The sequence below is a fragment of the Anser cygnoides genome, chromosome 5 (genome assembly GCF_040182565.1).
Source record: "Anser cygnoides isolate HZ-2024a breed goose chromosome 5, Taihu_goose_T2T_genome, whole genome shotgun sequence".
Taxonomy (NCBI): domain Eukaryota; kingdom Metazoa; phylum Chordata; class Aves; order Anseriformes; family Anatidae; genus Anser; species Anser cygnoides.
The window spans coordinates 57,634,824-57,778,367 of NC_089877.1; the positions used below are offsets into that span (position 1 = coordinate 57,634,824).

General features: G+C 44.7%; 3 protein-coding genes and 2 long non-coding RNA genes across 9 annotated transcripts; 3 read left to right on the forward strand and 2 right to left on the reverse strand.

Annotated features, from left to right (window-relative positions):
* The first annotated feature begins 9,512 nt into the window (after positions 1–9,512).
* Positions 9,513–20,812, forward strand: SIVA1 (SIVA1 apoptosis inducing factor). 3 transcript variants are annotated; one of them, XM_066998426.1, is made up of 5 exons: positions 9,513–9,685; positions 9,819–10,019; positions 10,794–10,950; positions 14,153–14,233; positions 16,678–20,748. In XM_066998426.1, exons 1-5 carry the CDS (start codon positions 9,568–9,570, stop codon positions 16,724–16,726), a joined length of 606 nt encoding a protein of 201 aa, XP_066854527.1. In that variant the 5' UTR covers positions 9,513–9,567; the 3' UTR covers positions 16,727–20,748. The 3 variants fall into 3 exon arrangements, with proteins under 3 accessions (XP_066854527.1, XP_066854528.1, XP_066854529.1); XM_066998427.1 differs by lacking the exon at positions 16,678–20,748 and adding an exon at positions 20,797–20,812 and having other exon boundaries at positions 9,514–9,685; XM_066998428.1 differs by lacking the exons at positions 14,153–14,233; positions 16,678–20,748 and adding an exon at positions 11,408–11,648 and having other exon boundaries at positions 9,519–9,685.
* Positions 20,813–28,567: 7,755 nt separating this feature from the next.
* On the reverse strand, positions 28,568–101,146 carry AKT1 (AKT serine/threonine kinase 1). 2 transcript variants are annotated; one of them, XM_066998424.1, is made up of 14 exons: positions 100,856–101,146; positions 94,318–94,492; positions 63,520–63,648; positions 56,837–56,948; positions 53,839–53,986; positions 51,986–52,117; positions 51,776–51,841; positions 50,022–50,090; positions 49,167–49,292; positions 47,783–47,911; positions 43,355–43,569; positions 35,397–35,484; positions 30,585–30,687; positions 28,568–29,881 (listed from the first exon to the last, which is right to left on the reverse strand). In XM_066998424.1, exons 2-14 carry the CDS (start codon positions 94,361–94,363, stop codon positions 29,802–29,804), a joined length of 1,443 nt encoding a protein of 480 aa, XP_066854525.1. In that variant the 5' UTR covers positions 94,364–94,492; positions 100,856–101,146; the 3' UTR covers positions 28,568–29,801. The 2 variants fall into 2 exon arrangements, with proteins under 2 accessions (XP_066854525.1, XP_013038479.1); XM_013183025.3 differs by lacking the exon at positions 100,856–101,146 and adding an exon at positions 97,129–97,264.
* A 442-nt stretch (positions 101,147–101,588) lies between these two features.
* Positions 101,589–107,730, forward strand: LOC125183457 (uncharacterized). Its single transcript, XR_007165495.2, has 3 exons — positions 101,589–101,719; positions 102,329–102,535; positions 105,377–107,730. It is a non-coding gene; the product is annotated as an uncharacterized lncRNA (long non-coding RNA).
* Positions 107,731–133,984: 26,254 nt separating this feature from the next.
* Positions 133,985–135,954, reverse strand: LOC125183452 (uncharacterized). The gene is made up of 2 exons (XR_007165492.2): positions 135,818–135,954; positions 133,985–134,387 (listed from the first exon to the last, which is right to left on the reverse strand). It is a non-coding gene; the product is annotated as an uncharacterized lncRNA (long non-coding RNA).
* ZBTB42 (zinc finger and BTB domain containing 42) lies at positions 135,835–143,235 on the forward strand. 2 transcript variants are annotated; one of them, XM_048069725.2, is made up of 2 exons: positions 135,835–135,961; positions 137,309–143,235. In XM_048069725.2, the coding sequence occupies exon 2, from the start codon at positions 137,323–137,325 to the stop codon at positions 138,748–138,750; it is 1,428 nt and encodes a 475-aa protein (XP_047925682.1). In that variant the 5' UTR covers positions 135,835–135,961; positions 137,309–137,322; the 3' UTR covers positions 138,751–143,235. The 2 variants fall into 2 exon arrangements, with proteins under 2 accessions (XP_047925682.1, XP_047925683.1); XM_048069726.2 differs by lacking the exon at positions 135,835–135,961 and adding an exon at positions 136,331–136,585.
* Positions 143,236–143,544: the final 309 nt, after the last annotated feature.

Genomic DNA, 143,544 nt, shown 5'->3' on the forward strand with positions numbered 1-143,544 from the left:
CACTGAGTAAGTATCTGCTGAAATTACCCACTGGGCAAGCACTCTGTTTTGTTGCTGGTCCATCTGTTGTCTATCAGCTGGAGAGCAGAGTCTTAAGGCTGGGAGGGAGGAAAGAAGGTACACAGCATGGTGAAAATGGGAACAGTGAGACCGTCTGGCCGTTGTAGCACTGCAATTAATATCACCTCTCTGCTTGTACACACTTCCCATAACAATTTATATGGGGTCAAGCCTTAGCCAGCTCCTTATACCGCATGGAAGTAGCCTGGCTTCTTAATTTTTAATATGTTTCATTTCCATCAGAGGGCCAATTTCAAGTCCTGGATGTTTGCAAAATGGATGAACTGACATCACCCTTTTAACTAGGCATCAGGCAAAAAAGAAACATACTGCTCCAACCGTATTATCTTTAGAAGAGGTCCCTATTTGTGGCGCAGGCGCTGTATCAAGGGAGCAGCTTGTGGATTTGTTGGCTACTAAATATAGGGGAGTTTATTAGTGTTGGTTTCGTGTCTTCATTAGATTCATGTTGCCGATTAAAAAGAGGGTGCTTGAGACGTGGAGCTGCTTGGCCGTCACTGTACTACACAGGGTTGGTGGTGTGTGAGGAATGCATCGTGCAGCCTGCTTCATGGAGGTGAGAAGCTTTGTTCTTTCCTTCCCAAATAACAGTCTGTCAAAAAGAAGCTCTGGGAGGGAATACCAGGCAGAAACCTTACTGTCGCTTTTACTCTTTGTGAGGCTGAACCTTTACATATTGCTCAAGTTTAAAGTAAAACATCATCCGTGCACAAATCAGTCATAGGGACATTTAAAGAAGTAAAGTCTGAATAAGAATTTCAAGATTTTGCCTTTTAATTTCCTATATCTTCACAGGAATCTAGTTGTTCTAAAATACTTCGGTGTGCTACTACTATCTGTTCATTTCTGCTGTAGAGACTGCGTTAGATATTTGCCTGTCAGCCCAATGAGACTGTCCAGAAGCAAAAAAAAAAAAAAAAAAAAAAAAAGATTCAGGAAAGGAGATGTTCTGTAAACACAAAGTGTTTATAGCTTCCTTTCATATATCAAAGTTTGGCCAGCAGCTGCATTTTGCAGTGGTTGGAAGTAGTACACACTTGAAAACTGTCTACACAAATGTCTTTGGCAAGGACATGTCCTTTTCAGGAAAAAAATAACACTCGTGTATTTGAATGTTCTTGCAGTTGAGATAATGTACCCTTACACTGACAGGCATTGCCTTTTAGAAGTTGAGCCCATGTACTGGAGTTTGCATTACAGGCCTCTAAATAGTGCCTCAGACAACAGCGTTAGGTTTCAGGAGACACCTTCCCAGTGCTTGGTAAGTGACGGAGTGCTCCGATAGTTTTTGGTGGCTGCTGAAATCCTTAAAATGCCCTGGGCAGAAGTACTGGTGATTTGTTTCTTAAGAACCACAGAACAGCCAAGTGCCCTTGCAGCAGAGATGGCAGTATGCGTCTTCATCTTCCCCTTAATCGGACAAAGCTTTGAGGTGAACTGTGCCTAATTCTTCAAATGTGTGGAAAAGGCATTTGCTGCTGAGGTTTGGGGAAGCCCGGCTGGCCTGTGAATAGGGATGCTCCTGTGCAGGGGTGCTGCAGTGAACCTTTGGTGCACGTGGCAAAACAATGAACTGGATAAATACGGTGCATTAGCAGTCACTGTCATAGAAAGGTATTTAATGGTGTTTTTTGCTTCTGAAAAGGAAATTCTGAGTCACAAACCTATTGTATTTGGAGTCATGTTTCCGTTGAGATTCATGAAACAGTGCCATGCTCTGCCACGCATGGAAACCCGGCCTGTGATGAGTGAAAACATTTTGAACTGGGAGGAGTGGCTGGCAGCAAAAGGCAATGACCTCGGTCAGCTTGAGGGCTGGGCAACAAAAAGCTCCTGAGGCTGGGGTAGAAGAACAGGGTTCCCCGCCTCTCGGTACAGAGGGAAGCACCTGGCTGAGCGGCAGCTTCGCTAAACAGGACCTGAGCTTCACAGCAGGTGCCAGGCTGGACACGAACCAACAACGCACTCGCATCTTGAACAAACCAGCCTGCATGCTGGGCTACAATACCAGGAGGATAATGGCCAGGAGATCGAGGGAAGTTATTTCCAGTTACGCATGCTGGTGGGTAATACCACTCAGCCATGCTGAAAGTCCACTGGCATCTGTTGCAATGTTTTGTGTCTTTGGCAAATGGGTGAAGAAGAAAAGGAGAATCAGGCGAGATGGTGGGCCATTCTTATTTCCAGAATCAGCCTCACTACAGGTAAGACTAGCAATATTCCCAGTGCACGGTCACGTGTATATCAGTGCTTTATTGCTTACTTAGCACACTACAGCATCAAAAATAGGCAATGCTGGTCAAATTCAGAACTTGCATTTTGTACTCCAACTTTCTTTTGCTTCAGTTATTCCAGCCAGGAAGACCGTGTGCAGACTACAGAGTCTAGACCATCAACCCTCAAATTGTCAGCATAATTTTTTCACTGTCTTCTTTAATAGTATTACACTTGGTGTTCTCAAAAAAATATGATACCATTCCCAATTTGATAGATTTATTAAAAACATTTCTTCCTGCCTTGCAATCGTATTCACGCATTCTTTGAGAATTCTGGATTGCATTTTGTATCTGTACCAACAGAGCTGTAATCACGTCTGCGTCAGATGAAATGTAGTTAGAAGACATTTATTCGATAAGTTTGCAAAAGGTTTGCCTTGCCATTCTGAAACAGCATTATGTTTCTCTCTATAAGTTCTAAAGATTACTGGAAAAGGCAACTAAGAAATCAAAACCATGTTTTAGGTTAGGATTTGGTCCACTGATTTTGGGCATATACATTCTGCAGACTAGATCTCTACTTCTACATCAACGATCTCTACTTGCCTACACTGAGTGGTGAAATAAATTTGGGGGCAGGACAAAAAAGCATCTCCAACTTTGCCAGAAGAACTGAAGCTGGAGTAAAGCAGCAACAAATTCCTGCAGAACAGTGCAGGGTGCTGAACTCAGCCAAAAGAACTACCAGGGACCGGGACAAGAACTGGAGGGCAGTGAGTTTTGAAGAGGGATATCAGGCTACCCTTCCACTGTTCCGTCAGTTGTTCAATGCCAACCTTACTGTTTTACGTTTGCACCAGATTTAGTGATGATACATTTATACGGTAGCTTTTTGTAGATTCTAGATCGCAATAAAGAATCAGGATTAGAGAAAGAGGCAATACTGAATGTCCTTGCCATCAATCTGGAGATCTTCCAAATCTTGAAGACAAGAAAGTTACAATAAAAGATAAGAATATGCTGTCGTCTGTCACATCGATATCTTCTCTGAAATTCTGATGCAGCAAAACAAAAGACAAAAGATTAAAAAAAAAAATCAACACAAATAAGAAACCAGAGCATATAAATGGCAGGAATGTACTGAACATATGTATATAGAATATGATGCATTTCAATATACACGACAAAAGATCACGTGGAAGAAATAAAAGACACTCGTTAAGGCATTACAAACGAGATAAGACAATTTGCCTATTAGAGATAGCTTTGCATGAGATTACATGATTAAAAAACCAAAGCTGGTACTGCTGGAAGTCTGAGCCCTACGTAAAATGTACTGACGATTTCCATCCTGGGGAAACACGCCAGCAGCACAAAAAAAAAGTCTCTATTAATTGGCACCCTGGATAGCGGGCCTAGGACTGAATGTTACTTTTATAGTTCGTAGCACACCACTCGTGCAAACGGCTCAGCAGAGAGCAAAGAGAGAGAATGAGAGCCTTGAAGACTTCCCAGCGTAAACAGCTTCCAACCTAAAAGGCTGTACAAAGAAAATGTCCACGCTAGCCCTAGTGACGGTTGCTGTGGCTGTGGCATGTTATCCTGGCACTGTTTGGACACTTGCTTTGACTCCGTGCAGTTTCTGTTTTCCAGACGGAGACCCTCTCTGTCCAGGGTTGACAAGATAGTCACACAAACTTAAAATAAACATGCTTTGTGGGCCGCTGCTGCGGAAGCACCCGTAATACCTAGTGAGCGCAGGGTGCCTGCTCCTTTGCCAACACGTGCCGGTTCTGTCCTTTGGGGCTGAATGGGTGCGCCTTGAGCCGTTCCAGCTAACGGCTGCTTTAGGGAGTGAATAAAGCAGGGCACGGAGGCACAACGAACAGCGCTGTCCTGGAGCAAGGCTTCGTTCCGCACCAAAATAACAACGCCGGGTGCGGACTGGGCGCAGCTGCAGTGCGGAGGCAGAGAGGTTTTCCCGGCCCTCCCCATGCCGTGCGAGGAGGAGGAGGAGGAGGGTGTCGTGTACTGCGAGGGGCTAGTGAAAGGGCAGAGGTACCTGCACACACCGAGTGATGGAACAGCTCTTCTTGGACTCCAGTTTAACGAATTTTTGCACAGTCTCTTAGAATTAGATGAAAAACATTGCCAGCTCCAGAGGAAGAAACCACCCCTCCGGGTCAATAACAGCAGTTCTCTCTGCCTGATCTCAGGTGGCAGACGTGGGCACGGGGCTGCTCTCACGTCCGGACACTCATTCAGCCTCACACAGGAGCTGGTTACATGCCATGGTTTTATAGCCACACAAAGCACGTGGATGTGCATTGCTGGTGGGTCCTTAATTTGGTATCCACTGTGTGTGTGTGCGTGGTGCGTGCGCGCGGGCTCTGTTTGATACCCAGCTGTGTGGGTTTTGGGGTTGTCTTTCTTCTTGATAGATTAAACGGGAAAGAGGCAAACTGAAAGGAAACTGTGTACAGCAGAAAGGCAGACACACAACTTGAAAGGCCGGGAGCAACAATAAAAACTGGAAAGCAGCCCCTTTGTACGCCGCTGTCAGCAGAACAATCACACCTTTGTAACAGCAGTAACAGTTTACAGAGTGCCCTCTAGTGTAAGTGGGACCTTCAAGTATTTTGATCTACTGAGCGAAACTGGTCTGTCTCACAGGAGCACGCTACGAAACTCAGCCGTGCCGTGCTAATTTAGGTGCAGACACTGGCTGCGGTGCCAGGGTGGCAGAGGCTTGGCTTAGCAGCAGCATGCCTCCAGAGCCAGCCCTTAATCTCCTCCCTGGCTTAATGCTCCCAGCTCTCAATGCTCCTCCCTGGCTTACCAAATGGTTTTTGATGTGCGGAGCGACTCGTCAAGATCAGGACGTGAGCTGGGTCGCTCACTAGTCATAGTAAAATGACGTGCGGCTGTGTGCTGGCACTCGCTCACAGATGATGTCTGAAGGGTGCAGCCCTTTGATAGGGGTTGTAAACCTGTCTGGTAAGGCTGACAGTGTGATACAGAAATAAAAGGGCACAGAAGAAAGGAAGCAGCCCTGGGCCGTTCTAATAAAAACAGGTGTGTTCGAGACAGTTTTATTATCCTCGAATCCCTACTGCAGATCACGGGAAGAAGGGCACGGTGGGGCTGAGGGCATGGGGTGCGGTGTTGTTCTTCGGTCCTGTGCAGGGGATGCGTGTGCATCCCGATCCCAATACATCACCTGCCCCAAAACAGCCTGCGTATGGCACATGGCCACCTACAACCGCCGCTGTAATAAATGTTCTACCTAAAAGAATTTCCAGAATATTCGTTTCACCGTTTTGTCATGAAAACATTAGAAAAGAACTAGAGAATTGACCAAAATGCTTTCCTCCTTTTGTATCAGTACAAATTGAGAAGAATCATTGAGGAAACTCCTGATGTACAGCTGTGTGTAGGCAGAGCCCCACCTCTAGGTATAAAGTTTTGATTTCTTTATAAATGGCCTAATAATGAAATAATAGAATAAATGGGGAACTTTAATTACAAATGCGTGTAGGGGAGGGCTTTCAGAAGGATGAAATATATTTAAGGCTCTCCAGTGCTTATAGGATCCTACTATTCGACCCTTAGAACAACTTAAAAGCTAGTATAATCTTCTGGATTGCTATTTTTCTGCCATCTGTTTCTAAAATTGAATACTTTAACTTGTTACAGTAAATGGATAAAGGTTGTTTGCAAAGCAAGGCATAGACAGGAAGATTGGAGTGATGAATATTTAGTTTCACAAAGCCAAATCAGACATCGGGAATATTTAGTCTGACACTGACTAAAACACAAGGCAGAATTTTCCTCAGTTTGTTCTCTTCCAAATGCGTAAGTTCTTTTCCCTTTAAGAAAGCATCCAATCCTGATTTGCAATGTCTGCGATTTAAACTGTCTGTGGTTTCTATTCCAGACTACCCGTTTATTTCTAATTACCAAAAATTACATTTTGGAGCAGTTGAAAGCATTGGCAGACAGGCAAACATTTACCTCGATTGTGTTACTGAAGGATCAGAAACAAAAATAATCTCTCAGTGCTTACTGGAGTACTGAAAATCTAAATCTGCCCATTTTATAGGCAAAGTCTATTGTAATTTGGGTCCAAATGTGATGTTTACTTAAATTTGTCTTGGTGTGAAAGGAACGTGGTGCCAGTCTTTACAAAGGGATCGCTGTGATCCTGAGGACTAACCTCAGGCAGGTTCAGGCAAGATGTCTGTGTCTGTCAACATATTTATAAGTAATCTGAGAAAGGAGATGAGCAGAGAGGTATCAGTGTTTGCTGCATTATTGTGTAAAGTCAAATCTAAAAGCCGGCTGGGAAGAGGTACAGCTGCATATTTTCAAGACTTTCACTACACCTAACAGGCAATAAATTGGCGGTGTCAGTGTGCAGTAACACGCATGGGGGAAAAATAACCTCAATTATATACATAGAATGATGGGTTGTGAATTAAGCGATTAGAAAGCGATTAGCACTCAGGGGAGTGATGCTGCGAGTCATTTATGAATAGTTCCCTGAAAACACCGGTTTAGTTCTCAAGCAGTAATCGCCATGATCAATTAGATGTTAGGAATTATTAGGGAAGGGACCAAGAAAAAATCTTTAGGCTCATGCTGCCCGGATGCATAGCATGTCCACAGCTGGAGCACTGGCCACCCTCCTTCAGAAAGGACGCTAGGGACTATGAGACGTACAGAAAATGATTGGTTTGGTTTTTAATAACATTTTGCAAAGTTGTACATCTTGCCGGACAAAAGAAGAAATTAAACGTTACCAGTTTTGAGAGGGGGACTGGACAGATTCATGATGACATACTGACAACTATGAAGCAGTAAGATCCAAATGGAAACTTGGGCTCAGAACGTTTCTAGTCTCTAAACTGCTAGAAGCCTCAAAGGAGGTGAACTATGGCCAGAATCCTCCTGTGTGTGCCCTGACTTCATTGAAGCGCTGGTAGAAATGGAGTATTAGAAGACACAGACTTAGTGAGCACAGCCCAGTCCATTTTGCTCTTCAAATTTGCTTGCTGGAAATGGAAGCTATTGAAAATTTGAAATGCAATTTTTCTTTGTTCTGTAAGAGAGAAAGCTATCAACCAAGCAATTTGTCTGTAATATTCACACGGGCATGGGAGAAGCAAAGTAGCAAGAAAAATCCTGTCATTTTTATTCTCTGCTTCCTTTTACAAACATGTTTTCGAGGATAAAACAAAATTATCATATTTCACAATTACCATTAGTGGTTTGGGATTTGTTTGGGCTGCTTTTTCCTATTCAGAAGCTGTGTAACAACACACAATCTCTTCAAATAACCTGGGAAATTGTCAGCATTAATTTTCATGAATGCTCAGTGCCAGCAGTCTTTGCCAGATCAGATCTCAGTCTTTTTTCTACTTCCAAATCACCAGTGGATCTTCCTCGAGGCTTACTGCTGTGACATTAATAAAGTACTGGGAATCATCCTGTTGGGTAGCAAGTCAACAGACCGGCAGGTGAACCAATTCCCTTTAGGATGCTAAGATACATTGATACAGAAAAAAATATATATATATATTTTGCCTTAATACCTCTCACAAATAGGAAATATCTGATCAGTAACAGATGTTATTAAGGTTGAGGCTTGCAGAGAAATTAAAGAGGAGTTGTCAACACCCGCAGATGACTCAGTGGCAATCAGATTTCTGCATTTGCCCTGCAGTGGGGTGGCGGTGGCAGCCTGCAAATGTAACAGCCCTCAGAGGAACTGTCCTTAAATTTCCTCTTCCATGACACTCCAGCAGCACCACTACAGCACAAGCTGGTCACTTTCAAATCTATTTCATATCCCCAGATCGCAGCTTCAGAGCACTGCGAGCAGAAGGGCGCTTTTAACTTTGTTCTTTGTGTCTCATCCAGGCCGCAGGCAGCTGAGCTCTGCCTTTTGCCATCCTAATGAAACGTGTGTGACCTAGTGCCCTCTGTCCTGACGGGGCACGGTCTGAGCCAGTTTACATTTCCGCTCACTGATGTGCCTCAGAGAGCTTCAGGGACACCAGGGCCTATATTTAAGGATTATTTACAAAGAAAATGCCTGAGAGATAAAGAAAAGACCGAGAGTTTTCCACAAGCAGAGGAAAATTTTCTGTAGAATATGTTTAAGCGTACATTTACAAGTACATGCAGAAAAAGCCGAAGTATAAATCTTTGCAGCTGTGTGTGGCAGGAGCCAGACCTTGCAGTGTGGAAGGTATTTTTGTGAATTACAATTTTGTGCATTACAGCTGTAGCTTCTACAAAGCGTAGCTTCTACAAAGCTTCTTGAAGCGTGCGTTTGTTCATCAGTGCAGAACCCCCTCCTACACTGACTGCTACTTGGCGTTGGATGTGGCACTTAAGTTACAAAGTAATAGGTACATTGCTGCAGCCAGCTTACCAGTCAATAGGAAATTAATTACAATATTTCTTCATCACACTGTGAAAGCAGCAAGTCCCAGAAAACTCGGTGATTTTAGTGAAACTGAGCAGCAGCCTCTGGGACACGACTGAGTCTGGCCTGGTGGCCCTACATGTTTAACCTGGGGAGCTGAGAGAGTCTCTGACCAGCCCGAGGCTCTCAGACCTCATTTCAAAACTGTGAATTCTTGTGTTTGTGCACGTTTTTGGTAGTTCTACAGCATTTGGACTGATATAACTTTAGTAAGCACCTTGAGGAGGAACTACTTGAAGCTGTAAACAACTGTGACACCCACGACATTTACATAAGAATCTGAGTCCAAAACAGCCAGCGAGGAAGGAGAGTTTATCGAGAAATCCACACCCCAAAGCCTCGCTGGCGTCGCGGTGCTTTCCACAACAACAACAAAAATTTGGGAGCGTGTGGGAGGCGTCTCCAGGCGGACTGGCGGAGCCTGCGGGTGGCGCAGCACCCCGGCACCTCCCGCTCCCCCTGGCCGGGCACGGAAAGGTCCCGAAACCCGAGGGTTTGGCTGCCAGGAGGGCTCGGCAGAACCGCCCGGCTCCCACCGGGGCGTAACCCCTGCCCCCAGAGCCCGGCGGCGGCGACAGCCCCGGTCACGGCGAGCGCGTCCCGCTCGCTCCCCTCAGTCCCGCCCGCTCCCCTGAGGCCAGGTCCCGCCCCCTCCCGTCAATCTTCCTCTCCTCGCGCCGCCATTGGCCGGCAGCGGCGGCGGCGGGGCGGTTGGCGGGCGGGAGCCGCCGTTACGGGCCGGGCCGGCGGGGAAGGGGGTGGGGGGGCCCGGCCGCCATGCCGAAGCGCTCCTGCCCCTTCGGGGACGGGGCGCCGCTGCAGCTGAAGACCCGCGTGGGGCTGCGGGAGCTGAGCCGCGGGGTGCGGGCCGAGGAGCTCCGCAGGGAGATCTTCGGTGAGACGGGGGGGGCGGTAGGGGCGCGGCGGGGTGGGGGGGGACGCCCCACGCCGTCCCGTTCCCTCAGAGCCCCCCCCCCCGGGGGGCTGAGGGGGGCCGCCGGTAACGCTCCTCTCGTGTCCCGCGGCAGAGCGCACCCGGCGGCTGCTCTTCAGGGGCGCCCAGGCGTGCGCTGAGGGCGCCTGGACCCCGCTCCCCCGGCCCGCTGCCGGCCGCTCAACGCAGCCCGACGGACAGGGCCCGGCCGCCGGCCCCGGGCGGCGCTGGAGCGGGCAGCTGCGCATCGGGCACGACGGGAGGCTGCTGAGGAGCGCGGCCGGCACGGAGATGGGTGAGTGGGGGGGCTGGGGCACAGGGGTGGGTTTGGGGCCATGGAGCGCGTCCGGAGAAGGGCTACGAGGCGGGTGAGGGGCCTGGAGCACAAGTCCTGTGAGGAGCGGCTGAGGGAGCTGGGGGTGTTTAGTCTGGGGAAGAGGAGGCTCAGGGCAGACCTCATTGCTCTCTGCAACTGCCTGAAAGGAAGGTGTGGGGAGCTGGGGGTCGGCCTCTTCTCACAGGTAACTAGTGATAGGACCAGAGGGAGGGGCCTCAAGTTGCACCTGGGGAGGTTCAGGTTGGAAATTTGGAGACATTTCTCCTCAAAAAGAGCAGTCAGGTGCTGGAATGGGATGCCCAGGGAGGTGGTGGAGTCACCGTCCCTGGGGGTGTTCAAGGAGAGGTTGGATGTGGTGCTTAGGGACATGGTTTAGTGGGGGACATTGGTGGTAGGGGGGTGGTTGGAGCAGAGGATCTTGGAGGGCTTTTCCAACCTTAATGATTCAATGAGGTGTCCCTGCCCATGACGGGGCATTGGAATTAGATGATCTTTGGAAATGGTTTCAGGTGTGGTCTGCTTGATACTGTCTTAATGATCTCTCCGTTAAGAGGAGTGGAGGGAAAAGCCAATAAAGCCATGGGGCAAGCAGTTGTGTTTTTCAAAGCACTGCTACCTGTAGCTGTAATATCTAGCAGAGACACCATGCTCTTGCAGTTCTTAGAGTTTTCAGGTTCTTTCTCCATTTTGCTATAAAGTACATCTTTACTTAATTACATCTTTTCTAAGCAGTTCCGCCGGTGGGAGTTTCCAAAGCCTGCTCATCATGTGTAAGAACTGCCGATGTCAAGGAAGCGTGTTCGCAGTGTGACCGGTTCGTATGCCAGAGCTGCAGCAGGCTCTGCAGCTGCTGTAACACAGTTACCTGCTCTTTGTGCTCCGTAATTGAGTAAGTGCCTTTTCAACTTCTCAAACTTGTAACTCTGAACATCGGTTGTAGCTTATGAAGTCCCAACAGCTACCTAGCTCATACATCCAATTGACTTAACCTCTTTGGATATTGAATTAGGAGCAGTAAAACTGTCTGAAGCATGGGAAATAAAACGCCTGCGTGAAGTCGTCTAATCAGTCTTAGTGCAAGTCTAGTATTTAAATGTTCTAGGAGGCAAATGTTCCTCTTGCTTTCTCACCAGCAATGCTAGCCGGTAATGAATAAACACGCTCCTAAGGAGTAACTTAAGTTTTGGACACTGTTATTAACAGTTCTGTGATGTAAAGAAACTGTGTCGGAGTCCCATGGTTACAGTTGCTAATGGAATAGAATGGCATTCTTTATGTTCCAAAAGCAGTAGACACTGACTTTGTTTTTCTGGTTTTCTTTTTTTTTTTTTTCCTTCTCCTCCTAGTTATGGCGATGTTGGTGAGCAAGTTCTCTGCAATGGTTGTTCAATATTTCAAGTCTGAAACCTGATGAAATAGCCCTCAGGGCTAAGACGTCCATAAAATTCATGAAGTCTCTTCCTTATGGCTGATCAATTAATCCTTTTAGCATGTGAATTAATTATGGAATTTCTATGTTTTATATCTTTATATTGTACTTTTTAATATTGTAGCTAAATAAACTTTTATATTTTGAGGATTTCTAGATTATTTTGAGTCAACTTTCTGCTTTGTCCCCCTTTGTGATAGGCCTATCTGGAAGGGACTACTTTGTGGTCGTAACAGGTATTCCTTGTGTTAGAGAGAATTCCAAATATCTATTCAGTGTCTCTCTGCTTGTTGCTCATGTGATGACACCCCTTTTATGGATCAGAATAGAAATAATTTTCTCCTCTTATGCTTCCAGGTGAGTGTAAATCGCTTCTGGACGCACAACCTTTTGTTTATGAGCTAATTTGGACAATCAGTCACACCTGAAGGCTTCTCCTGATAGAGAGTATGCCGGTTTCTGGTTAAATTTTCATGAACTGTCATAAGCATCTTATTATTGGCAACTTGAATAGTTTTAATTATTTCTATGCCTCCTTTGATAGGGAAGAACACTGGTGCTAGAGCTTTTGAGTGCAAACAGAAAGCCAACACTTTTCTCTGAGAGATCAGTGTCAAAGACTAATTTTGCTGTACCTTCCTTACTAGGTCACTTTCATAGAAAGCAGCTTATTTGTATGACTTGATCATCTCTGCTGTATGCTTAATATTGTCCTGAATACCCACCAGAAATAGCTCATCTACAGGGGTCTGAGAAATGGTCAGCACTCAGGGATACACCTCCACAAACTAACATTCCTCATTTTCCTTTCCTGTCATAGCAGAGACCAGTTTGCTTGGCATTGTTTGTGCTGTAGGGGTAGGACTGTCATTAAGTACTACTGGACCCTCCTCCCCCGCCCCCCCAATAATTTTCTTTTACTGTTTTGCTACAGAAAAATAACACAACTGACCAGACCTTTCATCTTGTGAACCAACCTTAACATATGTAAGGCAACACTACAAACCCAAATGGTCTTTATCTTAGTAAAATGATGACTTCAGTGGATACAGAAAAAAATTTCCCAGATTTGGGAGAGAAAAAGATCCTAATGACACTCTGAGCTAAAGCTTCATTTTCTCTTATTACTTGCCCTGAATTTCCAAAACAAGGCCTACTACTTACGCTTCCCAGTCTTCTCAACTGTGATTAGTCTGTTTTGCAAGGAGTAACTTTCTTACCTCTTTCTATCCACTATAGCTACTTCTGTGTGAAGAAACTGAAAGGCCCTTGCAATGCTAGCTCAGTTGAGAGATGTATTTGTCTCATGAGGAGCTGTTGAAAACGAATCATAAAATCATGGAATGGCTTGGGTTGGAAGGGACCTTGAAGCCTCCCCAGTTCTAACCCCCTGCCATGGGCAGGGACACCTCCCACCAGACCAGGTTGCTCAAAGCCCCACCCAGCCTGGCCTTGAGCATCTCCAGGGATGGGGCACCCACAGCTTCTCTGGGCAGCCTGTGCCAGTGCCTCAGCACAAAGAATTTCTTCCTTACACCTGGTGTAAATCTACCCTCTTCTAGTGTAAAGCCGTTACCCCTTGTCCTGTTACTACCTGCACTTATAAAAAGCCTCTCTCCAGCTTTCTTACAAGCCTCCTTAAAGCACTGAACGGCTGCAGCAACATCCCCCTGGAGACTCCGTGCTGCAGGCCTTCAGTTCCTGAGCACGCACTGCAGCTCCCCGGGCGGACGGGTGAGCACAGCCAGGCGGGACGCTAGCTGTCGCTGAGCAGCAGCACCTCGAGGTGCACCTTGCGGGGCTTAGGGCCTGCCAGCCACCACGCGGCGCGGGCTGGCACTCTTTCCAGACACGGAGCAGCACCTTCTGTAACTGCAGTGACACTTTAACACTGCTTGCGCCCTCTAGGGTGCCCGGGGGGGATTGTTGTGCTGCCGTAGCCCGGCTGGTGCCCCCGGCGTTTCCGTGTTCCGCATGCTTCGTAGCCAGCTGGGATGGGAGAGTTTACTCGTTCGTACTGCAGCCTGGAGTTTGAACAACTGTAAAACGCGCCTTGTTTCCACCTCCAAAGCAAACAGACAGGCTGCAGCACGGGCAGTTTAAGTCGGTTGGGTGAGCTAGTAGCGCAAGGATTTGTCAGCGTGCAGGAATCCCACGGCGTTATCTATTCTTTCAAAGCTATCACAGATTAGGAATGGCGGCGGCACTCTGGTGCGGTCCCTGGTTGTCAGGATCACAGGGCAGATAACAACGTTGTTCCTATGGTAATCATGGGGCACAAAGCTGAGTTTTGTGAATGGGAGGAATCTGTAGCTACCGTGTTTACATGCTACTTTGGGGAAAAAAATTTTAAAACTCGGCTTTGCTTCATTTGAAGCTCTAAGCAGTGAACAAAAATGTTTTTCACTCCAGCATATTTTTCAAACTGAAACCTTTAAGTGTGTTTCTGTGGTGTTTTTTTTTCGTTCTCTGGAGAGTGAGAGACTGAAAGTACTGTTTTGCTTCCAGGCTCCTGGAGAGAAGAGACTTGTTGTTTACAAATGATTTGTGTTTCAGAGAAGTTGATATGTTTTTTGGCTCATTTAGTTACTACTGTATTTCATATAAAGCTGTCTTCTCTAAACCGATGGCATGGCTTAAACTTGTGTTATCCTCTACCCAGGCCCCTTGGAAGGTGCTTGCTCATCAGACTGAGGAGCTGGGAGAAGAAAAAAGCAGGAGGAGTAGAGTCAGGAAGAGACTGGTGAGAGACTGGGAGGAGAAGGGATGCTCTTGCATTGGGGTTGTGCATCGTGCCTGTAAGGAAAGTTTTTTAGTGGTTACCAATTAATGCGCTTGTCTGGATTCAGAAGGTGTGAAAAACTGCTTCTCATGGGCTTGTATTTCCCAAAGCTTCATTACTGAGGAAAGCTCCAGCTCTTGTTTTGCAGTTCTTAGGTGAACAGTTGGAGGTAGGACTGGGGACTGGTTTTAAATCTTTGAATTGCCTTGAAGGAAAAAAAAAAAAAATCTACAAGAGGGAGGGAGGTCCAAGCTTTTTTCCTTTGTCTTGTTAACATCTATTTGCAAGGCCTTGTCTGCTGCCACTGGTCATAGAGCTGTATGTTGTGTACTCAGTGGACTACATGGTAGAGCCAAAGAAATCTGCTTTATTAATTGGGCAGGAAGATGTTCTTTTATCCTGGGCTGTGCTGTTTTGTTCTTCCCCTCCTATTCAGTGCAAAGTTCTAAAAGTTTGCGTGACATTCAGAGGAAAGGGGATTCGTTGAGGAGCTGGCATATGGATGGGTGAAAATATCCTACAGAAAGGTTTTTGTGGTTGGATGCAGAATTTCTGTTAAGGCCTGTTTGTCATTACAGGTGAAATAAGTCTCAGGGAGCCCAATTTGTTGTCTAAAAGGGAGCGAACTCAACTGATCAGGATTGGCCTACGCTTTGTTTCTGTGCTATGTTTGCTATGTTTCCCATCAAGCTGAGATCCCAAGCTGTCATAGAAATGTGTGAGGTTGTCCTGGAGGGGGGAGAAACCTCAAACCATCCAGCAGAAGCAGTCTACCAGGGGGAAGAACAAAACCCATACAGGTCGTAGAGGCAAACTTTGGGTATCACTGCTTCGTAGGTGTGAAATGTGTGGGTAGATGGGAGACTCTTCAAGAGAGCATCTTTCTTTCCTCCTTTGGGCTTTTGCATGAGGACCTGTAAGGCGAAGACTGACTGTGTGTACCCTGATATTTCATTTCCTTACGCTGTTTCTTCTACTCTATAGTTTTTCTATGCTGGTTCTTCCAGGAGAAGGCAGCAAAGCTTTGAATATTGTTTTGTTCATATTGAAATAAATTGGTTAACCTATTAAAGGTAGCCAAGAGGCTTCAAAAAGTGTTAATGCTACTTTAAAAAATAAATAGAAGCAGTATAACTGAAAGATCAACTCTGCTTATAGATAGGAAATTAGAATAAAATTACTCTAAATGTTACATTCCATTTTATGTTAATAAAATTGCTAAACAGCGAGTGATCAGATAGTTGCTATATATTTATAACGTTTTAATGACTATCACAGTTATACCAACAACTTTATCTTTTATATAGTTATTTGTAAAAATGTTGAAATATACTCCCTGTAGTTGATTGAATTTTGAGCTACTACCATTGTAATACAAGTTTTAATGATATTTGTTACTGCCGTGTATTCTAGGCTTTTGTTATTTTGTAGGGTTTGTTTTGGTTTGGTTTTTCCCTTAAGGAAAAGCCTCAGCTCCTGGAATCAAACGATTCCATTTTTATTACAAGTTTAGTTCTCGTGGTTGTAATTTCCCCTAAAACCTAGTGACAAGACATTTTATTGCGTACCTCTCACAGAGGTGGTTATTGCTTAAAGATGTTAACGGTTGCAGGATTTATTTTAAACTTCAGGACTTCTTCAATTCTATGTTCTTACATTGCTTTATTCGAGTGCGATAGCTGAAACCATAACCCCCATCTCATTTGTTCTGTTATTTTCTGTAAGAAATGGGTGTTTCTGTTTCTTTCACTGACAGACCCACTTGCAGGTAGCGAGGCCAGATACCTACTTGATAAACCCACGCAGCGATGTAAAAATCGCCGTAGGTCCACCAGGCGGGGTCTCGGTCTGCTCCACGAGCACACGCGCTTAAGTCTGCAGGGAAGTTCTGAAAATCGCCTGAGGCTCCCTGGGCAGGAGCCGGCTTTGCTCTGATCAGCCTCAGGATGAGCGAACGGCCGCGTTTTCTCACCTTTTCAGAAGTTTCGCGCTATATCCACAAGGTGGCATCGCTTTGCTGGTTTTGAGTAGATTTTTGCCGAGGTTCTCTTTGTAGCCCTTACGGTTTGATCCATACTGTTATAACTCTGCGGACAGTTTTAGGTTTCTTTTGTTTTGCCTTTAAATGCCCGCCGTAGAAATCTGTAGGTCCAAAGCAGATGTTTCCAAAATAATAGTTTATCCAAAATAGTAGTAGTTAAATATAGCCTGAAATTCACAGTGAAACTCACCCTCTTGCTGTCTACAAAGACAAAAGCAAACTGTAATGTATGTGCATAAACATGAATTAACGAAACTGTTTTTTCTTTAAATTTTAAGGTGCCAGTATCATAAAACAAATTTATTATTTATGCATATGCCAGGCAATATGCAAGGTGGGATTTTTTTTTTTTTTTTTTTTTAAGGAAAAAAACCAACACCCTTGCATCACGTTCCACATCTTCATTAAATTAACATCACACACAAGTTGCTTCTCAAGGACGTGAAGGTGATTGTTGTGCCAGCAGCAGGAGTGTAAAGCTGTATTTAGAAATGTACCAGAGGGCGCTGAGTGAGGAGTACAGTGTCATTACGAAGCTGCAGGCCATCATCTTTGAAAGGCAGTGGCAACGGGGGAATGGTCCTGATGATTGCAGAAAGATGAAGGCTGTGCCGTTCTTCAAAGGGAACAATTTGAGGAATTACAAGCTGGTCAGTGTGACCGAAGTCCGTGGAAAGGTTACCGAGTGAATCTTCACAAAGCTGCATCCAGCGCTATGTCCAGACACAGGAAGGTTAAGAACACAACTGGGAACAATCAACGTGGATTTATCAAGGGCAAATTAGTCTGACCAAGCTTAACTGCCTTTTGTGATGAGATGAGCAGCACTGGACGAGAGGAGAGGAAGCCGTGTCATTTACCTTGTTGTTAGAAAGGCTTTCAGCAGTCCCCCAAAGTGCTCTTGCGGAAAGCAGAATTGGAGAGGTGGGTTTGGACACATGAATTAAAAGGTGGGTGGAAAGTTCACTGAACTCCCAGATGCAGAGGGGCAGGCAAGGCAAAACCCAGCCAGCAGCATTCCCTGGGACCTGCTGCTGGAGCTGTTGCACATCTCCACTGCTGACCTGGGTGATGGGGCAGAGCGGACCTGCAGCGAGTCCCTGGCTGGCACCAGCCCGGGCACAGTGCGGGAGAGCTCTGCGGGGCAGGAGCCGGGTGTCCCGGTGGGCAGGGTGCACGGGAGCCACAGACCGGGTGGGCAGCGTGAGCGAGAGCAGAGCCAGCGTGGTTCTGGGCACGAGATCCAGAGGTGCTGCTTCGCACAGAGCCTGTCCTCGTCCCAAAGACCCTGCAGTGAGGAGGCGCTGCTGGCAGGCAGGAAGCCTGGCTACTTCCATCGCACGATAGGGCACGTCTGCGGCCTTCGGAGCCTGTCACAAGCACAAATGTTTTAGGATTGTAAGGCTGACTCTTCACGTGGTGCTTTTGAAGACTGAAGAATTTATAGTACTGTTGAAACCCTTTGACACTCTTTGACCTGCTCCGTTCTTCTATGTGTTGATTACTGATAACCCTCAGAAATGAGGAACTGGTAAGAGGATATGTGGTCTGAGTATGTCCACTCTTGCATCCTGTTTACTCTGTTAGAACTACTCATATGATGAAACATACCCATATCCTTAAGTGTTTTGATGTGCTGTGCTGTAGAGTGCAGGACTTTGCAGAATGCAGATTCCTGAGCCTATAGAAATTGATAAATTTTCAACCAAACAGCTTACATACATAAATATGCGTTAGTTTTTGTATCTCAGTCCCAGCAAGTTTCATTTTAGGAGCTTGATTCTCCCACGCTTTCTTGCACTGAGTAATAGCTTGCTAAATGAGTAATCTAATTGTTCTGATTTCTCTTTCAATGATACCAAGATTATTTACTGCCGCAAACTAGATTGGAAAATGTTTTTAAACCCAGTAAAAAATAAGGTTAGAAACCTGGGATGGTTCTTGTTTTGGAGGAATGCTGTAAGGAATTATTGCAGTATAGTAAAATATACGTCTGCAAGTGTATTCAATGTGCAAATGTTCACGGTCTTCTCACTAAAACGTTAAAAGAAGAAAGCTCAAACACTTTCTTCATAATGTTGCAAATTCAGATGAGTGGTTTAATTCGAGGTTGTTCTAGAAATCCTCACTTCTCTGAGAGAACTTGCTCGCAGTTGGCTGCAGTCACAGTGATGGTTACTACTTAAAGAGATGGCTCAAGATACCCGTGTGTTTAGATGGGTCAGATTTTCGTGTGAATTCTAAATCAGCAATTGTATGGAGTAAAGTAAAGAAGCTCTACAGAATAGTACTTAATTCATGTGAGTTCATGTCGGTGCTGTTCAACAGCGTCTGTAAGCCCTGGAAATATCTTTGAGTCCTTTCTAAGTTGTTTTGGGTCTTTGCCTATCCAATGAGTGCACCATCTTAGTGAGACTGAGAACTAGAATTTATTGTAAACCAAATTAGGGGGGATTTCCTTCTTCACTAGCACAAGTCTCCTACTCTCTGTGTTTTCATAGGCTGACATATTCATGTTTATAATCATTGCTATAACCCTGCATTTCTTCATACATCATCTACCCACTTTGTCCATTTTGTGCTGATACAGCGATGACTCCTGCACTTCTGTCCACTTCAACACTAATAATTTTTCTTTCTGTTGCTGTAGTTCTGTCCCTTTTTCTGCTGAAGAGGCCAGCTGAGTTCGTGATGCTGTCCGTTCATTGCTGATGGTGTTTGTAATCTGCTGCCAAACGATGTCATTTCTGGTTCTTTCATCTTTTCCCTAGTGCCAGGTATTGTCTTCAGCTGTTTTACAGTGCAGTCACAGCTGAAAATCTGAAATTTCCGTAGTATGAATTTCACGGGCAGGCTCTTCTATGAGAGTTAAATGAAAACTTTGATAATGAGTGCTTCAGAACTGAGACTACCTTTTAATGTTTTTAGTGGCGTACATCACTTGCGCATGAAAACTAGTTCAAACTTCAACATTTGCTCTCTGTATTTTCTGAGAATTTCAGTTCTTGCAAGGATTTTAACTTTATACCTCCGCTCAGAATATTTTCTTAGTTTGCTTAACTCCTGCTGCCATCTGTTGTTCACTAACTACTCAGAGCCAAGAGGGCTGATGGAGATCTGGGTTCTCTTAGATCAGCACTTGGCACTGGGAGTTTTTCACAACCCAACAAGCAGTTCCAACAGCTGCATGTATGAATCACTGAAGTTATAGTACCCTGCAGCACTCGGTTAAGAATGGTTTTTGACAAGCTGGTCAGATGCCACACAAGTGAAAGTGCTGTGAACTGAGCTTCTTGGAAGGTGTGACATGAATGTAAGATCATTATTTTGATGCTTATTTTAGTGTAATGTGCTCTAAAGTTTCATTCTTGTTCAGAATGCTTTTGAAATACCTAGATTGCACACACAGATTTACCATTAACTGCAAAAAAAAAGTCAGTAGGTTGGGAGGGTGGTTGTTGTTTGTTGTAGCAAACTATTGTGACACATTCCCCGTGGTATTTCGTATTACTGAGATAGTTTGCCCCAGCAGCAGAACTGCTCTTCACATGCTCTCGTGTCAGTCTATATTTAAACCTGTCTCCAGCAGTATTTTATTTCAGTTGTTTTAGTCTGGTTTGCTTAGCTGTGGGTACATTCTTGATTATGGCGTATATTTATTGAGAGATTTGCTATCATTTACTGTTACAGAATCGAAGGGGTTGGAAGGGACCTCGAAAGATCATCGGGTCCAACCCCCAACGTTCTTTTGCAACCCCCATGTTCTTTTGCAAATGCTACAAAGTCTCATTTCATTCAGAGTTTAGCAAGCTACAAGAGCACTTCTTGAAGTTTTATCAAGAGGATAGCGTGGATTCCGTGTTGGTTTTGTAGCAGCTAGCTGCGCGTACTAATGGTGAGCCCGAAGGACTGGCTTTTCTGCAGGTGTAAACCAGCCCCATGTCATTGAGCAAATAGAGCTACGCAGCTGAGGATCTGGTCCTGCATGTAATTTGTTATGCTCTACTGTTGTCGTTGTTTGTTTAACGATAACCATTGCTTTGGCTGAGCATTTTACATAAGACCATTCACAGAAGAATTTACAGAGTCCATATGTTTGTATTTCACTGAGCTGCCTAAAGGGGGGGGGGGGGGGCACATCACGACACAATAGATAGACAATCAAGACGACATATTATCTTGATTTTATTTTGAAGCTCATCTCTAGACTGGCTGGAGCCAAGCAGGGTAACTGGGACAGTACCATTCAGGAACAGGGTGTTGAATCTTCCCTTCCCTCTGGGCAATTTCCCCAGAGCTGGCTGGCAGGACTCCCCCATAGCTCCTCTTAGAAAATGACACCGGTGGGTACCCAGGGGACAATGACGGATGGGTGCCAAAGACAGGAAGCATCAGTCATTCCCATAAGTAGGGTGGGAAAGGACATGATTAAGTCTTGTGTTTTGAGAGTTTAACCTTTTTTTTTTTTTTTTTTTTGAGTCAGACTGCAGGCCTTTCACACCACTAGAAGAGCAGATTAAATTGGTCTTCGGATGCGCAGGCTGCAGACTGAGACAGTGAATTTGAACATGGTGAAGAAGGTTGGTGATAGTTTCCCAGATTTTAGAGAGTTCTTAAGAGTTTATGAGAATTTTAAGGAGTTAAAGAGAATATGGAACAGGTTGGAGGGCCTGATCTAGTGGGTGGCACCCCTGACCGTGGCAGGGGTTGGAACTGGGTGATCTTGAATGTCCCTTCCAACCCAAACCATTCTGATTCTATGATGCTAAGTAAATGTCTTCCGTCTGAGACTTTAAGTTAGTGTTTTATCAGGGATTTTACTGCAGTTTTATAGAGCACCCTGGATATGTTAAACTCTGTACTTCTTACTACAATGAAAAGATAAGCTAGATAAAGGGCCTAGAAATGGTCTCGTTTGCTTTTCCCAGATTTGTTATGTTTACCAGCTAGAAGATCACACAAATTAGGGGGGATATCCTGGAACAGAAATGGATGCCAGGCAGTGAGGGATGACAGAGTTCTTTTAAGGCAACTCTATTCTAATTGTACTAAAGAAAAAGGAGTGAATGACAAAAGGTGCTACGCAGTTATCACCTCTTCCTGCCCTAGTCATTACTAGTTGTGTTTATACAACAGAATTAACAGAGTTAATACTGAAAATATCAGGAGGAATAGGAAATCACTTTAAAACTCAAGGGGAGATGTACTCTTTGCTTTGGCTGGGCCAGTATTGCATGCCAAAATTAATCAGTCATGTTTCTACAGGAAACCCTGAGGATGTGGGTGTATAGAGAGTGTAACGTATGTTTGGGACAGGTAACAAAGTTCAGCTTACCTAATGTAGAATAAGATTTATTGCTTGAGTACGGGTAGAGCTGAATACCTACAGCCAAGTACTCTGCTGACTTCAGTATTGTGTGTCTTCTAGGAAAGTCACTAGGTCCAGAGAGGCAGCAGACGTAGTCCTGACCCCACTGGAAACTACAGCTAGGGCGTTCTTCCAGGCTGTACGCCGTACCAGGTAGTGTTAATGGGAGAAGGAAGTCGTACACTACAGGCTGTAACTACCCTGACTCCTTTGGTCATTAAATCCACACTTGTCTGAGGAATGAAGGAAAGAGGGTGTTGCAGCTCCTTGATACCATTTAAAATGGAGCATAGCTGTGTATTGGGTTTCCGAAGTCTCTGCAGTGACCTGAGGAGCAGCATCAGGATACCACCCAAGAAACAAACAATTATTTAAATTAAGAGGTATTATGTCAGTTCTTAACACACCCGCTAGAAGGGACTGCAGAAGGAGGTCTGAAACAGACTAAGGCAGCACAGCAAAGAATGAATGAAGGCAGGGGAAAAGTGAGGAAAAAAAATTCTTGTCTGCTGCAGAGAGACGGGAAGGAGGACAGTGTCATAAGGAAAACATCAAAAGGCAAAATGAAGAGAACTGGGATTCAAACAAAACTGACTTAAGAAGTAGGTAAACAGGGAGAGGGTACAGAACAGCGGGGCCTGGCCTTTGTAGGTGAGGCACAGCAATCTGCATCCAGGCTCAGTGCGGCGGGGAAGTGAAAGCCCACCTCCATGTGCCAGCTTTTTTCTGCTCCCAAGAGAGGAGATCTGCTCTCCCGAAGACAGACAGATGGCATTGCCATTGCCTGTGCTCCTGTGGGGGATTTTTCCAGATGGGGAGTTGGAAGCTTCTTTGTGCTGTTACAGCCTTCCTCTCTAGCAGCTCTCGACTGCTCGGGGCCTCCACCAGTCTGTGTACCCGTATCATATGCTACTTGCACATGCACACACATGCGTCTTGGTACTGTGCGAATTTCAGCTGAACCTGTTGGAGATTGCTACAAAAACTGAGTTACCAGCGCTGATCTTAAAGGAGAGATGAGGTGAGTGTTTTGCGCAGAGGAACCGCAGGCAGCACCGCCTCGCACAGGAGCTTCATCAGTCAGTCTCTGTCCTTCCTCATCTCTGACAGATACGGAAGATGGCACAGAAATGACAAGTTTCTCAAAGTTATCTGGAAAACCACTGGGTGATGCATCACCTTCATCACAATTCAATGAGCTGTTCACTGGAATAAAGCAGGACAAATCTAAGGAAGGCCATTTCAAATAATAAACAGCCACCTTTGATCTCTGCTTCCTTAACAGCTGAGCAAATGAGCACAGAAAGTAAAACTTTGGAAAGGTAACGTAATTTCAGGCTTTACAATCAAGTACAGGGAGATACTAAGTCTGTTCCCTTTATCTTGGTTACACATTAAATTTATGACAACCTCACCAGTGTAAATAAGTACATTCTGTTTTGCTTTCTTATATTTCCCTTCCTCTGCAACTTTGCAGCCTGCAGTTGCACCAAGTGACCTTGCTCCTTCCATTCAGTTTCGTTTTATGCTCGTTACTGGATTGTCACCAGGTATTCCTGTCTTCCTGGTTAGTTTCATTTCCCCAGTAATACCAGAATAAGGAAAAATTGTAGCAGCTGAAAAATATATGCAAAGCCTGCTATATGCCGCAACTGTCTTAAAAATAGTATTACTCCATTTTCGTTAATAAAATTCACAAAAGGGCATGTGTTCTGATCTTTTGCTACGTCCATACATTCTTTAAAATCATCTCATCAATTTATCAAACACAGTAGAAAAGTTCATCTATCATTTGGGAAAGCAGCCAGGCCAGGCCTGTGTGTGGGAAAAGGTGTTGCAGTTGTCCTTCAACGTCAGATTTGCACTTCACTGAATTTAAATAAATAAATACATAAATAATGAAAAATAAAAACAGGCTAAGGAGCAGCACAGACCTTGCCCTCAGACAGTCTTGGGCTCCTGAGGCACTGCTGAAATGCGGAGAGCTGCTGGAGTCAGTTATGTCAGGCTGCCGTTTTCAACAGCAGTCAGAAAACTGGAAGCTTTTGCAAATCTGTGGGGTGCAGCTGCAAAGCTCCGGGTGCAAGGCACCTTCAGGGAGCTGGCAGCCGCAGCCTGCACTAGAACTCGTGAGTGACCTGCATCAGGTAGGTGAAAAGAGCATTAAAGGCACGGAGCTATCTGGGGCACGGCACTGCGGAAAGAAACAGCTGCAAGCACCACATCCAAGCAGAGATGCAAGTAACCGGTGGTAATGCTGCTCACGCAGCCTTTCAGCAACAGCCAGAGGGTCCCTGCTAGACTGCAGCTCCTCGTGCAAAGCAGACATCCTCCTTCACGTCAAAGTGCAAACGTCACTTGGGGTTTTCTCTCCTAGGCATTCACTGCGTTATGCCAGGAAGAGCTGTCGAGCATCCCACCCGCCTGCAGCCAGCTTAAGCAACGCAAGGGCAAGTGTTGGTGCTCCTGCTTTAACGGGATGCTCTGACAAGCTCCAGCTCGGTGAGTAACAACGTGCCAGATACAGCGTGCTTCAGATACAGCACCCTTGGGAGAAGTACCCGCAAGAAAAATCTCCAACCATAACGCAATAAACGTGCACGAGTTTAACAAAGATACATACTTTGCTTAAATCAGTAAATACAGTGAACTTGGGATGACCAGGACCAGTAACAAAATAAAACGATAAAAATGGGCGATTTGTACTACTGGAAGCATCTAAAGCAAGGAGGGTGCTCAGTCACAGAGACTTTTATGAAAGCAGCATACAGGTCTTGTCAGTCTCGAAGTACAGATACATACCAGAGAAAAATGCACGAAGAACCTCCTTCACTAAAGTGTGTGCTCTCAAATTCAGAGAAAATTAAATTTCTTAAGTTGTGTTTCTCAGCTGTTTCTGTGATGAATTTTCGCTCTTGTTCTCAAAATAGTTTTAGTACCTGCTGCAGGGTGAACGTGTAATTTAAAAAAACATGCAGAATTGCAAAGACCCTCAGACTTGTGAAAATACCTCATCGGCAGTCTGTGTGGTCAAAGACCCAAGGAAGATGCAAAATACAAGCAGGTACAGCAATATGATAGGAGACAGGAAGAAACAGCGTGAAAAAATCTTAAAAATTGAATCACTGGGCTTACATTTAACCCAGGAGGACGTTCACAAAGTCCATCTCTAGGGAAAGAGGTAGTGAGCAGCAGCACAAACAACCACGTGAAGCAATGCTTCAGTGAAGGAAAAACAACACAGCTACAAGCACTCTGAAAAACCACAGAGTAGTTTTTCCCCATACAAAGTCCTTCATCTGGTCCTCAACAGAGGACCCACCACGCTCTCAACACCAGGAGGGCAACCAGCTGTAAACGACTAAACAAACAAATAAAAAGGAGGAGGGGAAAAAAAAAAAGCACGCAGGGACTACTGTAATAAAATGGCTTTGTTTAAAATGATTTCAGACACAGAGCAACCAGTCATCACCTGATTAGAATGCAACATATGTTCCATTAGACAGAACTACGAAACGTCTGTACACTCAGCTGCATTTGGGATAATAAGCTCTCATTTGCTATAGGCACTGTATGTTCTTTTCGTTTTACTTCTAGTGGCAATTAACCTCCCTGTTATTAAGAAAATTGAGCTCGAAGTGGAAGACAAACACACTCATTTGCAGCACTGAAGAAACAAGATCCTTTTACATAGGCTCATTTCTTCAAATGTGTTTTTTACCTCCCAAACTCTTTCAGACAAAGTGAAGCAAATCCAACCTTCCTCCCAACTTACCGACTCCCAGACTCCTCAGGCAGAAGCCCCGTGCAACGCTCACAGGTGCTTTATGTTTGTGAGCTTCTCTTCTGCAACCCCATCTCCTTGGGGTTTGTGTTCCCACCATAGATTGGGAACTCTGATTTTGGACTACCATCCCAAGTCCTGCTACTGGAGATAAAACCTGACTTAGCATATGCTCACCGAAAATATAAGGTTATTTTATCTGACAAGGATTTTTTCTCCAAGGAGTACTAGGAGAATTAAGAATACAGCACTCTTGCACTGACCATTTAAGTGCACATAAGCAATCCAAACTACATACATGAAACTTCAACCCCTATTTCAATTAATCAAGGAAAAATTTCACCTCAAATCGCAAAAAAACCATCAAAGTTTGGAAAACTGGGAGCAAATTCAAACAGCAGAGTATTTCAGGCCTGCACGAGAGCAGTGCAGCAGCTGGGGAGCATGCAGAGCTTACCTTCTGGAATGATGATGATGCAGAAAGAAAAATGAAGAAAGAGCAGTTTGTTTTGCTTTGGAGGTGAGAGGTCACAGTTTGTGCAGAACTTTGGATGCCATAAACCACAGCGGTCATCTCCCAGTTTAAAGAGAAAACAGCCTGCCAAGCCTAATGGGATTGTAGTGGATGTTTCAGTTTCTCAGGAGAACACAAAGCGGAATGTGCAGAATCACACAGGTTCGGCCAAAGCCTCTTAGCCCCAAACAGCACAAGCAGCAGTGTCTGTGCTGACCAGTGCTCAGCTGGCCTTGTCTCCTGACTGCCCTCGGTGGCACACAGAGAACCATGGTACTTACCTGCAGTTGCAAAGGTTTTGTTGTTTTCTTTTTCCCGTTTTTCTCCCAGCCTGAGTTTGCAACTGAGTTCCTGGGCTGCACTGCACACGTATGACCAACGTGTTGCAGGCAGACGTTTTAGCATTTGTCTCGTAGTACTCAGGAGGCACCATCTTCACCTCAAAATGGGATTCAACTACCCTAAGCTCTCTCTGCAGATGCTTCGGGGTCAAGGACTAGATGCAAGACAAAAAATAAAGAGGGAAAAGGCAGGAGATGGCACAGGTCAGTTTGCCCAGCCAGGATACCTGAATTGTCATCACAACAAGGAGAGTTTTAAGCATGAGTTCAAGGAAGGGAACAGTTCAGCAGATGTTTGGGGGTCATTCCTCCCAAGTACAAGTAAAAAATTGAAGGCAAAACTGGCTGCACACAAATAGGGGTTAGAAGACACTGATAGCAGCATTTCAGCAGTAGTGGAGGAAAACTGACAGGGAACACGGGAGCAGGTTGTGAAAAGGAGGACCAGTCGCCTGGTCCAGTGGAGGAGTCCCACTCAGTACAGGAACACACACTGGAAAAGAAATTGAAGCATCGGATCAATGGGCTCACAAAATGATCCTTGCTGCAATGTGTACCACCAGAACATGATAACATTTGTCAGCACCAAAGGGAACAACAAGGAGGTTTGATCAGCATAGATGAAGAGTTTTGTTTCAAATAAAACAGATAAACGAACGTACAACATTTAAGCAGTTTCTGCATATACGGTACAAAAGCAATCTGAGGTGAATGAGATGGTTCATAGACTTCTGTGACAGGGAAAGACAACAGCATGCTAACAGCTACTTCTCGTCTTCTCTCCTAAATCAAAACTTAAAGAACATACTTTATGTTTGCAGTAGGCAGCTGTAACAGATAAATATTCAATCACAGATGATAGGCTTTGAATATTCACAGGTGAAATGAGATATAATATCTGGAAGACCCTGCTGCATTCAGGTGTGGCCCTCAGTTCACTGTTGCTAACACTATTAAGATTACTGGATTTTTTTAGCCTTTCAACCACCCCCATCCCCCCCCCAACTTCCATCTTACATGGAGCAAAAAATCCAATAGCAACAACTGACAGAAAAACACTAAGACATAATCAGCCTCACCAGAACCACCTGATCCACATCTGTTCCTGCACTTGGAAAACCAGATTTTCCTTGGGGCAGATTATGGTAACCTTTGCTCATTTGTGTTGCCTATATTTGGATGCACAAAGCGTGTTAGTGCAGAACTTGTCGGGGCTTGTAGACTTGCAGAAGGGTTCTTTGGACTTCATCCCTGGGCTGACTGCAAACTCAGATGAAGATTTAGAAGCAAAGGCAGAAGAGTTAGATCAGACTAGTGGAATGGGATAGGCAGTCCATCACCAATTTAAGGTATCCTCCACAGAGAAACAGATTGCTCCTTTCACCTTCCATCTTTGCCTAAAGTTTACAGTAAATTCTACTGGGAATTATGGGCTATTCCCTGAACCCAAAAACGTTTTGGATGTTTAATGGCTTACTACAGTTGCAACTTCTGTGCTTGGTTTGAAGCACACTGGAGTTGTTCTTGGATCTTCTTGCCTTTTCCTCTGCATTCTTGTTTGGAAAAGGAGATTCCAGCCTTGTATAACTAGCTCCTAGAAGTGATTAATACTAGTCCCTAGAAAGGAAATGTAGTATTATATATTATACACTGGCCAGAGTGACTGGAATAGAAATACCTTTGAAGATCAGGGCTTCAGTAACACAATCTCACTGGCATCAGGAGGACAGCAAAATGAGGCTTGTCCTCATTCACCTCAAGACTACGTACTTCTGGAACAGGGTATATTTCTCTTCAACATTTTCCAAAATTATCTTTGCATAATGATCAGCACAGAGATGAAACAAATCTCTCAAAGATGTGCACACTTCACAGGCTAGTAACTGGAGTGAATGTTGCATCAACAACTTCGGAAGGTTCCTACCACAATAAATAAGAACCTAACTTGTTAAAGCAATTTTTATTTAAGTATTTGGAGGGAAACTTTCATATCATAAGTAAAAATACTAAAGTTGAATGTTGTTAAAAAAAAAAGTCAAGATGATGGGTTCTCTGTGCAAACACAGCAGTTTCTGGTGGAAAGGGGAAGCAAGGGTTTTCATAACATACTCCCTTTCAAATAAAAAAAATTAAATGCTAGTTAACTGCAGTACATGTCATCATTTTTATACAGTCAAGAGAATGAAAAACAAAAAAAGCAATTTAAGAGAACGCAACCTACAATGGAATAAATTCATTCGCAGGAGAGACAGAATAAGACTGCTTTTATGAAAATTACAAAGAAACATGATACAACAAAAACAGGGTGTAGGGAATTTTTCCACTAATATTAAAAATGAAAAAAAAAATTCACTTTTTGAACACCATTATTATTCAAACACATATGAAGTTTCAACCTAGGTTTTTTTTATACATGGGAAACACTGTTAAAGTGAATCTTCAAGAGTGAGAAGGCACCATGAACTGTCAGCTGATACCTTTAATGCACACTCAAGAAAGAGGAAATGATCTGGCATGATGCAAAAAATCATTAAGTGTTTATATATATTCATATATCTTTCCATAAAAAAAAAAGCGGCAACAAGTCATTACTTCAGTGCCAAAATGTACTTTTGTCTGGTTGACTCACTCATTAAGATGATTTCTCACTTAGACCTGTATGGTATTTTTATACAGTGGTGCAGGTGGGTGATTCTGTGTTGTTGCATTTCATATTAGATTGGTAAATTAAGCATTTTCTATGTTCTGAGAAGCCAATCCTATGAAGTATTCCTAAACTCTACGCAAATGGAATAATTAAATGCACTGTCTTGCATGGAATACTCATCTGTACGATGTAGCGTTGGACTAGATTCCACTGGATTCAGTTTGATATGTAATGTCTTGTAGCAGATGTTATAACAAAAATAACTTTTGCTTTTTGATTTTACCTCACTGAGGCCATTAATGCTGTTCCTATAGTTGGTTTTCTGGAGTTGGATGACATTTCACTGCTGTCCAAAATGAGTTTGAACCTTAACCCTCCAGAGTTTGTTCACTTTGTTGCTTATATTATTGCACTAGCTACTAAAGTCTTATATCTTCCTATATAAATCTAATTGTTCAGAGTGCAGATTCTATATTTAGATAATGAACTGTATGAAATAAATAAAATAAGGGGATTTTCTGGTCAGAGTTGGTGATATGTTGAATACCTTAATTAATTCTAAAGTAAACAGTTTTGGTGTATATTCTTAAAAACACCATTCAGCATAAAAGCCTTGACGTAATACTTTAAGAATGGATTCATTTTCCTTCTCAAAAATGCATCAAAGAATTGTTTTAAATACAGAATCTGTGAGGCTTCCTACAAATTCATCTAAATAGTAATACAAACACAGTTTGTAATTCAGATAATATAGAAAGTTCTCTAGTGTCCATTGAAGTAAGGTCCCCAAAATGCAGTCTGTTTTGTTTCTGAACAGGAAAACATTGCAAAATATTAAGCGGTTCCACTGGCTGAATAGGAGAACTGAGGAAAATGAGGTCTTCTCTCATTATCTATACAATCCATGCTGTCATCTGAAAAATGGGAAAAAAAAAAAGCATTAGACAACATTTGGAACCTTTTTATCGTACATAAACAAACAGTAATGCACAATAAAGCTCTCTCTGAAAATTCAGCGTTGCTTTTCTCTTCCACAACTTGAAAGGATAAAGAAACAGCAAGTCTGAAATCTCACCCCATTCAATGCGCATCACAGAAAATTCCGATTGTTGTATATGCGTTCTGTTGTTTGGATGTCCATTTAAAATTGCTAGGGGTCGCATTGCTCAAATTCATATTCAGTGTTTGAATCTTTGGCAATTGCTATTTCAAAGTATTGAACATGCTCAGTCAGCATGAAAAAATATTTTGATTGAATATGGACATTATCCCCTACTCAACTGACTGCTTGCATACACACCAGTGTGCGAACAGATGTACACATGCAAAACTCATGGACAGAATATTTTTTCCCCAACAGGAGACTATCCAGATTTTGAAGACAACAGTACAAATGATTTCAATATATTCTAAAACAGGTTTTTCATTTCCCAAGCAGGAAAGACATGTGGAAAGTTTCATATTAGTTTACCAGCTTCTTGATCAGATACATATATGGAAGACGCGTGAGTTGAAATTGATGTTTTTCTGTATGTTCTAAAGGGACTGGATAACCTGACAGCAGATTATTTTTGGTGGTCTGGAGAAGACAGCGAGAAACATTTGGGAAAACTTTACCTTGGTCAGGAGGAGTGATTGTAATCATCTGTGCTGTAAATTCTTCATCAAAGTATCTTGTGTCTGTTTCAGATGTAACTTGTGGCTTAAATGGAGGTACAAGCTATGAAAAATAGAAAAATATTGTCCGTTTAGAGGTTCTTAAAGTACTGTTTCAAACAGGTAGGATTTGAAGTAGAGTTACACGCTACAGTGGCTTTTTGTAAATTTTAAACTTAAAAAAAACCACAACGCAGTCCGTAAAAAAACAGTATACAGTAAGGCTAGGTGGGCACATCCTGCTTACTGGTCGTTTAAGGCATTTTGCTGCTAGAATTTAATTGCAGAAAGAAAATCTGACACTCCTAATGTTGCTTCAAGTAATGAATAACATGCATATAAATGTTTAAAATTAATAGTATATGCTGTTTCCCTACCTAATTAGATGTAAATTGTAGGCTGCATCTAGTCTGATTTACAACTGAGGATGAAAATGCGTAAGAATCGTGTTCAGCGATACCAAGCTGATCAGCTAGCCTCACACATCATCATAAGGGTTGTAACGTTCACAAGAAAGCTCCAGCTACAGAGCTGCCGTGTCCATGCACTCAGAGCACAACCGTGCAGAAGACTGGACCTGTGCTCCGGGTCCCCAAAAAGTAGTTTCGTATCAGCTCTAAACTTAGAAAATCTGGAGTGTTTACAAAAAAAAAAGCATGCAGTAACATCCTCCTCTTGCTAGAGCCCTGTTTGGGTCCTATTCTTGAAACCTGCATGGGCAGAAGGGCAAGAAATCATGCCCGTGCACGCAGGCGAGCGCCAGCAACAGGCGCTCCAGATGGAGCTGAGCTGCTTGGCTGGGGCCCGAGGAGGCGGCAGCCTGGGAAGCGGGGTGGCAGGGCTGGCTGCGCGCAGATGCACGGGGCTGGAACACGGACAGCTTTGGGGGGCAAAGGAGCTGGGATTCAGAGCTCGCTCACCTTCCCGCTGCACGACAGGCTGGAAGCGGGAGGCAAACACGGCTCCTCGCCCTCCCACGGAGGACACGCAATAGCGCTCGGCGCTGGGCTGCCGCTCGCCCACCGCTGGGGTTAAACGTGGCCGTCTTTTAATAGCACGCGGCCACACCAGGCAACAATTTAGGAGCGTGATTGAGGAAGTGTATGGCTTCCAAGCTGAAACCGCAGGGAGAAGTTTATCTAAGCAAATGGTAAACTGCTCCGGCTGGAATTACGCCGTGACCCTGGGACTTGTGCTCCTGCTCCGACAGAAATCAGAACGACACCGACAGAAGTCACTACCCGCAAAACATCAGCAAACCCTGGGTGTACGGAACATCTCCCCACCTCCAGCTTCTCCTCCAACTTAGAGCTTAAGAATCGCTTGCTTGGCAAGTCAGCTCAGAAGAAAATCACTACCTTCAAGCTCCCTATCACTTTTTCTTTTTTTTTTGAGAGCACCTGACAGAGCGTTGTCCTGTCTTTCAAACAGTTCAATACAGCTCCTTCATTTTCAATTTAAAGCCTTTAAGAGTTGTAATCTACACATACGGTGCTATTTCCAAATACAAAGAAACATTCCACAGTTTAAAACCAATTTTTAAAAAATTAAATTCATAAAAATTCTAACTTTACTATAAGCAAGCAAAATTACAGTATACATTCATACTTTTTAATTGCTAATTATTCTTTGTTCCCAAGTATGCCTTAAAGGAGCCTGGTAAATATTCCTGTAAAAAAAAAAAAAAAGGCCCTTTATGTCCTGAATTTAAAAAGGAAAAGGAAACAGGATATCCCAAAGCCACCAGTCACTCCGAGCCTCACAGTCCTCCCAAAGCTCCTGAAGAGGGAACACTGCATTATGATGTTAATAACACTATTCTCAAGTCAAATCTGCATCTTATGTCTAAAAGCCCCGTTGGGGACGAGTATTATTTCTTTCAAATTTCAACTCCATTCTCTTTCTCCTCACAGCAGCCTGCTCCTTACAGGGAACCTCGGTATGTTTTTGACGAGCTGTGTGCGTGCGGATCCGAAGCTCTCTCTGCCCTTTTAAGCTAATGGGGGTTTTGGCACCCGCCACGCTCCCAGCCGCTGTAGCTCGCTGTACGCAGCACAGAGTGATTTAGGACTTGGGCACTGCAGCAGACACCTGAACTGTGCACACCAGAAGGACTGGGAGCAGCAGCCCTGAGTCTCAGTGCGTGTGTAACGGGCAAGCGCTGCCTCTGCCGTTTTTTCCTTTTATTTTAGGATCTGGTAAAAGCGATTTGAGACAGATTATGATGCACCCACAAGACAAAATTCTTTTCCTAGCTGTCAAATTCAGAACATGAAGCTGGAAACAGAGGGGAAGCCGCAGAAAGCTATAACGCTGGCTTTACCAAGCAAATATGGTGCTTTACTGAAAAGCTGTCAGCGCGAGAGCTCTGCAGTTCAACTGGCAGAGAGGTGCCACCTGTAGCCTCCCACTGCTGCAGACCAGCTTGACACCCGCAGGCTTATGTTGGTTTAAGAGGCAAAAAAGACAAGAAAAAACAACACGTGATTAAAATCTCATTGTGTACGTTTCAACTGAACGTGGGCAAAAGACTGCAAATTAAATTGCACCTTTCTTTATACCGGAGACAAATCGCAACGCTTTTCCGGGCTGGTCTAATGAATATTTTAAATTCCTGGGACAACCCCAGTTATTCAGAACTGCTCGTAATTCAGAGCTATGCTATGTTTCCAAAAAGCCTGATTACAAAGTAAGTGTTCTTGCTTACCCCAAGCCCATGCTCACAAACACCCTCACCGTTATCTGGAGGTAGCAGGTAACCAAGCTTAGCACATGAACACCTCTGGGCAGCTGACAAAATCCTGATTTTTTCCGTAACACTGCACCTCAGGTAAATACAGCAAGATCCTCCTCGGGCCACCTGGAACTCAGGCAGCAATTACTCACAGGCTTTCTGAAATATCTTCATTTACACAGCATGGTTACTTCTACAATAGGTAACAGTTTACATCCAATCTCAGGTGCACCTACTAACGGGACAGGAGCGAAACCAGAATCCAGCCTCCTTGTATAGGCCAAAGGCAGAAACAGCCTCACTTAGCATGCTATTCTCTTCAAAATACTTAACATTTGCAATTTCCTGGTAGTTTCCACAACAATCTGAGTCAGTACTGCAGTGGGACATTTTATGAAGGCTTCCTCAAGCACACAGATAAACAAATTGCCTCCGGCTTGTATGTAATAATAATAAATGAAAATAAATAATAAATAAAAATAAAAATAAATTGCCTCCGGCTTGTAATAAATTGCCTCCTCCATTCAGGGAAGCAGGACTCCCATCATACTGTTAACAAGTAACTTCACTGAAAATATCTGAACCCTGTTATCAACTTTTAACCTTAAACTAAATACTTGGGGGATTTTGCAGTATGCCAGCTGGGTGAAAGAGGGGATAACCTATGGCTTAGAACAGTAATTCAGATATACTTTTTACATTATTTTGGATGAAGTCCTCACAATTCCCTCCTGCCTGTATCTACCTCCTGCCTGCATGCAGCTCTCTCTCAAGGGATGCTCTGAAAGGACAGAGCTCTAAATGCTACATACACTTTCAGGGCACAAAACGCTATTTTCTCATTTTTCATTTCCCTTTAGCCATACAGATCTGCAAAGGAGTGACCAAGAAGGAAACAGAGCACTCTTGGTAACATGGAAGCACTGGACAATTCTGCCACTACAGTATGGAAAGCTGTGGCGTTGTTCTCTGACTTCTAAGTCAACAAAAACTGCGCTGTATTAGTTTTACCAAAAATTCAAAACTCATTTTCTGCTATGTTTCTTACCTGCTTCCAGCAACTGGAGGGAGAACTAAGCTGTTCTTAGAGATTAAACTACATCAGGTATTATGTGGGGCTGCGGGGGGAAGGAAGGAAATGAGGAAAGGCTGAGATCATACAGTGTCAGTAGGTGGGAGCCCTGAATCACCAGACCCAAGCTTTAGTTAGCTGCGCTTCATGGGAGTGTTATGCAAAATGTGGTTGGTGAGAATCAAATGGGAGAGGAACACAGCAGGTCACTCTGAAAGCACCAAGCCAGCTTGGAGGAGTGCGTGAAGTTACCTGGGAATGAAGGGACAGAGCGAGAGACAACTGGTGTAACTCATGCTCAAAGGACTGGTGTCTCCCACCTCAGTCTCTCTCGGTGGAATGCCTACACATACAGTGGGTCTCAAGGAAAAGCTGATGAGAAACACCACGAAGTGCAGACACATCACATCGATGGCCAAAAATATATGTATGCTAGGCTTGAATTGATGCGAAGGCCTTCCCTTCCTTTTGCCTGCTGAATTCAGTCTGATTTCACCATTCAAGACAGGAAAAACAAAGGGAACAAGCAGTCTGCCACTACTGCTTCTGGAAAGTTTTACTTCCAGGTGCTCAGGAACCAACAGTAACTAACTTTTGGGCCCCATAAATCACAAGAGATCCATCATTTGATGGATAGCAAAAAATAGCAACAAGAACTCACAGGAAATGCCACTTCAAACGCTTATATACTGTCTACACTTGGAAGCAATTTTGGCTACATCCTATTTATTCACTCACAGAAACAAGTATCTTGTTGAGAGACACTCCTCATGGGGGGGGGGAGCTTTTGTTCAGAAGTAATCCAGCCACAGTATTTTAAGAAGCAAGAATCAATTTAGCCTTGATAAAACAACTGCAAACCTCTTCCACGTAGAACTTCTGTACACCTTACCAAGGGCAACAAACTCTGAACCAGTCAGGACATCCACAGCTACAATTCACCTTGGGAGAACAGTTGTTTAAGTACCTTTTTCTCGTATACATCCTGCCAAACGATGCCAGCAAAGAATTTGTGTTGCATAATCTCCTTGGCATCATCAGGACCGCCACCTAACCTGTTTGGGGCAAAATAAATAAATCAGTGTTTGAGTACAGTTATTTTTCTCATACAGTTTTATGAAATGGTACCAAAGAAATTCTGAGTTTACATAATACATTTTGGAGCATTTGGCATTTGCTTCCCTCTTGGTTTTTGTGCAAGGGCTGTAGGATACTCTACACTTCAGATCACACCACCGTTCTTCTAAAAGGTTTGAAAACATGCTAGGAAGTCTTAGCATGCAACAAAACTTTCTCTTAAACAAACAAACAAAAATCACAATTCAAAAGATCTGCCTTTAGAGGGGATGCTGTCCTACAGCCTTGAGGAGATGCTGCAAGAAAAAGGTCTGAGCAAGCTGACTCTCTCTCTCCTTTCTAAATTAACAAGCAACTACCCTCTATAATTTTCAAGAGCAGAGCGATGGTGGCACTAAAACTGAATTTGATTTTGAAACATCAGAGAGGCAAGGATTTTTAAGACGAACTGATTTATGCCATCTGATTTAAATTTCCATTAAAGAAAACAGTTGACAACTGCAGTGATAATATCACGTTGTATGCAAATCTTTCCTCCTCCTCAGCTTCGAGAAAGCACAAAGGGTGTTTTATTGACTTAAAGGTATATCAAGATAAAGCACTTTTATTCCAAAATAAAACTGTCCACACAGCTTATAGATGCAATCAGTTCAGCTGCAGTCTCGGGCTAACAGATGCTTAAATTCTGCTGTGGAGGTTAAAGCGTTCTCTGAAAGTCTGAACCGCATCTGCACGCAAAGACATGCGCTGGGAAAACCAAACACACACTGAGTAATCAGCAGGAGACTCACTTCAGGTTACAAGGTTAAGAGACTCTCAGGCTTTTAAATGCAAAAAGTGCTGCCATGTTCATCCAGGCTGACCTCTAGTATCTGCAAGCCCCCGATTCTTCCTGCATCACCCCGATACCACTGGGGAACTGAGAAATTACCCCTTATTTTAAAGGCTTGGAACAATGGCTCTGAGCAACCCAGGCTGTAACTGTACTGCTACAGAAAAAGAGGCAAGGACTGTTCTCCGGACCTGCAGCCAAACTGCCCAAACATTCACCCACGCTGCACAGCAGTCGGCCCCGCATCTCCCCATACGTTATTATTTGGGGGTAGAGGTCAGGGGTACAGTTCACCATGTCAGAATAACATGAAGGCTGTGCTGCAGCCTACTGATGTGGTATTTTTTTTACCGCGTGCTCTGGGGCCTTGCTCGATGCCACGGTGCAATGGCACGGCATGGTGTGACTGCCCGGGGTGGAAGGAATCAAACACGGCGATGTCCAGGCTGCCACTGGGGAACGGATGCTGGTGTGGGCAATGCTCTCAGCCACGTCTGTGCACCCTCGGCAGAGAAGCTGGCAGAGGCCACAACTGCACCAGAGGTGACAGGCAGCAGAGGTGACAGGCAGTTCAGCAGCCGTGCTTGCCTCCCGGCCCTGTTTTATTTAGTGCCACAGTAACAACCCAAGAGGTTTGCTCGTTCCTGTACCTCCAGGACACCTGCGGTGGGACAGGTGACAGACCCCAGGCATCATGTCACAGTGCTGGGGGACGCTCTCCCACCCCAGGTGAACGCTGAGACCAAGCCTAAGTCCAGCCTAGAGCCTCCCGGGCCAAACCAAGTGGACAATGGCTCTCCCGTCTGCTTGACAGCGTGGTGTACAGCTGCCGAGCCACCTGGAACAGAGACAAACTCCAGGGTAGCCTGGGAACAGAGACAAACTCTGTGAGTAATCATCTCTCGGCTGGTTCCCTGCAGGTCCAGAGGCTCTGCCAAGTCTGCATCAGGCTCCTCGCTGCTTCCCCGGTGCAGATGAGGATGGCCAGTGAAGAAGAGGGTGGAGTTGATCAGTTCTATCCTCTTTACTCACAGATGTCAGCAGGCTGTACTCCAGCATCAAAGTTCGGGAGTTATGAAGTGACTATAGGCTACAAAGAACCTAAATACTGTTTTGCACAAGTATGCAGAACGGCTGGCTGATTGCAGCCATACACAAGTGCTTTGGAGAATACATTATCTATTACGAGCCTTTGTTCCATGAAGGGCAAATACATACTCAGGGAAATGCCAACAGAAACCCCAGATGTTTTACTTACCTTTTAAAAATCTATACTACTAAACAAATCCATTCCAATCGAATGGAAAAACAATAGAAAACCCATGTTTCGGATAGGAACTTATTCCAAAACATACTTGTGGGTTTTACAACTATTATGAAAAGACCGTTTCAAGGTGAACAACATTACGTCAGCACCTAATGCAAAAAGCATGCTTAAGAAACACTGAGAACTGAAAGAGCAGTGAGTTTGTCTCTCGTAAGGGCATGCAACAACTGAAGAAAAATATAGCATGAATAATAGTCTTGAAAAAGACTCCTGTGCAATGAAATTAAATTCTACGCATGTAAGTCTTCAAGCAGAACCAAAAATAGTAGAAATAGAAGTTAAAAATAAAAGTCCACTGAGGATTACAGTATACAAGGAAATATAACAAAGTGTAGAGGGTGAAAAGCATTTTAAAAAAATCTTTCTAAACTGGTCTCCTTAAAACATACCTGCTGAACATTGCTGGTTACTCATTAAGCTTCCATCCAAGTTTGAGAACCTGAGCTTTTGTGTTTCAGCTAAATCCCAAGGAGAAAAATTACTACTAAAAGCAACATTAATATTAAGCTCAAACCATTTCCACACTTTTAATTTTTATGAAACTGTGTGTTGCTTGCAAGTTACTATGATCATTTCATCGTAAGCTCCCATGCTCTGTTAGCCAAGGGCAATCGCCTATCATGCTGTAGAGAAATCATCTGCAAAAACGTTTAAAAATACATACCCTGTAATTTTTTATATATACATCCTAAAAATATATTGTGTGCACAGAAACTCAGTGGAAACATCATCATCCCAGACCAGACAATTGCAATTAGCAAATCGCAGCAAAAACATTGTTTCCGTACTTGTCCCTGTAAAGGTAAGCAATGTTTGGCACCCAGCGGTCCATTCCCGGTTCTTTAAAAAGAAACCCACAAACTTCTAGCTCTACAGTGAAAAAGTTTCTACTCTAAGGCTCCAACAAAGAAAGCAGCAACTGCCTTCACTCTGACCTGCCAAATCATCCTGCTCTGGTGCTGCACCGTTTCGGGAGCCACAAAAAGATTGTGACTGTGAATCCTCACGTGAGAAGACGGCCGTACTTCTGGGTTACGGGTTTCTGTTGTTTATAGATTCGCACGTGCACTGGCCTCAGATGGAAACAGTCACCGCTTTGGGCTCCAGATTTGGGTTGCCGCTTTGTTTTCACATGATTTCTCTTACTGCCCCCCCAACCCCAAAAGTGGTTCTTCAGCGGTGTAAATACACCCACTGGGCTCAGGAAAATCATCTCAGCAAAAGCTGTTTGTGTTCTGGGGCACAGAGATGCTTATTTCCCCTCCTCTGACACAGCCAGGAAGGTGACCAGTAACGTACCGGGTTATGGTCCTTGCCCTCGGAGCCCTGCAGCAGTCAGTCGTGTGCAAGCATTTAGGAACTGCACCTACGTCGCTTCCCTGTGGCCACTGCTGGCAGCACGGAGCATTTGTAACTCCCAGCTTGGGAGGAAAAGGCCACGAATACACAGTCTTTGGGGGCTTTCCTGTTCAAAGGTGAAGAGCTTGGAAAGCAGCTCCCAGCCCTGCGCTGAGCCTCACTTCCCCGCTCCTTCCCCAGCCACACGCGTGTGACACGGACGGGGCCCATCCGGCTCCCACCCCCAGCACTGGTAGGCAACCACAAAGCAGTCACGTTTGAGGAAGCTGAGGCTTGGGAAGTTTCTACATCACTGATTTCTAGAAATCTGGTGGGAAAAGAGAGTTGCCTTTGATGTTTTCCTCAGCCTCGGGTCAGATTTCTTATGGGTGAGCTGCTTGAGTGTGCCCCAACTCACGTTCGAACTGGGCCTGGACAAGTTGGCGCTGAGGTGATTTACACCAACACCATCACATCCAACAGCCACATCTCTCCCTGAACAGCACCTGGTGAGTTGTGTGTGAGGACTTGATGAGCATCTTCAGCGTAGGAGATACCCAGGACCCTGCAGTGTCCAAGCTCTGGATGCCCACAAGGCTGAAGCCTGCTGCAGAAGAGGCCCAGCTATACGAGAAGCATAACGCAGCACAAGCAGGCAGCCTCCTGCCTGCCCCAGCCAGCTGGGGCTTCCTCTGGCCCCTGCAGCCCTACAGTTGTCACCTCCACCTCCTCCAACTCCAGCAGAGGCTGCAGGCCTTGCTGGGTCGGAGAGCAGGTTCGCTCGAGCTGTCAGTCCTCCACGTAGCAGAGCCTGACAGAGCGAGCAGACACACCTCAACTACTAATCACCACCTTCCACGGGGAAAAAAGTTTGGGTTTCATGCAGGTAGAGGCTTGACTGACCCCACTCTTCCTGCGGCCAAGGTTGCACTCTGGTTGTGGGAAGAGCCACCACCACTAAAATGAATGAAGTGCTGGATCTCCGCGTCGCTGCTGGGACCCACCACCAGTTACCAGAGAGCAGCCTCAGCCCTCCAAAGCCAAGCAACAGCTCCGACTCCGTGCAGTCATCCGACCTTTCAACGGGGGTTGTGAAATGCTGCACCTTCTTCCTCTCGCTCGTCCTGCATGGTGAGGTCCCACGGCACCATCAGAGAAAGAAGCAAATGAAGCAGCTGGTGACAAACCCATCTGAAAGAGGCTCAACTCCAGAGGCCAGCCTGCCCCATGGCAGGGAGCACTACGGCATGCAGTAGGAACAGACACAATCAAAATTCAGAGAAAGCAGTGTTGGAGTTCCCTCTGGTTTAAAACCTGCCAAGATTCAGCACTTGTGAGACACTCTGCTGGTCTCATACACTGCCACCCACCTGAACTCAGCCCCCTTGCACAGAGCGCTCCGAGCCATGCCCACCTTCACAGGTCGCAGTCCCCAGAGCCAGAGAAAGAATAGTAAAAATTAGGGGGAAAAAATGCTGTTTTATGTGTAGAAATATGCTGTGATTACCCCTTCCTTTTGATGTATGTCACAAAGCAGCAAAGGAAAATTGCAGGCCACATTAAAAGACGTTTGTAGAATAGATTTTTTCCTTCTTAGGAAAATTAAGGCTCACGTTACAAGATTAATAAACTTATATCAATCCCAAAAGAAACTTCAAAATTCCTTTTCACTTACAAAACAGATTTTCTACATATGACCAAATTTAGAAAACAGCCATGATTAAAAGCAGAATGCGATTTATTGTTCTTCATACTTCCCCCGTATGCCTGGGAGTTGCAGCTGAGCTGGCATTACTGAAAGCAGACTGCTAGTGCTGCTCCTGTGCATCTAGCTCAGGTCCGGCAGGCAATTGTAAGGTTTGATTCACCAATGCAGACCACGATTCACTAGCTCCTTGATATTTAATTTACACTTTACGTATCAACTTTTTTTGGGAGGCGGTGATTTTACTGGAAAGGAGAGTATCTCAGAGTTTCATTTTCCTCAAGCTGTTGGCTCTCCCCTCTGTCCCACCAGCAGTAACAAAATGCTGCCAACGCCGATGTTTCCTGCCACAGACATTAGTGACCCCAACTTCTGTCAACCCCTGGGCTTTGGTGAGGAGGGGATTTTGGGGGAACTGTTGTGTGATCCAGCAGAACGTCATCAACAGGCTGATGTTCACCGGACTACTGCACATCATTTAACTTTTCACTGAACATACTTTTGTGGCCATCTGGCTGGTTTTCTTTAGCGTGGCTCCGTGATCTCACTATGAGTCAATGACCAAGTACCCCAGGCGCCCACCCGAGCACACAGACCACACTGTGAGAGCAGCTGACAATAAAACCCATAAAACTACTAGGGTGGGACTCGGGACTTGCACCCCGAAATGCTTCCAGCTCAGTTCTCCATACTGCCTGAAAACCCCACGCAGAGCAGTGGATTTGCAGAATCCTATCCACAGTTAAAAAGTTGGGTGCAGAGTGGCTGGGGAGAAACCAGTATTTAAGAACGGCCCACAGTCCAAAAAGCTTGGGAGGCACCAGTGTAATTAGCAAGCTGCAGGCATGTGCGCAGGCTTGTCTAGCCTGTAGTTATTTCTATCAGCAGCATGAAAATCATCTGTCCAACAGATCAGAGCATCGCTAGTTCCAAGCCTGCTGAAGATACATGCGAAGAAGTGGCTATTTGTATAAAATGAGCATATTGTGGAGTAATTATTGGCATTGGAAAAACCTTGTAATTAGAAACAAGTGGGCGTTCTTTGTTTGTAAACAAATTGCATTTTGGTTCATCAGAGATGCTCCTTTAAGAACAAATTACAGCAGATGCTGCTTGTGTTTCCAGTGATTGAAAGGCCCCACCTGAATAAGCTACAAGAGGGTCACAATTCTATTTAACCCAGCACTTTCCTGGACAGGAATCCTCTTGGCACGGGCTGCAACCACATTTGCAGAGCACAGTGCCCGGGGGGCCTGCTAATCTATCACACAACCTTTTCCGGGAGGCCCCACCGGAGCTCCTGCCTGCTCCAGGAGGGACAGGCTGCCGTTGCCACCTTGCACAAGGCTGGCCACTTTCCTGGCTACAGCTGCTCCTGGTTCCCTGTGTCACCGCTGAGTTGAACACTCTGCTACTACAAATTGTGGGTTTGCACCACAAAACCCCTCCGCAGGCTTTTCTGTCAAGAGCAGTGATGGGAATAATCCACTTTGATGATAAAAATCTTTGCTCTAGGTATCCAAGTACTGGCAAGGAACCATTTTTGTGCTATGTGCATGCACACGTACAGACTGAACGCACCAGAAAGCAAATCGAAATACTCTAAGTACACCTCACATGAAAAGCTTCCTAGCTGGGGCCTATTTATGGTGGAAAGGTTCAGGACAGGAGACTAGGGGCAGAGTCACAATTTTTATTTGTTTAAAAACTGTCTGAGTTGACAAGAGGGCAGGTTCTTAAGCCGATGTTTACCTTGGTGCAAAGGTCAACATCATTTTTGGATCCTGTTCTATTTTTTGTTTGTTAGCCATTATAGGGTTGTTTGGTTTTTGTTGTTGTTGTTAAGTCAAAGGTTACTTTTTAAATAATAAAGAACAGCAAAAAAGCAAAAGGAGGAAAGGGGAAAAGTAGATCAATCATGGTATAAACTCTACCACAACCATGGCAGAAACACCACCACCTGCTGTCCAGAGCAGGATGATAAATCAAGGGCACAGATTTCACAGAAAATTCAGAAAGCTTACAGCAAGCAGCCTGAACTTGGATACAAGGCAAGAACATTCACCATAGAGCTTATAACCTACAGCAGCCATCAGATTAATTACGACCAAAAGCAAGGTTAACTTGCATTGTTCCACGCTGTAGTTTTGTGTTAATGGCAGCCATCATATTCCAAAGCTCAGCCTCCTGATCACCAAAATCGCTTCACGTTGCTACCTGCAGGGTCAGCTTGTTTCAAAAGTTAAAATGAAAACAAATAGGTTCATTTACTACATCTCAGCTATTCTTGGTGGATGCTAATTGTGACCTGATTAGAAACAAAACTACCATTTCATCCAAAACACCTTCCTCAACTTTAAATAAAGACTGGCATGCGTGCGCTCGATAGCCCTTTGTGCAGTATCATCTTCAGTTGTTTCTGAAAGATGGCAATATGGATCTTTTAAATGGCAGTGCAGAAAGTCACTTTTAAGTCACTTGGCTTGAAGTTAGCTCCCTTTCACAGACACGCCTCTGAACAGAATAATTGCTATCTTTTTTTTGTGAAGGCTTTAACAAATATATTTTTTTTCCTCGATTTCTTCTTATTTGGTATTTCTGAGGACACGAGCACTTAAAATTGCAATTATTAAGCAACAACCTCACCTTTGCTTCGGATCTTTCTTCAGCAAACCTGACAAGAGAGATTTTGCTTCAGGTGACAAAGTGCGTGGAAATCTAATCTCCTCCATAAGGATGAGTTCAAAGAGCTTTTCATGGTCCTGGTTGTAGAAAGGGAGCCGGCCACACATCATTTCATACATCACCACGCCAAGGCCCCACCAGTCCACTGCACGACCATAGTCGTTGTCTTCCAGCACCTGCAGAAAGGCAGAGAGAAGGCTTTAGAAGGCATTCCTAAATCAGGAATGAGCGCAGAACTCAAGAGGCAAAATTTACACCAAAAATTTCATGTTCTTGAGTTTCACAGATGAGTCTATCAACACAGAGTATCTGCAGATGATCTCAAAAACAAGTGGCACCACGGTCACTGATTGAAAGAGAGCATTTTAGGTAAGCAAGAGAGGGAAATGGAGAAAGTGTTATGATATGGCAGCTTCCTTCTCCTCTTCCTCCCAGCCTCCCCTTCCCATTAAGCCCACTGTAAGCACAACCTTTGAAAGCCCAAAGGCTAAGGTCTGTTCTCACATTACACAGCCAGCTGCTAAATTCTCACTTATTCATCACAAACTGTTCCAAATGGGATCCCATTAAGAAAGAAAAAAAAAAACACCACCAAGGAGCCATTTTGGGGAGAAAAGACAAGACAGTCAGGCTCTTACTTACTATTCCTTCAGAAGCAACAAACTGAACAGCATGATCCTCTCCATATTAACTTGCCTCTACCCAAAGGGTATGTCACAAAAGACCACACAGCATGCTAAATGACTAATTCACATTAAACACTAAGCGAGATCTCCTCTCCTAGCACCTGACTGGCTGCAAGGCTGTGAAATGGCAGCCAGGCTGTCTTGTAATATTTCCCTTCCTCCGCTCCAGAGGGGAACACTTGCACACCAGCTCCAACACTTTGGGGTTGCGCTTTCTAAGCAGAAAGTGTCAGGGAGCAAGCTTCTTCCCGTTCTCAGAGGAGATGGGGTGTAGCACAGGGTATTTTCCCTTCCCCTGGGCATTTGCACCTAACAAATCCCCAGTTTGTGCATGGACTCGGGACCCAGCAGTGTCCTTTTTCCCTCCTGCTTGCTCCACAGAAGTGCTGTCACGCTTTGTTTCTCGTCTTCTCTATCGAAGGCTTTGTTGAGGAGGTAGGAGTGTTTCGTGGCTTGTGGAGTGGATGTTACAAGGACTTCTCTAGACTTTATGTCTCCCAAGCAGTTGTCTGTAGCTGACACCGACAGTCTCATATTCCAGATCCTGTCCTCAGGTTTTACTTGTCATCTTTAGTCTTTTCACAGGTCTGCACTGAACAGCTTAGTATTGCCAAGAGTAAAAGCCACCAGTGCTCCTCCTTGTAGCAATGTAAAGCTCATGCAGCCACCGTGCACCAATTCAGCACACTGCACTGAAAATTAAAAGGGTGAAAGAGACCACTGAAATCGACAGCTTTCCCTTTAACAAGGGCAGGATCCGAACCCCTGACAAACATTCAGAAAGGTTTTGCGCACAAGAAAGCAGCAGAGACACTCCGCAACAACCCTTTGCGCTCTGCCTCTCCGTATTCACTAATTATTCCCCCCAATTATCCGAACGAGGCAAAGGGCCTGCAGTAAAACTCCGAAGGCTGCCAGGTATTAGATTACCCGGCGCTGGTCTATTTACAGCATCCCCTGCCGTATGATTCACACCAAACGACAGCTGGCTCTGCAGCTGCCCCGCGCATGTATTCGGCCGACACAGCTGCCGGCCAGCCGGGATTCCAGGAGCCGGCTCCGTCCTTCCCGAGGCACCGCAGGAGATATTTGTGTGACAACGCCGCTCCCAGCCGCCCCCTCGCAGCCAAGCGCTTCCTCCTCGCGCTGCCCAGCGCTCGGGTTTACCGAAAATAAATTAGTCACGGGGTCTCTCTCCCCGTTTATTTATTTATTTTTAAACTGCTGCGGGAGGTACTCAAGGAGAGGATTGGAAGGAAAAAAAAAAGCCACGAAGGTTTGGGCTGTGTGCACGGCCAGTCCTACAGGTGCTTTCAAAACACGCAAAATAATTCATAAATTATTTCAGTAAGGATGCTAAATCTCTTAACTCTGCACAGAATAAAAAAATGCTTATTTCTTCAAAGTGCTTTATCACAGACAGCAAGTGCTCAGATTTGGAATTGCACAAAACAGAGCAGTGGTTATTAAAAATATACCATATCAGGAAAGGGATTACGCATATTCATGATTTATTGCAACACGCAGGACAGCAGAAGCAACAAGGTCATTTCACTTAAGTTAAAGGCTGATCAATCCCTAACAAGCAGCTCCATGCTGCCGTGAGATGGAATTTGAAAGAGAAGGCACAACAGCTGTAAACATCACAGTCATTGATATATCTGACACATCAAAGTTGACATGGTTCAGTCACTGTCATCCATGCACAAGATTCCAATATGAACCTAAAAACAACTATGCAACAACTGTACAAACATGCTGCTATGCTGGACTCAAGTTACAGACACAGATAACGAGAACGAGACCCCTGCTTTTAAGGCTGCATGACCTTAAATGCACAGCGTATCACTCACGCACAATTTCCAGATTTTTTGCATGCTACCGACCAGATGACAAAAGCCTCCAGAATTTAACACTCCAGCTTGCAGATGGGATTTGCGAGTAAGGGAGAGAGCTGGGTTAATCGAAAGGATTTGTCCTTCAGGGTTTTGGATGAGCCAACTCATTGTAAATATGAGAAAGAAAAATAATAGCAGGTAATGCTACCGAAAGAACAACATAATGCCTGCACAGGGAATCCCCACATTCCATGCTAAGAAAAAAAAACAAAAACAAAACAATATTTTTAATCACTTCATAAAATCCTTGGTGAAAAACTGAAGTTCAGCAATTGATTTTAAGAGGGAGCCACCAAATAAAAGCCATATTTATGAATAATAAACACTCTTTGTCGTGCTGCTAATTACTCCCTGCACCAGTGAATCTCAAATCGTGGTGCACAGACCCCCATTTAGGAACACTGAAGACTCCTAGCGACCCATGGAGAGCTGGCAGCTAGCATGAGACTGGCTCCACCTCTTTGCTGCAAGCTACTTCGACAGGTGCCCACGTTCTTCATTATTACAAAGAGACTGGAGGCCCTTGAGAGCAGCTGGGAGTTTAAAAAAACAACAGAAAACAAAAAAAAAGAGCACACAACTGTTTCCACTGCCACCGCTATGCAAACGGAGGGCTCAGAAGTGCCGATCAGCCAAGACACTGGCTCTCCACAGCAATATTCCTCCTCCACTTTGGTTTCCCCTACTTCGTACCTCTGCGCACTTTGACTAAAGAAAGGTTTGCAGCGCAGAGTTCTCCCACCCTGGAGAAGGAATACGTCCTGGGTGTGCCCGCAATACATAACCTGCCAGCAGCCCAAGACTTGCTTCTGCCTGCGCTCCCAGCTGGATGGAAGCCTGTGCGCCAGGGGTAGCAAGGCGCTCCCTCGGCAGCAGCGAGCCCTTCTGCGAGGCACGGCGCATTAATAGCTCAGGCTCGGTGCCCTGCTCATACAGCGACTGCTTCCAGACAGCTCCGAGCGTGGGCAGAGAAAACGAGCGTCTGCCTGCAGAACAGCGTGTATACATCTCCTCTATCACCCGACTTCACTTTTGATCTGCCCTTAACTAACTCGCTGCTCGAACAGCACCTGCTCTGTGTTGCACAACTTTCCGAAGGAGTATTTCCAGGATGAAAGTTAAAGCGTAAAATCCAAATGTGTGCTTGCATGGAAAAATTATTAGCACAAAAATCCCCCCAAAATGTGTGTTTGGGGACTGGAGTCTCATGCTTGGATTTGTTTCCTCCCAAACAGAAAGTTTCAAACTAACCTTGAGAAACAACCTTACGCACTTACAGCCATGAAGGAGTTGGAACTTCTAACATATACAATGCTAAACACTGAAAAAAAGAGCTCCATCTTCCTTGTTGCTGGCCTCCCTGAACACACTTAACCTTACACTGTCTTCAAAAAGAATCAGTCAATACTTTTACTTCTTAGCCAAAGTTCTGTTGATAGCTTTCAGATAGTCCAATACACAGCAAATAAATCACAAAAGGGTTACCAAGCCATCGAGTAATATTTTAATGATTTATGAGTTGATTTTTTTAATTAGACTTCGGACGCTAGACGCAAGCACTGCTCCAGCAAAATGTACATATTCCCTGAAATGAAAGGAAAACGCTACCCCATGTGAAAATTATCACGTCTTCATACTGAAGGTATGTCCCAGAACATGATGAATAAGAGATTTTCAGCATGTGTTATTATATCACAGTAGTACTGTATGAACACATTATGGCATAGGAATTATTCTGTATTGCTACTGCTATCGTGGATGGCATTTAAGACTATGATTTAGTATGAAATTCAATGTAAACATACCTCTGGTGCAAGATACTCTGGAGTGCCACAGAAAGTCTTCATTGTTGCTCCATCCTTTATGCCTTCTTTACATAGTCCAAAGTCTGTAATTTTTATGTGTCCATCTTTATCCAGCATAAGATTTTCCAGCTGAGAAGTCCAAACGAAGCACAGTATTAGAAAAAACATACACTGCTCCTGAGCAAGTCAATAAAAGACTGGAATTTCTGAAGATTACAGTTTTGAAACGTGTTCTCACTGGAGTCAGAGCCATAGCAGCTGCCAAAGCATGCATGATGTAAATACACATTTATATCACTTTCCTTAATTCTTTAGGGAGCGTTAAGTAACTAATTTGCAGTCCTTGGGTAACTGATCATATATACAGCAAGAATACAGAATGTAAACATTGTAATTATGCTTCTAAAGTATTATCATCAACAGAACACCAGATTCTTTGTGAGGAGGAATACTTACTACATTTTTTAAAAACTTCATCCCTGCTTTTACTCTAAGTGATTTTATAAAGCATTCTGTACCATTAAAGGATAGCAAATGAAGAAAGTAACTAAGTGTAAGCTTAAAGAAGCATTTGCCAAAGAGATTTTTTTTTTACATGAGAATCATTTCATCTACTTAGCACTTGATATTCATCCTACTCTGCACCACTAATTTCTAACAAGGCCAACTATGTATGAAACAAAGCGCATTTTCAAAGGAATCATGGTGATATAGGATACGAAATCGCAGCAGGAATTCCTAAGAACACTTTGAAACAGGCTGAAAATATTACGTAGCATACTCCTACTAGTATCACCTTATCCTCCCCTGAAAGCACTTCTCAGAAAATACGTTTTGTTGCTGCATTACCCTCAAGCTTGTCCCCCATCTGCTTGCCCTAAGATTTCTTGTTTGTTTCTCTTCCCAATCCAGTCACGAAACAAACAAGCAACTTGAACTTTAATCAATTTTCTAACTGCAAGCAGGTACTATGAAGACAGTGCTGCACAGCACACTGCAAGGAAGCACATCATACATAGTGTATGAATTTGCATATATCTGATAAGACCCAGTAATGAAAAGTCCAGGATTGTACTCCAGCATGTATATAGCCGGCAAGGTTTCTCTTGGAACATAAGCAGTCAGGTGAAAACAAAATCCATGCTGTTCAGTACCCCTCTGTGCTTCCTGAAACACTGCTAGTGTCCTGATAGACACGTTAGACAATCACTTAGATGATAAAAGTGTTTAGAAATCCTGTAAAGCCAAGACCAACAGCTGCAATAACCGTTATGTTAAAGTTCAGTCAGAAAAGGCTTTCTTACAGTTAAGGCTCATTTGCTTTTGTGACTAAGAAAGAGAAAGCCCAAACCCCAAAAGCCTGTGAAATTGTTTTTCTACGTACCTTCAAATCTCTATAAACCACATTCTTCTCTGAATGCAGGTAATCCAATGCTGAAACTATCTCAGCTCCATAAAACCGAGCCCGGTCTTCAGAAAAGACACGCTCTCTTGACAGATGGAAAAACAACTACAACAAGAACAATAATTTGTTGCATTTAGATTGCATATGTTTCTGAGTTATGTATAACACTTCTCAAGCCATCCTGCTTGAAATCCAATGTTACCTAAGAGAAAACTCCTTCCCATCCACACTCAGCTGTGCTCCCAAATGTTTTTAAAGCCATCATAAAGTAAACAACCAGGCAATTATAACTCATATTCACAGATGTACGCTGATCACTAGTTTGATTGCTACACATTCTTGTACATATAGAAAATAAAACTTCCTTTTAATTGAACTACAATTAGATATTAAAACTAGCTTAACGCATGATTTAGAGAAACTTTGATATTTCATCTTTTCCTTCTTAACATCTTAGTACCTTTCCTTCTTTGCTGTTTCTACCTCTCTCTCCAAAGTAACACGTGCTCAGAAGATTCATTAAAAAGTGTTATAAGCTGTCTGAAGAACAACTAGAAAGCAACTTATTTTTCTGAACTACTAAATGTCAGATTACAGTATGTTGCTGTCATGTAAAATAGAAACCTACACCCAAAACCTGTATTCTCTAAAAATGGAGTGAAGATTAGAGTCTTAATTCTTAGTATTAGTTAAAACCGCAAACAGGTCTGTTTAACTTGGACAGCTTGGATGCACTAGAAATGGAGACATGGACCCTAGCTAAGTAATGCCAAGCAGAATTAGAAGCAGGACAGGAAAATCCTAAAGCATTAAACATTACTGCATTTCCCTTACCTCCCCTCCATTGGCATACTCCATCACAAAACACAAGCGATCATGTGTCTGAAAGGAATACTTTAAAGCCTGAAACAGATTTAAACAAAAACTCAGAAGAAAGATCACACTGACAGTTATAAAAAAACATTTTGAATAATTTTTTCAAAACACAGACAGATATAAGATGTGTATTTTAGTGGACTTTTTGTTCTTGGCTGTCATATAATACTTGCATTTTCTTGTTGCAGCTGATCTACTGCCAACTTCTTTTAAGAAATGTATTTAGTATGTTAAAACAATCCCTTGCAGAAGCTATTAGCAATGCCTACAATGCTCTGAAACAAAGTCCTGACCCATTACAACGGCACAAAACATACTGACAGTGGCACTGAAGTATCCTCCCCAGGCCACAAGCTCCCACAGTCTGATCTCGCAGACAGGAGGCCACAACCAAAAAAACCTAAAAGCACAAGGTTTTGCCACACTGGCTGCAAGCCTGCTTGTCTGAAACAAGTGACCTTACAAGCACTAGTCCCCTGGTCTCTGCCCCGCTCGCTGCAACTGCTCGCTGTTGACAGCCTGCCAGGGGATTGAGCAATGCTGTCAATATCCGTTCGTGAGCAATTCACAAAACCAGACCAGACAGAGGGTGTGATGGAGTGTCACAAGGTGCCTTTGTACAGCCCTGTCATGTGTATTCCTGCAGCAAGAGTAACACCAGCTTGTTTGCCATGGTCTTAAGTTTCTTGGTCATATCCCAGTCTGACAGCTGACTTAAGACAGTCCTTGGTTTGGATATTTGAGTTTATGAAAGCATTAAGAAAATACCACACATTATATCATTATCTTCATTATTAGGGAAAGCATTTTTAAAGCTGATGTGGTTTTGCAAAGAAAGGGACGATCAGGTTTTAGGCCTGTCAACAAACATTTACTGATTATACCCAATTCAGCCAATATTTACTTCCAGAGGCCACATTTAAAAGGTCTAAATTCCAGTTAAACCCTTGTGTACCTGGAAAAAGGAGACCACCAGGACACTACACAGGTCTCTTAGGGGGCTGAAGCTGTTGGAAATGATTCAGAACCAACTTGTAATGAACACTACAAACAAAATCTTGAGGTAGAACTTGGGTATCTGAGGTCAACCCGCAGAGACTGCTGGTGCTGGAGGTCTAAATTGAAGCTATGCTTTCATTTTACAGTTAGCCAATCTAAAAGGAAAGCACTGAATGAGGCATGGTCTTGCTCTCCTTTGTTCTACCTCCCAGTATGCTCCCATCACTATACTTCAGCAGGCACTACCAGAGCTCTGATTCCACAGTAAGCTGCTTCTGGGAACAGTAAAAGAAATTTTTAAAAAAGAATTGTTTTTTTTCTTTTCCCCTCACTCTGCTGAACTCATTTGTCACAAGGTCAGGGTCACCCTGATCTCTGCCTCGAAGAGGACACCAAGCATTTGGAGGCCAGGAAAAGCAAATACTTCTCTCGAGAGATGGCAAACCGTTACATGGGTGAGCCATAAAATCAAACCACACCCTGAGACACTACAAGAAGTCTCTGATTTCAAGAGGCACTTAAGACCTGCTCTGCAAGAATGAGAAGACTCAGAAAAGCATTTTAATTTGTGCTTCCCAAAAATGGAAGCACAGAAAAATACACATCCACTCCAAAAACACAGATCTCAGATACATTATGTGAATAACAAAAAATAAGGAAAGTCTTGGTTGTCACGATGTCAAGTTCCACTCAACAGAGGGAGAAATACGTACTGTTAGGAACGGATGCCGCGAGTTCTGCAAAACACGGTTTTCTGTCAGCGTGTGTGCTACTTCATCCTGAAACACAATCAGAAGGAAATCACCCAAGTGATTCCCCAGATTAGGGGATGCATTTCAAGCAATTATTTACAAGTGCTCAGAGCATCCTTGCTATTCCTTTCCAGAAGGCTGTACATATTTCCAAGTTTCCCATCCACTCACCTTTGCTACAATAACTTCTTTCTTCAGAATTTTCATGGCATAATACCGTCCGGTTGCTTTTTCTTTAACTAAAATGACCTTTCCAAAAGTGCCTTTTCCCAGTAGCTTAAGGTATTCAAATTCATTCATGGTCTGTTAATGATACAGATAAACAAGAACTGAATTACATTAACTACCAACAAGTATATCAGACTAGAATTTCTCATTCATGGGAGAATACTATGCATTTTTATTTTTTTTTTTAACCCTTTTACTTAGTAGAATTCAAGAGCAGAAATGATTCTGCCGTAAAAATGAGTACCAGTACGCTTCCCAAAGATAATCAATCAAACTATTTAGGGAAAACCATAAACCATTCACTAGCGGAACACTCGTTCACGAGACTCACTCAACGCTCAATTGTGCTAATACCACTCAATGTATTATCAGACACATTTTGACCACTTTGCCAGTGCAGAGGTTCACTAAAAGTTGTATGTTGCTCTGAATCTAGGGACTGAATCCATACCCTTTTTCTGATGTTCCCCACCTCTCCAGGGGATCAGCTTTCTTGTGGTTCAATGAATGGCAACGAAACCCACAGAGAAAACAACTGCTTCACGGATTAGCTACTCTCTCTTACTTGTTTTGCCATTAGGGAAAATGCTGGGGAAATTGGAATGTGCTGCAGGCCATGGACAGTCTCTCTCTTACAGTACCAATGACCGTTGCCAACATAGCAGTAACAGGACTTGAACAGCCAAAGGCTACTGCAGCCTCTGTTGGGGAAAACTTCCAAGATGCTCTCAATAGCAAACTTACTCCATATTCTTCCCTACAGCTGGCTGAGGAGACTTGCTGTTAACTGTTCCATACAGTTGATGTCAGGACCCCAAAAATCACTTTGATTATCCTCACTAAAATGCCCACGGAGAGACAGTCACTGTCTCAGAAGAATGTGCCTCAGAAATCTGACCAAGGAGGTGGTGGTTCTTGCATTTCTATTAGGAACCACTCTGCAAGAGTAGTATCTGCTCGGTCAAGAACACAGAAGGCTAATGGCAGCTACAACTTACAGTGACACGTAAGTAGCCACCCACATCAGTCTAAAGCCAACAGCATGACACAAAGCTGGCAGACATACTTAGCAATCACATAATGACTTATTTTCTTCAAAAATTTCATCAGTTTTCCCAAAACTGAAGCAAAATTATGAAAGGAAATGGAAATGTTAATAGTGAGATAAAATAGTGAGATTGGAAAGCCAAATAGGAGACAATGAGACAACAGAACTAAAGGAAGGGAAGTTGAAGAGATTGAAAGGAGATACCTAAAAGGGCAGAGATCTCTACTGGCACACATTCCTCTTATACAAGGCCATTCAGTCAATGCTGTGCGCAATGCAAAAACCCAAGCTGCAGGAACACGGTGGACAGACACCCCAGTGGCTGTCTGGGATTAGGCCTAGGTCCTTAATCCAGAGCAATGAAATCCCCTGGCCCCACCTCAAGCCCTGCAAATTCACTCGTGCATCTTTGCACTAGCCTATGACGACACAGCAGACAGAAATAGAGGTTACACAGACTCAAGGTCCAGCAGGAAATATGATTTCATTGTCTGTACTGCAGGAAATTAAGCAAACTGCTTCCAGACCTGAGCTGGCCTTGGAAATCCTGCAGTGTATCCGAGTTGAGAACTCCTGTGGACCCAACCAGGCTTTGACCCATACCTGCTCACCTCAGAAAACCTTTTCATCCAGAAGCCACAACTACAACAACTGTGTAATTGTGAGGGGAACAGAAAGGCCTTGATGGCTGCTTCTTGTCTACATTCAAGATCTAAAATTTAGCGTTTTTCCTGCCACGTTCACTTACCACTTTGTGTTTTGGTTTTGTCATAGAAACCTCCATTTCTTCAGCACCTGAATTATCACTGGGAGAGCCAGATCTAAAATCCATCATCTCTTCCTCCTGTTTCTTGAGGCTGTCTGCTACAGTTTGGATGGCTTTTGTCCATTCTTCCCTGGCAAAATATAAGCAATGACATTTGTTACTTGTATCTTCATATTACTGTCTGCCATAGCAAGTGTTTCTGAGGAAAATAGAGCAACCAATGCTCTAAAATGATCCAATGCACATATACTGCATTTTTGTGTGTTTTCAAGCACTGCAAAAATACATTTTAAGAGCACTTTTAGCCTACATCTTTATTAATCACACTAGACACCAGACAACTGAAGTCCCCACAGTCCATACACAACATAAGGCTCTTCAGCAATTTCTAATACCCAGTCAGTCATCAGGTCAAGACGTGACCTAGTGATACAGAGATTTACATAACAAATGCAGACTCGCCAAGACCAAAAAGCAAAAGGCTCCCATGCAGCACAAAGCAATTAAACACAGCTTTTCCATTCCTATGGTGCACTGGAAACACATATATCTAACTGCTGGGGGCACTACGCCACCTCTTCACACTCATATCCCAAATTTTGATGGCAAGAAATGCCCTAGGACAAGTTTTTAAAGCCTGGGATACTTAGGTAATTCATCTCTTGCAGAGATGATGCCAGAGCTGCAGCAGTTCTTGTGTAAAGCTTACCAGAACATCAGCAAGAGCAGCAACATTTTATCTAAGGCATAGGTTTTGGTTATAAGAAAGTTTCCACGGTTGTTTCAGCAATGGGTGCTCTAATACCAACCCCTTTGAATTCTATGCAGACCCCTTCCACTCCACTGAATTTGGGGAAATTTCACACCTTTGGAAACTACTGAAGTGAAAGTTCTTGGCCTTCATCATATTTCACTGCTAATTTATTGAACATAAAACATGCAACTCAACATGCAACTCAATGTCTTACAGGTTTTGGGGAAGAGTTTTAAGGCTTACAGGGGCTGAACAAATGTGGATTTACTGCATTTTACAGTCTGTAAAATACTCTGCGACTACAGCAGGAACACAAGCAGCCAAAGCTGAACAACTCCACGCACAATCTGCAACATACTGAAGAAGCCACGCCATCCTAATCGGTATCAAACTTTTCACCGGTACTTTGAAATTATACAGTGAAGCATCAGCTTAAGAAAATAAAATCATATCTGAACATCTGAATTGCAGTTTGTGCTGGGTGCAAAATAGAGAAACATTCCACCAAGGAAGCAAAGTCCATGGGAAAAAATACCTGACACAGTATTCTAATAAAAGCTACACCAATTACACATAAGGTCTTTTATGTCCTGTGCAGTTTTTATTTTGGATTACGCCCAATTGAAGCAGTATTCATTTCTATATTACAGATACGGAAGATATCTAAGGAAGATTAGCTCCATATTATCTCCAAAAGAGAAGAAAGACAGCTGAATTACCATTTTGGGGTTAAGGAAAAAACAAATCACCTATTCACTTTCTTCAGCTAACATTCACCTGTACCATCTGCTTCAAAAGGCTGGTCTTCACACACTATCCAGTTCTGTCTTGGGACAGCAAGGTAATGCTAAATGTAGGAAAAGTTTCCAAATGTTCTTCTGTGCTTCTAGCAGAAACTTCTTTCATTCAACATCACAAGCACATTCATTTATTCACTAGTCATTTTTATTATTCAAAACCATTACAGAAAGCCAAAGGCTACCTCCACATCTGTTTCAAGATTTATTGCTGACTTGGTTGAGATCCTGGCCCTCCTGAAGTACACAGATCTTTGATTTCTGGGATACCAGAATTTCACCCTCAGCTTTTACATCTCAAGTGTGTACAACAGAGGTGACTAACGCTCCAAGCCCTGAAGTGTCACAAAGCTGACTTAATTGGCTACGAGGGAACAAAACAAGATGAAAACACAATCCTCCCCCAAGTGGAAACTGTTATTCACTCATTTTAGGGTCACTGACTGCAAAGCTACTAAATGAAACAAAGACCAGTTTATTTTTCTTTGCTTTAATTCGATTTCACCTGCTTCTGAACACTGTAATAGAATCAAAAGCAATAAATAGGAACCGCCTAACTCAGTGCACACACAGGCTATAACGGAAAAAAACAAAGAATATTAAGTAGAATTTGCTGATCTTAAAAACAAACACGTGCCAGTATCATACATAGGGAGGACCAGGGTTTTAAAATACCCCTTCCCCTAGGGCAATGATACTGGAATAATTTAAGTTCAGTTCCTGAAGAGCAAGTAAATATTTAAATACGCTGTAGTTGTAGAGTAGCTGTGCTGGAAAACTCTTCTCTCAGGAGGTAAGAGATCAATTCTCCAATGATGAGAGCACAGGATGCATGCTCTCAGCTTTGTTTCCTAACAGCTGAAACAGAAATCTGCACCTGCAGCAGATAACTATCACCTTTATTATCTAATTTGCATAAAACATTAGCAATCAGCAGTGATACTACTGACTTTTTTCCTTTAAAAACAAGGTGTCTAAAAAGACTTTAAAAGGTCAGCATTTTGATACAACTCAATTTTGCCTGAATCTCTTTCACTTGTGCTCATCCTTCCAGAAACTCCCAGGTCAGAAACCCTTTATTTCACATAGCAGAAAATTTCCAGTGAGAAATGAAGCCTAACTTTCCAGAAATAACTACCCGTGTGCTGGTACAGACATGCACCTGTGCTTTTTGGATACCCAAACCAACAACATTTCATTTACAGATACCGTTCAAAATCCACTCCCTGAGAAGTCAACCTCCCTTTAAGGTACCTTTTCTACTGGAACATGCACTAAAACTGGGACACTCAAAAACTATTTGTCACTTTTCAGTCTAGACGTACATCACCTGGTAAGTAAGCGCTTGAGCAAAGGGCTTGCTATTAATGCTGAACGCTTGCATCTGCTTTTGCGAGTAGTTTATGTATTAAATATGAATGAAACATACCGCTCCTCTGGAGTCTCCACATGAAATGTTCTTTCAATTACTGTGGTCCACTGGAGGCATCTAATGATAAATGTGTTTGGTTTAGGTCGTTCTGTCTTCATCAGCTGGCACTCTACCACAATCAAGGAAGAAAGAGTCATGGTACATAAGCAGGTTTAAATAATCATTTGTCTTTATTCTTATCTAGCAAACTGTTGCAATTAATCAGCCACAGAAATCTCTGTAAGTACTTCTTTAGACGACGTGAAACAATTTACTGTGTTGATGAAACCAATAAATAGCTTAAGAGATAGTCATCTAAGCAGCACCGAAATCAAATTCTGCTTAGAAAGGGTCCACGTTCGGTCGGCCAGAGAGGTAAGTAGAAATGTGATGTGATGATACAGAAGCCATTCAGGCTCAGGTCCGATGCTCCAAAGGTCACCCAGAGCAGAACACATGGACAAAGTCAGCTGATAATGCGGCAATTACAGCCACTGAAATTAAAGCCAAGCCTCTACGATCCCTCCCTTCGACTTTCCTGTCATAAAATCCCATCCTCGGCTCTCAAGGAGTTGCTGGAGAGCGCATTTGGTCATTTTTCAGGCACCTGACGAAGATTAGACTCTGGCGGAAAGCATTTCCAGCCCTCAGACACTAGAGGGAACATCAAACTGCAGAGGCACACCCCAGAAAAGACCCCATCCCAAACCCTGCCGGGACAGCTGCCACTCGGATGCCGGATGGACACGCAGCCAACAGTCCACAGCCCTGCCAGTAAACACCACCTAAAAACTCCATGGAGACGTGGCCACATTCAAAAATACCACCTTCTTCATAAAAAAAATACTCTCAAGAGGAGAGCATGAATTTTGTTTTTAGGAAAAAATATCACACCTACTGTTTTAAGCTTCACAGGATGAGATGGGCGACTACCCTTCAAATCTTGGCCTGAACCACACACCCGATAAAGGGTACGCTAGCTATAGAGCAACCAAAACAGCACCCCAAAGTCAATGAAGTGATAATGGGAGCCAAACCATCACATTTCCCAGAAATATAGTAATAGAACCTCCAATGCTAATTAAACAGCTCCTGCTAAAGCAAACTCAAAATAGTGAGTGGAGGAGGAAAAAAAAAAAGGAGGAAGAACCATTCTTCCATTAAACTCTCTTCCTTGCAGCTACTGAACCCACAAGTTCACCGTTATTTGGCCTTCAGGTTCCAAATCAACTTCCAACCAAAGAAGGCGGCACTATAAAGACAAGGAGAAATTTCTGCTTGCTCCTAGAGCTACGAACATGCTCCACGTTTAGCAATATGCAGTCAAGGACAGAATCTGTCTGGAACAACAGCCCGCATTAGTAAGGCTACGCTGGTATCATGAGGTTTATTTTATTATTGTGAAAATGTAGAGTGCTCAGTTTTAAATTCAAGCTCTTAATTAGCACCAAGATAAAATATTTACTGCCAGTGTTTTTGGGTGCTGTATTTTTGGCAATATATTTCATGCCTCATTTGCTGCTGGAGTTACAAGCTTTACAATGAGTAACTTTGCATTTTTCATGACAAGAAAATCTAATTTTTCTTTAATAGCACGCTGAGGTTACACCGCATCCTACTAAAGCACCACAATTAGATAAGAGAAAGTTTATTAATGAGTCATGAAAAGGTTTTAGTGTGATAAACGGCACTCCTTTATTCACCGAGATTAAAGAACCTCCACAATTCGAGGCGGCCGTGCCTTCGCAGCGCTGCGTCCCAGCAGCCTCCATCCTCCTTTGCAGAACGGCAATTAATGCTGAGCACAACTGCAGGAGCTCGCACACACCAGTAAGCCCAGTTCTGAGAAATTTAACTCAAGAGACCTCATTCCTGCTTCAAGACCTGCCACCTTAGCCTAGCTGCTCTTCATTTTTTTTTTTTTTTTTATATCTCCCACTTTTGCCTGCCTGCCTAACACAACTGGATTACGGCTGGGGTTGTCCTCTGCGAACCTGCACAATGCAGCCGCAACAGATACTGAATGTGGCTGAAGACTCACGTATAGAAGAAAATGAGGCTACTCCTAATCTTCTGCAACCCCAGAACTGTTCCCCCTTACTCATCCAGCAGTGCAACACTACGAAGAAATAAACGGAGAGGTTTTGTTTACTTTTTTAAAGCAGCCTCTAGCTGCACGTTTCATACCTCAGAATAAATACTCTGAAGTAGCAGTATAGATATTTGAACCAACCACAGCTCCAAACTTTAACCATTTAATTTCAGCAAAGTAAACCACAGGAGGCATTTTCTGTCACAGAAGGGGACCAAATAAGTATCATCGCTTTTCCCCTAAATCAGCACTGTCCATCGATATTTGTTAAGCTTGCTGATCCAGCAATCTTTAAGGCATACAGCAAGACAAATAATAGAGATTTGTCAGTTAATAACCACTATAATTCAAGTATGTCACATAGAAGTGTTTTGTTTAGTGAACAATATGCTGTCTAATTACCCTGCTCAATCATAACAGCACATATGAAGAAATACAGAAGGCTTTATTTTTGACTTGCCTTACCAAAGTGCTGTACCACTCAGGTTTCAAAAGTTTGAAGCTACCACATTGTTGTACATGGGGAGAACCAGCTTTTATCAATGAAACAAAGAAGCAGGGGGTTTCTTCTTTTACAACTGACTCTGAACTCTTTCCTGTAGCTGGAAAGCTAACGCACCACCAAACTTGTCTCTTACCATCACGTACAGCAACATGCACCACTACAGCAGGGTGCAACAACAGACTTGGCATTACATTAAGTCTGATTCATGGCACGTTTGGGGGTATCATTTGGGGCATAAAAACACTCATGTCAGATACAGGCTGATGGTCACTTACCCACTTTGAAGACAGTTTTTCCTGTCAAACAGGCCAACATATGTATTCTCCTTTCGCAACACAGTAAGTACTATAACCAGCAGCCTGTTAAAAATGATTTAAATTGCTCTAAAGAACCTCTTGATTCTTTCCTGGCGTTTGGTCTTTTAAAGTAAGTAGGACAGAGAAATTGTTCCTAACGGGAATAGACACCAAGGCATTCAAATGTAAATTACCATTTTGTATTTGAAAGACACTTAGTATTATCCCAGTGACTTTCTAAAATGTCACAATATTTGCTTCCCCAGCACTTAAGCTAAAAGGCAGATTACTTGTGATGAAAGTGTCAAACTCTGCTCCCTATATAATGACATCACACTTTAAACCAATAATGTCAAGAATCCTTCCCATTCCTGCTTTGGTTTCTTTAAAGAAGGAGATGAAAAGAAAAAAAAGGCCAATCCAGGAAAAAAAAAGGGATGAATAAATAAAACTTTGGAAAGTGGAGCAGGAATACCATGTTGAGGTGCTCCCTTTCTGCTGGCACCACCGAACAGATTACCTCCCAGACAGCTCAGCATGGCAAAAGTGAGGACCTGGGAGCCCTGAGTTAGAGACCAAGACTAGGGCAGCCTGAATAACAGCAGACACAGAAAATCTGCCCGCTGATCTGGTCGTCCTGAGCCCTGCGATAAACGCCTGACTACAGACACGCAGCCCTGTCCCAAAAGGAGGGCTCATTGTCGAGCAATTATGTTTTCGGCTGTATGACAAAACCACCGCAGTCCGCCCTCCTTTTGGACAGCCAGAAGAATAATCCCTTCTTTCTAACAGGAACAGCCACTCTCTCCACGTTGTTTTTCGCTATATACTGCTCTTCTCAGCTATACGGTTTTAAGGGCTTATAACCTAATGGGCAGACATACACGATAATCTGAGATTACAATCAGTATGAAGGCTACTTATCCAAGAGATTTACAGCACGGGCTCTATCGGTTATTTATCTGCTGGTGCCTCTGGAGCATAACTAACTAGTTAGGTACAGGCTTTTTATTCCTTCTGCCTCAGTAGTGGTGGAGTAAGGAACATGAACACAAATGTGACTCAAAAACATCACAGTTAACTGCTAGGCACCATCTTTGAGAAGTTTGAAAAAAATCACCAATAGGTAACTTCCAGGGAAAATAAACTCCTTAAACGTATCATTGAACTATAACCATATATACATGGCTATTTTAAACTGGAAATTAGGTGGAGAAAAAAGAATTAAAAAGTAAGAGTCTCTCTTTACCACGGGGGTCCTATAAACAGGTTTTCAAAGACATATGATCAAAACCCTCTCAGATTGAAAGGATAGGGCTTAAGACAAAGAAGAGACTACTAAATGATTGTCAAACACATGAAAAAAATCCTATAAAAGGAAAGCACATTCTGTATTTATTGCTACTACTTTTTTCCATACCTGTTAAGGGAAAAGACAGAGCATCATTAGCTAATGTTACTGTCCTTCATTGTTTTCTCCTGCACTGAATATTCCCTACCTCTCACGGATAGCATCTCACTTAACATGAATTCTACATTGCAAGTGAAAAGAGTCCCCTAGTAACGGGAAGAAAAAAAAAAAAAAAAGAAAAACTTTTACTTGCAAAGCTAGAGAAAGCCTACATTATTTTACAGCATAAGAGGGTAAAAATTTTAATCGGAAACATGGAACCACTTCCAAAGAACAGACTGACAGAGACAGCCTGCCATCTCATTAAAAAAAAAAAATCTAGTTCACTAATTAACAAAAAAGTCAGGACTATCATGGTCACTTGAAAAAAAAAAAGGAAAAGGAAGATTTTTTTTTACAAAGCATTTAAGCTAAATCCCCTCCCACTTTCACTGGCAGAGCCTTCTGCAGAGCGATGCTGCTCTGGCCTGAGCGCTCCTCCAGAGCTCACTCCTCTCGTGCTAACTCGACAAGTTAACTCAAACGAAAGTACGAGGCAAGCAGGTTCAAAGGGAAAAGCCGTGCTGCAAAACAAACCCAAGTGATACAAGCGTGGTGGGTACCTAGGAGGGAACCGCAGCGCATCGGATGCTACCAGCACTGCGTGCTGGTGCCTACATGAAGAATTAAATCCTGGTGAGGCAACAGCTGCTTCAGTGAGAGCAAAACCACAAGAATGACTTCTAGCAAGGAGGCCTTCCCCACAAGCATCGAGGCTTCCCAACCTGCTGCTGGCTCACCAGATAGAAGCACTGCTAAGAGCATCCCTCCACCTCCCACCCTCCCCACGCCCCCCCTTACGGGGGCTACACCTGATTGCATTGGCATGTGTCTCGTCTTTTTTGACAATGCTCTGATACCATGGAAACAAACGTGTTTATATATAAATGCCAAGACTGACAGGCTCAATTTGCCAAAAAAAGCAACATATCCCTGTTGTGAAAACCAATTTAAGTTAACTCTTTCTGAAAGCAACTTGGACGTAGAGAAGGCAACCGACGCATCCTTTTTTATTCCTTAGCAGTGAGCTGCAGTAAATGATTATCGGAAGAAACAGAGCAGCAACAGAATGGAAGTGTCCTGCAAAAAAGTGTGTTTGTTAAAAGCCTCTGGCTACAGACCAAGTACCGAATTAATGTATGAATTAATAGCATTCTGCTGCCTTTCTTTACCTTCTTGATCCATAAGCAGATACCAGTCTAAGGAGGAAAGTACCGTGTCATTACTGAGCAGACAATATAAGGCAACTCTCTAAATGAGACAAAAGTCCCCAAAGCACTGCTGGCATTCTGCACTGAAGCACCAGGCAACAGCATGCCCGTGATTTTTTCCCATCATCAGTCAGAACAGGTTATGTGTCGCTACCGGGGAAAAATGAACATTTACATTAATTCCTAGCCCTGTCTGGCCCTCTCCCATGTCCAAGGTGTTCTAAAATACATCTTCTGAAAGGTCATCCGCAAAGATGAACCCCGCGCATTTCAAGCTACCGTGTGACAAAAAGGGAAAGCCCTCTACCCTTCCCTCTGCCCAACTTCACTTCCACTAGTCATCAGAAACAGATCACTGTTAATAACAGGTGCCACAATGATCTATTTTTAAGTGGTGGAACGAGACACAGGCAGATCATGAGACAGGAAAGATTAAGAACAGGAGAAAATAAAAGCTGGAAGTATACAGGGAAAGGTTAAAAACATGAGTAAGAAAAGGAAATTATCCTCAGGTTCTTCTATCACATCCTGTGCTGTGGCACCTGAGCAAATTCGGAAATGTTTGCATAGGACAGAGTGCAGAGGTTAGGAGATGTTATTATTTCCAAACCCTTTTGTTGGCTCTAATAAAAGAAATATGGTTTTGTTTTCAAAATTAAGAAAAACTGAGTAGGTTTTATTAAAACCAGTGCTTATTCCATGTTCTCTTATGCTAACAATCAAGTAACTTTGATCTATGTTAATGCCACATGCACCCAGACCTGGTGGCAGAACATAGGATGAAATACTTCGGCTGTACCTGCCCGCCAAGTACCACTCACTTGGGTTAATTTTCACTTTCAAGCAACTTGCTGAATAACAGACATACAAACCATTAACCAATAAACCTGTTTGATTCCAAAACCAGAGAGAGTACATTAGTAGAAAACTGAAAAAAAGCAGAGCATCAAACCTACAGATCATATTCATTACTAAGAAATGTGTTTTTTTTGTTGCTGTTGTTTTTGTTTTGTTTTTATCTGAAACACGTTTAGTGTTTAGATATATTAGTCTGGGCAGACTTGAACATTACCGATGCAGATTCCCAGTGACTGCAAGAAGACACCAACCCCCCAACTGGATGAGGGAGCATGTAAAAAGCACTTACGAGCTACCGAGAAGTTATTTAAAGGTGATTCCCGCTGGTCAACATCCTGCGGCCGCTCCTTGTAGCCAATGAACGTGCCATCGTTCTTCAAAAGAAAGTACCGCGGCCTCCATGTTTTTATGTATTCTCCTGGAAAAAGAATGGGAAAAGGGAGAGATCATCAGAAAACGCCCCAAAATACTGACTCACCAATATATGCATTTTTAATATTGAAACTAACTCCTGACATAGCAGCAGCTTTAAGAACATTCAGTTCATTCTGATACAAACAGTGGAAAAACACAGGCACTGAGTCAGATATTGTTAGCGATGCTAACCATAAGAATGGGACTTCACAAAAGGTAAACAGCTATGTTTTGTTCTTCTATCTATTCCTCTTTCCATTCAAATTCTGCAACATCTGCCTTAAATGCATTTTAAATTTTAAAAAAATCAGAGCAGATGTCCTATGTATTATTTTTGCTATTGTCATTTTTCATACTGACAAGTGGAGAAATTTTTTTCATTTACATTTTGCAGCGCAAGTATTTTAAACAACAATGGGTAATTTACTAATTAGTCAACTGCTTTATCAAACCAACAGTCACTTTTCGAACATAAAAAGATAATTCCCTGCTTAAGTTACATAACATCACTCACTCCTCTCACAACATCTCAAGCATGAAACATGAGACGATATATCACAATATGAAGGGGAAAAACACAGGATGATGTATGGCCACCACGAAGAAGAAAACAAACATCTATTCAGAAATATTCTCCACCTTGCTTTTTCAGAGAACACATCTCTTGATGTTCTCATGCTACTGCTCATCTGAGTAACACAGCGCAGGTACCGGGAGCGTGACTATTGCAGCCATGCTCTAAATCTCCAGCAGTACAAGGTAAAAAAATGTTGATAGAAACTTCAGTTACACTTATTGGAGTTACTCAATTGGGCTTCAGGGATGGAAGACTGGGGTTCTACCTGTCTCACTTCTGGGGGACTTGGTCAATGTGCCTCAGTTTCGCTTTTCTGGTGATCTCCAGGTCTCTAGGTCCTGCAGTGACATTTCTATTTGGCTGAATAAAAGAAGCCTCGCTCAAGGTGCTGCTCAGATCAGGGCACCAGCCACGCTTCAACTTCACCCATCCCCACCAACAACTGATTTAAAGAGAGGTGTCCACTGCAGAAACCACCCACAGCTGGGCAGCAGCTACACCCTCCTCCCTCCAGCGTGGTTTGTTGCTTGTTTGTTTGATCAACATCGGGAAGAGGACGAGGGAGCAGGCTAGAAACCAAGCGTCTTTCAGGTCTGCAGCAGGAGCAGGTCTGAACACCGCACGGGACTGTGCTGGGAGGGCTGGTGCCCAGCGGCCACCGCCCCACCTGCCGCCAGCCTTTCTAATGGCTGCCAAGAGCGGGGAGAAGAAAAGGCTCCCAAGGTTTGCTGGCCACAGCAACCTTCTGCTGCTCGTCCCCTTCTCCCAAGCGCCGCTCACACCTCCTTTTCCTGCTGCTCGCGTTCCTCCCTCCGCAGCTAATTTCTCTCCGGGTGCTGTGTGCGCTGCCCCGGGAACTCCCCTGCAGCTGCTCCTCTCCCCGCAGACCTCCCCTCCTTCTGGGGTGCAGTTTCAACCCGTTTCGTGCCAGCTGTGCAACTTCTCCCTTCAGCCTCACACTTGTGTCTCCAGCACGCAGGATCACGCACAGCCCCAGCATCCACAGCACACACCCCCGGCTATTGCTTCCACCTGCCTAGCCCTTTGCTGGGCTTTTAACTTTCTACTCCAAAGCAAGAAGCTGAGAGTTACCGAGTTACCCTTCAAATAACATCCATTTGCTCTGATAAAACAGAGCAGTGCAGTAACACAGGCGAGGAAGATGAGAATAAAAGCAACGAGCCCAAACCCACACAGTCTTTCTTCTAAAGCTGCCTGTTGCAGCTGCAAGCGTTATGCTGACCTAGAAGAGCTTGACAGAAATGTCACCGTCACTTCAGGAATTTCAGAGGGACTCACCTATAGCATGTCACGGCATTTATAGGCAAGGCAGTAAATGTGGAAGGTTTTGTTGTCGTCTTCATAATTCTGACCTTAATTAAAAGCTGAAAACTTTCTGGGATCAGCAGGAGATTATGAAGCCTTTCACATTTAAATTATCAGTCCAACTCAGCCCAGATCAGGGAGATTACTCCAATCTCATTACTATTACACCACAGATGTAACTACAGGGATAAGAAAACCCACAGCGTGCTCAGCCCAGCGCTTACCGGGGAGGTTTGCCAGGTAGGCAGCTGTCGGGACTATCGTCGGTTTGGAACACGCTGCCGCATACCCGATGCGTTGGCATTTTCTTCTCTTGCACTAAACCAACCCAGCAGAGCTAGGAACCATCTTCCTTTCCCTCCTCATACCTGCACTTATGACTAAATCCAGATTGGATGGAAAAAACTGAAGAGGGGCAAGTTGGAGAGTCTCCCCTCATCTATGCTACATCTTCCCAATCAGTATTTACAGAGGAGGTATTTTTTTCAGATACTCTGAAAATATCTGATCATTTTCAGCGAAGCATGCATAATTTTAAACAAAACAACACTCCACTGTCACAAGGGGCTCCTCGCTCCTCCTCTCCCTCATCCTATTTTATGTTTTATTAGAGGCTTTTCTTTGGCTCTTATACTCTTACAGCTTTATTCCACTGATCTGTTTGTGTTGAAAAATACATCATCTAACAGGATTAATCACATAGTCCTTAAAATGGCTCATTCCATACACACACACACACAGAATACATCTGCACACACACTGCATCATCCTCCGCACTCGCTCTTCTCTTCACTAGTTATCATTTAGCACTCGCTCCTTCTGCACGCGAGACCAGTGATTTCATTACCATTTTACAAGGACCACTCTACTCAGACCTTCACTTACTTTAGCTGGTTCTGGTTCCTGATCCACCTTTTTGATTTGCAAATAAGTAACGGAGTTTTCAACTTCCTTTTCCATGGTTGGAGCTTTATGAATCTGGTAACATGGCAAGCTTACCCGTTATTGATTATTGCTCTTGCCAAGGACAGTGTGAGGCACACTGCAGCATCTGCAGCATACAGTTTATTACATAACACTGAGGTTATGCTTCTGCATCTTGCAGCAAAGCGGCATGACACTGCCTTGTTTGCGATATCGCAGTCAGGTTAGTTATCTGTAAGCCGAATCTTTTATTCAAGCCTGAGCAAACTCTCGTTCTTCTCCAGAAGTTCTGAAACGCAGACTCACCAAGAAGTCATCAAGAAAAAGTATGAAGTGTATATTCTTAAGAAACTAGATTACATTCCTACGATTACCTCAAACATTATAAACACTATACACTATCTGGAACCTGTGAGAAGGATCAAGTTGGCTGTGGTAGCCATTACAAGCATTTTAAGCACAAAACAAGTTTGTCGATACAGACAAAAATAATTGCGTGCAACTGCTGTGGCAAAGCTGATTGAAAAACGTTAACACCTTTTCCTTCCTCTGATATACTCAATAAGCTGTCATGCCTGAAGAGTGAACTGAACTGTTTCAATTCTTGCCGTGTGATTTTTGTTCCTGTTGAGGCTTTGTTTTTAAGGACCATAAGCAAGAAGTTGCTTGAAGTCACCGATACTATTAGTTACGTAGTCTTTCTAGAAGAAATGTACAAAGTACAGTAAACGCAAGCATGTGTGGCAGATGCTATTAGACAACACTTAAAATAATAATAATAATAATAATAATGATCCACCATGGAAAAGTGAACAATTTACAAAGCAAAACATTTTTTCCTCTGTGATTCATTGCTTGTGTAATGCCCTGGCAGAGCCTTCTTTGTTTTCAGTAACAGAACGCTAACACTGCAGAGACAGAAGAGCAAAAGCATGGGTTATAAATCCTCCATATAAAATCCTGGAATCAAATAGGCTCCTCTATAACTTGCTGCCTTTATTATTTAAAATCTTTATGTACCATTCTGTTTACTCAAAGCAATTTTCAAGTTGCAAAGATTCCCAAACTGTACATAGCTGCAAATACACACGAAGATTGTTATAGACCGATTTCGCTTTATTGCTTTGTGTCTGCCCCCACACACTGCACATTAAAATACTTAATACACACTTAGAATGTAAATCCATCTCATGCCAAAAAAAGCATTCCACAATAACACACGCTGCAGAGCACCCTTATGCCTGCATATTTTGGAAAGTTAAGCACAAAACTCTTCTGGTTCATGAAAAGTTAATTCTACCGAGGATTTACAATACTGCGGGGTTAGGTTATTTTCCTCTCCTCTCCCCAACAGTATCTCACCGAATCTGGAGCTGTCTACCACTGATAGAGTGTCTAACATCAGAAACAGCTGCCACTCCCTGGGAAGCTTACGGGGTAAGTGGAGAATAATGAGCAGCAAGCACCAGCAGAACAAAAGAAAATCCATCTTTATTTACCAACTGCTGCATGCTTGTTGCTGCATCAAGCTCATTCAAAGCCAGCACCACACCCTTTAATTCAGAACAGACTATATTTAAGAAGACTTTGCTTATTTTTTTAATCAACTCATACATACCGATGGTTTAAAAAAAAAATCATTAGGTTAACCAAGTCAGCATCCAATGATATCCCTGATATTTACAGGGGTACTGGACCAACTGTTAACTTTCCTGTGCCCCAAAGTAACCAGAACAAGCCCAGCAGCGCGGAGCGAAAATGAGGTCTCGGTTATATTAAACGCGCTCAATCGGCTACCGCAAATCTATGGGTAAATAACGCGTTCTGCTTTCTGCTTTGAGCATCAGAAGCGGCATCGTTAATTACAATTAAAGTTAGCACTCAAAATATTACAGCGCTTAAGTTATGCAAGCCTTCAGTACGTTCCCACACGCTCCGAGGACACGCTCCGTGCCTCGATTGTGCGGCACTCAGCCATCCGAGCGAGACACCGAAGTTATGCCAACTGCAGCGCTAATGTGCCACTGGTCAAAGGCAGAGTGACTCATTTCTAAAACTTCAATGGCAGCGAAAAGTGGTCTGCATCCTGTCTGCCTAATAAGGCTTCGGCGAAACAGATGCCAGCTTCCTTCAAGACGCGAAGCTTTCGGAAGCTGCCATCTCATGCGCGCTGGCACGTCTGGAGAGGGGAGCGTGGATTTGCAGTTAGTTTCTGCTGGTCGAGTAAATAAGTGCCCACTGCCTTACAAACCAAAGCAGGTTTGAAAAACACAAGGAAAAAAAAAAAAAGCAGGGCTTGAAATTCTCCTTTGCATTTCTAAAGCACTCAGAAGAAAGTGAAAGGGAAAGGGAAAGAAGCCCTTTCCAAGCACAGAGAGCTAATTCTGGACTATAAATACTTGGTACTAAACAATTAAGCACGGCTAGGGTGACCCAAATGAAAAATCTGAGTTCAATTTTTATTATTTTTTTAAATAGCTGCACAGACATCTCCCAGGCTGGTGCAGCACTCTTCCTTTCCCTCCCCAAACTGTCAAAACAAGAGATTTAGAAACAGTGCCAGGTTTTAGGTAGCTTGGGGAAAGGAAAAAGGAAAAAAAAAAAAATGCAGGGCACGCTAATGTCTTTCCCGACACGCTTGCGGAGAGCAGAGGACCTCTGGTCTGTCTGCCTATTCAGAGGAGTACAGAAGGGGGCCAGTTCTTTGATTATTTCTCTTTTTGGTCACTCTGGATGCGTTCTCAGCCCTTGCCTCCAGCGTACAGCTGCGGACGCGCCGCCCGTGCCCTGCATCTCAATGAGGCGGCTCAGACTGCAGCCCCGGGTGCTCCCCAATGGGGAGGTCAAGCCTGAGTCAGCAGCCCGTCTGCAGCCGCCCGGCTCCGCGCCTTTCAGCGCCCTGGCGGGGACCCCGGCGGCACAAGGAGCTAATTCAGGGCCCGGCAAATCCTCTCCCCGGCTTTATGGCGACCCGCTTGCTGTGCAGCTGGATGGATGGCAGCACGGTGCAGGCGCGACGGCGATTGACGCCTCTGCCAACAGGTTACGGAGAAATGCCTCCTCCTCCTCCTCCGGCGTGGCTCCTGCTATTCTGAACCAGCAGCCGTTTCTCACGCTCGCACAAAGCTCCGATATACGGCACCTGCTTAATTATCATATCTTCAGGGAATTTGGGGAGGGAGGGGAGCAAGAGGGAAGCTAGAGGTGGGGCAAAGGGGAGTGATTAAACGGGCTCACGCTCAGCCTGACAAAGGAAGATCTTCGCACACCGTATTCAGACCCGAGCGCCTTCCGAGCCAGCAAGCTGCAGCCTCTCTTCACCTGGCATCGCACCTCTGTAAATTAACTTCAGAGAACAAACAGCGTTGACTTATCGCTTCCCACAGCGCTACGCACGCACCGGGCAGAAAAATAGGTGTATCCGAAGCCACCTCTGCCTTTTGTTACACAACAGCTCAGAAGTAAAACACTTCACGCCGTCGAGAAAGGGATGCTCTGATTCATGAAGCTAGACCACGGGAGAGATCAAAAGCCAGATTATGGGGAAAGGCAACCAGATTCTCATCCAATACTACTTTCACACAGGGGATGGACAGCTACCCCAGTCTCTGATTTCACCTCTTTCAAAGGGTTTGGAGTTTGAAATCACCAGCCAACACCACTACAGAAGACACCTCTGTATTTTTTTTAATCACTGTATTCCAACTGTATGGTTATATAAAACTGAAACACTGACGTTTACCTTTTTTTTTTTTTTGCTGAATTTCAGTTTAGAAGGTCAAAAATGTTGCCATATTGCTTACAGCAATCAATTTAAGCAATACCAGATATTCCCAGAGGAGTGAAAGAGAATTAATCAGCATGTAAAAAAACTCCTTACTCCTACCTTTGGCACAGCTTAGTCAGGCTAGTCCTAACCTACAGCTGTCTCCAGTGGGAGAAGATGTAAATGAAGTTTCATTAAAAACAGCAGTTTTAAGGATAGCTTCATAAATTACAGGAAGATATAAAGCGATTTCTTAAGCTATGCTGAAAATCTCAGAGTGAATTTCATCTCCATTACTTCATGGTGGGAGCAAAAGGACTTAAATGTACCATGAGGTATCCAACACAATTAGAGACATCTCTTCTGCTCACAAGCACCTACAGGATTTTAACAAAATAAAAGACTCCTGTAACAAACATAAAATGTCATCACATATGCCTCTGCTTTTGATAGGTGCCCAACTCTCTCATTTTTATAAATAAATAAAAATGACAGAGGATGTGTCAGATTCACTGAGCTGAATTAAACATGCTTGGAACAATTATTTCTCCCCAAGTAATTTCTACCTTGACACTTGATGGAAAACAGCACAAGCAGCTAACGAGGCACTTAGGCAAATAAGCCTCTGCGACTTTTTAAATATCTTCTCTTAGAGGAAGGAGGTACCTCCAACTATTCCTTGAGCTCAACGTGAAGTTAATACGATCAGCATTTCTGTAAATCAGGCTCTTAAACACGCGGGATGTATTTATAAAAGGGTGTGATATAATCCTCCAAAGATTTTATGATCTCAACTCAAAATACCAAGCACGCAAAAAAAAAAAGAAAACCACCAAACACACCACACCCTGGTACATTTGAACAAGGAAGAACTTTTCTATACATCACCGAGAGCCGATTCCATTATTTTATCTCTTAGCACAAGCATCCTTAGCAACGATTCCTGCACTTATCTGGAGAGATGTCTTACGTGAATGTGACACAGCCAGTTTTTTTTTTCGGCGAAATCCTGTCTAGAGACTGACGGATGGTGCAAAAGGGGACAACCCCAACTCTGCCCTGTTAAAAAAGGCTGGGAGAAACGAAGGCAGAGGTGAGAGCGATTGTGAGACGCATTTATGCTTTGTGAACACGAAACCTGCGAAGTACTCGGCGGAGGCTCACCATTAAAATCCCCAAGTTCGGGAGGCCGAGCTGGTAACTTGGAGGTGGGCGCACACGGGCCCAGGGGAGGGAAGAGGCAGGACGCAGCCGCGCACAAATCAGCCGCAGCGAGGGCTCGCGAGTCCCCGGCTCGCTCTTCCAGGCTCACATTACTGGATCATTGTGTCATTTACAAAAGCAGATCAAAACCTCGGGGAATTGTAAAGAAATGGTGAAAAAAGCCAGAGGACATTAGAAGAGATTTATGGAAACAACAGCTTTTCTGAAACAGATAATACGGACCAACTTCAGAGGCGGTCTGAAACAAAACAAAACAAAAAAGCAGCTCTATTTGTAAAAACTAAACTGCTGAACTTGGACTTTTATAAATAAGCATTTTATGGAGGGTAAGAAATTAACACATCATATTGTTATCCCTTAGCTTCTGTTTTTGAGTCCTAATTCTCAACATAAATAAATACACAGAGTCAGTTTAGGCCACTCGCAATAAAAACTCAGGCAGTAATGGTGTGACCACGTTGTGCATCAGGATATTTCTTAAAAGTGCCAAGAAAAAAGAAAAAAATCAACACAGAATTTAAAACATATTTACACGAACAGTTACTGGGTAACTATTTCATAGAAAGATGCGTAAGAGCCAAGTTAGGCAAATATTCCAATGGCAAAAATAAGCAATATAATAAAGGGGGAGCTGTTTATATGGCCAGGGCTAATCTGGATTTCCCTTCTTCATTTCCTTACTAGCAAGCCTGCAAAACCCTGGAAGAGCACAGTGAGACCAAGTTAGTTCTAATAAAAAGTTTCGTTTATCTTGAGCCATTTAAAGGCCGTCAAAGGAAAAATTACAAGCACTTCCCAGAAAGTGAGTTCTAATGTTTGTTATCATGGCAACCTCCTCGTTTCTCCTCCAAATTTAGTATTCTAAGATAACTTGTATTGAGTCACTACCCCAAACTCAGCAATGAAAGTCTCCTTCAGATAAGCAACAGGAGTGCCTGGCTCAATTCAGAGGAATTTTGCGAAGTAACTTCATTGCATACTGCACATTTACCAGAGCAACTTCATCAAAGGGTAACACGAGAGCAAACACTCATCCGAGCTCTGGTGCTAAGCTCCGCCGAGTAACGCAGGAGTAAGAAACCTTGCCAAGGGTCCTCTCTGCTGAGCAAGAGCGAAGAGGGGACAGCCTGCCTGGCATCAGGGGAAAAAAAGGGTTGCTTCGAGGCACCCCAAAACTCGGTACCAGCCATAGGAAGTGCCAGCAGCTTGGATGTACAGCTGAAAGTGTGGCATCCCAGCTATCCTTCAAGGCTTCGCTTGTGCGGTGTGTATTTCTAACAGTCCCGAAGAGATCCACTAGGGCCAGCTCGGCGCCTGGGCTGACATTTGCCATCGCTGTGGAGTAAGTCCCGCTCTGCTGCTGCACCAGGGTCACAGGCTCCGGCAGACACATTTCTGTCACCTTCGACACTGTTAAAGTTATTTTAGTTTACAATGCACAGTAAAAACATTGAGTCTGAGTATAATCAACCAGAAAAATTCCTCCTGGATTTCAGCGGCAGCTCGTTGCTTCTGATATTGAAATGTACATACGTACTACTAAAACATATTAACATAAGCATGACTATAATTTTTTAAACCCCAAAGCCATCTATTCCAATAAGCTCATAATACCTCTGCCTAACAGCTCCAAGCTCCAGGAGAGATGCACTCCATCCATTTACACAAAAACCTGTTTCTTACTGAAGGAGGAATGAAAGACAACTGATGCAGCTGAATAAAGACCCTCCTACCTTGATAGCATTATCATGAATTAATTTTCATGTTGCAACAGCATCTTGGCACGTTAAAGCTACTGTACATTAAACAGAAGCATCAAAATAGAAAAATAGAAGGTATACGCCACACAAAAGCAGAAAGGAGATGTGACAGTGTGAATGATGCTTTCCAGCCTGTAGTGCCCTGTCACTTTGGGAACACGTGGCAAAAATTTGAGTCTCCTCTCAAAACTGCTCCTATTCCCTGGCAAAAACAAACGTCAACCACACCAGCCCTAAGCTCACACTGCTTTCCGTGGGCAAACCTGGCACTTGCCCAGTGGGGCTTCCAAGGGCAGGGCTGCTGTATCGGCCCCACTTTTCCTTCACACCTGATCTGCGAGGCACAGGACACCACGCGGCTGCTCCTCATTGCACATCCCCTTGACCGCCTAAATCCCAAAAGCCCCATCCCATGGCCACACACAGTCCACTCTCTGTAGTTCATATTCCCACTCTTACCCCCAAAGAATAGAGCAAACAAACACCAAGACACATCCCTCGCCTAGCTGGGTTACAGCTACCCTTTAGAGTTTGTAGGAGAACTTGCAACTACAGCAGCTGTCCAGGAGAGTCAGACACCCATACTTTAAGAGTAACAACACCGAAGAGCAATAAATAAAGCTTAAAACTTGCATTAAAAACAACAACAAAAACCTAAAGGTCACCTGGGGTAGCATTCCTGAAGAAGGTCACCTGGGGCAACTTTCATGCCTCGGGGACTTCTGCAGAGCAAGGCACGTGTACAGCAAAGCCCGCGTGCAAACCCCACTTTGCAGTTCAATGCTTAGTGCATGCCGTGGATGCAGCATCTTCTTCCACGAGTCCCTGACCCAATGCCATCACCTCGTGCGGCAGCTGCCAGGGGTTCCTGGACAAGCAAGGCCACCCTGGAAACCCTGCTGCTGCCGGCAAGGTGGGAAGGGAGCTGGAAGAAAGCAGGAGGACAGAAGCCACAGATGCAGAGGGGTGTACGGATGGGCTGAGACGTGGCTACTGAAGCCTCAGCCCACCCTCCTGGTCATGGACGCTGTAAAATTCAGATTATTTCCAAACTGATGTTTTATTGCAGTTATTCCTCCCCTTCCCACCCCCCACAATGAAAATAAAAAATTAAGATCGGGATTACAATGTCACAATCAACCCAAGAGACAAAAAAGGTTTCCAAGCAGCAGCCACAGCACACTTGCAGTAGTTAATCTGCAATTTTCATTTATCCACTGAACGCAAAATTGATTTTTGGAGTGGACAGAGCTTCTTGAAAATTATAGTTTTCTACACAAAGCCATGCTTGGGCACAGAGCTTGGAAGCTACAGGTAACACCACCAAAAAAAAGAAGAACAAAAGGCCCCCAAGTAGTGTACTGATGTCATATTTGGTAATAAAAACACAGTTCAACTACAAAATTAAGCACAGCCCATTACTGGGTCACTATCATTAGTCTGAAAATATTCTTCCCTGCATACTTTTCCTCCCCTTGCCAGAGAATCCCAATTTCCTCCTTTAATCATCGTCCCTTTTCCAAAAGAAATAGCAGCCTTCTCAAACAATAAAGGCATCTTATTATTTAATCAAAAGGCAATAAAAGATTGAAGTGGATTAGAAAAATTAATCCAAGCTAAATGTCTCTGTTATGATAGAGTTTCCCAATGAACCTTAAATCACAAGGTTCCCAATTTAAGGTATAAAACCTGATTAAAACTGCTGTTGCTTTGCAAAACTACTGTTCTCCCCTGCCCCCATTATTAAAAATGCAGCCCAAATTGCTGTTTTCATACAGAAATGTGTACAATATTGACGGCAGTTCTGTGGAAAATTCTTGATGGCCTTTGGGGATTCTTGTAGTTAACCAAAAGGTAAAACCTACAGTAATTTATCATACAAAAATCAGCTGCTCTGCAGCTCAGGGCTCACGTTCCACGCTTTCAGTAGGATTTCTACAAAAAGGAGGGGTCGGGGGGGAGGAGGATGATTAAGTAGCTTCATTTGCAGTCCTCAGTTCTTTGCACCTAGTTCATGACAAAACACAGGATGGGGAAAAGAGCAGCTACTGCACTCTACATACTTCTTATTTCATCAGGTATGCTCGTTTTAATCTTTAAAAAGGAAATTATACACAGTAAGCTGCAAAAAGGCTTAAAAGGATAAAAACAGCAGCCAAAGCCAGACGGGGTGGGGGAAGCCAAAATAATTGAAAAAAGATTCTCAGCATTACAAGCACCGATTCCTTTTAAGAAGAAAGAGATGCAGCCAGAACTCCCCCCTCCCTTTGTGCTGAAGTTTAATAAACATTTTCTCCAAGTTACCAATTTTGCGAAAATCGCTGGATAAACACTTGCGTTCACCCAGCTCCGTGGCCCCGTGCCAAATGTAATGCCAAACTTCCCAGTTGCAAAACGAGCTGTTTTTACACACCAAAGTAACCACACAGCAGGCCTGTGGAGTCTGAAGACAGCTGACAGAGATGACTGTTGCTGTCCCCCCATTGCACCGACATCCATCCAAATACCAACATCTGCTGTGCTACAATTTACTTTTTACACAACATTTAGCAAAACAGTGCCTCTGACTGCAGCATCATTAAGGAAGTAACAACAAATAAATCGCAAAGTCCCATCAGACAATTGTAAAATTAAAGCGTAGTTTGTCTTGCGTACGCTGAGCTTTAGTTCAGATGTATTTGACTTCAGAAATAAGCAGCATTAGAATCTGTTTTCTTTTATTAAGCGCACACGACAAAATGCTATGCGCTGTGACAAGCGTAATCCGTCATTACAGTGAAAATTACAGTTTTGAGGATATTGACTTGACTCAATAGACAGCAAAGCAGATGTCTGCAAGGCATCCCGGCCTGCCCACTACAATCCCAGCAATCCAAACTACTAAAAGGATTAACGCTATGCCTTGAAGCATAAGAAGTGCACTTTCAATTCAGGGCCCGCTCCCTTTTAAACGCTCCCAACGCATATTTGTGCCCGTGAAGTAAGGAATTAACATTCCTAGAAACTAAAGCGACCTTCTCTCAAAAAGCAGCACACAGCACAGGGCCCGGTGTGATCGGACCCCGCTGCACAGAGGCGGGCCAGGGCAGCAAGTCCTCTCAGAAAATTCATAGCCTGGGGGTTCAAACCCGAATTTAGGCTCCTAGGTGGAAGCCGGGTTTGGTCAGAGGTTTCATTCCAGTGCCCACCGTGCAGAAGTTGTGACAGAAGTGACACCACGAGCCAACAACCGGCGGCCCCAGGGCAGTCACCCTGCAGGCCCGTGCCACCACAGGCCCTTCGTGTCCCAGAGGCCTCAGCCGTGGCTCCTGGGCCGTAGCTGGCACGCAAGAGGAAGACAAGGGACTCGGGATCCTTTACGTCAGGGACGGCTCACAAACACGATCCTTCCCACCTCCTGTCCTGTGGTAATTCTACGAGTGCAAAAAGAAGCAAATCAAAGTTTCTCACGGCCTTTTGAAAAGCAGATACTGAATGGAAAATGTCCACAAAAAACAACTGGAATTCTCTACTCGGTATCAATTCAGGGTTTTTTCCTCAGTCTTTCTGTTCCTCACCACCACCTTTAATATAAACTAAAAACTGCTTAAGTTACAAAAAGTGTTTTATATACATATATTTTTTTGTGGGAACAAACACTCCCCCTCCATCTCCAGACAACGTGTCTCTTCAGAACAACAACACACTGAACGCTCAGCTCAAGACACAAAAAAACTTGGCAGGCTGCATCCCAAAGCAGTTTCACCAAAACAATACAGTTTCCCTCAAATCACTATCAGCTTAATAGTGGAAGACAATAATATTTCAGATAACAGAGGCGGCAAACGTTTTGCTAAGTTCAGTGGACACCCTTTATACAATTTGCAGATAAAAACCAGTCAACAACCAAAGCCAGGTTAACGAACGTGCTTAACTAATTTGGTGTTTAATGAAGTCAAGGGGTGAGGCGCTTAAACACTGCTGGGGGGTTCAGCCGGTGCTGATCTGTGACAGACATTACGATGGGGTACGTCAGTGGTGGGACGCAGAAGATGCCCTGCACAGCACAAACGAGGTGCAGATCCTCCTCTCCTGAGGTAAATACTACACAGCGCTTGCACAACAGGAGTCAAGGTCCATCGGAAACTTATCGGCAGATTTGCTCCTGTGCAAACTTTAGGTTCAGCCTCAGAGTTCAGCGCTGAAACACTATTTGTTTGTTCATTTATCCCCTGGCACGGTTGGCTTTTTGTCAGACAGATATATGCCACATGCAAGTCGTTTCCCAACCTCCCTGCTCCACCTCCCTCCACGCACTCTGCGCACACTCTGACCCTTCAGCAAGCGTTGTAGCAGAGGAGGAAGTGTTTCTGATAGTTTGCATACTCTTCACAACAATTTTATTGCAGGGCATAAATGTGTTTTCCGGCTCCTGAGCCCTTCTTGTAACAAAGCAAAACAAACAGAAAATCCACCACTTTCCAAACAGCTGAATGCCCCAGATCCAGCAGCAGGAAAGGAAAGGGGAGGGAAGAGGTGGAGAGGAAAGGAAGGAGAGGATGGATTACACCACAATTATTTTTGTCCTGTTCAAGTGGATGGGCAGAGACAACTAAATATAGAACTTATCAAAGCAGGTGAACAAGGAAGATGACATGAGCCCCAGGTTTCGCAGAGCAAGCAGTAAACGAAGTACATTCCTACTTCCTGGCCCAAGAAGCGCCCCTAAAAGCACTGCAATTGGCATGGACAAGATTTGATTGAATAAATACTCAACTCACTGCAGCCTCCTTTTTGGACATGGTGAGCAGATAGGCTTCCTGTCTCTTACCTGCTTGTACTATACAAAAACAAGCACAACGAAGTCCATGTTAGAAACAGAAGTATTGCACTCCTCTGTGGTGTCTTTGGACAGAAATTCTTCGGAAGAAAGCGTGTTTGCATGTACATCTGGGTAATAAAGCACCACTTGAAATCAAACGTTAAGGAATGTTATGTTGTCAGTGGCAACACAAAGGAAGTGGTTTCTATGAAATTTAACCAGTTATGTCAAGGACATTTGCTTTACTCTGGTCAGACTGCAGTCCACTTCTTGCTCGTAGGAACCACTAGATTAGTTTGAATTTCACAAGTGAAAATCCATTCATACCTATTTTTAACTCCTTCCAGCACGTGAGTCAGTCTGTGACATACACCGGGTGGCTGCTGCCAGAAGCACTTACTCCATTCAGTCCCCATGAGTAGCCCACACGAGCAAATACAAGTAGTAAGTCCTGCCCAGGCTCTCAGAGCCTGCAGCCAATGGTGCAAACAATAGCTTTTAGTAAGGACATTAAGTGTTTTGCTGGTATGCACACAGTATTCGAGCAAGGAAACATTCAGGGAAAAGACATGGCACCAGTCATGACTTGAGTGAAAACCACTCGCATCAGGGCTGTAACCTACCGCTGGGCTTAAAGAACAGAAAGCTTTTATGCGGAACATTTCCCTTCTTCCATCTGTGCCCCCAGTTACCACAGCATCCAAGAGCCCCACGGTCTGAGCTGCATTTGTCCTCACAACATCCCTGTGAAGTAGGGAAGTGCCGTTATCACCATGTTACAGATAGGGAACTGGGGCACAGAGACATAAAAATAGCTTTATCCGAGATGATCGTATAGGAGGAAGTCTGTGGCAGAGCAGGGGAGGACTGGCTTCGACTCTCAGTTCCAGGACACCAATACGCCAGCCACCTCCTCAGCTTCTGGATGCTCAGCCGGCAGTTTGACCTGCCTCTCTGCCCTGCACAGCAAGGTATGGGGAGCGCCCACCCCTTTTATTAGCAATGTTTTCAGCCTAGCAAAAACGGAGCAGAATATCGGATGCAGGCACTGTTTGCATTCAGAAGTCCAAATGCGAACAAAGAAAATTTCCAAAATAGTCAGCACTATCCTGGTATTGTGGAAAAAGGAAGGAAGACATATAATGTTTTCAAAGCAGAAAAATAAAATAATCCATGACAGGTCATAAGTACATTTTCAAAATAATTAGTGAAAGTTTTAATAGAAAGCTGGCATTAGACATGCATCCTTCACAAGCCTCCCTGCTCTGGAGATTTCGGGTTGTAAAATAATAAGAAATAAAAAAATCCCTTTGAGACTACAGCTATCTCATTTCAGACACAGATCTAAACACAGATCTGATGCAGACTCATACGCAGACCCTGGCTCCAGGCTTCACACAACCATCTTGTCTCAGATAAAACAAATACCATAGGCTGCAGACTGCTCAAGGTTTCTCATTTTTGGCACAGCCAGGCTTCAACCCTGCCCTCAAAGGCTCTCTCTTCTGAGTGAAATGGCACCTCAGGTCCAAAATTTACTCCGTCCTTGGGGACTCCAGCTGCTGCCATCCAGAGTGCCAGTTGTGAAACAAGCTTCTACAACTTGACATTAAATGCTATTTTGTGAATTCCCTCAGCCACTCACAGTCACTATGACCGTGGTACAAACAGCCCAGGCCCGTGACCCTGTGGATTACCTGGCCCATCTCTGCTGGCAAACTGGACCTTCTGGCCCAGGCCTTGCCTTTGTAACAGGTTCCTGCTGTAAACTTCAACCACCATGAACACAATATGAACCCAGAGCATGCCTTGTCTGCTTCACTCGGCCACAGAGTCCCAAGGACCTGCAGCCAACCAGCAAGAGTTGACGATGACCATCAAGGCTCTCAACCTCCATCAGTGACGTAAAATAACACTAGTCTGCCTTGGAGAGGATCAGAAAGAACAAAGCTGGCCCCACCACACATTTTGCCACCCATATTTCACCCTGACATCACTCCTCTCCCCCGTCTTTTGCACCAGGACAACAGAAGGGAGGAGGAGGAAAGACAGGATGAGGTTAGAAACATTCCTGCTTCCTCACAGCAAAATAAACATAACAACAAATCCCAGCAGCTCTGAAGCCATAGAGCATTCTTAATAAGCCTCACATCCCGGTAATTAAAGCAAAAAGCAACTTCTGGTTCCAAAGCACAGACCCAGATTACTAACAACAAGTATTGAACTAGTGAGGTTTATTATTACATGATTTGAACCTTTTCCTTGACAAAATCCAGATTTCTGTATTTGAACAGATCAGACAGCACCGAAAAATGACAAAGCCTGTTGACAACAGAGAAACTACTATTTATTTTCTGTTTGTTGGCCATCACGAGGAATCTCAAAGCTAAAATCAAACCGCTCTCATCTACAAGTAAGTTTGTTATTCTCCCTCAAAATCTGACTCAGCTTTGCAAGACATTCCCAACGCCAAACTGGTCAAAAAAAAAATCACAGTACTTCATGTTGAAAGGAACCATCAGAGGTGGTCTGTCTAATCTTCTACCCAAAGCACGGCTATATAAAACTCCACAAAAGAGATCCTAACACCAACAGTACACGTAGGTAATTCAGGAGAACTATAAAAACTTAAGGGGAGGGGAAACAAATGCAATTTTATCAAACTCCAACTTTCAAATCAAATTTGAGGACCAAAACCTCAAGTCTTCTTGGCCGTTCGCCCTCATTTTAATCTCCTTGACTCCAGTAACTGGTTTGAAGATTGTAAGAGTCAGAGGAAAAATGAGTATCAATAAATATTCTCTGTGTGTAGTGGGCATAAAGAGGAGAAATGAATTCTGTGTTCCTCCATGTTTTATTCTACCACATGAATCGTGAGAGAAACAGCACAGAATAGTACATGGTCAAAAAGGTATGCACTGCCTCTGAAGTACGAATGTGTGTCTACAACCATACATCCTGCTGAGTGTCATTCCACTTCTAAAATGGTGCCCTAAAAGCGAAGAGTCTCCAGAAACATGAGGTTTTGCCATAATCACACCCAGTCTAGCCAAGGGAGTAAACAAACCTCTTCAAGAAGCCAACAAGCACTGAAGCAGCCCTCTCCTAGTAGCCTGGAGCTGCTGCTGAGAAGAAAGCTTTCCTCTGGCCTTACAGAGAAGCGTTCCCTTAAAGCAGGAAGAAAACTTCACATATATTCATTTTTGCACATTCCTGCTAGTCACCTGTTACTCAGAGAATGCTAAAAAAAAAAAAAACCACCTTAAAAACTCAAAAATAATCACAGTAAATCTGACCTCTTCCCCACACCCTGTGTTTTACATACAGCTTTCTATAGCCTAATTTGTATTACTGCAGTACACTGCAACTTCACATACACTTCAGGAGCTGAACCAGCTGCTGTCAAAATAAAACAATAAGATAGGCCCTGCTCTGCAGACGTTACTGCCATAAGGCAGGGACAATGGAAAGCCAGAGAGAAAAATGGAAAAAAAAAAAAGGGACCGATACTGGGCATCACAGTGAAGAGCAGTCGCAGTGCACATGCAGTGCAAGTTCATCAAGGCCTTTTATAAGCAACACAAGAAACGAGAGCTTTTAAAGAGGATAATAAAGCAGTACTGCAGATGTTTACAGGGAACATTTCCCGAGTGTGAAAGGGTAGCAGAAGAGAAAGCACAGAAGTGTTTGCTTGCCCCCATGTTGTAGTCACAGTATTGAGACATGCTAGGCTAACTGGAGGCAGAAGTTAACATCTTAATAGCAAATTAGAGGCAGTAAAAATAGGTATGAAAAGGAAAAACAGCTGCTTTTGCAGCTCGATGCCACAGAGGAACTAGCAGATAGCAACAGAGAAGCAGCCCAAGAGAACTGAGCTCTGCAGCAGCCCTCTGAATGGGACAAGTTACACGCCAAGCATGCAAAGTTGCACGGCGATGCAAACCAATGAAAAGTATATTCCCCACCACCACCACCTCCACGTTTGGCTTTTGTTTCCCATTTTCATGAATAACGGTATAATCCATCATCTACAGCAGTGTTAAATACATCAATTACTCTGAAGATCAAAAATCCACAGACAGTCTGGTTATAGCTGCTGTAGAGCTGAGAGAAGTCAGTATTTCAGAAAAAAACTTGACCACCTGATGCTCTGAGCAGAGCAGTCAATACAGGTATGTACGTAAAACCATACTTTTCTACGAAATTACAACCAATATTACCCAGAAGACAAACTAGACAGGGAAAAAATGCATGAACTCCAAATGGTGCAGTTATGATGAACTGCCTAGATAACAGCCTTCACCCGATTTTCACAGATTTTGCCCGTCTTAAAATCATATTATATTGTTCCAGGTGAACAATCTACTACAGCCACTGTACATCTGTCTACAGCCACTTTAAAGCTCTCGCTTCCTTTCAAGTCAGAGGGTAGGTATCTGTATTGCTTGGACATCTCAAAATCTGAGGCGTTAAAAAAAAAAAGTAATAGCAGTTATTATGAAAGGATGAAACACCTACAGTACAAAATACTCCTACTGCAGCAAGAACAGGACATTCTAACCCAAACAAAGCACTTACCAAGTCTAGTGCTCGAGTTTACTCGGGATGAGTCCAGGCCAAAAGCAAGGCTCAAGTTTTACATGACTGCAGCAGCGCCACCACGGCTGAGGAAAATCAGCAGCTCCACTGCACCTGCCTTAACAGGACCGTTTACATTGTTCAAAATACGAGGCCAGGTTTGGCTGCTAAAGTCTTTGCAAGCCCATTGTGCAAAGGAGAAGAATCACCCCAGCCTGTAAAAGGCCTGAGGAAGAAGGCCTCGTTTTACCTGAGCACGCCGAATGTGGCAAGAGCTGGCGGCCACGGAACAGGCAGAACCCTTTAAAAATACACAAAGTCGTTTATTACACTGGGACAGTACTTCGCGTTGCACAATCCAAGCTTTTGTTTCAAGCAAGAAAATGTTTTCTAAATATTTTGTCACCATGACAGTCTAGCCTTGGACTCGTATTCTGCCCTTGGTTACTCCAGAAGAGCCCTGTGAAGCCAGCTGTGCTGCCCAGCTTGTCACCGAGTCCTTGGGCCACCGGGCAGGCCTGCCTGGCAGGGCAGCCCCATACTGAGCTTTGTGATCCCAAGTCACCTTGCCTCCTCACAAAATAAAGCCTTCTGTGCAAGAGCAACATGAAGAAATGACATCGTATGTAAGGGGAAGATGGTTTTGTGACTAGGAAATACAAAACTTCTCTCCAACAGGTTCAGCTTTATCCAAAGAATACAGGCAAAACAAAACAATTCCCAAGATAGCAGAAACGAAGTATTTTAAACACAGAGAGAGAGAGCGCCATGGCAAAACATCCAGGCTCTGAGGGCCCTGTTCCAAGTGAAAACATTTCTTTCAGGGACAGGAATCTGGCAAACTGAGTCTGAGCAGATCGAGCCTCGGTCCGCAGCGGTGAGAAGAGCGGCCGACCATTTCTGTGTGACTCAGGAAGGCCGCAGAAGGCTTGTGAGGAACAAGATCAACGGGGTGTTTATATACAGCCAGCAGCGTCATGTGAACAGGCGGGTTAGTTTGTGAAATGAATGTTTGCATTGTCAGTTAAAAGAAGAAGAAAAAAAAAAACACCCTCTATTCCACACTTTTAAGTTTCCAACATTAAAAACATAGCAGGGGAAGGAAGCACTCCGGCAGCCAAAATTTACAAATTCTTACCATAACTTTGGCACAGTAAACTTCTCCAGTGTCACAAAGGCCTATTCTTCAGGGGGGTTTTGTTGTCTCTTTTTCAGAAGGCCTGATCCACATGTGAAATGTATTAAACACATGCACACACAAAATGCCAACAGAAGCATAAACATGGGCACTTTTGTGTACATGTGTGTGTTTCCAAAGTTATATCTGTTTTCCCTTACACAGAAACGTACCTCGTAACAGCCTGGAGGCAGAGATTTCTGCTTTCTCTCTCTTTACTAGCAAAGCTCTGTAAGCTTTTTCCTTTCCCCAAAGGACTGCAATGCTATTTTATTTTAATTAAAAATTCAAATCAGTGACAGATATTCCACCTCAGGAGTTGCAATCAGCGGCCAGGTTTCAAGAATTTAACAAAGAACGAAGATTTCCACACAGAGTTGTTTATGGTTTTTGTTTGTTCGCTTTGTTTTTGAAACTGGAGCAGAAATTCCTCAGTATAACCTTTCATTGTGTGAGAGCCACCTCACCAGAACCTGAAAGGGAATGCTAAGACTCCCCATAACACTCGGCATTACTGCATTGTAAAAACAAATCTAAGCTTTGAAAAGTCAGCACTTTTCCTTCTTATTATCTGAAGCTATTAAAGAGCCCTAACATAGATGTGAAAGAAATACAACAGAAAATCCTGCCTGATCTAAATACATATAGCTAAATTTATCTTTCCGTTTTCAACACGCTGCTCGGTGATTGGGCATTTAGACTTCTATTCACCGGCTAGAAAAAAAGCCAAATGGTACATTTAAAAAAAAAATTGACTTTGAAATATTGTTATGAGAATGGGGACAAGCTACGTAAACCCTAAAATTCTGTGGGTCTTTGTATTCACGATTATTGTCACAAACTAAAGGGCTCATATTCCCTACTAAGCAAACATTTACAATTAAATCCATTCTGCACGACGCATTTGCATTTTGAGATAGAACAGTCAGTTGTTCAGCTGCTGTGATTTAGATGGATTGGTTCATTATTGCTGCTGTTCGTTTTCAGCTACACTGTATAACAAAGGGGTGCCAATGTAGTCTTGAATGGCTTTAAAGCTAACTATTCTGGTATTCTTCCATGATGATGTAATTTAACTATCTCCCCTTCTCTTGGATCAAGATACCTCGACTTCAGAGGCTAAACTTCAGCAGAAACAACATAACTGAGCTGACACAAGAGCCTTCAATAGGCAGTATCTCTGAAGGCTGCTGCTGGCAAGCTTTCAACGATTTTCACATACGAAAAAAGTCATTTTTCCTAATTCTCATTTAGGATAAATACTTTTCCTATCATGCAAGTAACATGGCAACCTCAGCTTCCACACCTGGAGATAAATCAGTTATGTAGTAAAACTATATCTTGTACCAGAAAAAATCAACCTAGAACTACAACAATCTCCAATACAATGCAAACTTCAGGTTGAAAAAGTCAACTATTATCCTACTCCTTCACTGCCTGAAATGTACCAAAGGCAGTACTAAAGCAATGACGCCATTTTTCTACTGAAGACCACTTGAAAAGTCCAGTTTCATTAAAATATATACATATACACATCAAAGAAAAAGGCAAGATGATAGCAGTGTTTCACCTACCAATCCAAAGCAGTCTTCTCAAGACACTGCCAAAGCAACACAAAAAACATTTATCAGGAAATGACTTGATTACTGAATTTACTGCAGCAAGAAATTTGTGTCCTGTGTTCAGAAATCAATTTCCACCTGTAAAATTACTTCCAAGCCCCACAGCCAGCACTGTCGCCATAAATTATCACAACGGAATTCTAGTCTGGTCCACGCATAAACCTGCAGTGGAATAATAAACATATGATGTAGCTAAAATGCTACAAGTATACCTTTAGTCAACCCTTGAATTAAGAAATAAATGCCTTCAGTTGAAAAGCGATCACTTCTCGTGGTGTTCCCAGTTTAATTTCTAATTAATAAAGGAGATTGCATGGTTGAAAGTTAAAAAAAAAAAATAAAGTAAATCAATACAATGAAAACACTTTCATTTAGGTAACCGACTGCTATTTATAGAAGCTTTGCAGACCACAGACAGAAGCAGGGATGTGTATGACACGCACACAAAAAACAATCCAGACAATCTGTGCCTGGAAGTCCCTGAAAAGCAACTAGCAAGTATGAGCCAGTATTCCCACTCTGCAGCTGTGAAGAGGCCTAACAATGGATTTTGAGCTGCTCAACAGTTTTGTGCAAGGGTTTAACTTTTTACCAGTGCTCCAATTGTTGAAGCCCAACTGAGGCACAATGGCAAGAATATATAAAATAGCGCGCATCCGTGTATTTCAGGGCATAAACCCTACCTACTGTAAATATTTGGCACACCACTGTAACTACATCATTCCAAACACGTGGTGTTATGCTGGCAGATAGGATATGGCACACACAAGGACTCATATGGAAAACACACAGAAAAAATTTTAGAAAAGTCTCTCTTTTTCTATTATCTCGAGATTTAAATTAACTGGAGTTTAATGGATAAAAAAGCAGTTCAGATAGAGTTTCATTTATATGTGTCTATTATCCATTAGACATGTCAAGCCTCTTGCAGCAAATGTAAAAGTTATTCTTTCTTAACACGAGCTTTCTGAAGTATAATCAGGATAAATTTCTCGAACCCCACATCCTCTAACAGAATTGCAGAAATAGCAGGGTACAATGTGCAGCTAAGGATTCAAAAAAATATAAACATATAAATTATTTTAAATCGTATAATTTTTGAGACTTTTCTTTGAAAGCAATTTAACAGCCCTTTTTCTTCTCCTTAGTCTAAACTGTTAAGAAGCTACTCAGGTTATGTTTTCCAGTTTTCCTCTACATTATGAGAATTACCAAACTTCTCTACTTCAGAAAGGGACAAAACTGTCAAAATCTTGAGATGTCTACAGGTAGGGACTGATTTTATAAAACCAGAACCAACATAAGGCCTGCACCTAAAATTTGTGAATTAGCAGCGACTGCTGCTAGCAGCCACGACCCCCATTGGCACCTGAAGTCCAGTGCCACCCGTGACTCAGGTATTTCTATCAGCACATCAACACGTGTTTTGGGAGCAAGCTCCAGGCTTCAAGACAAGCGCCTCCTGCGAAGGCTGTGGCTCATGGCCTACATAAAACCCAGCTCCCTGGCACGTACGTTCCGTGGTCTTCATTACGAGTAGGTTATTAAAGCCAAACAGAACAGACAGATGCGATGTCACTGATGTGACAGCCCCATGGACAGCTCAGGTGGTGTGCGCAGACTCAAGAGACACCCAGCACCTCTGCAGTCACGCACAGCCCGCTGGCTCACGCTGTATTTCGGCATGCAGTTCACCCAAGACCCAGGCTTTGGACAGCACCTCAAAGCTCTCCTGACTTACCCCAGAGACTCAGCGAAACAGTAACTGACAACTCTCTTCTTCTGCCGGCAGTGCGTGACGGTTGTTTACCGCGCCTGTCCTCAAATACGACCATGCACTTTTGCATGAATTGACAAATTTCACAACAGTGTTTGACCAGCTATCTTTTCACATTTTTGGCTCAACTTGATGAGGTGGGAGAATAATCTAAGAGCTCGTAACATGTTTTCACTCAAGTTCGGTCTTCGTTATTTCCCCCTTTCAGTTGCAATAAATATTTCTCACAGAAGCACGCTACTTCACACCTAATATGGTGCTATTCTTTCTCCATTCTTTTTCTTCCTCTTTCCTCATATAGTTTCCTGGTTTTTGTTCCCCCTTTAAGATGCACATTGTACCTGCAACATAATACATCTGAAAATAATAATCCCTCCGTCTTCCCCCCTCGAGAGATGATTTTTCAATAAGGCTCAACTTGTTTCTTTTCTTAGTAAATCAGTTACTTTGATATGTGAAAGGGAAAAAAACACAAGGCTGAGAGGGTTTGTTTTGTTTTTTTTGAACAACAATGCTCCATCTTTTAAAACACATTCAAATGAAATGCACAAATGTTAAGCAATCCTCTCTTCCCAGCACATATTAAGGTTTGTTTCCTTATTCCTTGAGTGAGTCTGAGACCAACAACTACCCCAGCAGCTTCTAGGAGACCTTTACAGAAACACAAACTGGATAAAGAGAGACCCACTACACGTCACCATGTCATGTAAGAGTCTAAGAGCATCAAACTCCTCGCCAGCCTTTTCAGGTGGTGAAGCCTAAGGCTGATGGTGCTAAAGCAGAGGAAGTTCAGGGAAGGAGTGCAGCTGATGGTGCGTACACGGGGGAGCACGAGCAGGGAACTGTGGAAGGGAAGGAAGCTTCTGGCGTTCACACAGGCTGCAGGGGAAGAAATTCTGACGGGAGGACGAGGCACCAAATTTAAAAGGCATAGCACAGCCCCTTGTTTAAAATCGCTCCTGCAAGAACAATGAGCACAGCTTTACTCTCTGCTCTCCTTACCTCAAAATAGCACACTCAATTAGTGCTTCTTCCTAAGTTCAAACCTGATGACTTCTCAATATGCCTACTGAGGGAAAAAGAAAACAAACCAAAAAAAACAACAGAAAACCACACGTGGATTTTTTTTTTTTTTTTGCACAGACCTAACTTTTATTTTCCTCCTCCTGTAAAATAAAGGAACCATGAAAGAGAGAGGATCAAAGACAACTCAGGCGGTTTCTGTGTAAACCACTGTATAAAGTGTTACCAGGCTCGCTTTAAACCATGCTTGTAATGTCCTAGATCCTTCACTGCCAAATCTCGTCACAAGTAGTAGCAGAAACTTATGACACTACGCCAATTTTAGAGATAAAATTGAGACCTAGTTTGTTTAGTTTCTGACATACAATGAAACAGAATATGAAAGTAAACTTCCAGAACTGACATCAGCAATCTGGCCATCTACATCTGAGTTGTTCCTCTTTGTCATTCAGACTTGCATCTAAGTTCCAGTTTACAAACACAGAGAAAAATATCTAACCTAGCATGGCTTCTCTAAAGAAGTTTACTCTTCTCTAGAGACCTGTGTGTTCCAAAAGAAAGGTGGAGGAAAATGTTGGAACACAAATTCTGGAAAAAGTCATTTTTACTGGAAAAAAAAAAAAAAACATTGGACTTTGCCATTCAAAAATGTGAAGCTGTGACTTAAAGAATGGGTTTTCATAAATGACAAAGTTCTGGCCAGAAAGATGTTTCAAAAAGGACACTGAAAAATAAAAGAAATGGACAAAACCTGAAGCAGTCTGCTCAGGGGAAGGACGATGAGCCACTTCTAGGCTGCACTAGCTCTCTCCCCGCTCACAGACGTGGTACAGTACAACTACACTGCACCAGGTAATTCCCAGCCTTTGACTTCCCTGTCGTCCACAGCAGACTTCTTACAGTACACTGTACCCAGTCTGTTTCCTATGATCTCTCCACAAATAATGCCGTCAGATGAGGTCTACCCTCCAAAGTCTAGCTGACTAGCCATTATCAGCTCATATTTCTCCAGATGTTTTGTGATCTCATCCTTTCTTAATGTCTCTAGCATCTTGCCTACCACCAAGGTCAGATTTATTGGTTGACGATTTCCTGGTTCCTCCCCAGTCCCCTTTTCCCAGAACAGGGCTAGCAAAATGAAAGCAACTGAGAACTAGCATTGCAAAACCATAGCCCCTTGTGTTGAAAAAGAGACACACAAGAAAAACCACAAACTGACACAGCTTATCTTTTGTTTTCAATAAGAGCAGCAAAAGATTTCCCTACGCACCCGAACCTTCAGCTCTGGAAGTAACAACAGCTTCTTTCCCCTGTTACAAACTTCCCCCCTCCGCTCCTTGTTCAGCCCCTGTCTTGTTTCTTACCTTTCCTTTTACCCCCAGTTTTTCCTCTGAAGCAGCTGCGCCCTCTCTAGCTGGCATCTTCTGAGTTCAGATGTGTCTTAGGATCCTTTGTAGCAAATGCCACAGCCTCTCCTTTGAAATACCGTGAAAGCCAGCCGATGCTTGAACTACACTGAACCTCGAAGGTTCTGGTTACACAGGTCATCGAGAAAGTGCACTGCTACGTCCCACAGACAGACAAAAGCCAAGGTAAAAAACACACAGAAAACAGCCCGAAATAAAACAAACACACATACATACATACAAAAAGAGGTAGGGAACATGGTGAGAACAGAAAAGAGAGAAGAAAGAAGAGGTGAAGGAAAACAGCAACACAGGAGACCCAAAAAGTTAACTTCTGGTCATACATCTTGAGATCCCCTTTTGATTCATACTAAAAGGATACTAAAACTCTGAACCTGTGCTCAAAATAACAAAACTAAAGTTCACAGTCTGTGTTACTCTCCTAGAGAAAGTTAAAAGAGCACCAATCGGTTGCTTGGTTGGTATTTTATATAAAATACTGACCCTGCATTCATTTCGTGCAATGAAGCTGTAGGAAGACAAGCCACCAAGGACTAGTGGTTATTTATTAGAACATCCCTGTCACTCCATTGCATTACCGAAATAATTCTTTAACAACTTTAGTAGTATTTCCAGCAGTGGAGTAAGTATCTTTTGTATTAATTTCTCATTTAAGGACCTGTAGTAATTTTGATCAACTTGGCAGCCAAACTCTAAGCTAGCCAAACAGTTTTATCAGTCTGAAGTCCATAGAAATTGATATTTGGAGGACATGTTATGGTTTTCATGGTTAAAATTACTGTGCTATACTCATAGGCCATTTAAAACCAAGAAAAATTAAAAAGTAGCTCCACATTTGCTGCCAGATATCAACGGATGAGTACACAGGTTTCTCCTGTTGCTTGTAACTGCCTCAGAGTGAGAAACTTAGATTTCTATTTCCTTTTTCAAATGTCAGTGTACATTTTTCCCTCCCCCTCCTTCCGTCCCTCCCTCTCTCTCCAAGCCTCCTCTTTCCATCAGAGTTTATGCCCTAATAGGAAAACCGGACATAGGAGGAAAGACAGAGATGACAGAGTATCGAAACGCACAATCCCACTCTTTGTTAGCCTTGCAGAAAAGGCTTCAAAAAAAAAAAAAACAGGATGAAGACTGAAGACAATAGAAGGACTTTTATAAGCAGGGAGCAGAGCAGAAAGACGTGAGAAATCCAATGAGATCTTTAAGAATGAAACAGTAAAGTAAATAAAATACACTCTGGCATTTCTCTTTCATCTAAAAAGCTCCGCAACACACGATCAGAAGTAAGGATACTCATTACACACATCCAGAAACCCAGTCATCTCAGAATTTCAACAAGCAGCAACTTGGGCAGATAATTCTCCTCCTTCCTCCCTCGTCTTCAATCCCAATTACAGCACCTCTGGCACTACCCATTTCCCCCGTACTTCCCCACTAAGCAATCCTCTGACACAACACCACTGAGGACTACGTGTGCCGAATGCACACACACACTGCACCACCCCGAATCTGAGTTTCTTCCCTCCACATTCTCCATGTGTGTCCATGTTCGAACACTCAGCTACACAGCTAGGCAGAAGTGGTTAGTATTTTAACTACCGTTTTTGTCTTGCAAGAGTCCCTCGCCTCACTGCGACTGGAGTAACAGCATCAAGCGCTGCCAAGTGGGAAAAGAAAAAAAAAAGTTCATTCATGAATTCTTATATTTCTGCCCGGTTGAGGTTAGACGTGTCGCGGAGATGACTCCAGCCTCCACACAAACAAACATCTGTGCTACTGGAAGTGGGACTTCCTTCATGCGACCGACTTACAGAACTGCCAAGAGCTCTCGGCCAGGCAGAGATGTTTAATTTCGTTTCTCCATTTGTATTTTTAATCCTGGAAACAAAAACAGAAACGTAAAGCAAGCTGACAGAAGAAAACAACTCCAGAATTCTCGAAAGCCCTGCTATTTCCCTGCCAGGCCAAAACACCTGCTCCTGATAATGATGGCTTTATGCTTATATACACCTGCCATCCAGAAGGGCTCCAGAGCACTTTGCAGGCTGCTTTATACATACACAAATCATTAAAACCACCAAAATTAAGCCGCTGCTGGGGCTAGATGGAGCAACTGTTCGACTGCACACAGCCATGCTGTTCAACTGTTTAGGACGTGAACTAAAAGGTACCATATCCAACTGAAGCTACGGGGGAAATTTGGGGTAGGGGGAATGTAATTGCCCAAACTGGATTTTGGCCAGTCGCTACTGAACGTATCTGCATGTGGAAAGCCCTAGGATGTTTGAAGACCACAAGCAGTCCAACCTTCAGTTTTATGAATTACCCCAAAGACAAACAATATACATTTCCTATATCGAAAATCCTCCTTTAGAAGTCCCTCCCTGCAGTAATTACTGTTTATGCCCTAACTTCAGACGCTCGCAGTATCTGACATCAGTTTTGGAAACATCCTGTGGTTGTAGCACTTGATCTTGCAGAGCTAGCAAACTGATAGGGTCTGACAATAAATGTCGATGATTAAAAAAAAAAAAAAATCATTTACAAAAACACACACACACACAGTGGATCAGTTCCTCCTCCACACTCCCACAAGCCTAAAGAACTGAATTTCTCAACAGAACATAAAGCAGAACAACTGAGAGAGTAACGGAGCTGGCGCGCAGAGCACACCGAGGAGATACAGCGCTGTTTTCCAAAACCCTCCTCACACGGACAATACCAAATCAACAGCTGCAACATCAATAAAGCGGAATTAAGTAGGTGTCACTGCACCTACCAAGAAGGGAAAAAGGCATCGGGGAACTGGCATCGAAAAAACGCCGAGGTATGTTTAATAGTTGAGGCACAAATTTGCAATCTCAAATATATGCAGAACATGCAGAGTAACGTTTTGGAAATGGAAATGTGTTCAGCAGATAATCTCATCATACTGCTATCAGCAAACCATCAGAGATAATAATCTGTTTCTGTAAGGTAATTTAAAATAGAAAAAAAATAGATCAACAGATCAGGGCATCTTTTACTAAGACCTCCTCCACAGGTCTCTTTACTTGACAGTAGCTTTATTGTAATACTAGAAACAAAGAAAAATAAGTTCATAAGTGTAAACACAAACAAGTTTGAAATATGCCTGTCTTGAAGTTTCAGACACATCTGCCTCTGAATCCTCCTACGTGGTTTTACGCTTCCATTTTCATACTTTCTAAAATGTTTCTCCCTCAAATTTTTGTACAGTGTTCCTCAAAGTATCTTTTTTAAAACTTAGAGATAAGTATAGAAATAATTGTAACAAAGGAAGATTAAAAAACCCACAGCCTAAAAACAACATTTAAAACTACAAATATATTGCTTATTTAAGAGTTTCTAGATTCATGAACGGGAATGGAAACATGGTTCTGTGTTACTTTCTCCTATTTAACCAAACACAGCAATCCACAAGTATGTTATCAGAATAAAGTAGCCTGGGTACACCAAAACTATCCAGAGAGTTATTTAAAATAATGAGTGGATAGGAGCACCTACTTCTAAGTAAAACAGACCAGAACAACAACAAAAAACAACAAACTTTATCAAAGCGTTTTTACATCAAGCATCAGACAATTTGCTCAACTAAGCTGTATATCCAGCTGTTAAATGTATGTATTTCCACTCTTTTAAAACATGGATTATAAACTTTATTGTTGCAGATGAGCCATCAGCCTTTATCAAGGTTATGATACTGTATTTCCGTTTCTTCCAAAAATAATTACACTATACCTTTGCACCTTCAGGCATGTTGTTGCAAACCCTCTAGAAAAATCCTGAGTCTGCAGAACCACGCAAGCTTCCCTACTGCTGGGGCATACAGATTTTGCTTTTGGTCCAAAAAAATGACGGTATTATGGAAAGTACCTAACGCTGGTCTCTCCTTTCCAAGAAATGATAGTAGAGGACAAAGAACCAGGTAAGCCAAGAGCCTTGGAGGAGTAGCATCACAGTACTTGAAAACAAACACTCTCCTACACCCACCCCGCATAAAAATAAGTACATAAACATCTAAGGATGCAAAAAGCTTAACTGTACTTGTGACTATGTTTTTTCAGTTTCACCACTCAGTTGAGAAGACTTTTGATAAAAATCAAATTTCATCAGTGGTAAAACAGAAACGCACCGAGCGCACAAACTCGAGGCTATTCTGCATGTCCAGGACACTGGTACCGAGTGGTTCAGACACAAACCAACCACCACGTCCTCCAGCAGGTCTCTGCAAGAGGACATCATTGCTTGCAAAATCCAGGCGCATCGATCACCGTTCAAATGAAGATTCACCTCAAGACAACTCCACCTTCTATCGGCGTATGAAGACAAAAAGAAAAGCTACAGCCCTTCATTTGAAACAAATAATTTGCCACTCTAAGCATCATGTCCTTTAGTTACTATCTTCATAATCATTTTAAAACCAAAGAGCTGGTGCAGTTTTTGGCAAACTCACACATGCACAAACCCAAAGAAATCCCCTTGCAACGCGTGCTTTCTCAGCTTGACAAAGTCACACGCGCTCCTTAGATGCAGTTTCCCACTAGGGTGGACAGGAGAACAAGAACTGACAATTTCAAGATACCCTGTTAAAGGGCACGTGGTGCCCAGAGAGAAAGCCAGTCTAGTGCACGATCCAACACCCTGTCGTCCTGGAAGGAAAAGACACTTACCTCGTTTGTGAAGCCACCCTTCCTTCACTATTGCTACTTCATTCATAATGGCAGGAATGTCTCTCGGAAGATCAGCTTACGCCAAAAGATCACTGTTGAAATTTCTGAGCTCCAGCAGAAGCGTCCACAAAGGGGCTCTTGTTGGGTTTGCCGTTTTTCTCCTTCTCGGCTACTTCTAAAAGGATCAAAAGAAGAGTCCACCGTCATTTGAAGTATATCACATGGTAAATCGGGGATACAACAGGGAGTAGCTTTCATTGCTGGTTTGTTTTTATTATTTTAATTACAAATCCTAAATGAGGGCTTTGCTCTTCACAAAGATATTGCTGTCTCCACGGGTGGAGGTGCTGGAACAAGTGCCTGCTAGAGCCCTGCTTCTCCACACTGTCTAGAGCAGAGGCGGCTGCAAGACTCTGCCCAGAAGACATCTCCCAGCTCTCCAACAACATCAAGCTCCCCTCGACAATCAAAATTCTGAGATTTAGCAAAGTCTTGTTGTATTTCCTGGCAAGAAGACTTCCAGAACTTCTTCTGGAAGGTTTCCTTACAGCCTGCTGTATGCCAGTCTATCAACTAACACACAGTGCATCTTAGAGATAAAGCCCTGAGAGTAAAAATTCCCAACACTTTGCTTCACGTTTTCCTAGCTTCGGTGTCATCCTGTTCTCCCACTCAAATCTCCATGACTTTCCTCCAAATTGTCTTCTCTATCTTTGATATTTATGACTCCTACCTCTCTTAGACTTATACAAAGAACCTCAGATAAGCTCACGTACCTCTCTGCTATCCTAAATCAGCCCTTATAAGCACCGTGATCAATTTTATCACCCTTCTCTGAACTCGCTGCAGTTTGCTGCTGTCTTTCCTGCAATGAAATACACCTAAGCACGACTTAGGATTTTTACCAGTCCACCTTACGAGATGAAGTCCCTACCTAAATAGCTCAAAATTGCTGCATCTTATTGAAAACACATCTACCTCATGGCCGGCTACCACAGAAATGTTCTCCACATCTCCCTCCCTCACTGAAAGCAATCTCTTCCCAGATGCATCAGCTTTTATTATTTTTCTAAATTGAATCTGATTATTTTCCTGCTTGCGGTACAAATGTTCTCTGTTTGTTTTCCTTTAACGACTTCTGTGCTCTCAGAAGCGTCCGTACCTCCATCCAGCTTGGTATTAGTTACGCGATCAGAACTATAATTGGTGACACGTTCTCAGCAGTAATTAAGGAGCTTAATACAGCAGAACCTAGCAGCGTTTGGAACATGCCACCGAAGACCTGGCTGTTACCGGCGTCTCTCTCCCAATTTGGAGACCTCACATCCCCACCTAACAAATATGTACCAGCTCTGCTTGCATTTGGCAGGCGTGCGTCAATTACCGGTGAGCACGCAGGTGATATCCATCAGAAACTAGATTAAAAAGCAACTAATTCCGCATAACTCACTAAGACACAGCCCTGGGTGGAAGAAGCAGGTGGTCAAAACGAGTCCAACCCAGAACCCAAACACCAGCAGGGACAGAGGGGCTGCGCCTTTCATTGCCAGAGTGGTAAAACACTCTGCAAAGCCGGGGAATCCAATCCGAACCATCGCTGCAAGCCGAAATTCACTAGGAGAAGATGCAAGAGAACCAATATTTTGCCTGTGAACTTCCACTGTTTGTCACTAGTCCTTAGCTCTTCCAGTAACAGTTTATTTTCAGGGGAAATAATAAAAAAGATTATATTTTTTTTCCAAATTATGGATCTGCCATGTCTTTCTGCTTGTAATTATCACTCCGAGAAACAGATAAGACGTTTGCCTGAGGGAGGGAAAACACACAAAAAAATGACACTGGGACAAGAGACTTGTAAGAATCCCTCAATTTCCCAAATAAATATGCAAGGACCATATGCTGCGGAATAGAGACCAGCAACCCACTGCTACCAGTTGTCCACAACAAATTCCTTCGGATCCAGAGCAATTAAGATACGAAACTTGACGAACATGGCAGGCTTTCGCCCTCCTTTCAAAAACACATGCACAACAGTCACGCTAGCTGAACTGACTTGTTGATGTCAACAGGAGACGAGACCTTACTTCAGGGCTTCACAGAAGCACCCAGCAATTTGCAAAGTGTTGAGCAAAACCCCCGAGATTATCACAGCTTAGGTATGGAAACGCAACACCAAGGTGTGAAAGTTAACGCATCGAACATGGTCCGTAACAGAAAACGGGGACGGCGTAACCTGCCTCCGCGCCTTGAATTCAGCAACTCAACTGCATTGAGCCGACAACATCCTTTTCAACAACCGTACTTTAAAAAAGTTATGAGCCAAACTAGTCTGTAGAAAGCACAGTCCTATTATTTAAAACAGAAAAAGGTGCGAGGGCACGGAACTCAGGAACCTCCAGCTAACTTATTCCAGGTTTGTCTGCGTTAACGCTTGCCAAGATTACCACCCGGCAACCTCCTGCTCCTCACGGCCTAAATCGTCACCTCAGACTGAATCAGAGTGACTATGCAGCCCAAAAAAGCAGATCAGCAAAGAAACCCAGAGTTCAGAAGAACTATTTGTTCTGGTTCCTGTGGCATCCAAAAAATTTGGGCTGCCCTCTGCCTACAGTTTCTATACAAGAAGCATCCATCCCCCAACTGCTACCGTAGCCCTGCCCTCAGGGATGTGTCCACCTGCCCATCTCCTTCGAGGGGAAAGAGGAGCTTGAACAGGGCAGAGGATATTATAAAGGAGCCATGCACAGAACATCAGGTAGCATGGCACAACGAAGGGGGAAAAAAAACCACTAAACATCCCCTACCACCAACCTGAAGCGTGGGCTCCACCTCGCTCCTTCAGTGCACTGAATTTATTAGGGGGAACTTGGTTTTTCTTCAGTGTGAAGAGCTGGGAATCCCTTCTCACCGTGCAATAAGATGTCCGTAGATGCAGCTCCAACAGCAGCAAACCCACTCTATCTGGTATACTTCAAAAAACACGTCCAAATTGGGCTTAATATATGTATTTAAATAAAAGACTATCGAACAGAGTGATAGCAAGTAATAGAGTAATTTCTTGGAAGAGAATAGCAAGTTAACTACAGGTCAGTGTATTTCTGAAGATGTGTAAACCAGAGAAAGTTCCATTTGCATAAAATCCTTAGAGGAAAAAAAAAAAAAAAAAGAAGTGATTACAGACCTCATTTATGGCCATCTAGGAATGGTTCCCAGTGAGCAGAGGGCATCTGAGGTAAGTATGACCTGGCTGCTCCAGCCTGTGTCTGCACATGACTGAATGCTGTCAAAAGCTAAACAACTCCGTCTTTTAGCGTTCAGTTTGCTTATTTTCAACAGGCATTTCTGTAATACCTTTTTCAACTCCAAAATATTTCTCACACGGGTGAAGCGCAGTAAATCACGAATAGCGTGACATCAACACCCTATCACGGTGTGCGCTGATTTTATGCACGCATTAACTCCTTAGAGGCTATTAACTTCTCCACAAATAATGAGATAACTCACTTCCCTGTGCACTGCAGCAGTGAAACCTGCTTTAAGGAGTCGGTCAAACAAACAGAAGGTGGAGCTGAACCATCTTTTTCCGTATTTGGGAGAGTTCCTTCTCTTTTGGCTCTTCTACTTATGTTTGCATCCTTCTGCCTCCAAACCCCTCTGAGATGAATCTGTCCTCCTCGCCCTCCTTCCAAGGTGAAATTTTATATTCCTTTCTATCCAAACCCTAAAGGAGAGCAGGAAGAAAATGAATTCTTCCATAACGCTGAAACTTAAGCTTAGGGGATGCAGGAGCATCTCTGGTAATTACTTCATCTCTGTGAAGGAGAGAAAGCCTCGCTCGAAGGAGGACCAGATCCACCAGATCCAACCAGATCCTGTCCAGATCAGCTGGCAAGCTGGCTGTGCCCATCAGCCCAGATCAGGACCACAGCAGGATGGCTCAAAGAAGGATCCAGCTGCCTGTTTGCCTGCCTCGGCCACAGGACACGGTCACAAGAGTAGACAGGTCATATAAGAACTGCAGGGGAGCAGAGACGTGTGTGTTTGGGCCCATGACATGTGATATCAGAGTAACCTGCGCTCTTTCACATCTCATTTTGAGCTCACAGCCAACTGCATCTAAACTGCACAGGCACACAACGAAGTTGGGCTCCAGCCAACATTTTAAGTAGAGCGTGCAGAGAGGTATCCCCACCAGGCTTTGACCGGTGAAGTACATCTCCTGCATTATGCAAATCCTACCTTCGGTGTTTCGCAGGAGCAGCGCTGCTTCCAGCGCACCCCAGGCCCTCTGAACTCACAGCAGCTTCGCACCATGACCCAGTTACCAAATCTGGGCAGGCAGCTTTCAAGAAAGCCCAGGACCAAGCAGTTCCAGCATCTTAGCTTACTTTACAAAATTGCACTGAGGGCCTTGAGTTAGGCGTGGTCACCAGTGTTTGCTCCTAGCCCATCTTAGAACAACGCCGCATCCAAACAGGTATTTCGTGACTGCTTGTGCTGCTTATCGCTAGGCTTGGAAATGCTCCTCTGATGCTAAGAGCAGTAGAAAAAATGGTAACTGGAGAAGAAAATAAAAATCTCTAAAGTCACTTCCACTTTTCTTTCAATCTGTCAGCGTAATCTAGGCACACAAAGCTGTAATTTGTCTTTACTAATCAATAGTCAGGAGGTTAATTTTGTTCAGGTGAGGGGCCGGAGTTACGACACTCAGCTGCCCAAGCTGCAACCACAACTACGGTTTGATAGGACAAACGAAGCTGCGTATTTCAAAACCAAGCGATGGCAGAAAAGAAACCTCTTCATACTCTCTCTGTCAAAGACAGAGACAAAATCCTCTTTATGTTCCAAAGCAAGAACAAGTCCTTTTACAGTTTACACTCAAATAATTTAAGAACTGTGCTGCTCAGAACTTCTGCACCAACTTAAGATGCATTTAATCAAATTCCATTTTAAAGTCTTTATAACAGAAGTTTTGTTCAGCTCCCCAAACCAAGACAGTTTCGAACCTATTTGAACCCTTAATGTAATCACTTATGGGTCATTTTTACAAGCCACCAAACCCCAGTGCTGGAGCTACAGGTTACTTGCGGCCACTGGATCAATTCTTCCATTTGATTTATCACTGCTGGGCACCAAAACCAGCTCTATAAACGTCATACACGATGAAAACCCTCCTATTTAAAAAAATCAAAGGTAGTTCCACAGCGTCTTTAAATCTATTAACTCAGACAAACGTTGTGGCTGTCATCAGGAAATTAGCTACTACAAAAAAATAATTACTAGTCATGAAGTATGTCAAATTTATTTACCTGTAAACAAATATTCTCCTGAATTAAGTGTTAGTAACTCCCCTTTATAACTGTATTTTGAAATGTACATCCCTCCCCTGGCACAAACAAAACAAATAAATAAAACAAACAAGAGCAAATCACGGATTTGCTTCTTATCTGTTCGGGATGGTAGGAAAACAAAGCGGAAAGAAAAATAGTTAAATACTTTCCAAAGGGCTTAAGGGGCTGGGGGGGAACCCCAATACGGTGTAATCTGCACTAGCATCAGTATCACACCGTAAAACATGTAAGAAGTCTCAGCGTGCTCATGTACTCTATTAGAACTGCGTGTTCTGCAAAGAAAGAGAAGTAAAAGTCCTAGAAGTCTCCAGGAACATCTCAGCAACTGCAGAATTTCACCTTTGGGGGGGAAGGGGGAGCAGGATGGGGCGAGGGGGCACCTGCAGACAGCACCCTACAGGTCTGCAAATAGAAAAAGGGGGGGGGGGGGGGGAAATCGGCTGCAGAAAGGCTGCCCGAGGACCTGCAGACACGGGTGGGGGGCACCACCCCCCCGCGTGCAAACACTCGGTGGTCTGCAAAGCGGCGCGGGGCTGCCACAAAAGATAAGGGCAGAAAACGGGGGCGGGGGGGGAGACGGAGGGGAAGGGGGCGGAGGAGCTCTCGGCTACTTTATTTGCCACACTTTCAGAAATAACCCGTGCCCCCCGCATTTCCCCTCTCCCCCCCCCCCCCCCCCCCCCCCCCCCCCCACCATTTCCCTCCAGGGATGCTCGGGCAGGTCCCGACCCCCGGCGGCGCTGTGCGGGGGGGGGGGGGGGGGAGCCCGCTGGGAGCCCCCCACCCCGCCACGCTTCCACCCACCGCCCCCTGGGGGAAGCCAGCAGCTTCCTGCTCGCCCCGAGCCCCCCCCCAGGCCGGCTCCACCGACCCTGGCCGGGCCGCAGCCCCCCCTAAAACCTCCCCCCAAAAAAACCTCACCCCACCCCCCCCCCCCCCCCCCAGCTCGGCGGCCCCGGGGCTGGGCGGCGGAGGGGCGGCGGCAGCCCCCAGCCCGCCCCCGCGGCCTAAGGCGGGGGAGCCGGGGGACAACGGGGGGCGCCCCCCCAGCCTCACCCCGACACCCACCTCCCCTGCCCGGCCCCGCACGGCTCGGCTCGGCTCGGCTCGGCGGAGCAGGCCCCGGCGCTTCCTTCCCCCCCCCCCCCCCCCCCAGCCCTTCCCACCCGGGGGAGCGGGGCACTTACATGGCTGGAGCCCGGGGAGGAGGTGATGGGAGGGCGGCGGCGGCCGGGGAAGGGAGCCGGGGAGGGGAAGGGAAAAGGGGGGAGGGAAAGGGGGCAGCCGGCCGGGCCGGGCGGGCTCTCCGGCGGGTGCCGAGCTCTAAAGGCCTAACCGGGCTCACGGCAGCCGCCGCCTCCTCCTCCTCACCATCCCCGGGCGGCGGGGCGGCGGCTCCTCCTCCTCCTCCCCCTCTCGCAGGCCCACGGGGCTCGCACAGCCGCTCCGGCTGCCTGCCGGCCTCCCTGCCCGCCTGCCTCCCCCGCCGCTCCGCCTCCGGCCGGGAGGAGCAGCCCTGCCTTTCGCCTGCCTTCCCCCCCCACACACACACCTCAGGGAGCCGCGGGTATCCGCGCTGCCGCCTCCTTGCCCCCCCCCCCCTTCCCCGTCCGTAATCCTCGCCCGGCGGCCGGGCTTCCCGAAATGCTGATAATTAGCCCCAAAATGCAAGGCTGCCGAGGGAGCCGTGGGGAGAGGCCCGGCGGCCTCGTGGCACCTCGGCCTGTGGGGAAGAGGGTGCTGTGTGACATGGATGTCACCCTGCCCGAGCGGGGGGGGGTCGGACAGGATCGCCTCAGGGTCCCCTCCAACCTCGACAATTCTGTGTCACCTCAGCACCGCAGCACCGGGGCGGCTTTGTGAGGCTTCCCCGAAACCATAAAGTACAAATCCACGCACACGCTACGCACACAGGCATTCCCTGCGCCTACTAAATACTGATCGATCAAATAATGGGGTATCACGGTGTCTTTGAGGATATTTCAATACCCTTTTCCACAGCAGGTGGGCTGCGAGGTGCAGAAGGGCCGAGCAGTTGCCCAGGGGCTCAGGTAGGACAGCAGCCAGGCCCATGAATCTGGCTGCCGCCTCTCTCTAGGCCGCCCTTCTGTCAGCAGCAATACCCCAAAACGCCCCAAAACGCCCCAAATTGCTGGAGTGACTCAAACTATTGCTTGCGGCAAGGCAATATTTTGTCAGGCTTTAAGAGCCGCTCTGCTCTGAGAAAAAAAACGATGTTGCGGAAATGGCTTTGACAGATTTATTCTTTCTCTGTGCTTCCAGTATCAAAATTTGCCCTGTTTACTCATTAAGGGATTTTGTTTATTTTCTAATTGACAGTGCCATAAACTCTAACTGGGCTGTAAGGATGATTTGATTTGTTCAGGAATGTACGATCACTGATGATCGCGTTTCTGTAATTGGAAGCTAGTTAGAATTTAGAAAATGGCACATCTTCCCACAGCGTTGCACTGTTAACAAAATAAAGGTGCATAAAATGTGTTTACAGCAGTAAAGCTGGGGAATACGACTCTGCATTTACACTGGCAGCAAATCTATTTAATATAATAAGAGGCTTCTGCACCATGCCATTTGAATGATTATGGGTGTTTACTGATATTCACATTTTAATTTTTTCTTCTTCCATTTTGATCAACTAGGGGGTCTGTCCGAATTACCATATCCACCACGAGTTTTCTGAGTACCAAATGGATCGCTGGATTTTGCGTACATCAGTGCACTAGAGGAGCCAGTGACAAGAAAGAGGAGGAAAGGGTTTGCTCTTCTTCAGGATGGAGGGAGAAAGAATGAGACTTCCTTACCCGCCAGCAAACAGACCATTTCCTCCTGGATGAACTGCTTCACCGGTATGGCATTTTCTGTAGCTCTCCTTTAGGATTAGGAAAGCATGCTTCAGCACAGTTTTAAAAATGTAACGTTCGGGTAATTTAACAGAAGAAGCAAACCCCCCCCCCCGTACAGGCCTAATTGCCTAATGTAGGGTCAGATCCGCATCTACTGTCAGTGCAAAGATTTGTATTGGTGTGAGGGCAGAATGAAATGGCTGAGAGAACTGTCCACACCCTAATAATATGCGAAGGTAATGGAAGGAAAAATCTGTAACAAACTCTCTGGGATTGTAATCACATTTCTACATAACATGCATTAAGCTCAGAATATTAAGTGTAGACTAAAATGTAGGTAGGTACCAAAGATATCTTTAAAAGGAAATTATTTGTAAGTGTGCAAAGCTTGCAGTTAAGACAATATATAGATAACTTAAATGGTTTATTTTCTTTTATTTTTGTTATGAGCTAATTTTGAGTCTTCAGCCTGCAATTACATTTAGCAATAGAGTGTAAATACTGGACTTCAGGGCTGTAAGACACTTTTGTATAGGCAGGGGGATCTCTGGTAACAGATCTGATTGCAGGAGAGCTTTCTTGCCTTCCTGCCAAACTCTGTTCTGATTGATAAGCTCCCAGGCTGCGTGGTGAGCAAGGTCATTAGGACTTCCCCCCTGCAAATGAAGCAGCAGTTTTAAAAATAAGGTCATATGGTAAACATAGATTTCAGTCCTGAAGAGAAGAAAATAAACCTCTGTTGTTTGCTAAAAAGGAAGTGCAATTAAAAAAAAAAATTCAACGCGAACAGATTGTTTAGATTTGCCGACTGTTGATTTACCGTGATGAAAGACAGACCCAAACCAGAAAGTTTGGATCCCGATCTGGACCCGACATTCCCCAAATTTGAAGGGGGAGTTAGATTCGGAGTCTGGAGTAAGGCTTGTCTCTCAAACACAGCAAAGTACTGTGGATAAAAATACCCAGGTAAAGTAGGAAGTGTGGTCTGCAGCAAGAGTGACTTTGTATCAACAATGAACAAAAGCAGGCCTTCTTTTCTCTGAGAACAATGAAATCACTCAAGAATTGTTATAAATGCAAACAATGCAGGCTTTATCATTCAGTTATCATCAATGGGATTATAGTCTATAAACCCTAATTTTGAGGGAAGTCCCTAGATTTCCCTGAGCGCTTCCTCAAATTTCACATCTATTTACTCTAGTTTAAATGGTTCAGGATAAGGTGCATCACTGTTCCTTGGTGTTGTATTACCCTAAGATACTGAACACAGGGGTTAGTGGCAAAGAATGGTTGATTCCTAGACCCTGTATCAATACCACAGCAGAAGAACAGGCACTCCTGTTCCCATCCATTTTTAACAGATATATAGGTAACGTATAATTTGATGTCACTTTTCAAGTTATTTTAAAATGTCTAAATTACGCAGCTTTGGATAAAAAATGTTTTTTACCCAGTCAGGTATAAAAAGAAAGAATAGCACGGTAAGATGAAGTGGAATTATTGAGTTCACCACCAGTAGAACAAGTTCTGTTCTATTACTGCAAGTAGTAGCAGCACATTTATGGTCCAACAGGGAATTTGTACCTCCCTTTTTAAAAGGTGGGCTGTACTCAAGGGAAAAGACTGTATGAGATCCCATTAGGGTTACAGTATTTCAGTCTAGGCATTAAAAGTTTTTAAATGAACAGCTCAGGTTTGATCTTAGGCAAAAATCCATCTTAATAAGTATGCAAATTGAAAGTGCATTTCGCAGGGCCAACTGTAATTAACATAAGTGTGCTGCTAAAATTGAACAAATCCCATGTTTGGAGGTGTATTTCTCGACAGCAAAACAATAGCAGGCCATCTAGAAAAAAAAATAAATACAGTCATATTGAAACATTGTGACTTTGCTTTTTAGAAATTCATCCGGTCAATACATGACTTCAGTGTTGGCTACACTGGTAACTCGAAGAGCAGCGATCTGAATTATGCCTGTTTGCTAGAACATTTTTGAGAGCTCTTCCCGATGACTTGCTAAAACTCCTTGGAGAGGTCAGACAGGAGACCTATGTTTAGTTTCCAGATTCTTTTTCCCGGTCGCCAGCATGCTAAAGCTGGGCAGCACTGGGGCGTCAGCACGCTTCCTCCAGCTGGAGCAAGAGGAAGGCACACTTCCCAGTCCTGCAAAGAGCTTTTCTGGCTGAGTCATGAATGGTGTTGTTGACAAACTCCAAAGCCAGAGCCGTACAGTCCTCTTCATCAGGAATAATGATAGCTGCAACATAGGGCAGCAAACATGCTGGGGGGAATTTGGTATATAAACAGGAACTGAATGGTTTGCATAGAAAATGCACTAGTTATAGAGCATACAAAAATAGCAAATATATCAGTTGTGTCCCATACACCACCACAGTTGTTTTTGTTATTGCAGTAGTAACCACAAGTCCCTTTCTGGACCAGGCACCATTAGGCAGTGTAGAGACACATCAAAAGACACAGCCTCTGGTGTTAATGGACTGAAATCTACTTCAAGCTGCTGATTTTCTCCCGTATTAGTAAAACAGTATTTCGTGAGTTCTTAGTTCTGGGAAAATACCTGAGAATGCTGAAACTCCAGTAATCTGTGTGAGGAAACTTTGCGATCCTAACTATACTCAGAAAGGAAAACCCTGTGACACTGAAATAGTGAAGCTATACGCACATATTGAAAGTAGAAACCCAAAGTAAAAGCTGCTAGGTTCCTGTTACGTTCCCATCTCTCACACTCCCACCGCTGATTATGCTCTTCTCTTAAAATTACAGTTAAGCACAATATGGGCATATCAGATTGAGTGCAGTATTAGTGATTGATTATCCCTGCAGATCCCAACAAGGAAATGTGGAAGGAGCAGCAGCGCAGCTGGGCATGGGCACGGCAATAGACCATGGGAGCACTGGTCCTGGCTGTGCTGAGCTCCAAGTGGAAGCCATCACGGAGTCGATCTTTCTCATGATCTTTACAATTTCCTTCACATCAAGAGCTTTAATGGAGCTGTTAAAGTTTTAGGCATTATGGTGACACAGGCTTCCTAGATCCTTTGAAATGTGTCTAAGTGAGACATCCAGTGAACTGGCAGGTGGGTTTTTGTATTATTATTATTTGTATACTAACGCTAGAAGAGAAGGGATTGCTTTTAATTTCTTCAGTGTAATTTTAATGGCATCTGCTTGCACACAAGAACCTGCTACAGTTTGAATCACCTCATCAAAATTTCATAGTTTGGAAACTTTTAAAGGCAGAAATGGCCATTCCAGTATCCTTCTGGGCTGACCTCCCAGCTCCTGCAGCCATAAAATTGCACTTAGTGATGTCTTCATCTGTATTCACACCTCATGTGTAAAAGAGATGACACTACCGTGAACCAAATAAAATCAGAGAAAGAGAGGAAAGGTAAATTCCTGTCTTTGGTGCCCTCTTTACTCCAGAGCCATGCTGTGTCTTTGTTTCTGCAGTCAGACACCAGTTGAAAGACAATGGGCTTGTGGAGCAACAACAGGGAGAGGAATTTCTGCTTTATTTATTATACAAGAATCTGTCCTGTGAAAGGAAAGGAAAGCCCCGGTAATACAATATCATGTGGGACAGTGTTGTGTTGGTTGCTTTTGTAGGTGTCCAGTAAGTGCAAATTCTGCTCAGAGCATTTTTGGGTGTGTTGTTTTGTTTTCTTTTTCAGTTTAAGCATCTCTCCCCTCTAGTTCTTTGGTGTCTAACCAGGTCTGACCTCATGCTGCCACTTGTCCTCAACGAGATTACTGAGGTCTTTCCTTCTGCCTGACTTCCTACTGCCACAAAACTCTTGAAAGTTTTTACTGACCTTTGGCTCCATCTTTGCTGTTTTTGTTAGCTGTGCCTACATTTAGGTTTGCGGCTGTAGCATACTGTGGCCAGAGCAAGTTAGTCTATCCTGCTTTTAGGGGCAGGGCTTCTTTCCAAGCCCGAACCCTCTTCCTCTCCCCCCCGCCTGAAGCTTCCTGTGGGTAACGAGGCGAGACGGCTGGGTCTGTGTGAGCAGTAGTGGCCTTGAGGTGTCTTCCAGAGCGACCCGGCTGGTGTGGAGGACCCCATCTCCACGCAAACAGAGTACTGACAAAGGGGGAAGCTTCAGGTGAGTTGTAATAGGGTCCCATGGACTGAATGCCTGGCAGTGGTCGGAGTTCACTTGAACTGGAGGACATCTCTGCTGTGGATTCACCGGAAGGGAGCCCAGCTCATGCACTCCAAGACCGGTCCGTGATATGAACCGAAGCACGAGTAAATTGCCATGATCAGGAGAATCACTTTCGAAGTGCGTTCTTGATCCAGTCTAAAATGCTAATGTAGACCCAGCCATAGAAAAGGCTGCTGCTGCATGAACTGAAACTGTCTAGAAATTTATGAAGGTATCAGAAATGAGGATCAGGCACATGCACAAATACCGCCAAATTCAGGCTGAAAACAGCCCGCTTCTATAAAAAGTTATCCATTCGGCTGTTCCCCCCTCACCTCTTGCCATGCTCAGTACCCAACACCAGTTTCCTTGGGCCCTGAGCCTGCAGATAGTGCCTGGCTGCTCTCCTTCCCATCCCAGCCTCGAACAGGATGGCTCACACATTAAGCTGGGTCCCCCAGGAGCCTGTGCAGAGCAAAACCATCCCTTCGGGGCCGTGTGGGACAGGATGTCCGTGTGTCTGTGCTCAGTGCCTCTCACGGCCGCTGCAGGAGCTTCTCGGTGCCCCTGTGGCATGCACGCTACATCTTAAAACCGTAAAGGCAACCGTGAAAGAAAGCCACCTGTTGACCTGTCTTGCAGTCTTTCCTGCCCTCAGGCTTGTCATCTGCATTCGGCTGGAGAACCGTGTTGCAAAAGCTCCTCAGCCAGCTCCTCCTCGCCAGGCCGGAGGGAACCAGGCCCGCTGCGTTTCTCTGCCGCATGCAGCCTGGCTCTCGCACGGCATTCCCACTGCAGCCCCTGAGCCTGCCAGGACACGCTGGAAGCCGTAGAAAATGATGTCACGGCATGGGCAGGGCTTCCTCGCCGCCGATAACATCTCGGCAGATGTCCTCCAGACGTGCTCATGGTTCTTCCCAGGATAGCATCGTTATTTCCCATTTACCGTTCCCCCTTCCACCTTTTATGTTATCAAAGAAGTGACTTTTTGCTAAAAGTAGCCCTTTTGTTCATATTAAAAAAATGGAGTTTTGCTGCAGTTGTTTTATTTTTATTTTTTTAATTTACTTTTGAGCAGGAAAACGTTGCGATTCAGTAAAACACCAGTACTCAGACACTTAAAAGCAGCTAGGTACCAGACTCCTGAACTTTATGATTTTCCTTTGTTCATTCACCCTCTTCCAAAATAAAGCAAGCAATAAACAAAGTTTCTACACTGCATACATTATGCAGGCACCCCTGGGATCCTGTTACCTATAATCCAGCAGGTTTTACTCCCACCTACTGCATCTTGTCCATATTTTGAAAATCAGATCTACCCCAGGGTACCCTCCTGGATGTGTAGAGTTCCCCTGAAATCAGTGGGGATCTGCTTAAGGACGTAACTTCACAGAGCATCTGTTGTTCTATATTTACACAGTACCCCGCATAATAGACATGAAACCTGATTAAAGCTCCAAACTCTACCACCGTGGAAATCAGTCTTGTTATTGACTGATGACTCAACATGTCTGAATTTAGATGGAAGAGGGCTACTTTCAATTCCCAGCTCTTTTATAGGCTCTCTGCATAACCTAGCCAAGTCATTTAATCTCTGTACCTCAGACACTCCTGTATTTAATACAGACAAAGTCAATAATTGATTAATTCCCTTCCCCCAGCGCTTTCTTTGTTTTTTTTGGTGAGAGGTTCTTCGGGGCAGACACTGCCTCCTGTGAGGTGCCAGGACACCACATAGTACAAGGCAGCTCTGGCAATACCGTAAACAATAAAATAATTTTAATGTTCAGTAGCACAGAAGCAGCTGTGATTGCCCTAATATTTGTCCTCACAGAATCACTTTTAAATTGAAAGCACACCTGGGACAATTCAGTTCCAGAAGAGGCTCAACATGATCCTGGGATTATGACAATCACAAAGTAATCTGAGCTGCAGCATTTCCTCTTACAAAGTAAGAAAAGGTAAAATGAAAAAGAGGCATCTCTTCTCTTCTCTTCTCTTCTCTTCTCTTCTCTTCTCTTCTCTTCTCTTCTCTTCTCTTCTCTTCTCTTCTCTTCTCTTCTCTTCTCTCTCTCTCTTCTCTTCTCTTCTCTTCTCTTCTCTTCTCTTCTCTTCTCTTCTCTTCTCTTCTCTTCTCTTCTCTTCTCTTCTCTTCTCTTCTCTTCTCTTCTCTTCTCTTCTCTTCTCTTCTCTTCTCTTCTCTTAATGTAATGCATATGGATTCCAATCTTAAATAAAATACCATCAGCCACACAGCTTTCCCTCTTCATGAGAACAGCTGTGGAAAGCTATTATTATAATTTGCAAATAATATTACCCCTTTATGTGTGTCAACGGAGCTTTTTTTTATAGCATGTCTTCAGCTAGACAGTTTCTTACATAACAGTATTATTCTTTTTTTATTTCAGACAGTTGTTAGGTAATGGCTTTCCATGTATAGGTTCTGTTAATGAATAATCATCAGTTACACAGCTAGTTACCTCTAAAAATAATTAGTATTTTGAAATTGGGAAGATACATCCCAGGTTAGAATATGTGCCAAAATAAAGCACAGGAGCAAGCACATATCCCTGCAGGTATGCCATACAACTTGGGCAGACTACATTATTAATACAAATCACTTCAATTAAAATTGACATGTCAGATAATTAATAGCGTGTTGATTGATAAACAAGGCATCGCTCATTTTATTCCGGCGTTTGTTAATTACCTGATGCTGCAGCTGACTGGAGAGGACACACTTCTGCCCTGGGAACAGAGGTTTTTTGCGCGTGCTTTCCAGTTTACCAGTGATTAGCAGTACCCAGAAAATAACAGTATTTTTTAGCTATGGGATTTAAAGTTTTGTATCTCCCTGCATCACAGCTGGCACACAGTGTGCATTCGTTCGTGCACAATAGGGTAAATATTATCTGCTGTGTGATGCTATAGAAAATTCTCACTTTATTTCCTTACTATATGTTTGTTCGTTTTTTTTTTTTGCTTCTTTCCTGTATTTCCCCCCACACGTTAGACAGCACTGGTAGCCTCCCCTGCAATCTGTAAGAGCGAGCACACTGCGACACTGTTGCAGGGGTTCCCTACAGCAGCGCTTCCCAGTGCCATTGATCAAGCCACGAGCACTAGTTAAGCAATGCAAGGTTGCTCTAATTCCCTGACTCATCTCCTGTTCCCCCTGGAAATCATAAATGTGGTGCTGGAAACCGAACCGCAGTCCCCTGACTGCAGCAGGACGAGGTAGCTTGGATTGCTGAGTCACCACGTTGACCCACACGGCTCAAATTTCTGTTTATAGTTAGCAGGAGTCGAAAATGCTCATTGTAATCTTATCACGGTGGAGGTACTAACTGCACATTCTCCAGAAATGTATTCAGCCTAGCTCTCTGCTTGGGGCTCAGATTCCCCAAGTCACTATTAGCCTAATATTTACAAAAACACATTTCATTTTAGCGGCCTTGAGTTATTATATTCTTGGGGTCCTTTTTTTTATGCATATGTCATCTTAGAGCTAATCAGCATTCTGGTCTTGTATTTGCAACTGCTGAGAAAGTCAGATCTTAAAAAGCCATAACTCCCCGACAATTTCTGCCTGTCAATAGCTCATAGAAGCTGCTTGGATGTAGTAAGTAGTGTGGAGGAAAACCGAAGATCAAATTATTTTCAGGTATGAATTAAATCTATTTCTTTGAAGCAGCCAATGTGTCTTCTTGCTCTGCAGGATGAAATTCTCCTTGTTATGTACTGCATGCTTTTACAAACACTGATATTCTTATGAGCACGCTACCCATTTCTCAACATCTGATAGATAAATGTCTTGCACTACAGTTGCATCCCTATGCAGTACTTCTGATAACGTTAGCTAACGAGCCCCACCGCTTTAGAAAGAAACCTTTTGTTCCAGTCTGCAATGTGACAAGGAATGTAGTTGACGTGTGCTTGACTGCAGAGACGTGGAAATGCAGAAACGCTCACATGCTGCAGTTTGTTTATAAAATTGATCTTGACCAGTCAACATAAAATGCATCACGTCAATGCAATTGCCGTAATGCTCCTTCATTAGGAAAAATGACTCCTCTTGTGCACAGCGCCGGCGGTAGTTGAGTGGGGATGCCTCAGCTGCCCTTTCGCACTGGCTAACCCATAAAAGTCAGCTTACAAATCAAAGCAAAAAATGAAAATAGATCAATGTAAATAAAGACGAAGGAGGAAGAGACTCACATCAGAGAAGACACAAATGAAAAGGCATGTGACCGGTTTAAAACACGAATGAGCTTCTGTTAAAACAGCTCTCTTCAATGACCTTCTTTCCTGCCATGTGACCAAATGCTTCAATCAGGCACTGTAAAGCAAAGGAATGCTAAAATTGCCTTTATTTTCATTTCTGATCTGGCCGTGTTAGCATATACTTGCTGTATTCATCTATAGCCCAAATAATCTCACTTTTTGCTGAAGTCAAAGGGAGTTGTTCTCCCAGCCTCCCTCCTGGCTCTCCTCTGCGCCGCAGCGCCGTGGCTGCCCTTTTAAAACCCTGAGGGCCCGGGGCCAGCCAGCTCCCTGCCCTTATCAGACCCATCTGGGAAGGGAGCGAGCAATTTTAAAGCCAGCAAGGGGCTGCGGAAGAAAGCTGGGCTCAGAAAGGTCCTGCTCTGAAGGGCAAACCTCTCCCAGAGCTGCCCCCAGGCTGTGCAGAGGGACCTGGTCTCGGGGGTTTTTACCTAACCAAGCCAAATGCCCTCAACCAGGCACGGAGGGGTGCCCAGGTAGCTACCCACATATATAAAACCCTCTCGTTTCTCAAGCTCCACGCTGAGTGGCAGCCCCTGAGCTGGAGGCAGCGCTCACGCAGTCGCACCCGGTGCCAAATGCGGCAATATGGTAACTCCTTCCTCGCCCCCCCCCACCCCCCGCTTACACTTCCAAGAATCACAGAAGAATTTCTGACGTGCTCCAACATTGAACAAAGCAATCTCTGATCTTAAGAACGAAAGAAAAAAAAAAAAAAAAAAAGGGTTCAGTTTAATACAGGCAACTGGCAAAGATTCAAACTGCATCTTACTGTAGCCAAAGCAGCTCACCAATCCCGAGGAGGGATGCGAATTTGCAGCTCAAGTCAGATGCCTAATTATTCATTTCTCCTTATCTCGCTTGTAAAATCTCGCCAAGACTGCACCCATCCCTGTATCTCTAGGCATGTGAATACCACTCCAGAAGAGCCGAAGCCTTCAACAGCAGGCCTGCTCCCAAGTCGCCGCATAACCTCCGCGTGCTGACAACACGCACCTGGCCTTGGAACGATGCTGCCTCTTGCCTGGAGAGGTACCACGCCATCCCCGGCACCTCAAAGGCTCCCCTGGACTGGTCTCACCAGGCAAGAGCGTGCCCTGATCCAGGGATGGTTAAGCAGAGTTACCGCGTGTGACAAATAATGTCATCTTTTTCGCCTCAGGCGGTGCCCGAGATGGAATAGGCAATCTGTTCCTGGCTGCACAGAAGGGGCTTCCTCAAACTGCTGAGGCAAAAAGGAAAGTGAACCGGGGAGAGGGTAAAACATGCAGGTTGTGCCGTGTAAAAATAGGCGTTTCGAACACAGCTTTGCTCCCAGTTCTGTTTTCCTCCCAAATTTGTTCCCCACCCAGCTTCCTCATCTTCCGTTCGCTCCCCACCCGTGCCTCCTTCCGAGATGCCTTTTGGAGACGCACCGCATGCTGGTTTTCTTCAGAGCTTGACTTCGGTCCCACTGAAGTCCATGTCAGTCTTGGAGAAGGACCTGAGAGGACCACATCTGAGTCCTGGAGGAAGGACATTTTGGCTTCTGGCAGGGCATCGATTATAAAGCCAAAGCAGGATTTTTTTTACATGCTACCTGCAATTAGGTTGTAGCAGTGCCTGGAAGGAGTGACCTGAGTGATGGATAACTCTTGTGTAGGCTTTCCACGGGGACCAGTTTCAGCCAGGTAAGAGTTAGCCCCACTTAGAGAAACTTCTGGCAGCTGTATGGCCTCAGAGAAGTGCTGAGGATTAGCTTCTTAGCATACGGTGTAAGAGGACACTATGGTTTCCTGCATCATCTCCCACTTCTAGATTTGCTTATACCGTATCAATTCTTAAAGTGATTATCGGTTCATTACCTCTGGCTTCAAAAAACCTGCAACTTTGGAGCACAGGACAGGTTGAGGTTGAAATTTATTTCAGTGTTCTCTCTTTTGGCAGTGGCTTTGTGCATGGTTTGGGCAAGGGATGTTTAAATAAAATTCCAACTGCCTAATGCAAAACCAAAGTGATTTTTTTTTTTTAACCTCACAGACCTTTCTAAACTGCAGCATTTCGCATGATCCTTGGAGAGTGTGTGACACCAAAGCCCCTCTCTGAACAGCCTGGCTGTTTTTTCTCTTACGCTTTAGACAGAACAGGCATCAGTGACATTGATACATAATTTAGTCACCACCTTCAGGGTACGTTAATTTAGCAAATTCTCTAATTTGCTAGGAATTCGCATAGATGAATTGATGATTAAATAGGCGATTGAACCAAAGAGCCCAAACGGAGCAGTTTGTTGCTAATTTAAATGCTGTCTATGTCTAGACCATTCTCCTTGTTACATTTTAATTGACCTAATTATTTCCAAAACCACTCTTTTTGTCGCTTCTTTAACATTTAGATTGTTCTGTATGGGGGCTGGATGTGGGAGGAGAGCAGTTCTGGTGTATTCCAACAGCGGAGAGTATTTTAAGCAGCAACTTTGGGTAGCAGCAGCAGTCACCGGTTACAGAGCTGCAGGGCGTAGAGTTGGAGAGAAGACTGTGGGCTACCTGCTACAACTTCTTCACCACATCCACTTTTACCGCGCCTTATGAACGAACGCATCTCCAAAGAGATGATTTCAGTGGGGTTTCAATGCTGGTGCTCAGGCATTCGATCGAGGTGCTGCAGTGTGATGAGCTGGTGCCCGCCAGCCGAACCGAGCTGCTACAGCCCTGTGCACACTCTGGCTCCTGCGAAGGTGGTGGGCTGGCACTTCTCGTGGTGGGGAAAGCACGACTGAAATAGCGCATGCTCGCTGTAGGGAGCGATTGTAACCGCTTGTAGGAGCAAGCACCTGCATGGCCCAGCTGCCGTGAGGTGGCTTGTTCGCCTGCAGTACCTGCATCGTGTACCCGAGCCCTGCAGAGGCCTAATTTCCCCCCACATGGTGGTAATGTCTTTAGTTTGTGGTAGCAAAGAGGTCAGGTGTTGGAGGAAGGAAAATCAAATGGTAAAACACAGTTCTAGTCCCCTAGGGCCTGTATATTTAATGTCAGAAAGCTGCCCAGACTTCTTGTTGATATTCTGCCTGGAGAACCCACCACGGTCAGTGGTAAGCTGTTGCACGTGGTTCATCGTCTGCCCTAAACACATGCTCGTGCATTGAGGCTGAACTGAAAAAGGCTTCTCCTTTCAGCTCCTTTGGCTGCTGGACTATCAGCAAAAGCTACGTGCAGTCATTGGTGGAGCTAAAATGGCCATAAATATGTTTAACTCTTCTAGACTGCACTGGCAGATATCAACGTGACCAAAGCTGTCTCTCTTTCCCTCTTTTTGAGAGACAAACTGAGATGAGGGAAAGAAAATAACTTGTCCCAGGGTCACACACAAAACCAGTGACAGTGCAAACTGGAGAGCCTGGATGGCTCAGCTCCGTGCTTTTAGCTTGGGGCAGCGATGTTTTTACCAGAGCTCATACTGTCGTCAGCCTGCACCTTGCTGACTTTACCTAAATTACCCCTGGCTCAGTTCTGGTGGCTGCAAGATGAGAATGAGGCTTAAGATGCATAAAAAGGCATTTTGTTATCCCTGGTGGCTGCTTTGATATTTCTCAGATTTCTGTAGCTGAAGACATGTCAGTCAGATGCTGTGCCAGATGTTTCCCACAAACTGTCATAGAAGGGCAATAACTGGAGTGAGGTAGGGACCGACCCAGCCATACAGATGGTCAGAAGACCAGCCTGGCCAACAGAGCCACCGAGCTGCAGCCACTGGGACAAAACAGCTCGAGTGGTACCCCTGGACCATGCTGTCTCCTTTCCTCCCTCCCCAGCGGTTAGGATTTGTTGGCGGGGCCAACTGAACAACCATCAGCAAGAAACAGCACAAATGTTGTCGATGTGAATGGTCCTGCTCCAAAAAAAGCCTCCCTACGTCTTCCACAGTGATGTTTCTCTTCCAAATCAGGAGTGCTGGATGGGTGTTTCCTCTCCAGGGCTACACCTGAATCTGGGGCTTTACAGGACCTCTTTAGCATACAGAGCACTGGATGTTTGCTGTCGGGCCAGGACACCAGGAATTTCTGTCGTGTGCTCATTTCTCACATTAAGTACATAAAAGCATCACTCAGGCAGCCAAGGCTCACAGATCCAGCTACGCACTACCAAAGCTTTGCACGTTGCCACCGACCGGTGCAATAGGCAGCCAAAAGCTGCGTGCTAGATCCAGCAGCCTCCTCCGGAGCTGGTGCACCATCCACAGACGCAGGGCTTTTCCCCTCTCCCGAGTGCCACGTGGCCGTGGGGCTCTCCAGCCCGACACCCAGATTTCCTGAATTAGGAAGCCAGTTAGGTCAATGGCAGAGCAACGGACTTCTCCTTTCGTGCAATCATAGAATCACATAAAAATTAAGGTTGGAAAGACGTTCAAGATCATCTGGTCCAACCATCACCCTACTACCAATGCCACCCACTAAACCATGTCCCTACGCACCAGGTCCAACCTTTCCTTGAACACTCCCAGGGATGGTGATGCCACCACCTCCTTGGGCAACGCGTTCCAATGCCTGACTGCTCTTTCTGAGAAGAAATGTCTCCTACTTGATTTAATTGTTGAAGAGTAGTGCTCTTTTTTCAATTCTTTGTTTTAATTGAAGAGTAGGGGCATGATGTTTCCCTTTTTCCACTCATCGGGGACATTGCCCGGACTTTTCAACTATGATGGAGAGAGGCTTGGCAACTACATCAGCCAGTTCCCTCAGGACCCTGAGATGCATGTCATCAGGTCCCATAGACCTGTACCTGTTTAGATTCACCAGGTGGTCTCGAACCTGCTCTTCACTTACAGTGGGTGGGACTTTGGCCCCCCAGCCTCTATCTGTGGGTTCAGGGAAATGAAAGGCTTGGGAAGCCCGTCTACCAGTGCAGACGGAGGCAAAGAATTTGCTGAGTACCTCAGCCTTCTCCATGTCTGTCATTACTAATTACTCAGATATAGAAACTCACTCCTAATGTAAGAAATTAGCCACCTATAATTGCTAACACGCTACTATTTTCACCCCTCAGTCTATTTTCACAAATGTTAGAGGCGCATGGTGGCCCTCGGGGACTCCTCCCATCACCCCAGCGCAGCAGATCAAAGGAAGCTGGGTCCTCTCTTGTGCTCTTCCTCGAGGCTCTGCGCAGAAGGGATGCCACCTCTCACACAAGAGCTGGGGGATGGGAAAGAAGCACTCACATAACCCCTGAGAATTGGCAAGAGTTCTTTATTGCCAGGACATCCTGCAGGTAAGCCTGCGGGATGTCCGTGGTGTTTGGTGGCTCCAAGCTAATGGTTGGCATGGAGCCTGAGCGACAATGAGTAGGGAGCTTGCGGGGCCCTGCTGCGAAGCTGTCGGTGTTCTCTGATCACAGAGCAAAGACCTGCCAGAGTAGTCCCAGGTCTGATGTGGCCGAGGTGGATCCACTTCCATAGGTTCCTCCGCCTCTTCTTGTGGACCCACCTCCATGGGCTCCACGGTGTTAGGCAGGAGGACAAGCCAGTCCTTGCCTGGGACTGCCCACACGGGATGCCTTCCATCAGGTATGTTCTCCGGCCAGGGTGCTGAACCAGGGGGTCGCCCAGTTCCACGTTTAGGTCCCATGCCGCTCTCCAGTTCATTTCCAGGGATGGATTCAACGCTGCCGTCTGTTTTACAGCCACGGCTGGGTCCCACGCTGCGTTCTGGCCGATGGGCACGCCTCTGCTCCCCACGGCTCCCTGCCTCACGCTCCCGCCTTCGCTCCACACCACCACTGCACCGCTGCTTAGGCCCAGGCCCCCTGCTGCTGGATGTCTGAGGGGCCGGCCTGTTCGCCGCATCGCTGAGGTGCCAATGATATCTTTGATACATGTCTGCGGGCCGGGCACCAGACATCCCCCGGGCCCTGGTGTCTCTTGTGCCGGAGGTGCCTTCCCTCTGCCCACAGCACATCTTCCTCTTGCTAGCTGCCATCCTTCTCGGTGCTTCCTCAGACCGCTTCGCTGTCCTCACACCGAGGAGGGCTGCCGCTCGCCTTGCTCTTTTCTCTGGCCTTCTTCCTGCCGCGTGCGCTGGCTCTCAGAGGACCGAGTCGCTGAGCAAGTGGCGGGCCAGCTGCAGGGGGCCTCTTTTATAGGGCCCGGGGCAAAGGCGGGGCAGCGGTGGCCACTGTGACCTCAGCAAACCTCTGTGATGGAGTGGCCCACGCGAGGCCAAAGGCGGCTGTGTTGGGAGCGGCCTGGAAGATGCCCTCACGTGGACGAAGGAGGAGGGTTGGGAGGGCTGAGGGCCCCTTTTCTGGAGCTGGCTCCCGTGGGCCATTTGGCTTGCCAGAGAGAAAGGCTGCCCCTCGGCCACAGGGACTGCCCTCCAGCTCCCAGCCTGTGCCCTGGGTTTATTTTTAACACTGTTTTTTTAGGTAATTTCATTCTATTCTTTAAGGAAAACAACAGAAGCAAGGTGCATCTTCAGCCCTAATCCCCATGTGCGCTTTGTGCTCTGAGTGAAGAATTTCTTCCTCACATCACATCACGTCACATCTAAATCTCTCCTCCATTTGTTCAAAGCCATCGTTCCGTGTTCCATCGCTACGCTCCCTGACAGAGTCCCTCTCCAGCTTTCTTTTAGGCCGCTTTTGTGGGTTAGGTTAGGTGGCAAAACTGCAGGGCCTTGCAAATTGCAGCCTTATCTACCTTGTTCCGCATCTTCCACATGACATTTTCCAGCTCCGGCTCTAACCTATCCTCAGTGTAACATAGAATCATAGAAACGTTAAGGTTGGAAAAGACCTCCAAGATCACACACACAGCTGCCTTCCCTCCCTTCCCACCCTTGGATGCCCCAATTCTTGTGGATTTCATCCAAGACATGGTTTAAACATCCTGGTATAGAGAATTTAAAGATGAAAATCAGTGTTACAGCAGCTATGTCAAAGCAGCTGTCCTTCCAGTGCTCTCCGTGTTATTATTCACTACACCTTTGGAAGTCCCATAGAAAGTTTGTGATTTAGGAAATCAGCTGTCACTTGAAACAATATCCTGCATAAACCCTCTAACTGCATCTGTGATCTCTGCTCTGCCCATCACAGAACCTTCTCCATTTTTTAGCACTTTCCTCTTTTCCAGATTTTCTCTGTTAGTCCTGTGCTCATCTGTTATGATCCAATTGCGAAATAAATTGGTGAAGACATTTGTGGATAACTTTTTTTTTTTTTTTTTCACTTAGAGCATGAATTTTCATTTTTTTTTTTCCCTAAATCCTAAGAACTAACATTCTTTTTATGTTCGCACAGTACTTTTCTCTGAAAAAATATTCTGCATGCAATTAAAAATGCCCCGATTCTAAACATTTTATAAATAAAGCCTCCAGACTTATATTTAGATTACAGTGATCTCTTGGGCAGGAACTGTCTTTCCAGTCTCTGTGAAGCACACGACACAATAGTAACAATAACAACGATGTCATCTAGCTTGGTTCAGACAGTGAAGATCTATTATCCGCTATATCTGGATATCCTCTTTTCATGGATGGTGTGTGGAAAAAAAATAATAAAAAAAAAACCCACTTCTATGGAAATTTCTTACTCAAAAATTAGATTTTCAACAAGGAAAAATATTCTTGAGAGATTTCAGTCTTGCTCATTTTGTCATTGTTTTAAACGGAAAACTGGGCACCTAAAATCCCTCACAAAAAGTTCTGTTCAAACAAAACTTAGGGGTTTGGCACATTGAGGTAAAAAAAAAAAAAAAAACAATTTTTGGTTTCAGCCCAAAACTGCCAACAACAGAGGACATTTTTTAATTAAAAAATCAAAAATTTCTCTTGCTATTCTTCTGGGTTTTTTTTCAGCAAAAACTGCCGAGCAATATTTTCTTGCCAATTCTAGTGAAAATAACCTCTCTCCTGCTTTTGACAATTTCCTTGGGATTATGCTGCTCTATTTCAAGTTCTTGTTTTCTTTCCTCTACCTTAATGCCAGCATTGGCACTGAAGCTTCCCTTAATGATGACATATGTTCCTCACTCATTCAGAATATGATCTAACTCTTTATATAGAGCATCTGTTTATTTATCTGTGGGACATGTGGCTAGAACATAAACTTGAATGAGCTGTGGGAAAGGCCAATTTTAAATATGAAAATAGACTAACATTGGTATAGTTAAAGACACTTTCAACTCCCTAATTTGATTACTAGTCACAGAAAACGCTTAGACATTCACAAGACAATTAGTATAAACATTATTCTTTTTGCTGGAAAAAAATATTATCATAGCTGGAGAAGTAAACTGACCCACAACTTGAAAATGAATGTCATTTCAAAATTGTCTTTGAGAGCGTAATTCAGACGTGGTGCTTAATATTCTCAGCTGTCAATGACCATGCACTAATTAGTTTCAGTTCTAATGAATATGTATTTATATGCACAAAGTGTAAGCATTGCAAATATCATATGTATTTGACCACAATTTATGATGATGATATTGTATGATTGCATGTATGTATTCATTATTATTACATGAATATTTTATAGATCAGTGTAAAATGTAATTATACTGTTGTATGTTTACTTAATATTGGTGTCGACAGTTGGATCGAGATCAGCATAAGACGAAATCATCTTGTCAAAGTGACCCTAAATTGGAACCTATCTCTGGTATCAGGACCAAGATTTTTGGGACCATAAATTATAGCAATGTTTTCAGGGTATTTGACATTTTCTCCAGCTTAAATCCTTTGATAGAAAATTTTTCAAGTCAAAGGCAAACATAGGAGAGGAGGCAAAAAGCACATTTAGTTTTCTTGAATGTCTAATCCTAGAAGAATCAGTTTCACAGAGACAGAGCTTTTACTTATAGACTGTGATGCAAAGATCTGCAGTTCATTTAAACAGACACATCCAGAGTTCTTGCTTTTACAGGGCAGAGTCCTCAACACAAGAAATCTTCGTATCCTGCTGTCAGAAAAAAAATAAGATATGGTTTCATTGCATGCTAATGCCTGAACACTCTATTTCATCAGTTGCTTAAAAATCTGCCTTTTGTCTGAAGTGTTGGAAGTTCTCCTTAATCACAACTATCACCAGAAATGAAAGATCAGAGAGAAAACAAACCTTGCTTTCTATTTTTGTCTGTGTTTACTTTGTTCAGTTGTTTGCGTGTTGTGCATAAACCCATTTCTGTTTCCTCTGTCAAGACAGTTTCTCTTGCAGTTTCACTGTCTTTCTTACAAAGCAAGAAGCAGAGAAAATAAGTTTTAAAAATAGGAAAATATGATTGTAAAACCACATACTTGTGTTTTGTAAAGAGGAGAGGTAAAGATGGTCAGAGAGAGGTACTGCGCAGAAACCCCTGTAATCTAAGTTTTGAATTGACAAAGTCTTATTAAATATGAAACTCTTCACTTTTATACTCACACCAACCTTGGTATCATAACCAGTGTACATTTGTGTGTGGGAGACGATTTTATGATATTATTCAGCTACATAATTTCCATTTTTTCTTGTGATTCCCCATTTTCAGCACCTTTCATTTGATGGTATTGCTGCCCAAAATTGTCAAAAATAATTTCTGAAATACTCTCCTGAGATTCTAAATCATGAAGATTTCACTTTGTTAATCCTTTAGTGCTGCTTTTTACTTTTTTTTTTTTTTTTTTAATGATGATGGGATGGAGGGGAACACGAGGTGGAAATGAAACCATTTCCATGGACAGGTTCACAGACAATGATCCTTTCTGAGCCCCTTAATTATTGTGAAGTGTGTGCTGACGTTTTCCACGAGTTGCTCTTGTAGAAATCCAACAGTCTCTGACTGATGTATATTGTTTTGCTCAGGGCTTGGATGTTCACTAGCTTTCGCTATGAATGAGGCAGAACTCAATGCATTCTGCAAGGGGAAAATTCCCAACAGCAAAACCTGCCTATGCTACTTCAGGTCCCGTTCCCACGAGCATTACAGACCCAGAGCATGCATGGCTTTCATGGGAGGTGGGCAGCAGGGGCACGGGAAGGGCTTCTGAGGTTCAGAGTGCTGAGAAACCCATGGAGGGAGTCACCTGACATCAGAAATCTCTTCTGACAGTGTGAGTGGTGTGCTCTTTGGAAGAACTGATGGATTTCGGTTGCTTTTGGAGAATGTTTTGGTTTGGAAGATTTCTGGAAAAGGAGGCGGGTTTGATCCCTGCTTGAAGTCCTTCTACGTCATGTTGGCTCTTGAGGTTGAGATGGTTCCCAGGTGTTTGGACCGAAGCCACCAGCCAAGGTGACTGCATGCATGCAGCTTGCGACAACATAATATGCACAGTGCCTGGCACAGGTGCTGCAACACATCCCTCTTCTAACGGAGTACCCAGACCCTGTGTCCCTGATACTTCCCTCCAATGCCCCCTACACATCCCTCCAACAGGCCACCAGCCAGCAAAGCCTTAAAAAGTGCTTGGCGGAGGGGTGACAAGAACCGCAAACTTTCCAGGCACTGCTGGCCTTGAGTTGTGCAGCACTCCGTGCTTTGTCTCATGCGGGCTGCTTTTCTTGGTGCAACAGGTTGATCTCAGCGCTTTGCAGCCTCGCTGGTATCAGCTGCAAAACCACTGCACAGCTAGCACCGTTGTAACCTCAGCTGCTGAGTGCTCACCTCTTCTTGGTTCTAATTTTCCTATTCTTTTCCCTGTTTCAAATCACAAAGTGTTGTCCTTGGAAAGAATGGTCTTTTTCTCATTGTGCTACTGCTTGTTCGGCAGCTGAATCTTTCCATGATGTTTCCCTGGTGCTTTGCATCTCAGGCACAATACAAAGAAATGAAATGCAATGTGCTCACTCCTTATTATTATAGATTGATGTTGAAAGGAGTGCTGCATGTAAGATTTTAATCAAGAAACTGCAGCAAGTTTATGAGCAATATATATCTCTCTTAATTTGGCCAGCAATGAAAATATGGTTGGCAGGGGAAAAAAAAAGAAAACTTCTCCTCTCTCACCAATGCACTTTCCAACATGAAAAAAGGGATTTTGAATAAAGTGGCAATATGGATGCATTTGAATCTGTGAAATGTGATTCTTAATTGCTCATGATTGTCTCTCAAACAACTGGTAGGTTAACCACGGCAGGCTGACAGTCTGTACTAACTGACAATCAATATTGTTGAAACGCAGAACCTTTGCCTGCAAGACACAAAAACATTTCATTTTCAAACACTACAGGACATCTGCTTCTGGAGAGAAAAAGTTGCTTCTTCTCGGCAATCTGCACCAACTTGTAACTTATTTTTTCTCCTTGCTCAGAGGAAACAAAAGTCTTCTTTATACCATATCCTTTCCACTAATCTGGCAGCTATCCAGTGTGGGTTTAAACAGATGTTCTGGAAAAAAAATATGGCATATACAAATGAGATGGAATCCAGCAACTCAGTCATGGATTATTACAGATATAAAATACTAAGGGCTAAATTCTTCCCAGATACACGGTCTCTATAGTATTTGGCACTAGATGTAAGAGTAGCACACAAACAAATCATTAATACCCTCATTATAATAATTATTATATATTTAGCACAAAGACCCCAGGCTGGATCAAACCCTTTGCATTAAATACTGTGCAGATGCGCGTTCAGGCTGAGGAGTTTACATTCAAAAGGCTGTACGCAGCAAGGACTTAGATATGTAAGTAACTTCACTTTTGCATGTTTGCAGGATTAAGCCCCACGTGATTACACCATTGGCAACAACGGGCATTTCTTACTTTCCATGCTGCAGCCTTTGAATAAATCAGGCAGTAATGAATGATTTGATGTTAAAAGGAAAGAATTTGAGTCTTGCTGTGTGTAAGTCTACTAAGCCTAAGGGCTGCCACAGGGTTATGTGCTCAGTGGTAGAAAATATATGGACACATACACTTTCTAGATATATATTATACACAATGCGATGAAAGTGATAACAGTATCTTTTTAGACCTAGGAAGAAACGTTTCCTTGCATATGGGGCAGCCCCACCAGTTCTACTAGCTGAAAAACACCTCCTTGCCTTCTGCTCCTCGGCCACACAATATGTGCACTGCAGCCTAGCCTAACCCAGGAGCCAAAGCAGAAGCCCTGGAATGCATCCCCTGGTCTCCTGAAGGGCAACCCCCTCACCGAAGAGCTCCAGTAACGCCACTGGGATGACCTGTAAAAGCAGCTGGGAAGAAGAGCTTGGGCCCTGTGACGGGGCAACCCTGGGAGATCCCCCCCCAAGAATGCCTTCAGCTTCTATGGGTATCATAGAGAGAATATGGTCTGATGGGCCGAATAACACCTAAAAGCAAGTGTATCTGCATGGTCAGTGAAGAACCAGGTCTTCCCACGCCTCTGGGTGAAATCCTTGTCTTACACATCCAACCTGAGCTCCTTGACTGCCCTTTCCATTGTGCCTGCCATACTTTGCTTTTCTCCAAAGCCGCTTTTTTTTTCCTTTTTTTTTTTTTCCATTTTTCTCCAACTACTGTTCTCCCACCCTCACCTTATTTCTTCTGAATCTGAAATGAATTTGCTTCAAGCACTCTGGTGTCCTTTCAACTAAATGTTCTCCCAGACAACAAACTCCATTTTTAATTGTCCTGAGACTGTATAGCAATAAAGGCCAAAACTTACAGAAATAATCTAAAAATTCATTTTTTTGAGCATTACATAGGACATTTGATTACTTGATAAATAATTCTGATTCCTATTGTTGCTACCACTGAACAAAATAAAATGAAAGATGTTGAGGAAATACTAAGGTAAAGATTAGAAGGCATCCATTTGTCCCCATTTATCCCATTGCTTTTGTTTTTGGTCTCTAATGTCTCATCATTTCATCAGCTTCAGAGAAGTGACAGGGCAATGGAAGCACAGCAAACTCCAGCTTTTCTACCCCCATACAGTTTGAGATGAGAGCTCTTCCTATGGGTTACAATAGAGAAATAATCAGAAAATGTAAATAGAGAAGATAGAGAACTGGGCAGGTTCCTTTTTTTCCCCTAGACTCAAGGTGAAACACTAAACATCAGAAGGTTGGTAAGCCCAAGGAGATCAGAAAATTACTATCCGAGAAACATCACAAACATTCCTGGAAACACTGCTTCATCTGAAATGCAGTGAAAGAAAAACAGCCTGCGCTTTTCCCATCAGGAGTATGAAAAGTGTGCTCTTCCCCTCTGCTGCCCTTGCTGCAAAGTGAAATTTTTGGGTGAGGGCTGCCAGGGGCCAGACTCACGCGGAGAGCAGGGCTGCTTGCTGTGGGATTTGCAGTCCCAGGGACAGAGGCCCCGGTGCTGGGCAGGCGAAGGTGCCAGCAGTGCCCAGCTGCAATCCACGCGTGCTTCAAGCCTCTGCATGTGTTGGTGCCCAGCCATGCAAACACGGTTTCATTGCGTGCTCCTGAGCAACGCTAACTGTTTTAACTGCAGATAAAAGAGCCGAACTGAACACGCAGGCTGGCTGCTGCAGGCTGCCTGGTTCTAGTTAGAAGCTCAGGGAACCAAGAGACACAGGCTGCGAAGCTGAGCACAACCTCTCCAAGCGAGTGCAGAGCTCAGATTTAATGGGTTATTTGATGACATGTGATTCTCCTTCTATATGAACAACATCTGCAAATACACAGAGAGTCTTTGGAATTGTTTTTGGTTTAAAAGAATTTGTTATTCAGAGCATCTCAATCAGTCACTCCCCAGCTTGCTGTTTTGGCTCGTCACAATGTCACGCTTGAGCCTTTCCACACCGTGCCTCGAGACACATCATTTTTATAATAATCAGGTGTTTGATATAGAAGCCTCCAGAGGCAACAGGAGAGACCCCTGATACCATAAGCCTACTGCTGGGGGTTAGAAACTAGGATGATGTTAGAGCAGGCAAAGAAGACAAAATTAAATGAAGGAAAAGACACATTTTCTGAAACTCCACTGGTTACATCCAGATTTCTCAGCAGCACACACCCCAGCACTAGATGAGTTCACACGTGTTTCCTGCCCTGTGGCAGTGTGTCCACACGGCATCCCAGCCATCCCACAGGTTCTTCCAGAACAGCGATGCTTGGTCTCTCTAGGAATGAGCTCAGGCAGAACTCCTGGCTTTTTTTTCAGAGCACTCAAGTCACACAAAGGAATTAAGAGGATGATGAGAAAAAAAAAATCAGAGAAAAACCTACCTCCATCATCTCCACCATGCATCTAGGGGTTTTATTATAGGCTCTTTCCGGTACTTAAAGGGGGCCTACAGGGAACTGTAGTGATAGAACAGGGGATAATAGTTTTAAACTAAAAAGGGTAGGTTTAGATTAGATATAAGGAAGCAATTCTTTACTGTGAGTGCAGTGAGGCACTGGCACAGGCTGCCCAGAGAAGCTGTGGCTGCCCCATCCCTGGAAGTGCTCAAGGCCAGGCTGGATGGGGCTGTGGGCAACCTGGTCTGTGGAAGGTGTCCCTGCCCATGGCAGGGGGTTGGAATTAGTTGGTCTTTAAGGTCCTTTCCAACCCAAACCACTCTGATTCTATGGTTCTCCAGCTGCTACCAGTAGCAGAGTGACAGCGAGCTTTCTTCCCTATCTTCATCTGGAGCTAATAATATAACAAAGGTCATCCTGGGTGAGACCAAAGGTACACCTAGTCTAGTATCTGCTCTCCAACAAAGAGCAGCAGTGTTATGGAGGGCTGAGTGAAAGAACAGTGTGTGCAAACAGTGACACTTCCTCAGAATATTCTTCACGCTGCCAACATGTTGTGGCTTTCTAAGCCAAAAAGAGAGCATTGTGTTTAATGTCTTTTGGTGAGTTTATTGACCGTGACCTTTTCTAGTGGCCCTCATAACCTCATGCACTTTTGGCACCCTAAAAGCGCTGTGCCAAGGAGATCCACACCGTCATTACAGTCTCATAAGGGATTGTCTCCTTAAACCATCCTGAACCTGCCATCTTGCTCAATTTACCTGATTTCACTGATTCTTGTCCTGGAAGAAAGAGGGAAGGACTGATCTCCCCATACTGATCCACTCCTGCCAGGCCTCCCTGAGACAACCCGGGCACACAGGCGGACATCCCACGAGCCCTGACAGCACGGCTGGGATCGGGAATGGCCTCGGAGGCCAGCTCAAAGGCAGGCTGGTACCAGCAGAGGCCTCAGCAGGCAGCGTGGCTGAGTTCACCAGCACCCGTGAGGAGTGTGGATGCACAAGTGCCGGGCAGGGCACGAACGCCGGCAGTGTGACCGGCAGGCAGATCGGCCTGCGCGCCAGCACTCTCTCTGCATTTACACAGACAGCAATGTTTTGGGGGATCATTTCCCCACAATTTGCTCAGCCATACCCCTTCTTTCCCTCACAGGCTTTGAGGAAGGAGCTGGAGGGCAGCTCCAGGAGCGCGCAGAGGCCGAAGAAGACGGTCCCAGGGAAGGCGTGTGGGCCGTGAGAGGCGGCGGGGAGGCACATGCCCGTGCACACCGGCACCAGGCCGCCTGAGAAGGGAACTAACATCGTTTGTGTGGGATGTTCCTCCCCCTCCCGCAGATCAAAAGGACAGCAGCAATGCAATCTGCTGTTTGTGTAGGAAATGTGTCAGAAGAGGGAAGGAGGGGATACACATGGGAACATCTGCTCTAAGAAGCCACTTGAAGATTAACCCTTTAGGTCCCGGGCCAGCCAGCACCTGCCGGCCATTAGGCACATGAGGAGTCTCTGTCTGACCGGGCCCGCATGCGTCCGCGGCGCCTTCCGCAAAGTCCTGGAGGAACATCGGGTGCTGAGTGCTGCTGAGGAGCATTTCTTCCTCTGCCTTCCTTGGGAAGGGATGGGGCTCACCTTGGAGCCCTTCCTTGTGCTGCTGGGCCATCATGCACAGGGGTAACTCCTCCAGCTGCGTTTAGGACGTGGGAAGAGCTGTGCGTGGCCAGACTTACTCACACCCATGCAGGCACACCTGGACACGTGAAAGATTTGCAGCTTGGCTCCCTGAGACACTGGTGTGAAGAGCAGGCAGGACTTTTTATCTCCTTTATCAGACTTTAAGCACCTAAGCCTTCTGTTTTGTCTGCTCTCAGCACCAGCCCAACCTTGCTTTCCACAGCTGGCTGCAGCAGCTTTGCAAGAAGGACTAATTGCAGAAAAATAAAGTTGTGGGCAGCACACTGCAGGTTTTATCTCGTGTCTGTGGCTATTACAGGTGCCCTGGTCACTCACAGCTGCCTCTCGTGCCCTTTGCACAAAAATTTGTCTCTGGGATGAAATATTTGCTGACCTGACTTTGTAACAGCACTGCACAGAAAAACGAGTACAGCAGAGAAAACAACAAAGAGGTTGTATTCCTTCTTCCTCCTGTGTACAAAATTAAAAAATCTCACATTGTCCCAGCGCAACCGAGTCGAGCACAAAAGGGAAAAAACAGCCCCGTGTTGTTCTAGGCCAGCCGCCAAGACAACTTGTGCAAGTTTGTGCTGGCAGCGGCGTCCCCGGGCAGAGGGGCTGCGCTGGCGGCCGCCTGCCCTGCTCCCTGCGTCACCTTCCTGCCACCCCCCTGCCGCCCCAAGCCTCCCACACGCTTCAGTGGGGGGCTCTTCGTTTATTTGGCATGTCCAGCAAAGTCCCGCGATTGCCGGGGTGGCACACGAAAGCCTGCTGTCTCTGTGAAAATATCAACCTTAGCCTGTTTCTGGAGGCGGGCCAACAAATCCTTACCCACAGAAATACTTTTACACAAGTATTTCAGTCAACAGGATTCCTTGCATGAGTAAGGGATTGTGGGATTTAGCCTTTACACATCTTATTTTTCCAGTAAATAAAATATACTTTTTTTGGCCTCTCTGGAGAACTTCACCATTTTTATCCTTTTGCTGCTCTGCCAGATTTTCCCTATTTCCCCGGAGCATCCTATCACTACAAATACTATTTACCGTGCGATTTCTTTGCCATCTCTGCTCCGTATAAATCTCTCCACATTTGCCTGCTTTACCTGTAGAAATGAGTTAAATCAGCAATCTGATCTAGTCAGGAGGCAGACAGAGATTGTTTGGATTTCGGTTTCTGCATCAGAGCTGGTCATCTCGGTATCGATTCTGGAAGAGGAAAGTTCAGGTGTAACCAAACAAAAACCCAAATTCCAGTTGTTTTTATCACAACTGAACTTAAAAGGACTTCTACTTTCTGTTTCTTTCACTACCTTCTCAAAAGTCTGGTCTAGATGTGCATAGTCAGAAATCCTCCCCCATATTCATCCCTTAGATGTAGCAGAGAGCTTGGGAGTACCCTGGTGGCAAAGGTACGGTCTGAACATTGCCCTGGACTTGAGCTGGAGGCCACCTCTGCTTCACGCGGTCCAGGTGAGTGCTCAGCCACGTGGACTATGGAATTAAAGGCAGACATGAGCAGCAGTACATCCTTTTGTGTATGCTGCCGGCCACGCAAATTAAGGTCCTAGAGTTATGCTAGCCAAAAGGAGATCTAAATCCACCCTCGGGTCTAAGTCTTGAAAGCTAGTAAAACCAACACAGATGGACAAAACACAGGGTTTTGGCACACTGCTGCCTCTTTCATAGTCCATTTAGTCTCACTTTTAGTGTAGTTTTTTTTTTTTTTTTGAAAATTAACGTAGAATCATAGAAACAGAATGGTATGGGTTGGAAGGAACCTTAATGCCCATCCAGTTCCACACCCCCGGCCATGGACAGGGACACCTCCCACCAACCCAGGTTGCCCAAAGCCCCATCTAGCCTGGCCTTGAACACCTCCAGGGATGGGGCATCCACAGATTCTCTGGGCAACCTGTTCCAGTGCCTCACCGGGCATAGCAAAGAATTTCTTCCTAAAACCTAATCTAAACCTTTGAGTTTAAAGCCTTTACCCCTTGTCCTACCACTACACTCCCTGATAAAGAGTCCCTCCCCATCTTTTTCCTTTCACATTTCACCTTAATGCCAGCTTCTGCAAGACCCCTTGCTCTACAGAATGAAAAATACTGTCACCAGCACACTTTCCATGACACTAATCCATTCATCCCATCCTGCTGAGACTGGGTGACATCCTACTAGTGACACCTGCAGATCCCCAAGAGGTGCTTATCATCCCAGGTTATTTCCTTCCATTTAGGAACTGGTACGTGCTGGCCTCCAGTTAAATGCCATGCTGAGGGTCTTTGGGAAGCCCCTTTCCCAAACGCTGTGTAAGAAGTGTCACCAGGTTTGCCAGACAAGACTGACATTTCACAAAAGGAGCATGTAATAAGCTGCTATTTTTTCACAAAGCTTTGTGCCTTTGCTAACATTCCCATCATCACATATCCTGAGAAATTTAGTTTCCAAGGGCAAACTCCTAAAAACTTTCTGCTCCGCTGGAGATCAGGCTCTTCGCTTTGTTGCAGGAGGAATGCAGTAATGTAACACACTGGGTCTCAAACTGCAGACTGAACTCCTGATATCCTGAAGTCAGAACAGGGAGAAACCATGATGCAAGAGCAAAATGTTCAGTGTACAAGTACCAGACCTGAAACCAAAACCCTTCCACAGGCAGAGAGTCTACCTGAAGCTAAATTAAAACTTATTCTCCGTCTTCATGGAGTCCTTTTCCTGTCACTACACCTTCACCTGGGTGCCAAGCGCTCATTTCCCCATAGGCTCAGCCCTGCAACCAGCTTTAAGTATCCAACACCCAGTGAACTCAGCAGCCACCTTCTTAAGCTTAATGTTATTCACCTATCTCAGTGATTCATTAGAACAGGACCTACACTGAGAATCTAATTAAGACCAAAGTTCCACATTCATTTCCAGAGCAGTAAAAGGCAAGTTATGTAAACTCACAGCAAGTACTTCTTCTTTTACCAGAAGAGCAAGATAAAAGCATAAAACACATCCATAGGCAAAACAGTAAAGGAGGGGAGAGAAGGCTTTGGCAGACAGTACATAGAGAGAAGTCTAGAAAGATACTTTTATTTGCATTTCTTACATTACATGCTCTGGACTTTCCCTCCACCTGGAATACATTAGAAGGAAGTAGAGCGCCCAGTGGGATGGCTACTATACACCTCTAAGACAATAGCAGCTCTTTTTAACTAGAAAAATCATCTGCTTTGCTCCCCCCATTCTCAGCCTCCCATTTCTCTCTCTCCACTGCCCGGAGGCTGGACTTCTCTCGGAGGTGCGCTTGGCACCCAAGCTCCCAATGGAGTCAAGCAAAGGCTGGGAGCACACCAAGCCCAGCTTCCCTCAGCACACAGCTCCCAGACTCACACCCAAATCCTTCCTGTCCAGTGCTGCCACTTCCAAAATCCTCATCCCAGCTCCTCTGAACAGACTAAGGAGAATACAGGTTGAGGCATGGTGAAGAGGAGGACAGATGCCCGTGCATGGGAAAAGGGGGAGTCTTTTAAGGCCTGAGATGGCAGATTTATCAAATGAGGATGCTTGTTCTAGCAATCTGTTCGGACAGCCCTACAGTCTACAACTCATCCCACTTAAGTGAGATGTGTACACCAACTCTGCCTCACAAAGTTCAGGGTAATAGTTGGAGATAAAGTTGGTTTATCCTGGAACAAAGGATTTTCCAAGGAACGGCTGCTGAACTGGCACCCCAACATCACTTGTACTAAGCCTTTTATTCTAGGTTATATTTTTGCTTAGCAAGTGTTTCCATTGTGAGATTTCCCAGATCTAATATAGCAAAACACGTCTGCAATATTTAGCTGTGCTTTCTTTTGGGAGTTACTAAAATAAAGTGCATTGTTAACAGAGTGTATTATTTGCTTACAAACAGCAACGCCAATTAAGAACCTCTCCTTTAATAAGATATTTGTAACTCTACACTGGACCCTACAATGCTGCTTAGCTTATCAGAGGACACATCAGCTTCTGATTTAAAGGGTTTTGTCTGGGCCTGGCAAATTTTATGCCCAGTCCCAAAGCAGACACCAATTTGTCTCTTACAAGCCTCTGTTATTTGCGGACTCTCAATGCCATCCTCTATATATCCTGCTACAAACTTCCTTATACCTGCTAATTTATAACAAGGGCAAGATCCCTAGGAAGATTTCCTTCCTAGGGATTGATGGATGGATAAATAAATAAAACAAATATCAAAAAGGAAATAACTTGCTTAATTGTATTAGATAATATTAAAGTAAATGGATGTCATATTCTGAACTTTATGTAAGTAAAGCTGAGCAACACTGAAATATGACTGTCAGGGTGATTAGCAAGGGTGAAAGAGGAAAAAAAACTCCCAAAGAGGAGAATGTGCCTTATCAATGCTGTGCAAATTTCCTCAACCACTACAAACTAAGTGTGCTCCCTATACACAAAAAAAACAATGGATTTTTAAAGGCTGAAAAAGTACCTTCATTTACAGTTTCTAGAAATCCAAAACACGGCAGATTGTAACAAAACCAAGCAGAAGCTGAGGGTTAGGTGAGCTGAGTGAAACTGTGAGAGCTGAATAATGAAGAGGAACCCATCCGTCTCCCGGCCGCTGACAGCAGCGACGAGGTACAGGTGCGACAGGCAGCACCTGGCTGCTGCAGGCAGGGATCTTTTGTAGCGGAGCCGAACGTGACCTGCGCCAGAGGTACCTCTGTGGAGTCCTTTGCACCCCTAATGCATCAAACTGGATTGGCCTGTCCTTACTGATATCTGTGTTATAGAAAATACAAGTTAATATGTAATTTATACATGCAGCTTAGGGCTATCAGGAGTCTATTGACTCCATAGGATGACTTGATAAGGCCCTAGCTGCTACAAGAGATAGTCACAAACAGTCCAGTCCATGCAGGGTCTCACTGTCAGGGACAAATCAGCAGGACAGCCGTAAAACAAATACAATACACATAAGCACACTGCTCAGGAGACTGTCTAAGATATATACTCTGATTAATGTCTGGAACGCCAATAGTGCCTGTTATTGCTTCCTTGAGTCCTAAAAGAGGTGCTAGAAAGGGATCTCTAGGCCGGTGTCACGCTAAGGGTAAGTGGCTGAGGGAGGCCCTTCTTCTGAGTCATGATGTTCAGAAAGGACCCCCTCGCTTTCTGAACTCCTCAGAGAGGAGCCTGGCTGTGGCTGGATCCAGTCCTAGCCCCAGATCTGGTCAACGGTTTATTCCTAAAGGATTTTGTCTCCTTCCCTGCTTGGTAAGGAGGGTGCCCAGGCTTGTCGGTCCACTGGTAACTGGAGGACTCATCCTCCAAACCGAGGTTTCTGAATACCAAATCTACACTTCGGGTGAGGTGGGACTAAGTCATTATATCGTGTGCCGAATGGCTCTCAACAAGACTTGTGTTGTCACTCATGAAAAGAGGAGGAGGGGGTGAGGCCAGCATTGGGTACAGGGACAGGTTGTTCTCCTGGCTTCATCTGAAACACCATCAGACCGTGAGGCTTCCGCCTCACCCCAGACATTGCTTAGCTGCTGGAGCCTCATACATGCTGATTGTTCAACTGCAAACCTCCAACATCTGGCCTATGCTTTGGCCAGATGAGCAAGATAAGCATGTCAATCAGCTCACATTCCTGCATGTCAATTAGCTCACGTTCCTGCTCAAGCCTGGTCTCAGCAATTCTCCGCTGATTTACGGTCACTTGGTATTTTGACACCAACAAGCCTGGCGTTATCCCGCAGAAGGTCATCCCACTTTTCTGTGGCTTGGCTGCAAACTGAGCAACCCCCTGAAAGCTGACCTTGGGTATGACTGCCGGTTAAGTGCTGGAATAGACTGCAAACTGGGGGGCATCCACAAATTCCAATGGCAGCTCCTTCTCCTAACACCATGGGGCTTGGCACCCTTTGGGATTAAATTCCTCCCTGTTTCAGGAGGTGATGAAGGTTTCAGTCTTGCTGTCTGTACAGGATAAATCAACATTTGGAAAACTTTGGAAGAACTGCAAATAAACCTTGCTATGACCACTACACTTAAAACATCTTCAGTACCTGCAGTATTAAACACTGCCTCTCTCTCTGAAATGCGACTGGACTACCACAAAGAAGATTCCATGAAAAAAAAAAAAAGAACATAAAAGCACTGAAATCATGTAGGAACAAACACAAAGAGGCTGCTACCCAATGAGGTGTGAGAGAAAACGATTAAATCACATGAAAAACCTGTTGCTACCACTTCTACATTTGGCCAACGAAAAGGGATTGAGAGGCCCCACTTGGTAAATATATACTCTCCTTGGATCAAAGGGGTAAGAATGGAAGCGAGTCCTCGGGCTTTATGGACCTGATCCAGTTGGTTTTTCTACTAATTTCTGTGGGATTTGGCTGGTGTCCAGGCAGCATAAACAACCAGGACCAGGGCTAGTCCCGCCTGGCAAATGAAAGCCCTGCTAGCACCGCCAACTTTTCCTCTCTGCCCTAAACCTGCATTTTCTGCTCAGCTCTACAATGCTACGTGAGCGGCAAGATGCTTGCCGGCTCCCAGGAGGGTTTTAGCCAAGCCCAGGAGCTCACATTGCTGCCAAAGGATGCCTGATACATCAGCTCCTGACACTTTCCATCAGTCCCCGTTCACATGCAGCTGTCCTCGCATTTGGCAATGGGATGGGGGTGTTGTCCCCCAGCCCGGACCGTGGTCAGAGAGTTTCCTATGGGCTGTGGGGACTGGGCAGCTGCTGCCTGGCTCCTTTCACTCGGGGAAGGACTGAAAATGGAGCCTCTTCCTAATGGTACTGGAGTCTTTGTCTTGCCGAGGCTATGGGGCCAGAGAGATGAAAGTAGAGCATTTGCTTGTGATTTTCCTGCTTTCATGAGGGCCTTCAGAAAGGCAGGAGCTTTCAGAATAAAGTTTCTGGGGCAGTTCTTCCTGTTGCCTTGCCTCGAGTAATCACTTAGGGCTTGTTTACACTAGAGAGTTGTACTACCAGTATTTTATACAACTGCACCGAAATCAGCACAACACCTGTATTGTGTCTATCGCTACCGTGGTGCGAAGGCGAGCCTACTATTTCTGAGGCCTTGAAAAGCAAGCCAACAATGAGCAGAATGGATAAGGGGAGAAAATGAGAACACTGCCGTGTTTCTTGACATTTCAAACTCGGTAACGACCACAGATTCATTGTGAAATTGTAACTGGTTTACTAAAAATAAAATACTGTTAGATTGTAGACAATTATTCCTAGCTTACAGAACCCAAACAGGAATTGAATCCTTAGTTTTTTTTTTTCATTTTCTTTTTCCTCCCCTTATTATTAAAGGAGAGAGGGAAAAAATGAACAATGTATTACACAAAATAAGGGATTTATGCCAAGCAGCATAATTTGTACAAATACAGGAGACTGCCCAATATTTCTAGTGTACAAAGAGAAGCTCTACAAGCCGTCACATCCACACAGAGGGCTTCACGGAAGCTGCAGTTGCTTGTTGAAGAAACCGCTTCACTTACGGTGGAGCCTGTGTTGTCTTCAGCACTGTCTTCAAAAGGACAGAGTTCCCACCCCAGGATGGTGTCTGTGATCTGAACAAACAGATGAAGGTCTCAGCTTTACCAAATAGCGATGGATTTAACCCCAGCACCCTTAACTCTCACTGGAGCTGGTCACTTCTGTGTTCTGGGTTGGACTTTCCCAATTTGAACAACATCGATAATGATATTACAGCAGGGCTTTGTGACAGCGCAGTCGCTGACACTCAAAACCCACCCAAATACCCTGGCATTCACTGCCAATTGAATTAAACCGTCAAGGTCTGTGAGAGGGAAGTGGCTGTTGGCAAAAAATAGATGCTGAATTCTGTGACAAAGAGCCTGAGGATTAAATATCGATGAATTGGACCAAATTACTAACAAATATACCAACCGATAAAAGTGATGTTTTAAGGTGCTAATGCCATCATTGGGCATTGAAAAAGAAGAAGAAAAAAAAAGAAGTTGCTATCCTAGATACTATAATTTAGACAGGCAACCTAGAGGAGGAAAAAGAAAGGAGTTTCTCTGCATTACTTGGTGGAAGCAAGAGTCTCCTGACCAGAGCCACGCAGGGTGCTTGCAGCAGGGCTCTGATCCTCTCTCCACTCACCCGAACCCAACAGCGTTGCAAAACACACCCCTTTTCTTTTTAAGCACGGCTAAAACCTCACACAAAAAGAAATATACACGCGATAAAGTCAGCCTGGACCCGGAGCCCCGCTCCAGCGCTTCGGGTCCGAGGCCACCTCCACCTGCCGGGGGACCCAGCGGCGGGGCCGGCTGCAGCCGGGGGGCTCCGGGAGACTCAGGGCGGGGGGGGGGGGGGAGAAAGCCCCCCGGTCCCGATCCCGATCCCTATCCCGGTCCCCAGCAGCGCCAGGGAGCAGCTCCGGGCTGCGGTGCGGGCAGCAGGAACCGTGCCCGACTTTTCCCCGTTTGCTGGGGCGGGAGACTTTTTTTTTTTTTTTTTAATCACTCTAAACGCTCTCACTTTTGATGGGATTACAGCTAATTAAAATTTAAAATTCGAATCAACTACCGAAAAGGTCATCTCAAAAAAAAAAAAAAATCCGCAGGCATCTGGTAGCAAAACTAAAGCCGAAGAGCGGGGGAGCGCACGGCCGGGGCTGCTCGGTCCCGGTGCCGGTCCCGGTCCCCCTCCCCTCTCCGCGCCAGCCCCCGGGGGTGCGCGCCCCGCTCCGCGGCCGAGTTGGGAGCGGGACGGCGGCGGGGCCAATGCAGCGGCCGGGCGGGGAGGGGAGGAAGGGAGGGGAGAGGAGGAGGAGGAGGAGGAAGAGGAGGGCAGCGGGGAGGAGGAGGAGGAGGAGGAGGAGGAGGGGAGGGCGCAGCCGGCACCGCGCACCGGCCGCCGGGGCTGGCCGGGGCGCCGGGGGGCTATTGTGTGCGCCGGGCGGGGACGCACGCTTGCACACGCGTTCCCCCCCCCACACCCCCGTTTGCACACTCGTTTGCACACTCACCACCAGCACCCCCCCGCGGCTCGGGAGGACAAATATCGCGAGAGCGGCCGGCGACCAACCTGCTCCGCAGCCCCGCCGCGCCGCCGCGCCCGCGGAGCCCCCGCGCAGCGCCCGCATGCAGCCGCGCAGCCCCGGCGCGCCTCGGTGAGTAGCGGGACCCCCCCCCCCCCCAAACTGCCCCCGCCTGCCCTTCCCCTGGGGGGACGAGGGGGAAAAACGCTCCCTGCAAAGTTGGGGAGTGCTCCCAGTGGCTTTTTGGGGGTGCTCGAGGGGTAGGGGGGCGCCCCGGAGGGGTTGCGCGGGGTCCCCCCCCCCTCCATTTGGTGCGCGGAGCCGGGCGCAGGCGAAGGTCACGGCGGTGCTGCGGGGAGCAACTCCGGGGAGGGAGGTGCGGGGGGGGGGGCACCGCTGGGAAAGGGGGGGGGGGGGCGGGCTCGGGGCAAGTTTGTGGGATTTAATCGCGGGCTATAAATGGGGCTGCTGGAACTTTAAAAGGCAGCAAGCTGTGGTTGGCTGGTAGCGAGATTTGGAGTAACATATGGCATTAAAAGGCGCACAGCTGGAGGTAGCATTTCCATCGCAGTGAAGTCAGAGCAGCTGACTCTCCAGCTTGCGGTGTAATTAGCAAACCGAGCACTCCTCCTTCCCTCCCAGCCTCCCTCCCTCCAGCCTCCCTCCCTCCCTCCGCGCCTCGCTCGCACTCGCGCACGCACCCGCGGCCGCTCCGCGCTCCCCCTGCCCGGCTCCGCGCCCCGGCCCCGCGGGAAGGTAAGGACCCGGCGGGCAGCCCCAGCCCTCCCGCCTCTTATTTTCCTCCTTGCCCTTTAATAACTTCAACGGAAACTTTTTTCTTTTTTTTTTTTCCGCTTTTTTTTTTTTAATTTATTTTTTTCCCCTTCGTTTTGCATGCGGGGTGCTGCTGCTGCTGCTCTGCCTCCATCCCCGTCCTCCTCCTCCTCCTCCTCCTCCGTGCCTGGGAAAACGCCGCTTCCCCGGAGCGAGCCGCGGCTGTTTTGTTGTGATTCCGTGCATGAGGAGCGGGGATAAAGTTTAAATTGTGTGTGTGTGCGTGACGGGGGTAATGCGCTTTATTAAAAGATGCCCCGAGTTAGCGTCGCTGGGAAGAGAGCCTGGGAGTTTGTGCTTTTTATTTATTTGTCTTTCTTGCCTCTTCTTAATTTTATTAAAGTGCTTAGTGGGAGAAACAAAGGTTGGAGGGGCTGCTGCTTTACTAGCTTTTGTTTACTTACAATCAAGTTTTTCCTGTTCGGAGCAGGTGCGAAAGGATGAGAAGCATGTTGTGTTGTTTTCTTCTTTTTTTTTTTTTCTTCTTCTCCCCCCCTTTAATAAAACTATTACAGACAATTAACAGTAAACGTTATCTCCAAGGCTGTTTCTTTGGCTTGTGTTACCAAAAAGCCGATCTGTTTGTTACAGCTGCTAGGAGGCTTTAGTTTACAGTAGCATTCAAGTTTTTCCTGTTTTGAACAGGTTATGAAGGAAGAATGGAGTTTCCAGACCATAGCCGCCAGTTGCTGCAGTGTCTGAGTCAGCAGCGTCACCAGGGCTTCCTGTGTGACTGTACTGTTTTAGTTGGAGAAGCTCAATTCAGAGCTCACAGAGCCGTTCTTGCCTCTTGCAGTATGTACTTCCATCTTTTCTACAGGGACCAGTTAGACAAAAGGGATATTGTGCATCTGAACAGTGACATTGTCACAGCCCCTGCCTTCAGCCTGCTGCTCGAATTCATGTACGAGGGAAAGCTGGAATTCAACAGTCTCCCGGTGGAAGATGTGCTGGCTGCGGCTAGCTACCTCCACATGTATGACATTGTGAAAGTCTGCAAGGGCAAGTTGAAAGATAAAGAATTATGTCCGGAGGAGAAGATTAATGATGAGGTGGCCGGTTTGGAGAAAGCGGAGCATTTTCTAGACGCCGGAGCGCCCCTGGTCCACGAGTTTGACCCAGGAAACAAACAAAAATTCAGCGTTGCAGAATACGACAGAGCGGCAGGCAAAGAAAAGGTCAGCAGTCACCCCGCCTGGTCCTCTGATCATATAAGTGTCAGCTCTGCGCCGACAGAGGCAGAATCGTGCGCCGCAGCAGCTGGAAAAACAAAGGCTAATGTCAATAGTTCCACAGGACCTTTGTCCCAAAGGTCTGTTAACCATACCCTGGCTTCGGGTGATGTGGACTGCGCGCTGGATTTGTCTTTCAAGCCCGTGCCGGGGAGAGATTCCTTACACCCCTCCTATGTCTTTGGACAGCTGGCTTCCGACAGCCAGCAGCAGGGTACCGAGCCACTTGTTAAAGATGAACAAGACTTGCTGTCAGATCAGGAGGACAGCGAAGCCAGGAGTCCGGAGAGTCAGCATTTTGGGAATTCAGCCAAAAGCCTAGTGACAGGGTTAGGACACATGTTCGCGGGGAATGGCAGCTCTCATGCCCGAGAGGAGGATATAGATCAAGACCGAGACGAGAGTGAGGATGACATGGATTCGTCGGACATCTCCTCGGGCGTGCTCGTGCCTCCCGGGCATATCTGCATTTGCCCCCTGTGTAGCAAGGTGTTCCCGAGCCCGCACATCCTTCAGCTGCACCTCAGCTCCCACTTCCGCGACAAGGACGGCTCGCGGACCCGGCTGTCGCCCGACGGCTCGGTGCCCACCTGCACCCTCTGCGGAAAGACTTTCTCCTGCATGTACACCCTCAAGAGACACGAGAGGACTCACTCGGGCGAGAAGCCCTATACCTGCGGCCAGTGCGGAAAGAGCTTCCAGTATTCCCACAACCTCAGCCGCCACGCGGTCGTGCACACCAGGGAGAAGCCCCACGGGTGCAAGTGGTGCGAGAGACGGTTCACGCAGTCGGGGGATTTATACAGACACATCCGCAAATTTCATTGTGGCCTTGTAAAGTCCTTGGTGGTTTGAGACACGTCGTTTTTTTCTCCTGTCCCCCGCGCCCCCCGGCCCTTTTAAAACAAAACAGGAAAAAAAAGGCAGCATCTGAATTTTCTATTTTTTTTCCCTTTTTTTTTTTTTTTTCTTCCTTTATTTTTGTGATATTCACTTCAGGTATATGATCTTTAAAAGATGCAGAGGTGTACACTCCAGAGGCCTTTTAATGCAATCCTTCCACCTCTCCATCTCCCCCGTCCCCTGCCTCCTTCCCTTCAGGTCTTCTCTTGCGCACCCATGCTACATTATTAATGTGAAATGATCTAAGTAGTTCTGCAATGATTTAGCATCTGTTTTCATGCTGGAAGTACTTGCTTTGTGGTCAGGGTGTGTTTTTTGTGTTTTTTTTTTTTTTCTTTTTATTTTTAGTTTGAAGAAAGATTGCTTGTAAGTAAATTCCGGAGAAATACTTGGATTCCATTAAGCTTCCCTGATGCCGTCTGCGTAGTGCGTAGAAACATCCGAAGAGACGACTGATGGCTTAAATACATTTCAGCGCAGGGAAATTTCTCTGCGTGTATCTCTAACAGGCTGTAGTCTTATTTCATAGAGCTGGAAGAGACCTCAAATTGGCCCAAAAGATAAAGGGGAAGGGGGGAGAATTTCTGGATACACCTTTGGTACTAGTCACTTTGTTGTTGTTGTTGTCGTTGGCTTTTTTTTTGTTTTTAATTATGTCGGAATAGTTCTGCAATCAGTCCTGCAATCTGAACGAGAAGTTTTTGCCTCGAGGCTTGCCTTAGTTTCCCTTCCCACCCATGCGCTCGCCTACAGCAGAGCACGGAGCTGCTTCGTGGCTTGGAAAAAGCCCGTCCACAGCGGCCTCGCTCCTCGGCTGCCGAGGGATGTGCGCTGGCACGGGTCCGAAATCCTGCTCTCCGTGAACGGTTGCATCCCCACATTGGTGGTGCGGGGACAGCCCCGCTCCTGGTGCGAAGGTGGCAGCAGGGGATCGCGTGGCTCTGGTGATGGGAAGGGGCCAGCACCCCCTGTCTCGCCTTGGCCGGCTGCTGGGCTCCCCCTGCTCTGGGCACCCGGTGCCGAGCATCCGAGGAGATGCCCCTCTCGCTGTCTTCCCCGAGAAGTTTGCCGGGAGGCTGCCGTCGGCAGCTCAGGGTTTTATTTCTTGGTTTTTAAATGAAGTTGGTAATCCCTCTGGGCCCAGGTCCGTGCAATCCCTGCTGCTAAGGGGCAGTCGGAAGAGGAAGCGTTGGAGGGAAAGCGTGGCCTAACTTTTCCCCCCGCACCCTGCCAAATCACCACCTTTCTCCGGGGCGGTTTTTGGATCTTGGGGTGGTTTTATCTTTCACTTTTTAATTATTATTGTTCGTGTTGTTTTTCTCTTTTTTTTTTTTTTTGTGAACTGAGGCTGCCTGTAACCATAACCAGTTTTACTCCAAACACAGTAACTCAATTACTTGCCTAATAGAGCATCCTTTGGGCTGTGCATGTCAGTAAATATCGGATTATTCCTTTCCAGTCAAATTATCCATTCAGGGTACATGTATGTGGGACTGAAATATAATAATAATAATATCCGAGGGTTTTGAATGTCGTTCTGCTGCGTTACTGTTGCTTCACCATCCTTCCTCACACTCCTGGATTATTTTTTTTTGTGAAACAAGTGTTTATTTTTAAATGAACATGAAGCACTGAGTTTGATTCTTTTTTTTTTTTTTATAGTTGTGCTTAAAATACTGTATTTCATCTTATAAAGAAAGAATTGCCTAATGCCTTCCCCTTCTGGTCCAAAACCTGAGCACTACCTACATAAATAATATGGGATTTTTTTTATTTTATTTTATAAGTACTTCCTCTTAAAAGAAAAAAATAACAAGATTGTTACAGCCTCATCTTATTCATCTCTTAAACTATGAATGTACATGTAATGTGAAATTTTGCTTCTATTTATAGTTTTGGGTTTTGTTTTCAGTCTAATTTGTCTACTGTAAAATATTTTTGCTGAACCTGTTACATATGGAAGTTGTGGGAGAGTACTGTATCTTGAACATAAGTGGCTTTGGTACTGTGGTCTTATTCTACTTAATCAGCTTTTTCTTTTTTTTTTTCTCCTTTTTGCTGTGATTGGAAATAGCACTGAACAAAATCTACTAAAATTAAGTTATTTTTCTTTCTACTAAAATTAAGTTATTTTTTTCTCCTGAAGATACTTGATATAGTATTTATTAGATTTTTTTTTGAAGTGGAATTATTACTGTTAATCTATTTCAAAACTAGTTAATTTACACTTTACTTTAAATTTTATAACAATGTTTTTGCATGTTGAACAACATGTAAACAGTTTAATGTAGAGTCAGCATTACTGAAGCTGGTAATCTCTTAATTTTGCATTTTTGTGACACTTTTTGCATTTCAGTCTTCAGTTTGTTTGTTTTTTAAGATCATAAAATAGGATGTGCCATAAGACATCGCTAGTGTATGGAGCAGGGAAAAGTTTAAACAAGTTTGTGTCTGATGCTAGTATAGGAATAATTCATTAAACTGATGCTATGAGCATGCTCTGTACTGCAGTGAATATGGGGCGAAAGTTTAAAAAAGAAAAAAAAAGACTTTCTCATTCTTTACTACATCATAAACACACTGTTCTCATCGTCTGGTATTTGTGTTCCCACTCCTCATAGCTTGAATTTCTAAAGTAAAGACGTTTGCACTTATTTTTGTCCTTAAGGTGACTTTTTTTGGCTCTCTCTCTGTGTCTCCGAGTTGCAATAGCTCTGAGCATGTTTTCAAAGTGGTTCATGGCTCTACAGAGAAGTACTAAAAACATTGCACACTTCGGCTTGTCTTTTCACAAACTGTTTCACTGCGGGGCAGTGGCCGTCCCGGTAGGGGATGGTCCTGCGCCACATTTTAAACACTGGATTTGTCTTCTACTACAAACAAATACTGTGAAGTTAATGTAAAAAAAAAAAATAAAAATAAAAAATCATTGATATTTTTAATTGTTTTTAATCTTGGTGCAGTTCAGATTAAATATGTATATTTAAAGACACTAATTTTTGTGGGAGAGTTTTATAGTAAACAGTATGTAGAGAAGCTATTGGAATGGAATATATTTTATAAAAACGTTCTATCACTGTTTTATAGTGAACTATTTTTCCTTCAGTGTTAGCGTAATGCTGTTAGTCTAGATACGACAATCGCAGAAGGAGTGATTTAAGCTACTGTTAGCGCTTAGTTTTGCGTGGAGTTCTGTTTGCAACTGTATTGGTATGTGCTGTAAAATGTGACAATCGTGACTAGGATTGTTGTCTTTATAAATTTACACGAAATAAAATGTGCTAGAGTTGTAAACTTGAGCCTCCTCCTCCCCGCTTTAGCAGAAAGGGGGGGGGGGATGTTGGGTTTGTCGTTATTAATTACAAGTGGGTGCACTGCTTTTATTTATTTTTTTTAAGTAGATACTCTAATTTTTATTTATTTTTTTTTTTTCAGGGCCGGTGGGAATGGTAGACATCTGAGGCGCACCTAGAGGCGAGCAGCCTGCGTGCATCCAGCTCGGCCAGCAGGGTGAAGGGAGGGGGGGCTCCTTCGGCCCCAAAACCTCCACGGCCCCGGGGGCAGCCGGGCTCTGCCCCAGCTCCTGCTGCTGGCTTCTGTCTTAAAACTTCCCTGACTTCAGCTGGAGCTGGGGGCAGGAGGAAGAGAATGTGAGCTGCATGCTCCAGCTGCTGCTCAGGGGAGGGAAATAAGGATGGTTTTGCCCCCCGTACTACACTACGCATCTGGGATTTCTTACTTTTGGTGAGGCGAAGGGCTCTGGTGAGTGACATCGGGCTGCCTCAAGATGGTGCTGCTTTGGGGAAGGGCAAGTTATAGGGGATGCTGGTGTGGAGGGGCAGCTGTCCGTCTGCCCCTCTGCTGTCACGCAGTCACCTCCTTGCAATCGTAACAAAATATGAGTGTTTTTCTTGCACTCAGTCATGCTTCCTGCCTCGTGCAGCTTGTGCCTCCGTCCCCATCCAGAGGGAGGACAGAAGGCTGCTGGAGACGTGTGTCGTTCCTGCAATGTCTGGCTCCCATGCCATATCCTAAAAACAATACTTTTTAAGTATTTCTGCTGATGGTGGGGGGGATTTTCCTGCAGCTGCGTGTTCATGGCACGCTTTTTCTCATTCTCTTCTGCTGCCGGAGGTGGATGGAAGAAGATTGAACTCACTGTGCCCAAATCTAGGTGCTGCGCTAAGCCAGGGGAGGCAGCAGGCTGTTCTTGGAGGGAGAAAGAAGCGAGCTCAAAGCTAAACCTGCGAAGTGGATGGCTTGCAACTAGGCTATAAATAACCGTGCGTAGACTGAGGAGAGCAGCCCACGTCTACGCTGGCACGGGCATGCTGTGCCCATTTTCTTTGTTGATAGCAATTGCTAATGTGAATTCTGGCACTCCAGATCCCGATGCCTGTTGTTCTGATAACGTAATTAAATCTTTGGAATGTGAAACGTAAAAAGCTTTGAGAAGAAACCGAGCCGCTGGGTGGGTGCTGGAGGGGCTGTGCGTGCATGTGGGGGTACCAAGTGAGTGGCTGGATGCCTCCGGGCACAGGTTCCTGGCTCTCAGGTGCATTGGGGACGCTGATCGCTGTGGGAAAGGGGGTGATAGAAGGGTCATCCACCCTCCTAACCGTGGTCTGTGAGGGCTGGCATCCTCCAGTACTAAAATATGCAACGGGCTCCGTAGGTTGGAAAGGGTCAGTCCTACAGATGCCAGCAGCATGGGTCCCCACCGCTCTTGCAAAGCCCAGCTCGTGT

What these genes read in the sequence shown, in the direction of transcription:
- SIVA1 (XM_066998426.1), top strand. Translation starts at nt 9,568, where the DNA reads ATGCCGAAGCGCTCCTGCCCCTTCGGGGACGGGGCGCCGCTGCAGCTG. An exon ending in GCTCCGCAGGGAGATCTTCG is followed by an intron (nt 9,686 to 9,818) that starts GTGAGACGGGGG and finishes GTCCCGCGGCAG; the next exon opens with AGCGCACCCGGCGGCTGCTC. An exon ending in CGCGGCCGGCACGGAGATGG is followed by an intron (nt 10,020 to 10,793) that starts GTGAGTGGGGGG and finishes TTTTCTAAGCAG; the next exon opens with TTCCGCCGGTGGGAGTTTCC.
- AKT1 (XM_066998424.1), bottom strand. Translation starts at nt 94,363, where the DNA reads ATGAATGAAGTAGCAATAGTGAAGGAAGGGTGGCTTCACAAACGAG. An exon ending in CGCGGCATCCGTTCCTAACA is followed by an intron (nt 50,091 to 51,775) that starts GTACGTATTTCT and finishes AATCTGTTTCAG; the next exon opens with GCTTTAAAGTATTCCTTTCA. An exon ending in AGTATGCCAATGGAGGGGAG is followed by an intron (nt 49,293 to 50,021) that starts GTAAGGGAAATG and finishes TTCTTGTTGTAG; the next exon opens with TTGTTTTTCCATCTGTCAAG.
- ZBTB42 (XM_048069725.2), top strand. Translation starts at nt 137,323, where the DNA reads ATGGAGTTTCCAGACCATAGCCGCCAGTTGCTGCAGTGTCTGAGTCAG.